General features: G+C 34.0%; 1 protein-coding gene across 1 annotated transcript; it reads right to left on the reverse strand.

Moving 5' to 3' along the window:
- Positions 1-20711: 20711 nt before the first annotated feature.
- Positions 20712-115193, reverse strand: LOC118202570 (uncharacterized). Its single transcript, XM_085809644.1, has 4 exons — positions 112550-115193; positions 30162-30303; positions 27939-28150; positions 20712-24060 (listed from the first exon to the last, which is right to left on the reverse strand). Exons 1-3 carry the CDS (start codon positions 114581-114583, stop codon positions 27945-27947), a joined length of 2382 nt encoding a protein of 793 aa, XP_085665770.1. The 5' UTR covers positions 114584-115193; the 3' UTR covers positions 20712-24060; positions 27939-27944.
- Positions 115194-144179: the final 28986 nt, after the last annotated feature.

Raw genomic sequence — 144179 nt, forward strand, 5'->3', positions numbered from 1 at the left:
TAGTTCTTTTTATAGAGCTTTGTTATATTAAAGTTATACAGTAAAATGTGGAAGGATTAATCGTTATCGAAATAGCTGAAAGCGGGCGAATAAATCATCGAAGTCCAAGTGAGAATGCGTGATCTCACAGTTTTCATTTCAGCAAAAGCATATTTTATATATCTTTTGTCATGTATATTTCAAGCACACACAGATTCTTTTAGTTGCAGGGAGCAAATACTTCCATTCTTACTCCATTTGTTCATTTTTCTAGCAAGTAAATCTCGTTGTTAATTCTTTTACGTGTTTTCAGTGTTTTTCTTTCTTTAAGATAATATAAAACGAGCAGATATTTTAAAAGCTATTAAAGCAAGTATTTTTATTACAGCATGTATTTTTTAAATCTATTAAATTAATTATGATACTGACTTACAATAATTTGCAAATACGTAGCCCATAAACTTTACTGCAATTACCTTCTGTACATGGGAATATTGTTCCTTACCTGTACCTTTGAATTATTTCATAATTTTTATATTAAATAAGAAACAGTAACTTATTTTAGTTGAATATAAATAAGTTACTCATTTTGTTTTATATGCATAAATATAATTTTCCTTGCTTAACTTTGATCCAGTAAGTACTGAAACAAGGTTGTAACCCCTGCTTTAGTTTAAACATAAATGGACTGTGTTTTTAGGTAAATAAAATTAATTCTGTTGTTAAAATGTTTTGAAAAAAAAATGTGTTATTTTATGGAATTAAACGTATTTTATTTTATAACTGAATAAAATTTATAGAAATAAAATACGCTAAACTTGAATATGAAATTCCCTTTCTTGCATTACAGTAAGTATGTAAAAAAAAAAAAAAAAAAAAAAGGAGGGACACTCAATCCAATTATCCGGATGGGTAGTGATTCCATTTAATCTAGGTAACTGGAGTTCTTAGAAAACCAAATCTTCATGAAAAGTTTCTGTCTGAGAGTAATGTTTACGATACTATCCTGTAGATGGCAGCACATTCCAAATACTCTTTTAGTGGCTAACATTTAAAAATTGCGGGAAATGCTTTAAAGTTCAGTGATGCGCTGATTAAAATCATTTATTCTTTCCTGACAAACAGAACTTTCCACATTCAAATTGGAGAAAATAAATCGATTTTAAAAGAAGTAAAGGCCGGGGTCCCACAGGGATCTATTTTAGGGCCCATAGTCTATCTTTTTTACGTAGCAGACCTACCTGCTGAACACATTGATCAGAACTTCTTCATGGGGTGCTACGCAGATGATACAGCTTTCGCTGTAAAGTCTGGGGCACCGAATTTTGCACTAAAGAAACTGCAAAGATTTATGCCTAAGCTGGAACATTGGTGCGCCAAATGGAAAATAGCAATTAATGCTGATAAATCCAAATTGCTAATCTTTAAGAAAAATAAGATGAATCATCCCTTGACAACACAACTGATACTATTTGACACTGTAGTGCCTGTTGTTAAAAGTGCTACTTACCTCGGACTAAAATATAGTTCTAATTTCCTCTGGAAAGAACATATTAACAGCATTAGAGGAAAAACTATCGGAGTCTTACGAAGTCTCACGCCGCTTCTATCTGCGACTTCCAAATTAGACTTAAAAAGGAAAAGACACATTTATTTATCTATCATTCGTCCTATCTTCTCATATGCCTCTCCCGCCTGGGCTACTGTTCAGAAGAAGGAGATAGAGAAGCTACAAATATTGCAAAATAAAGCTCTTCGAATGATAGCTAATGCACACTATTACGTGTCAAATCACACTCTGCACCGTGACTTGAAAATTGACCCCGTTGAGATGTATTTGCATAATGCTAACAACAATTTCTTTAATAAGGCTCAGGATTGTGCACACTTGACTGATCTCAATGTATTGGATTACATGATTCTTGATGAAGACGCATCGTTAAGACCACTTGCGGCCCACCTCGCCAGGGACTCAAATTTCCCTACGTAAGAATTTTTCATGAAGGGTAATCACTGCTCTTGTACATATTGTATATAGTGTAATTATTTTTATCTTCATTTTATTTTTCAATTGTATTTTATGTATTTCCTTCTTACGTTTCTGTAATATATATGTATTAAAGTATGATATGTTTATTTTTATGATATGTCATAATTTCAAATGTCATGATTGAAACTGTTGGATTTTTTTCTGTGTTTCTTTGTGTACAACACAAACATTTCACACAGAACCTCACGGCTCCTGCTCTGCGATTTTCTCTGCGATTTTCTTTTTGTGCGCGCCTTTACGGCCTTGCGACGCATGGTCGCCCCCTGTAGACACCTTTGACCTCTCTAAACTTGTCAAGAAGCTGCAACGTCATGTGCCCTTAGGGCTTATTTTCAAGAGCCGGACAAGTTGTGCAGCCGCGCAACATTTCGGCTATAGCTGCACAGACTAGACTAGACAGATTGTAAGACTATGGCTCGAAATGTAACATCAACCCTTACAAATCTTTGGTAACATTTTGCAGTTACCTTTGAAGTCGCATCCATCGTAATACGCGCACTTGCTCCAGAATTCATGTATGGAAGTATTGATAAAACTTTTTTTTAGGGCAGTTTGAATTATTTAGAAACGTTAACCTCTAAAACCATCTTGATAGGAGACAACATAAGACTCAGAAATGTGCAAAATAATGCAAATTATTCTTATAAACACAGCTAGATTAAGCATTAAATGAATTAAGTGCGTGATTAGGGCATCAAAGTAAAGGCGTGCTACAAAAGGGTGTTTAGGAACTCAAAGAAAGGAGCCTCATGAATTTCTCATTGCTGGTTTTCCATGGAATGAATGGTACAGCTTAATAAGGCTAAGAGTGGAAGAATGGAGGAAAAGCAGGTCTACATGGATGGCTTCTAAAAGTCTTAAGTAAAGATTAATTGGTGGGAAGGCATTGGAAGGAAGACAGCAGATGTTTGAAGAAAGTGGCTATACTGAAAAAAGCCCAAATAATCATTTCATTTAAAGCAGTGCTCAGTTGTGTACTTCTATAAAGGAATAGAGCGCTTTTTTTTTTCTTTTTTTTTTTTTCATGAAAATGGCTGAACTTTCAAAGCTTAATCATCTGTATTGTGTCAGGGTACCTATCATTTCAAACAAAATCATACAACTGGACACTTTAAATGAGTATGCCGAAAATTATATTGCTTCCGAAGTTTTCTACTCAATCAAAACAATACCATATTAAAGGATTGTGACAGAACTTAAATTGCGCCCGGAGCACTGCTCCGGTACTTCTTAGTTTTGGGGATAAATCACAATTCTAGCCGGAGCCCTAAATAAGAACTGAACAAAAACTTCAGTAGAAATTTAATCTCGAAAATTTTATTTTTTTTTTTTATTTTAATTAAATTTATCTCGAAAGTTTTATTTTGTTTTTAATTTCTTTTTAATTTTATTTTTGATTTTTTTTTTCATAAATAAAAATCTGAAAACTTTCAGATTTTATGTTACTCCCAAACGGGCTTTTTTAAAATTTACAGACACATAGACGTTTCGAGAGCATTTGGGCTAAAGTCACATTCAGCATATCTTTAGAATTTCCGATAAACGGTCTCGCGCACTACAGATAAAAATGTTTTATCCCGTACAGTGCTGCCACTGCTTGCTTTAAAATTGTTGAGTTTTTAAATCAAAAATTTGTTTGTAAAATATGAGTAAGTTCTGTAAAATATGAAAGAGACAATAAAACAAATTCCAAATTCAGATTTCCAAGTGCCCATATTCCAACTCAAAATTCGATGACTCTAGGTACTGTTGCTTTTTCACAAAGCGAGAAACCTACATACATTCATGTAGGCTCTTCATTATTTAGTTTCTTTAAATATAATATTTGATGGTAACGGTGTGGTGTTGGTGTATTTAATTATGGCAAAGCACACTAGGGCTATCTGCCTAAGAGGAGGGATGCCTTTCGTGGAGGACTTTCTAAGGGAAACTGGCTCGTATACACGTTACACATGGGGAAAACCACGAAAACACCCATGCAGCCAGCCCGTTCGCGGGATTCGAACCTCGGACCGAACTACCAGTGTTCAGCGACTTTACCGCTCGGCCGCTGGTAGGCTGGTGGTAACGATTTGAAAAGTGATTCAGGGTTTTGAGACTAATAGCCCTTCTGAGATAAGGACCATATGGGCTAATTATATTAAAAAAACGCTTACTAATTTTAATTTAGCTTTTCACATTTTATTAAATTTTAATTTAAAATATTTAATTATTTTAATCAGAATTTTTTAAATTATTTTAAAAATTATTTATTTAATTTTTTAGTTATTAATGATTTTATTAGTCATTTTATTTATTTATGTATTCGTGTGCCTTTTTCCTGACGGTCTTCTATAGGGCTCCGGCACTTTTAATTTTAGAAATTAGGCCCTTGCAAGTGAATATTTTTGTGTCCCAGATATTGCTAACTTGTAAGTTCCAAAATACATTGATCTAAGCAAGAAGCATGCTGAAGCTGAATCAACAGCTGTATCGAAAATTTATAAGGACTCGTTTTCCATAGTACTGGATTCCGGATTAGACTTTTTAACAGATATGTCGGGATTGAATCTCTGCAAGTATCTCTCTATAGTGAAAGAAAATGTGGTATCACGAATTAGTTTGTGAAAAATTTCTTTATTAATGACGAGAGAGGGGGAAAAAATATCATTATGTGCAAGAAGTTAGAATTTCTGGGAAAAAAACGAACATTGCTCTGGTGAGGCAGCTATTAAATTTTGCTGTCCTGAACTTTTAATTCCTGCTGTTTAATCTTGCTGAATACACATGTAGCATTCATACTAATTGCGGAAGCACTGCCGATGAAACACCAGTGGATTCTGCTGTCTTCCTATTTTGGCACCATCACTAAAAGGCATGTGGAACTGCTACAGCAAAAATTATTGAACTACAAATGTTTTGAAGGCTGGCATCATAAAGTGAATAATGACATAAGAAAATCTCACTAAAATTCCTAAAATGGAAGTTTAAAACACTGCGGCATCCATTATTATGACACTCTGAGATGTACAGTAACGATGAAAATTCGTGGGAAAAAAGAGAATGAAATGGATGTTAGAAGAAGCTATGAAAGCAATTATTATAGGTTTTGAAGACGACTAGATAACTGGTTGACTTCCCTTGCGAACACTGAGTCGTCATTATATTATATCGTTTCAGTTCTTTTTCCGTGTAAATATGCCCTTATTTATGCATATATCCCTCAAAACCCAATCCCTCAAAGTTTTCATTTTTCATATTCATTTCGGATGCATAAATTTCAAAATATTTTAGTACCGATTGTTTTTTAAAAATCGAACATGGTAATGTATTAAAATAACAATAAATCTAGATTGCAATCGAATGAAAAACACAGCTCAAATTTAAACGGCGGAGATTCAATGTCATATCATTATTACCTCACTCCCACGTGACCTTCCTATTGTGGTTTCGGGATTTACTTTGACCCCTGAATGAAAGGGCTAAAATGGCAATTCTTCTCACCTTTCCTATCAAAAGAGACAGAAAAAGACGCAGCTTTCAAAAAATCTTAATTGGGAAAGCCTGAAATATAACATAACCATAAAGACACCTGTATGATTTTGACAAAACATCAGAATTCTTTGACACGCATCTTTTGTGTGTCAAAAAGCGTGGTAAATTCTTGAAAAATGCGCAGTAAGTTCTTCAGTTCTCGAAATGCTTTCTTAATTGTATTATTACACAAAAAAATTTCGTAGCGTGTCAGTGCTGTAGATATCATTTTGTAAAGAAGGGGGGGGATTATTTCATTTTCTTCTTCATCGGCGCTGCTTAAATATTCACCTGGTAAAATATCAATTTGTTCAACTGTGCGTCTGACGTCATTACAATGGCATCATAGTTTACGTATTTATGTAATGTCTAATCCCAATTAGTTGTAATATCCAATCCCAATAGATGTCTAATCCCTTTTAGCTCGTAAAGTCTAATCCCAGTAGAAATATTCAGTATGTTTCCTTCCGAAAATCCCCTATGAATGCATCTCTCCTTTTAGGAGATAATCCCTGTGGCTTTTCCATATTCAGATAACAACCTCTGCTTAAATAGATTTGGTTCGATTTATTTGATTATGACAAAACATGCTAGTACTACATGCCTAAAGGAAGGAATGGCCTTCGTGGAGACTTTCTTAGAAAAATGACTTGCATCCGCGTTGTACATAGGAAAAACTACAGAAACACCTATGCAGCCAGCCTTTTGCCTGGAATCGAGCCGACGTCAAACTATGAGTGTTCAGCGACTTTGTCAGTCGCCCGCTAGTGGGCTCCGCTTAAACAGATACAGCCCTCACATTATCATTTAAGAAGGAAAAGTCGAATAGTAACATATAACGTAACGTCTTAAATTGTAAAATGCTGCGCACTTCACTTGCACTACGCCAATTCCTGCTATTTTATATTCATGAGTTTTGTGATAACATCTTTGAAGAGCATATTATGTTTCGTGTTGTTATTAACGTAAATACGAAATATTCTTTACTTTTGTAATTTATATCAGCAAAGGCCCTGTATAAGTAATATATAAATAAATTTCATATTGGTATGTTACAGCATTATTATTTCAGTTGTCAGATGCCTGATAGATCGGCAGATGCCTTTGAAATTTTATATAATTTCAAATTGCTGTAGCTAAATAACTTTACATTGAGTAGGTTTCCAGAGCTAGCCTCTTATAAAAGTATTCTTTCAACACTCAACACACATTAACAAACATAATTAAATATTGTAGAATCATTAGGTTTTATTTTTCTTTCAGCCGGAGACATGAAAAATTAGCAATGTCCTCGCCGGGACTCGAACTTCCACCTCTGGAATACGCGTCGATTGTGCTACCGTTACACCACGAAGGCATGCTGGAATTAGAGAGAAAATACTTACATAGTGTAAATATGTTATGAAAATTATTAACGGTGAGCGCCTGGCAGTGGAAATCAGTGTATGATTTTTGCTTTTTATCGCCATCACTATTTGGTCTATTTTATTAATTTTTAATTGGCATTGCTTGTGTTTGCTGTTCGCGGGTGGGTGTTTTTTTTTTTTTTTTTTTTTTTTTCCTCTCTTTTTATGTCTGCTTTTGTTTAAATGTTTGCATTTGTCCTATTTCTTCACTTTTACGTTTTTAATTATTATTATCACATTATTATTTTCATTTAGTTATGTTATGTTTCAATTATTTTCCTTTGTTGAAATGGGCGTGGTCATTATGACCATGAAACCAACTTGTTTGGTTAGGTGGGTCAGGCTGCGACCACTACGGGGACCCAATCGCCAAATCCTGGTGGTGAAGAATTATCATCCACCACCTTTTTAATTCGGGCGTTACTATAGTGTCATTAATAGCAGAAGACGTGTAAAATGTGCAATGCTCCCGCCGGGACTCGAACCTGAACTCTCGAATACCTGTCGAGTGTGCTACCGTTACACCACGAAGGCATGCTGCAAGGAGGGAGAAATTACCTTATAATGTACCATGTCACAATTTATAACTTAGCCACTAAGATCGCTGATAAATATGAGAGGTCGAATGAATAAGAATGCTGATAATTCAGAGCATGTTCGAAAGCTGAGTAGCTCTTTCCGCGGCTTTCGTCATATGGAACATGAATACAGCTTATTTCCCTTACGAAGGTCTTCACGAACGAAAGTGGAATGGCACGAAGACATTCCCCCTTTTAAGCAGATAACCTTTGTATAATTTAGGTAAAATAACACGACAAATAATAATTATTGAAGAAGTGAAACAACAAGAATCAGCGTAATATTTGTAAATTTTGCAGGACTAGTTTCGATGGTTAACTACAGAACCGTCTACCTCAACTGCTTAAGGGCAAATGAAAGTAATATAGGGTGATCAGATAAGATAAGAACGGCTGGAGAGAAGTTAAGCTATTGGCGCCATCTATTGATTAAAAATAAAACTAAAATATAATTTCCTTAAAGGCTGAAGGTAAAGGTGGATTGGAATTAGTGTCGTTAATTAGAACAGAGAGATATATTTGAAAGTGAAACGCCTCTAGAAAATAAGAAGGCCTTAAAATTTCGCGTCAAAGAACATGAGGCATATGTTAAGAGAAAGGAAACAGAAATCCTCAATTGCCCAGCACTGTTGGTCCGAAAAATAATTACACTTTCCCTTTTTGTGCAGCCAAAATTATTCAAAAAACATCTTCCATTGGTGAATTAGACTAAAGGCGTTTCACATTAAAAAAATACCTCTGTTCTAGTTAACGACCCTAATTCCAATTTATCTTTATCTTTAGTCAGAAATTATTCTTTAGTTTCCTTGTTTTATCAATAGATGGGGCCAGTAGCTCAACTTCTTTCCAGCCTTTTTATTACTACACTGACTATCAATAAGTGTTTGGACACCTGTGATAGAAAAGAAAAACTAACTTTATTCAAAATCAATAGTTGGTAGAGCCTCTAAGAGAGGTAATTACAGCGTGGACCCTCTGGGGCATACTTTCCACAGGTCTTTGTATGATAGCTAGTGTTATTTTCTTCCACTCGGCTTGGAGAAGACATAGAAGTTCCTTCACCGATTTTGCACGGATAGTGCACCCCTGAATTCAGCGATGCAACTCGTCCCAGAGGTTCTCGATAGGGTTCAGGTCTGGACTCTGGGCAGGACAGTCCATTCGATGAACTCCATTGGCACCATACCAAGCCTTGGTTAACGTCGAAATATGACAATTGGCATTGTCGTCCTGAAAGTAACAGGGGTCCAACCCGTAAAACTGCCACAACGTAGGAAGCACATTGTCATTCAAAATAGTGCAGTAGGCATCGGAGTATTATTATTGAGCTTACCATGAATGGGGACCAAGGGTCCCAGTCCATACCAGGAGAAAACCCCCCCAGACCATAATTCCACCTCCGCCGAACTTGACTGTTGGCACAATGCATTCTGGCAGGAGACGTTCTCCAGGTAGACGCCAGACCGAGACCTTTCCATCCGAACGGTAAAGGGTGAACCTTGATTCGTCACTCCAAAGAACCCGTTTCCACTGATCTACCGTCCAATTTCGATGTGCTTTGCACCACATTAACCGAGCAGCGCGGTTGGACTTTGTGATCAAAGGCTTATGGGCAGCAGCACAACCATGAAAACCAAGCAGATGTGCTTCCTTACGGATGGTATTCATTGAAACAATACTCCCGGATGCCTGTTGAAAGTCCTTGCGATCGAGGGCCATCGGTTGGGTGCGGTTCTTTCGAATTTCTCTGGATAGCACTCGTCGGTCTCTATCTCCCAGTTTCGTTGGTCTGACGACTCGGGGCACATTCCAACAGTCACCGCTCACCTTTCACTTCTTAATCACATAGGCCACTGTCGATTTTGGGTACTTCAGATCGCTAGATATGTCCCTTAAGGATCGGCCACATTTGTGATACCCGATAATTATACCTTTTTCGAAATCAGAGAGCTCCAAACTGCGAGGCATCTTGCATGCGACAAAAGCCGATGCTGTTTCCTACACGATATATACTGGCGGAATCTGTGACGTACGTTAGGACCGCAGATATCGTCATTTGCATCAGGTGTCCAAATACTTATTGGTAGTCAGTGTATATCTTATCTCGTTCATTTGCACTGAGGCAGATGATTCTGTACTTAAACCATCGAAACTGGTCCTGCAAAATTTACAAATATTAAGCCGCTTCTTGTTTCACTTCTCCAATAACCTTTGTATGCTTTGCCAAAACCGACCAAGCAAACAAACAATTTACAGTTTAAATTTTACTCTTATAAAAGAGTATAATGACGCAGATTGCACTGGAGGTATTTCTTGCAGAAAACCAGTATCGAGCTTATTTTAAATTCAAAATTTAACAGTAACAGGAAGAAGCAAATTTGCGCCACTTTATCTTCAGTGAAAGTCGAATGTGTTGCTCTTGCGCAGAATAGCGGGGAATTATTTTAAATGAGGCAGCTTGTAGTGGGCTCGGGGTTTATTCAACAGGTATGTAACCTAATATTTTAAAACAATATTTCGTGAACTAACTTTCTCAAAAGGAAAAGGTTAGTTGTTACACCAAACATATTGACATAAAATACTTTGATGTGTGTGATTTAAAAAACAAAAGCATCATTAATCTGTAACGGTAAAATCGAGTGCACAGAATTTATTTATCAAACCGATGCAACGATCACAATTGGAGTTCCTATCGAAAAGAATCCATGACATTTAGGACGTCACAGCCCAACGAGAGAAAAGTGTGGCAATAAGCTGGAGCATGCCACACATTCAAAGCTCTTTCGAATGGCATTCTCAAAAAGAGGTTAGAAGTAGGCTCTTTACGGTGGGTTTCCAAGCGCGCTATCTTGAGTATCCTTCCCTATTATTTGATTAGAGGATTTCTAAGCAGGAGGATTTATGTTTTTTACTATATCTGCAGATATTTATTAATTTTCTTTAATTGTGCTTATTATTTTAACATGGGAAATGTTATCAGCAGTGCGATTCGAATAACTGAATAACTAGTTAGTTGCTCTAACGAGCAGGTGTGAGTAAAACCATCTACATTGTGGGAAGTGGGAAGACTTGCTGTGAAGTGGGAAGACTTCACAGAGAGCTTATAAATTTGAAAATTATACTTGAACGTTGGTTGTTTGTATAAAAGTCATGTTATACCTAGTGTAAGAGAAACACTCCTACCAGCACATGTCGGTATTCAACCGCGGCAGGATGGGGACTGCGGTTTATCGGTCTAGGACATCGCAGCTCATGTTGGTCGGGGTCTCATGACTATCAGGAGAATCTGGAATCGATAGGTCCAAGAGGGCCATGCTGAACTTCATGTGGGATCTCAGCGGTCCCGGCCCGCTAAAACCCAAGACATATACGTTGTTCTGTCGTCCTTGTGCCTTATTAAAGCGTAACATCAAGTCACTTCTTCTGAAAGTGTGCTCGTGTGCAAGACGAAAAGTGTCCACACAGATAATAAAACGACATCTGCAGTGCCATGAACTGTCAGCACAGTGATCATTGTTGTGGCTTCCCTTGACGCTGCAGCAGAAATGGGCGCATTTACAATGGTGCGACGAGCGACGACATTGGACACAAGAGTGGAAGTACATCATCTTTTCAAGCGAATCCTGCTTCTGGGTACAGTATTATAAAAGGCGTATCCGCGTGGAGAGGCATCGTAAAGAACAGACGTTTGCTCTTGATACCGTAATACGGACCCAGCACCTGGGTTATTGGTATTGGGTGCCCATGGGTACATATACAGGTCACCTTTTCTTCGCATAGCTAGTAGTGTGGAGAGCCGCCAGTAAATTTTGGACATGTCGAGGGGTGCGACTGTGTCCTGTCTTCGAGGCCAGCGCGATGCCACCTTTCAACAAGATAATGTCCACGAAGGCATCCCTTTCCTTAGGCAGATAGCCCTAGTGTGTTATGCCATAATCAGCTAAACCAAACAAGATAATGCACTGCTGTATGTTGCCGTGCTCTCGACCTTCCTCTATACACAGGGTGTTTGACTTTTGCCCTGGCCAACACTTCTCCAGATCTATCTCCCATTGAGAACAGCTGATTATACGTTACCGAGAATCCGGCATGCCATCCTCGTCAGCCATTTACGATTGATGAACTCTGGCATGGAATTGAGGCCGCATGGTACAAAGCACTCGTATCTGTCATCCAAGCTCAATTCGAAATGATTCATAGCTGGATTAAAGCCTTTATTGCTGTTGGCAGAGTTGGCAGCTATGTGTAGTGAATTCTGCATGCTGTATACCCTAAACCACCAAAAAATAATCCTGCCTTTCCCCCATTATACTGTACATGTACTCGTACAATAAATAAAATCCTGCTATTTTCTTTTCTTCCTGGTGTAAGAATTTTCACCAATCACCACCAACGTAAAAGAACTGATTTTGTCAGAGTATTTCATAATTTCAACGAGTTAAAATTGTAAATGATAAGGAGCACATCCGACATTGTTTACTGTATGAATCTGATAAAGGCAATACAATAGCAAAAATTCACCTTAACATTTGTCACGAGTATGGAGAAGATGCAGTTCTGGAATGAAGGTAGATGGTGTACAGATCAGTCATGTTATGAATGCCCATCAGTGGCTTCTGATGAAGCTCTGGACAAAGCCGTACGAAATGAACGGCCTCAAACGTTGTCGGTACACCGAACAGCAGATGAAAAATAGAAATACAATCTCTGAGTTTCTAACCAGCTCCCAGAGACGCAACGAGGAGAGAATCGGTACTAGTACATGTCTTTTTTTAATCCGACATACGTCCATTTATTATTATTATTATTATTATTATTTCTCGCAAATGCTTCAAAATTCTTGACTTTTTAGCCAAATATTATGAAGAACTGTCTTTCACTTGTAGAGACACCAGGTTATTTCGAAGCAAGAGAGATGAAAAATGATCAATGCCCTCGCCGGGACTCAAATCACGGACTTCTCGAATACGCGTCGAGCGTGCTGACCACTACAAAACGAAGGCATGCTAAGAAGGCGGGAGAAATTACGTGGATTTTGTTAAACTGTACTTTCTCTACGATTCACCAACATCATCATCATTCGATTCGTGTGTCCTTCCTTTCCTGTCCATGGGTAGCCGTTTTTCATATCAGTCGTACAACCTTTCCTCTGCATTATAAATAATTTGGAGGTGAACAAATCCTTAGAATTAATGGGGTTTCATGCGACTTCATTGAGCTATCATAATTGTCTTTCTGTTCCAGCTTTATTCTCGAGGTGTGCTTTCCACGTGGAATGATAGCGGCTATTTAGACGCTAGCCTCGATTTTTTTCCCTCTTTCATATTCATTAATTATACGATCTTAAAATATTTGCAAGAGAAATTTCCTCCATATTCTCAAAATGAGTACCTTTATCTTTTAAAGGGTGTAGGAAGCCTCAGTTTGCGCAAAATATTGAAAAAAAGGGGGGAGATAGAATTCAGAAAATATAAAAATCTCATCAAAAACTATAAATTTATATCTGGTGACCCAAAACTGCGAGTTGTGCTTACACTACGTTCATCCAAATACACAACTTTCATTTACAAAAGCACTTACCTTACATCTGAATGCATAGGGTTCCTACTGTAACTGGAACAGAAATCCTACTGACCAACCCTACTAGACAGACAGCGAGTTATCGCTGCGTCTTAAATATTCATAAAGTACTGAGAAAGGTTTAAAAGAACCTTTTTATTTTAGTCGTAAACATAAAGGCATAACTTGGGATACAGACAAAACAACCATTTGTGGCTACTTAAATTATGCAATAACAGACAAATAAATTCAAACCCTAATAATGAAGTGCAAGATTAACACATTCAATAGAATAAAGCTAAGTGAAAGTATTTTTACCGGCGAGTTAGATCGGCTAGAGAGAATGCTAAAGCCGCAATACTGCTAATCAGGAATATACCAATAGCTAATTGGTAAGGAATATACTAACACCAAACACGATTGCCAGAAGCTCTTTTACTAAGATTCAGAATCCCCAGCTTAAATGCACTCATAGCTAATTTGCATTCTGGTGAGGAATATGGAAAGGAGATGTTAAAGACCAAAATCCTAACAACTTGTTTAATTAACATAAGATACCTTACATACATACGCTAGAACTTCTGCAGGCTATTTTAGATCTACAAATATTGTTTATTATACTTTATATAGAATTTGTTGCACTGAAAAATGTTTACAGAAAATGTGTGTGAATGAATACATATGATAAAATATTAAACTGCTTTATGGCCAATCTAGGGTCAAAATATGAAAATGGCAATGATAATGATGACACTGAGGAGTATAAAAAAATTCCCCAAGAAAGTTCTCTGGCAGCTATGTCTAAATATGTGTCTTTAATGTCTAAATACATTAAAACATTCTTTTTACACATGGAATTCCAAGAAGAAATTGCATCTATCGATATTTGATGTCCAAGTAAGTATGCAACATTGTGACAGAAAAAGCTATAAAATAAACAGAGGGGAACAGATTATGGGATATCTTTACGAATTTTTAAAATGATATTATAAAAAAAACCTTTTTTAATGCATGTTACTTTAAACTATTTGAATTTTAGCTTCAATGCAAGACTAACCATTCATATTAAAACACATGTATTTTATTAATGAAACGTCTAAGACATCAAATGCATAATAAAATATGTACGATAAAAAAATTCTGTGAATGAGCAATTTTCTTCGTTTACATGTAATATTAAATTCTCTACAGCTTAAAAGTTGCCATTTGAATTAATGAGATCTTTCATAGCCAAAGCTTCTAATCGAAATGGTTGCATTATTTTATCCAAATTTTCATGTATCCAATGCAACATTAGCCTACATTCTAACATATGAAATGTTGTCCTGTCTATGTTAATAAACCTATTATCAAATTTCACTGCAACTTCCATATTTGTTAATCATACTATAATACTTTTTAATAATATATCAAAACATCTCAGTTTGTGTGTCCTAACACACACATCTTGTGTTTACTTTTTATGTAATTTAACAAGAAAGTGGGCCTTGATTTATACGAATAAACTGTCTCTTGAAAATATCTCAGAACTATACATAGGAATGTATAAAATTGGTAGTTTAAGAAAATACAAATAATAATAATAATAATAAATAAATAAAATAAAATTGGTAGTTAAAGGGAAAAAATTAATTTCTAAAAAAACCAAGCTGATATATATGTAATATCCTATACAATAGCGTTTGCTCCATTTCATTTACCTGTATATTCAAATAATTAATTGACAATAACTTCACTAAAATTAGGAATTTCAAACTGCCAATTTGGAGTTAATAATCGTATTATTCCTTTCAAAATCATACACAAAGACATGGAGATATTCAGGATTTGCACGATAGACAGTTTCAAAACTTTGGTACAATTCTATGATAATCAAGAAGGATTTTACTACATTTCCTAGAACTGAAATACATATTTAGATCAAAATAAAACACAGTATAGGTAATGTGACATAATACAAAAATTTTCTTCCACTTAATAAATAAGCATATATTTTTAAAGAAAACTGCTCAATGCTCAAGCAGTCTAAGAACATACATCTGCAAACTGCTTATATTTTCAGACTGTTAGAAGACTACGTTAAAAAAGTTACAATACTTTTGTCAGTAGCTTAACACAACTTTCATCTCAAATTCTGCAAAGAATTTCTCAAGTGCAGTTTATTTTATTTATGCCTATCTGTTACCCAGAGATAAACAGCCATCTTTGGTATCATCACCTCAACAGTTTATATTTGCAAACTATTTCTAATGAAAGTCATGTAGGTAATAAAATAAATCAGTTTATGTAAGACAGGCAAAAATTTGCCATTTCATAAGAGTCAGTGGAAACTGTTTCTCAGAGCAAAGCATTCCACCAGTGTCTCAAATACACAAAGATGCATTTACATTATTTTAGCCCACATATCAGAAAATGCTTTTTGTCTCCTCTCGCTCAAACCAAACTATTAAACAAATGCTCAATGGTTTTCATTAGTGTTGTTATATTTATACTTCAAATTAAGGATGTATTATATTTCTACTTCAAAGTTAAGTTAAGTAAAGTATGTTATTATATTTATACTTCAAATTAAGGATGAATAATTTCAATGTCACAGTGCTTTGGCAAATATTTAGTAAGTAAAACCTGCAAATAAACTACCTGCACAAAATTGCATAGTTTCAATCACTTTATTCAATTTAAAAACATAAGACTTTGGTCATTCTTTTTTCAATCTTAACACTGAAACTAACTATATACAGACTACATAAAGACATAAAATTTAACTTCAAGTTAATATAATAAATTTTATGTTAATTATTGTAATATAATGTGTTCCAATTTTGAACAAATAAAAATTGTGAAAAGACTACAAATTACATTTGAAAATATTAATACTTTGTATCTCCAAAATTTTACAACAAGCTGAATTATAGCAAATATAAGATTAAGTAATTGTTTTGGCATACATAATTTTATTATGTGCTGATACAGTGACATGACTACTAAAAGCTATGAACATCCTCAGAAAGGAAATTCCTAGGCTACTATGCTACAAGTAAAACTCGTGCTACAGTTATTTTTAAATATTGAATTTCATCCTAATAAACTTTTCCTTCTCACATATTTCAATGCCAAGAAGTCACATAAACATATTTCATTCAATAGTATAAAGATGACATCTATTAACAATACAAGGACAAGTAGAAATAGCAACAAAATAGCCCAAAAATGACAGAAATTTATAAATTTAATTTAATCATTCAATTTCAACACAAATTCTTCAGAAATAGATATCACATGAAACCATTTATTTACATCAATTATAAATTCATGTTTTCCAAGAGGTATTACCAATGGTCCCTGAACAAACCATGATAAAAACATCTTTGGTTTCTTTCTTATACTTTAATTAAAGTAAGGCCTCTAATGACAAAACAATCTATAACTTCAGCATGATTCATACAAAAGATAATTCTCACTACATAAAAAAAGCATTCACATAACATTTATATCAACTAAGTCACATATAAAAAAAATTTATAAGTAAATAATTCTCTTGCATGCCTATCAACACTGTGCATAAAATGTTTATATAATTACGATAAATGTCTAAAACTTTTCTACAACAGTTTTGTTATTTGGTATTTATAACATTGGGAAGTCATGGAATAACTTTCTGATAAACATGTAGCTACTTGAATCCAAATTAAATATTCTACTAAATACATACGCTGGAATGCAATCAAATATTTATTTTTCCAAAATTTATGACAAACAAATTATGTTTATCAATTTAAGACATATCAACATTATCACAAATTTGCTACCATACACTTCACAAAATATATTATTTAAGATATATTAACTTAGTTTTACTTCACATAACAGCTGAAGCAATGTACTTAATTTTTCACTGGTACAGGAATATCATTCAGTAAACTGTAATTACAAAAATGACTATAAATTTACATGTACATATTATGTGTAGCTTATGTAACAAATAAGAGAAGAAATCCTGAACATGATAAGATATCTGATAAAGTGAAATGCAAAAGTAAACACTAGATACCAGACTTATATATAGCACATGAACAATATTCATACAAATATGTGACTGAAAATGTACACTTACAAATTTCTAATTAAAAATAACCTATTTTTGACTAGATGAATTTATATACACACCATCTGATAACTGCTGAACTAAAATGTGTTGCAAAAAAATTATGTAAACTTAAAAACTAATGCAATTTTCATAAATTTCATGAAATCTCAATTTTAAAGCCAAATCAAATACCAATTTATTTACTAATATTTACTTTATAGATTAACATCAAAGATGCAGTCTAAAGGGCTTTTCTAAAAGTAAAGGAAACACGATTTTAAAAGCTATTTTATAATTCAAAAACTAGCTTAGCAAAGTAAGATTTTAGTAACTATTTATATAACATAATTAGAACAATGTGCAACTTATAGCTGTAATAAATATAACATGTGAAAAACAATAATTTTTTCACATCTTAAAGCAAAACGCTACTGAAATTAAAAAACTTATGCTACTTTAAGACAAACTTCTTTCACTTGAAGACGGGTCACTAGAATTGGAAAAAAGCCTGAATTTTAGGGAAAGACCCAAATACAAAAATCTAATGCATTTAAAACACATATTTTATAAACTATCAAACATTTATATCAAGTACTAAAGATAAGTAAGTATGAGCTAGTTAAATTTAAGCAATAGACAAGTATTTACTACTTCACTAACACCCATTTGCACCATACTAACAGGTTAATAATATACAAAAATGCAGATTTCATTGAATTACTCACTTACTAGTATGCTTATATAAGGAATTATATGTATAGTGAGCAATTACAGAAAAATAATGGCAAGCTCTATTTGTAATGTCTGTCATAAATTAGCCAAGACATTCAGATTTGGAATGAAGAAAAGGAAATACGAAATAAAGAGATAAGTGTGCTGCTGTAAGTCCTACGAGTTTTAAGAAAACATTTCTTATTTATAAGAATAGTCATTTTAACATCATGATGAACATACCGAGGCACAACATTCAACTTTAGCCACGGATGCAACTTATTTAAAATGCTTCTAAAGAATTATTGCACAAACATACATCATCTTTCAAATAACCTCATAATCAAAATTATGCAAAATAAAACCACCATATTATGTTTAATACTTATTTTTCATTATGAATTTTCTAAAACAGCAGTCATACAGCATCAATTTCAAATATTAGGTTTCAAATCACAGCAGACACAAAATATATTTTTTTGCTCATAAAAGATACAAAGTAAGACTGGATAATTTAAAAGCTTCTAAAAAATTCTTTTGTCTCAGCTGATAGCCTTGTACACTTAGTAGTTATATCAGTAAACCAAACAATTTATTTTGTCTTAGCTATCTACATATATGACATTACATTACATTTTCACTACATTTTCTACATATATAAAATTCTACTCAAGGCAAATAGTTATAAATGAGCCAATATTGTATTTAAGGCATGACAGAATTAAGGCTATATATGTTGAAATACCATGATTAATTAAATGTGGTAAACATTTACTTCAAGTATAACTTGCATAAATGTGACCAGAGTATCTAAAATGGCACATATTTCAATCAGTAAATAATATATGCCTAAAACTGGCATGAAAGTCAAAAGTAGCACCATATTTGATGCTTCCATGCAATTCTAATTTATATGAAATCATCACATTTAGTATCTAAGTGTAAAACTGATGTCTCAATTTGTATTAAAAATTATTAACATTATATCAAACCAATTTGTAAAAGCATTAAATATTCCTAAAAATATAATGTACAGTAAAAAGTATATAGTCAAAAGTTCTGAAGTGTAATAACTATAAATTTCATTATTTTGCAGAGTAAACATTCATCATGCATCAAAATCATGATAGTAAGTAAAAATATTTCATGACTTTTCTCAGTATCCTTATTCTATTAAAATAATTTTTTGCATAGATCACTGGATGAGAAACAAACAACCTATGGTTGACAAAGACAAATTGTTTAAACCGGATTTAAATACCAAGAAATCCTTTCCTTTCATATGGATTTAACACAAGACACTTATTAAATAGAAGGCCCCAGTACTCAACCACCTTTAGGCAAAATGGACTTCTTTCATAAATGCATTTTAAAGTCTACGCTTCAGTAAGGAATGAAAATTACATAAGAAAAATACAGTACAAAGTCCGTAATCCAGATGTCCATTATCCGGAATGATCTATAATCTGGACCTCAAAGCTACAAACTTTTTATTTGTATGCTTTACGCATGCTCGTTTAATGTATAACGGACGGTATAAGCTAGGCTAAAATTATCTTTACTGATTCTAATGCATTTCAGTTAATGTTGCAGATTGTGCTGTTCCTTAATCTTCTAATTGGATCTGGCTTATTATTTTTCGCAGACTGTTTAAGCAATTTTATAAAAATTAAGCTTGAACTTTTGATTAAATCAAAAACAGTTTCCAATTCTACAGCTGCCAAAGGATCTACAAAGTGAAAGCATGTTTTGATGTCCATCAAACAAAAAGTGGAATTGCTGCAAAAAATGGATAAAGGCTTATCTCTCTCAAAATTATGCGAGGAGTATGACATTGGAAAGTCAACTGTATATGACATAAACAAAAAGGAACTTTTTGAATTTTTTGTAGATTCCGACATCCCACTTGCAAAGATTTTCCCAGTTATATATTGTGCAAATAAAAGAGCATAGATGACACAAGCGTTGATGAATGATTGGTTCAAAAATAATTTTATACCTGAGGCTTGGCGACATTTGAATTCAGTTGGTTTACCCGATGACTCAAAAATATTAATCATTGTTGACAACTGTTCGGGGCATACTTCACTTAAAGTTTTAGTGAAAGATAATGTATTCATATTATTCTTCCCTCCAGATTGTACGTTTATCATTCAGCCTATGAATATGGGAATAGTGCATGTGCTGAAATGTAAATATACAGTAGCATTTTTTACATCTATGTTAAATTTCTTGAACAATGGCAAGACTATTCAAGACTTTTTAAAATTCTTTAGCATAAAATCTGCTTTGTGGAGCATCACAAGATCGTGGGAGGATGTGTCTCCAGATATGTTAAAAAATGCTTGGCATAATTTATGGCCAGCTACCATATTTCATGGTGAAGACAATGAAGATGATAGCCGTGAATTTGAAGGTTTTCAGAAATTGCAAACTAAAGGTGACATTTTCCAGTTATTGGATTTTGTAAAGAAATGTGGAGAAGTGGTAATAAATGAAGATGATATAACAGAAGTTTTTCATCACGACGACAATGCCCCAATCTTCAATCAACGGACGGCAAAATCTGTAGTATAGTTCTAGATCCAGAAAATACCGCTTCTGATAGTGAAGAAAGTGATAGAGAGGTTATTGAAAACTAAAAAATTTTGATTGACAAGTTAATCGGTATTCTCGACACAGCAATTACAGGACTTGAACACTGGAACTTTGTGACTGAACAAGAAATTATGTCTGTTTATAGAATTAAAGAGAAAGTATTAACACAAAAAACGAAGCAACTTACATTGAAAGAAATGTTTAATAAAGTAAACAAATAAATATTAAGCTTCTTTTTTTTTTTTTTTTTTTTGCAAATTTTGATACCCTTTAGATCATAATTGCTCTTTATTTCATAAATTATGGTTTCATATTTTTAATTGCATAATTTCTGCATGCCATTCTTACCAGATTTAAACTGAAGATCTAGAATCCGGAAAAACCCCTAATCTGGAATCTCCAAAGTCCCGACGAGTCTGGATTACAGACATTGTACTGTATTAATTTTATAAGATTAAAATGTTCAAACATGGAGAATATGCAAGTATACTCGATTCGTTAATTGTTTTGTGTAAATTTATAATTATCTTTCACATTACCAATAAATAGTCAAATAATACATACTTTCATGACATTTATAAACCATACATAAAGTTTTCCAACAAAATTTGACAAAAATAATTAAAATCTAAAATAATAAGCAAACACAAAATATATCTCAGAACTTATCAGAATTGTTGGTACAATTTTTAATAAGAATCCTTAAACCCTTATTATTTCTTCTCAGTCTGCATGCAAATTAACAATTTAATAAAAAATGCATCAATCCAATTTCTATAATAGATGTACATTTACAAAATGCATTAATTTTATTTAAATTGTCAAAATTCAAAAACCACAACATTTCCCAAAATTCATAAATATTCCTATTCATTTGTTAAATGTAGAAAGAACAATGTGTTTACTTGTTATTAATAATTCAAGTTGCAGGATCTTTAAGCATATAATACTTTTAACGTGAATTTAAAATACAGAACTTACAACACAAAATAAGTAACTGAAAATTTTCCATTTTGAATCACAAATGGAAATACATCATTCAAAAAAATATAACGTATAAAAAGAAAAGTATCATCATGTTCTAAAAATGATTTCATAAAATACTGCTTCAGCAAAAGGCTTTATGTTAAGCAAGAACTGATATGGTTTGAAGAGATATTTGCATCTTGAGACCATATTTACAGTTTACCAAGTTAGAAAAAAATGCTCAATGTATGAAAGCTTTATGATTATTCAAACAGGTTACAGATGAAAATAAATTCAATGAAGATTGCTGTACAAATGATTCACATTTTACAGTTAATTTAATAATATTAAAGGAAGCATTTAAATGCAGGACATCTCAACATACTACTGATTATAACACAATATTTATACCAACAAAACATAAAATAAAAAATACCAATATTGTAGAAATTTAAAAGAAACAAACTGATAAAATTATATTTAAATGCTACAAAATAAATAAAATAATCAATAGTAAACTAATTCAATATTCAAATAAAATGTCTATCTAAGAACAGGCAAAACCAGCACTTAGAAGCCAATAATGCTTCACTTTAAAAAAATATGGGGGGGGGGGATATCGAGAAACAATCCATTTTACATTGTTGTATAATGGGGATTTCATTAATTTCCAATGCAGCATGGGGCATTTTTAAAACAACTCTCATTCCTCAAAAAATATACTGCTATTATGCACATAATAACCAACAACCTACCAAAGTGGATACGACAGCCATATCATGTAAATCATAAGTAATTACTTCTTAAGAATTAATATAAATATTTTAAACATCTCAGACATTTTCTAGAACATAGTAAGTTTCATAAGAGATGTCAATGCATTAGAAAAACAAATTTCTGTTTCGGGAAATGTACATACATAAAAAATGCAGTATTTTGTAAACAGCAAATTAGAACACTGAGATAGATCACAGTTTATGATGAGAAAAAGATGATTTCGAAGTTTAATAAATAAGTGAATTGAAGAATTACACTTATTATAAATGTTAAATACAGATAGTTTCATCATATTTTTAATACAGATGAAAAACTAGATGCAAAAGTAAAGGGAGTAATTAAAGTTACATTATAACAGAAAGGCCACCAGGAGACAAAGCACATCACAAGGACACCTTAATGCCAATGAAAAACGTTGCTTTCTTTACATGCAAAGAAAATGGTATGGTTAACCAGTTTACAATACTTCATACATTTACTTATAATGTCAATGAATATGGGAAGAAACCACAGACTAAAATATAAAAAATATGTGTGCTATATTTCTGAAAAACTTCACTCTACTAATGTAACTGTATTTTATATACTGAAATGACTATATGGTTATAAAATAAATCAGAATAACAAATATCAACAAAAGTTGTTCCTTTTTCATTTCATATAAAAGTAAGTTATAATAGAAGCTCATCAATTATTATATAATGCAGTTCCATTTTGTAAAGCTTCTTGTATATAACCATGAAAACCCTAAAATCATAATATTACAGTAGGAATTTAATCCATATTCTAAGCATATTTCCCATTAACTTTTCTGCATAAGTAAGTTAAGATTATCCCCTCCCTAAAAAATTTTAAAAGGGCAGTTTTGTATTATAACTATTATAAACAATTACAAATATTTTCAGTAGTTAATACACTAAAAAAAAAAAGCTCCTAAATGCTTAAAATATTATATTTTTAACATATTTATTTACCTCAGGGTGACTAACAGGAAATTACTTTAGCTCTATTATATAATTCATTTTACATTTTCCTCCAAAATTTACTTTTTTACTGGAATGTTTGTTTTTCATTATTAAAAGTTAACATTTCACTCAGTATTTAAAATTCAGCTAATTTTCATCAAAATTATTATTTTTAGAACTAAAGTATGCTATGAAATATAAAATTAAGGTGACAAATTAAACTTAGTAAACCCCAAATTACTTTAATCTAGGATATAAAATCACACTTAAGTGTTTAAAATGTATTATATTTTGCACTTTGAAAGGACACTACATTAAAAGCTACAAGATAATTCTTGTAACACAAAATTAAATGCAAGGATCTGCACAGCATTCAATAATTTTTTGTCAGAAATAACAAGCTTCTGAACATGTATTACAGAATTTCTAACATAATAATGTAAGAACTGTTTAAAGGGCAAAAACAAAATGTGTTACTTTCCGTTTTTAGGAATGTTCTCTCTTACTGTAACACTATATTATAATACAATACCTACTGCAATTTTAAAACAAATCTTAGCATCTGAGATGTTAAGATAAATAAAAAATTTTAAATGTTTCATATTCAATTACACTAATGTATTCTGAACACTTTAATGAACAAATATAACTGTTCAAATGAACTGTTTGCACAAAATGTTAAAAAGTTTACAAAGCAGAAACACAAAATATAGCTTTACAAGAAGAACTGCAAGAGCTAGCTGATCAACAGTCACTAAAACATGATTTTGCATTTTTAACAATATTTACTTCAATACTAACACTAATCCACTGTCAATGAGAAGGTTATACAAAGCACTTGAATGGAAACTTGATAACCAAATGAACGAACCTAAAATAGAAAAAATAATTAAATTTTTCAAAAGTTAATGTTCAAATCATTAAATTAAATATCTCAAATAATTAGATGTTTCAATATGTTCACCACATTAAGAAAATTTTAATAAAGTCAAGAAGGTATTAATTTACTTGCTTCAAATCTAATATGTAACTATTTAACTTCTCTACAGATTTCAACTTTTTCTAAACAGGGATGAGAAGATTGAAAAAATAATTTACCTACTCACTGTTAAGTTATCAAAAGGATACACATGAATTTACACATTTCCCGTTCTCAGATAAAATTGGTGGGAAGAAATTAATGCAAAAAATAAATGATATAAATGAAGTAGACTAATCTGAAGTTAAAAAATTAAGACAAGAAAAGAAAATTTCCTAAAAGAAAAATTTATTCAAAGTTCATAATAATGAACAAAGGAGAAAAATAATTTACCATACAGTTTACAAGGAAATAAGAGCTAAACAATTTTCTTTAAACAATTCATCTACAATTTTACATCATAAATAATAAAATAGCAGGGTGCTCTAATTATTCAATTCTGTTGGTCAAGCATACACGCTTTTACTATTCGCTATATGAATACTCTAAATAAAATTATTTAATCTCTTCTTCCCATTAAACTACATGATAACATATTTCTCCTTTCAGTTACTTAATTATTTCATGTGTTTTAAATAATATATTATTTGATAAAAACATAAACACTTTTTTCCCCATTTTTTTAGCCTCACCTTTTTTTCTGCTCAATCTGAAGGACCAAACAAGAAACTTCTGAGAGCTTGTTTAGTAAATGAAGATATGTACAAAATAATTGTTTCTAGATTAAGTTTTAAAAAATCTACTTTTGAAAAATTCCCTTCACCATGTTGTATTGTCATCCACAATGATTGTATGTGCAGAATTTGAGCTCAATAACTTGTGAGGGAATAGTTTAAAAATGGATGGCAAAGTTTTGACCAAAGTGACGTGTGTGTGTGATTATGGCAAAGCCTCGAGGGCTATCTACCTAAGGGATCGCGGAGGACTTTCTAAAAGAAACTGGCTCGTATATGTGTTACATTTGGGGGAACCACGAAAACGCTCTCGCAGCCAGCCCGTTCGCGGGATTCGAACCTCGGACCGAACTACCAATGTTCAGTGACTTTACCGCTCGGCCGCTGGTGGGCCCCGACCAAAGGGATGAACAACAATTATACAAAATCTTATAAAAACACACTTTTTTTTTTTTTTTTTTTTAAATTCTAGAAAGTCGCCTAGTTAACATGTGCTTTAATCATTATTGTTTTAAGAATGGGTGAAGAGTTTATTTCATAAACTTTTAAAATTCTAACATATATTTTTTGATGCTGGAATTTTTTTTAAGTCCAATTAAAGAATAACTACAAAATTAAGGAAGTCAACTTTAAAAATGAAATGCTGAAAAAATACACATAAATTTATGAAATGGAAGACAAAATTAAAGTGATGCAGTAGATGTTATCACAAATAATTTTAAATGCTTGTCAATCCTTTTGGCTTTCAGATTAATAAAATGAACTGTAAATTCAAAATCTATCTATATAAAAAAAGGGTGGAGATACAACATTTATAAAATTTCAGGACTTCTAGAGTAAGCTTAGCTTCTTTGCAGCAAGGACAGCGAATTTAGAGAAATCCAGGAAGTAGCAAGAAAAATAGTGTGACATAATGACATTATAACCTTCAAACTGAAGCAGCAATTACTTCCTTTTCTGTCTCATATCATAGCACATTTTTCTAAAAAATGTTAAAAATCACTTAACTTATTATCGTTCTTGCTTTATGAAAGGGGGAAGTGTTTGTTTTATAACCTGTGAAAAATTGATATTAATTAATTGAAGCTAAATTTTTAAATGTTAAAATTTTAAAATAATAGATTTCAAAAGGTTGAAAAAAACTGAGCGATTTTTGTATTCACCAAAAAAATAAGAAATTACGTTAAAAATTTTATTGAACTTTTTTTCTTTTTTCAGTCTATCCAAAGGTGCAAACAGTAAATGTCTGAGACTTTCAGTTTGTTCATTAAACAATAAGTGCAAAAAGTCTTTTCAACATCTAAAAAAAAAAAAAAAAAAAAAAAAAAAAAATCTCAATTGAATTTAGAAAAAATTGCTTTGCCACATTATAATTTCATTGATAAAAAAATTAGGTGTGTACAAAATTTCAACTTGATAGGTTATCAGGAACTGTCTAAAAATTGTTGACAATCTTTTGACCATATCAACAAACATCATCAAAACTTCTGCATCCACCTTAATCTAGGTGCAACGAAAGTAATTTTTCCTACAAGTTGATAATGCTCCTTCTGATCAAGGTTAGTATGGTAGATCAAAACAAGACGTTTGTACATATAAATTAATCATTCAAATCTACTGATCTTAATTCCACTTAACAACTTGTGGGATATTCTAGGATAGTGATTCATGAGCAAATGCCATGGAATTTCAAGAGCTAACATCAAAAGGAAAAACTCAACCTTTATTTGGAATAAATTTCAGTTAAAAGAGAAGTTCAATGCATTTTAGTAGAAGGCCGATTTCCCTTTATCAAAAGCTATTCTCTGAAGCAAAACTTAATGTTCCATTCTTTGAAATACACAAAGGCCTCCCTTTTTTGTTATATTAAACTCAAATAATGGGAACTGCTAAGTAAAGAGCTCATTGAAAATCTTCATGAAAAATGCAAATACTGTGCTCGCAATGGCACATATGAGTTCCTAGCCAACCAAAACCAGTTTTAATAATGGCATCCATTATGTGATTATTGAAACGACCAAATGGTTAATTATAACTGGTATAGATTGCATTGTTCCTTAATCTTCGAATTGGATCCGGCTTATTATTTTTTGCAGACTGTAAGAGCAATTTTATAAAAGTAAGTTTAAACTTTTGATTATGTCAAATAGAATTTCCGATGCTGGAGCTCCCAAAGGATCTAGAAAACGAAAGTATGTTTCGATGTCCATCAAACAAAAAACGAATTGCTACAAAAAATAAAAAATGGATAAAGGCATATCCTTTGTTTATCTAACCGTTCCGAAATCTGTTTATCAATTTCACGCTGCTCTGAGCAAGGGGGGGGGAACGTCGCGGCGCGCAATGAACTGGAAGTTGATCTGTCAGCACTATCGTTATCTTCAGGGCAGATGTTTTTATTTTATTTGGCTTATAATTCCTTACTAAATGTAGTATTTAATCTCGATGTACTCCGTCTTTGATATGATTTAAATCAAATTCCTCGTCATTATAAATATCACGAATACAAATCAAATAGTTTTCTGGTTGCAATTTTCTAATTTCGGCTATGCGTAAGGTATGCTTTACGCATGCACGCGTTGAAAGAAATGTTTAATAAAGTAAACAAATAAATATTAAGCTTCTTTTTTTGTAAATTTTGATACCCTTTAGATCATAATTGCTCATTATTTTATAAATTACGGTTTCATATTTTTAATTTTATAATTTCTGCATGCCATCTTACCAGATTTAAACTGATGATCTATAATCCGGAATCGCCGAAGTCCCGACGAGTCCGGATTAAAGACTTTTGACTGTATTACACTTTTGCAAATATTTATGTTTTAATAAATACCAAATAAAAAAATTAATGCCCAGAGAAAAGTACTCTGTCAGTTATTGTTTGCTCTTAATTTTCCCCCCTTTTTTTTCAGTTCTTTGGTCTTTAAGAGATTCTTTGGCCTATTAAAAACTATTAAAATGCGTCAGAATGCAATTTCATTTTTAAACAGAACAAGTTTATTGAATTACTAAAAACATAAGAACATGATGCAAGACAGAGAAGCATAAAAGAACTTCTAATAAAATACAACTTAGTAAATTAGTGTTACTTACAAACAATTAGAACAGGATATCTGCAGTTTCACTTGCAGACCAAACACCTGTGTCATCAGGATTAGCTGGTATTATTACATCCAGAGTAGGAACATCAACAATCTCAGATTTTTCAGCAACAGATGCAGGCCTGTGATTGGGCTGAGAAACACCAAGCTCAAATTCTTTATTGCTACTAAGCACCAGAGGCTTATAACTGGAAAGTCCCAACCCTAAATGTGAAACATTTTATATGAATTAATGATATAATTTATCTGCTTTACTTTTTAAAAAAATCCACAGTAAAAATTCATATACCCAAAAGATAAGATGCAGACTCAGATTTTTATTTTATAAAAGCATTTTTAAGAAATAAAATTTTTATTAAATCAGTTTTCTGATAAAGAATTCTAAAATTTCTACATAGAACCCTAAGAAAATTATACTAATATAACTGTTATTGTTAGTGAAAAAGGCTGTATGTGAAAAAATACCATTGCTAAATTAAGAGGCCATTCAACAGAAAATAATGATACCTAATCTCTTACACAACATTATGCAGGACATCTTACTTGGATAGACAACTAGCTAAAAAATAGAAAGCAATAAATAAGCAGATGCATTTGTTGAGGTCTAAAAGACTCAGAAAGAACATATATATTGCTTCCTCATCTAGCATCATATATTTTCTGGTGTCATAAAGTGAATTGAATGTTACAAATATAAATGGAGTAACTAAGAAGGATGATTAAACAAATAAAGAAATTACTTCTATAAAACTGCTCATAACAGTAGAGTAAAGCCAATAAAAAAAATCTCTTATGCAGTTAAATATAATCTGAAATTAACATAGTAACACTAGATCAGTTTCTATTCTAATACCTTGGTCAACTATACATGTCCTGTGAGAGCAGGAATTGTCATCCATTACAACAAAAACAGTATTTGCAGTAGCATATGAGCTTACACAATGATCAATGATATCCAAGGGCAGTTCCAGAGCCAGTGAAAGCAGCACTGACTCTAATGATGTCACCCTACATATCTGAACTGCAACAGATTTCACAGGTCATGCATATATGTCAATGTGACAGCTTAAACTTCCAAAACGAAACTTCCTACCCAAAACGAAGATGCTGTCACAGAGAAAAACAGTTCTCTTCAACATCATTTGACTCATTGTATCATGTTCATCGTCATCCCTAAATTATAGCATAACCGGATCAAAATAATGGACTCAAACAAATAACAAGTGTCATTGTTCTCTGCTACATCATACCTGCTCTCATGCCTATTTCCTTCATTAAACTTTACGTGAAAGAATCAGTGGAATATATACAGCAGGTCTTTTGACAAATGTTCCATGCACATGCAATCATTTCTTCACAGCAGCAGAAAGTCTTCTAATGGCAGGAATACAGTTTTCAATATAAATATAGAATTTGAACTTGTTGAAAAGTATAGTCTTCAGTAAGTTGAGACATTATCATTTTCTAGTAAAAGCCATGAAGCACCCATCAGAAACAATAATTACCAGTATATGAACTGGTCATCCTGACTAGTGCCATGGGCCCTTGAGCAAACTACTGTGCTGAGGCTCTTACAACAACCACTCACAGAAATGAAATGTAAATGGATTAGCATGGGGCACCGCACAAGTGCCGAATGGGACCATGTGTTAATAGGCCCTGATCTTGATACTGTAGTTTTGCTAAGAAATTGATCAGATTTGAGTAGCATTATGTGAATGACATTTTCACTGACGTTTTAGCTGCCTTATCATTTCAGCCAGAAATTCTATCCAATCGACTGCTTACAGAATCTGGCAAATAGGTTTTCAAGGACACCATTCACAGTTTTCAAAAAATTTCATCAAATACAAAAGCTTTTCGAAAATCAGCCTCTTTCTATACATGTAACATCACACATTCCTAAGTTTAGACTTCAGTACCAACATTTCCTAAAGAAACAGTGCTGTTTTGTTGGCTGTATTTTTTTATCATTTTTATTATTATTCTCTTCTATAAATTTTACTTGATATCCTAATTAATTTTTTTTATAATACTAGAGAAGAAAAAAATATTTTATTAAGTAATGTTTGAATGGCAACATATTTCAGCGTTCAAACTTTTTGAAGCAAAAAAATAATCAGAACAAAATTTTATCAGAAGTATTAATTGAGACTTAAAAAGAAATGAATGACATTTTCAGACCAGAGAAAAATACAGTGAAAAAAGATTTTACTTGAGTTTGCAGCAGATCCAAGTTCAATTCCTGATTTTGTTGTGTCATTCCAACTTCCATTTTCATCCAGAGGTGAGGGACTTGCATTTTCAGATGGATATTCAAAAGTAGAAGTTGCTCTATCATCAAATTGTATGGTTAACTACAAGGGAGAAAAAAAAAAAAAAAAAAAAAAAAAAAAACTATTATTCACATATATTTATTATTAAATTACATTTACACTAATCCTTTCCAATATACATAAACATTTCATAAAAATTTCTAATGCATAATTAGCTAAATAATTTGTAATTTCAACTAATATTCTAAAATTGAAGTTATGTAATTCGGCAAACATGATATCCTTACAATTTTTAGTATTTTGGTACATACTCTAGTTTTAAAAATTAAGATAATTTTACCACTATGTTGAAATTCTCCAGGAGTAATGGGCAGATTTTAGTGCAATTTGCTATGGACGTAAGTTGATATAATACCAAAAAAAAAAAAAAAAAAAAAAAAAGTCATACAACAATCCGCTATACAAACATCATTGTGTAGCATGCTAATCAGCACAGAAAGACCTAAAACAAAGTTTGCATGAGCAAATAAGAAAGCAGGCTAATAGGAGGTATGGTCCCCTTTAATAGCCGTACAGCTCTCACAATGTCACTTTATACTTTAAATCAGGGAATTTGAGACCTGTGGCAGTTGTCTCACTCCCGCAGCAATGCTATTTTCATGTCCTAGAGGATTCTGGGAGGGAGAAAGCAACTTACAGTTGCCCTCCTAAGAGTATCCTAGACATGTTCTACAGGGTTTAGGTCTGGAAATCTGGATGGCGTCTCTGGTTAAATCCTCACTTTTCAGAAAATCATCTACCAGATTAGCCCCTGTATGGCCGAGTATTGTAGTCCATAAAAATAAATTGAGGATTTACTACATACCTGAAAAGGTAAACATACGATCTTCCTCTATTTGCAAGATGACTCTGTCTTTGCGTCTCCGCTAACTTTTACACACAAAAGAGTTAATTTAACACCATACAGAGAACATCTACTTTGGAGAAAGCATTGGGAGGGTCGTTCTCTTAATAGATTGAGTTCCGGTTTAGGCTAATGCACCTTCATCTGGAGTGAACCAAAGACCGCTACTTGTTCTCGAAAATCCCAGAAAGGGGGCAGTATGGCAGTGGAGTTTTGATAGACGGGGGTGGACATAGACCTTCTGGTCTTTGACAGAGAATCAGTAACTGCTGTGATATAGAAGAATGGCATCTCAGAGCCCTATGTTTGTCTTTCCAGGGTAGTTGACCGTTCGTTAATTTTTATGGATGACAATATTCGCTTACATGGTTTAGTGATTTAAATGCCGCACAACCACCCCGAAAACGTCTATGCAGCCAGCCCATTCGCCGGTATTCGAACCCCGGACCGAACTACTAATGTTCAGCGACTTTACCGCTCAGCCGTTGGTGAACCTCATTTACATGGAGCTAACCCAATGGATGGTTTTTTAGAAAGTGAAACTATTAGCCAGATCGATTAGTTAGGCATAAACTCTACAGAACTTGTCTGACATACTTTTAGGAGGGCAACTGTAACTTGCCTTCCTCTTTGCAGAACCCTCCAGGACATGAAAACAGCGTTACTGCAGGAGTGAAACCGACTGCCATTAAGGACTCATAAATTGCCTCATTTCCAGTACGAAATCACGCTGTGAGAGCTGTATGTTACAAGCAATCATACACCCTAAATTATCCTCCCTTTTTTGTTCCCTCTTGCAATCTCTGTTTTAGACCTTCCTGTGTCGCTGAGCGTTATGCACAATCATGCGTCAGTGTGTACGATGACTGTTGTACAGTATATTTTTTTGTGTTATATTAACCTATGTCCATGTTTGATTTCATTTAAATATATCCATCACATGAAGAAATAATGGGCAAAATGTAAAAATTAAACTACATTTTAAATACCAGTTTAGTACTTTTTCTGCAAAAACAGGAAATTAGATTTCCCGTAATTGCTAACATAATGTCGATTGAACACTGAAATCTGTTTTACCACTTTTTATTCGTAAAATATCAAAAGATATACAAATAAGCAATCAACTGAATAAGCAGAAAATTTGCAGGCTTGTACACTAAAAAAACATTAGTTTTTTAGTATGTTGCTTTTTATCAAAAAACTTAGGGCTAAAATATAATGGATGTGTCAGTATTCGGATAACTTTTCTTGGAAGTGACACAAATGATAGCTTACTAATTTCACGTAAAAATACCTTAATCTTATCAGCACACGTGGAATCGATGCAGTATAGCAGACTTACTGCCGAACTCCAAAGATTCCTTCTCACTCGTATTGTCCTGTTCTCAAAAGGTAACTTTTTGAGACCATTTTGAGATAGAAAATAATGCATTTCATTAATGCAAGCAGTTTAGACTTGCTGCTTTTATCTGTGTTCATTCTCATATTCATTAAATAGATTCTTTCGATAATTTAGTCTGAACAAAACAGTGAATTTCAGGATGTACAAAATACGCGTATCTGTATATTCATTTTTTAATTTACGTAAAAACTAAATATATTAAAAAACTAAGATACATATATTTTGTACATGTCTGAAGTTCATTATTATCAAAATACTCATTTTTATTAGGCAAGCAAAGAACAAAAATGTCTTGCTTTATCCTGCTGCCTGCAGGACAAAGCAAGACAGAACAAAACAAGAAACAAACATAGTTACGAAGAAAGGGATACAGAAAACGGGCAATTTTATTGACAGTAAAACTAATTTTGCAATATGTGATATAGAATTTAAAGGCCAAATAAGAAAGGGGTTAAAAAATTACAGATCAGCGAGCCCAAATTATTTTTTAACAATATGAGTCTGAAATAAATACAAAAAATGAAAGATAAGTACGATGTAACCTAATGAGTAATATTTTCGAATGCGCAAAAAACAGTTTGCCATAAAGTGAAGAAGCTTTATCACCTAAATACATTTTTCCCATACTTTCAAATGCAATGGGAATTATGGTTACATTTATTTGAAAGAAATTAGCAAATGCCCTGTCAGGTCTCGATGCATAAGTTTTAGATTGCTACTCTGAATTCTTCAAGCACATTTAATTTTTTTGTTTAATTTCCTAACCTATAAAACAATATATAGTTGTAAATCTAGTCAATATTATGTTGCTGTAGAATGCGTGGAAAGAGTACTTTCCTCTTTAGAATAAGAACGTTTTACTTTCTGAGGGTTCCTTTTCGTAGGCACAGTGGGAAGTTGCCTTTCATAGGGAAAAACTGGATCTTGGACATCTGAAAATGTATATTTAGGAAAATCCTTCTAACATTTTTAGGTAAGAGTTAAGTTGTACAAAAAAGACACAACTTTTAAGTGCAGCGTTTTCCCTTTTATGTAGAGTTCTACAAGAAAGTTTTCAAACAAATTAATTACAGAGATCCCGAAATAAAAAGTTTAGCAATGTTGAATTATAAAATGAGCAAAACAAATACTTTTTATAGTATAGTGCCACTAGCTATGAATTTTCCTAATATTACAGCTACTGAAAAAATAATCGATAAGAATGACAAGTATTGAAGATTGCTAAGGAGCAGACAAAAAGATCAAGAGATCGTGACATTTTGGGGGTAAAAACTATTTTAAGAGAACAATTTTCTTTACTTATTTCTTTACTCATTTGAAACATTAATTAAATCTGTATTCTGCCTCTCATGATCAAGAGCAAGTGAAAGAATATTTTCAGCAGTGATAACAAATAAAGAAGGGAATCAACTACAAGCACAAACTCTCTTCATAAACAGATTCCTTCTGGCAAAAGAAGGAATAAAATATAATTTAAAGCTGCAGATTTCACTATCTCTAAGTAATTAAAATTGAGTGAAATCTGCTTATAATGAAAAAATGTTTTCAATGTTTTTCTCGTGAACAGGATTACCAATATTTGTAATATATTAAATAACTGAAGACTTTATGTCAATATTATTTTAAACAGTAAAATGAGAATAAAATTACATCGCAAACTATTGCTAGAGTTATAACGGAGATTTTCGTTATGATGATTGATAACTGCAACTCATAACCTTACAGATGGCTATAGTGAGGTTATTTTTTATCCCCCAGCTTGCGATATTTGTCAATATACAAGTTCTACCGGAAAATTCTGTCCATTTGGGAAATAAATATAAAGAATACATTTCTCATTCTTTCAATAATATTTATTGGATAATATAATTTCCGTCTTTACTTATGACCTTTTGCCAGCGTGATAATAATTTGAAAATACCATTTTTAAAAAATGTCATCCTTAGAGGCGATGAACTCAAATAGTGCTCGCTAATGTTTCAGTTTTGGATTTTTTTTTTCCTTCAAAAAATTTTGCAAGGAGCAAAACAAGTGATAATCGAAAGGTACTAGGTATGGGGAGTATGGTGAATGCTGCATAATTTTTCCTTTTAAATCTGCGGTTTTCTGATGAGTCGCCAAAGCAGCATGTGGTCTGGCATTATCATGATGCAGTATGATATGATTCCTACTGCACATCGTCCACTTCTTTTCTTTGACTGCTGTGTTTAAATTATCTATTAGCTGACAGTATCTCTTTCCTCTTCCATCTTTTCTAGTATTAGGGCAAATGCGGCTTTAGAATGACTACTGTATAATCTTACAATATTTAGAATACTATACCGTATGGCAAATCTTGGTTGCGTAACGTCAGAATGCATGTTTCCAGAAATATGATACACTTGGTTGTGAAACAGATAATGTATGACAGTAAGTAATAATATATTGATTTATTTGATTATGGCAAAGCACTCAAGGGCTATCTGCCCAAAGGGATGGATGCCTTCACGGAGGCCTTTCTAAGGGATATTGGCTCGTATACACGTTACACATGAACCACGAAAACGTCCATGCAGCACACCCGTTCGCGGGATTCGAACCTCAGACGGAACTATCAGTGTTCAGCGACCACTCGGCCATTGCTGGGCGGTAAGTAATAATAATCTACACACATTGAGTAATAATATTGGCAAAAATAAAAATAGCAGCTTCTTGTATGAACCAGCTTTTGGTGATATGAAAAGTATATCAGATAAAATCTCACGTGGGATAATCTAGCCTCTATTGTACATGGATATTCAGACACTTTATTAGGTTTTTAGAAAATTACATGCGTATCCATAATTAAGATATTTTCACACTAGGAAGCATATTAAGTTTTTTGCGATGACTATCAATCTTGGAAGAAAGCCTTATTTCTAGGAAGTTCATAACTTTTTTTCCAATACATATTACTAATTTTTGTATTTCAGAAGTTCTTTGATTTTTCTCCCCTTCCTTTACCAAATTTTTCTTTTCTTCACATTTACAGAATTTTCACAAATTTCAAATTAATTCAATGTTTTAGAAAACGGTAATCATGTCTCTGAATTTTTTTTCTTGCCTTCCGCATTCAATCTCCCAGTGCCTCGACTTATTTTAGAATTTTATGGTTGGCTTTTAAATACCTTTGCAATAAGACTTCATCATTTCTGTGTAAAATATATTGTTGCCTAAAAGTTGAGCTTCTAATCTTATGCCATTTTGTCGGTGAAATAAAGAAATGAAAGTGCAAAAAACAATAATTTATCGATCTGGTTTCTTGTTTATTTGAATATGGCAAAGGGAAAACAGGGGCTGGATACGTTCATGGAGAATTTTCTAAGGAAAACTTGTTCGTACATATGTTACACATGGGGAATATCACAAAAACATACATACAGTCAGACATACACACAAAAGAAAAACACCTATACAAAAAATGAAAATACAGCAGTATTCAGCTGAAAATAAGCTTTATGAATAAATATCAAACTTCGCTAAACTGTTTAAAGCCGAGTATTCCCAAGAAGTCTTTCAGTGCCAGAACATCAAAAGTGAAAGAAAATAGATATTTTCTCCAAATTAAATTGTGTTCAGTATTCCAAGAAGGGGATTATAAAAGTAAAAATTTTATTTTATTTTATTTTTTTTATATTATTATTATTATTATTATTTTGAGAGAGAGAGGCAAATTTTCAAAATTCCGTTTTCGAAATATAATACTAAATATTTAATTTACTACATCAGTATTTTGCTCCCTCTTTGATTTTTTTCCCCTACAGACGTAAGAGCCGCACCCGCGACACCCTCACGACGATTCTGTCTGAAATAAGTGAAAACAACCTCGCATGCTTTACCATAAACGAGAAACGAAACAAACTACGTAAAAACAGCTACCCAAGCGAGATCCAGAATAATCCCTTAATAAGCTACACCCAGTCTCCAGAGCTCTACGCATTCTGTGGCTTATTAGCTACACCCATTTTGAAGTTAAAGCAGTCATTAAATAGCACGCTGCAAAAGGAAGAGCCTAACGATATGTAAAATAGAATCGATACGTTGGTAAGTGAGTAAAGGAATAGGTTATGAAAAATTCGACGCTAAAATATTTGAAAGCTTACGTTGATAAAATTTTTATAGTTTTGGAAACTACTTATGTAATAATAAATGTTTTAACAAGATAACTTTAAAATCATAAATTACAAAATTTTAAAGCAGAAAAACTCAATTAAAACTTGCACATTTTTTTTTTGAAATGATAACAAAACAATTATAAGTATGAGAAAATTTATTCTTTCCATGGTTCCGGCTGTCCCTTCAAGAATTTGAATAAAAGCCAGTTTTCCTTTAAAAAATCTTTGACGGAAGTAACCTTTCTCATAGTCAGACAGCCCTCGCGTGCCTGTAAGTATTTAACAAACTGTCCTCACAAAGTATGAAATGCAACCTTATTCCACCTGATTTTTGCAATGACAACGGAGGCTGACAATAAAAAATAAGTTCTGCACTTTAAATTCAAAACTTTTCACGTGACTTACCAAAAAAAAGCACGTTTCAATAGAAACAAAAGCTTCTTAACAGTAGAACAGAAATGCCCAGCTCTTTGCAAAACATCCCACATCCCAATTATGGCTAGTTATTAAAGTGTTTTATTTTTTCAATAAAATAGTTCCACTTTCCAAAGTTCGCTCAAGTTACACGAATCTCATTTTAAAAAGCATTTCCATTCATTTTGATTCATTCTAGCAAAAACTGCTCACGATTCATGTTATATTCCAGGCAAGTCACGTCTACACATTTGCGACCTAGATTTAAGTATATTTTATTGAAAACTCACAATGATGTTTAAGGCCCGAATTTCACTCTTTGTGACACATAGGAAATAGGTTTTTAACACATTTGTCTTCCTTCAAGCATGCACTGCCCCGTCCAATGATGATGAAAGAAAAAGCGTTTAAGTATTGCTGTTCGTCAAATCGGTGAATTTTGGCAGTATCTGTGTCTGCAAGAGCGGTCGAGCTTGGTTGCTGCTAATAAAATATTCTTACACAATCATTATTCAAAGTTGATGACTTCCTAATTTTTTTGTATTCTAAATTATTTTAAAATTAAGCAATCACACCTAAACTTTTTGTGCTTCTACTTTTTAAGCAAATAAAATTTTTTTAAAAAAACTTGGTTGTATTAAGTAAATAAATAAATAAATGAAAAACTCTGCATTTCGACCTGACTGGCTAACTTTCACTTAATTTTAAGTTTCATTCAGAAAAGAAAATTTGGAATATAGGACTGACACCTTTCAGGAAGTATGCCAGTTCCAAATGTTTAGAGTATGGAGTTAACTGCAAACTGGAGGAACTTGGATTATCTCTGAAAGATGTTATCTGCATAACTACTGATGGAGCAATCAATAGAATCAGTAGCAAATCAATAGAAAAATAATTTGTCTTCCACTTCATGTCAAGTCCGTTATCTCGAAATGATTTTACCCAAAATTAGTTTGTAAATCTGTCTAAAAGGAGCAGTATATATTCATTGACATAGATAAACTAGTCAAGCTAAGTTTACTACTTTTAATATGTACTGCCCCCTTTCAGACAGATTTACAAACTAACTGGGGGATAAAATAATCTCAAGGTAACGGACTTGACATGAAGTAGAAAACAAATTATTTTTATTGATTTGCTAAATTTTTATCTAAAAATTTTCAATTGATTTTTTTATATTTTAAATTGTAGAAATATATTTATAGTCATTTTATGCAATGCATTGCTCAAATTAAACTTTAAATATTAATTTTCTTTCTTTTCTTCTGGGACAGCAAATGTAAGCAAAATTTGAAAATGGGTCCTTTATTTTATATTTGTACATAACAAAATTGTTTATATTTTTTATAGTTTATGAAAATTTTTGTAAAAAGCTAACTATTATGGCTTTTTTACCTTTTTTGAAAAATTACTAATACTAGTATTCCGGTACAATGCTTAAAAAATACCGAACATCGGCAATGTATGTCCGATACTGCAAGTATTATATTTAATACTAAATGCTAGATACATTTATTACTGAATAATTTAAACTCCAAAATAAAAAATTTAATAATTAAACATCGTTTTAATTATTTTAGTGAAAACTCGAAACGATTTCCTTTAAAAGATATTATATTAATATTTCTTAACTTTCCCTTTAAACATAATATTAGTAATATTGAAATTACATAGCATCATATGTTTTTATTTTCTATTACGAATGCGTTTTTTATTGATTTTTATCTATTACATAAAATACATATACTCAAACTAAAATTGCAAGTGTGTCGAATGCACAAATTGATGGCGAGAAATGCCCCCCCCTATACACACATAAAATGAATATTTTTTATTAACAAAAATATTTTAAACAAATTTAAAATGTTGTTTATTTAACATTTATCAAAACATACATAAACAATGATAATAATATCGCAAAGCTAAAAATTCAAATTTATATTTATTATTTTTGTTGGTTCCACTTTGTAATTCAAATTTACTGACAAGTAAATCTTAAATTTTCAGATTGACATTTATTTCAACTAATTCCAACATGTTTAACTAATCATTAAATAACCCACTTTAATTTAAACTAAAAATAAATAAAGTCTGAAAACTTTCGAAGTGGGACAAACTTGAGAATAAATAAATAACAACTTAGTCTACTCTTATTTATTAATTTTTTCTCCGACGCATAAATGAAAGTACACATGTTTCTTATGTGAGCAACTATAAAATTCTTTACTTTATTCTTTACTTTACAGCTAGACACTTGATGTGTAATTCGGATAAAATTTATAGCCTATGTGAGAATTATCTTGATAGAAATTATCGTCATCACGGATTACATATGCTCATCCCCAATCGGGTTTTCTATTATTAATTTTCAACTGTGAAAGAAAGATGTTCACATACAGATAAGTTCCTAAATAAAACGATTATTCTGAGTGCAAAAATTATTAGCAGTTCGTTTTTTGACAAGCATGAATAAAGGTTAATAAACTATGCACAATTTTATGATATTGTAGTTTACGATTTATAATACATCTTTCTTTTTACCAAAAAAAAAAAAAGTTTTCTAAAGACAATTGCTTTTGCCTACGCTTTACAATTTGGCGAAAATAAGAAATAGCATTACTGTAAAATTAATTTGTAAAGCGCATAGTTACTGCCTAATTAGAATGATGCTTATCAATATACGATGCTGTAGTTTCCCATGCTTGCATCATCTCCTTTAGTTCAATGGAAGGTTGCTGCTTTCCCGTGGCTGCTACCTCCTCCTTACCTGAAGAAATCTCCTCCACAGTTTCTTGTGCTCTGAACAAGGGCTCAACATGTGTACACACGCAGCCCTAAATAGTATGGGCGGCTTCAAAATTCTTCGAACAAATAGAAGAAAAAGTACCACAAGATAACCACATGAAGGATGGAAAAAGGATATAGTTGGATGTGTATGGGAAAGCAATACCCTATAGAATCCAAGAAACCAAATATAGAGGGGTCGCAAAAAACTTTCCCGATATAGGAGCCATTAGCAGCCTATCCGCTCAACCAATCGAAATGAAATTTCAGATATAGTTATTTAAAGGTATACGCTCAAGATTGTGATGATTTAAAGAAACAGAACTCTTAAAGTTACGATTACATTGAAAAAATTTCGAAATTACCATATGGCAACACCCACATTTTTCTTGCGCAAACTGATCAGCGCATTGAAAAACCATAAATGGCGTTGGCACGATGCATGTGTATGACGAAAACTGCCGGCGTGAAACATTTGCAAAGAAAAGCTCATCACCATTAGTCATCAGATATAATGTAGATAGCAGGTACCAGCAGCGGATATTACGCAGGGATGAGGAGCTTTTCTCCTTAATTGGGAACGTAAACTCCAAGAAAAGCGTTGAACGGTCTAGCGAAAATCTTCACGATGTGCCACCAGCGTCTTTACAAGTCGCTTTGACTGTATACTGCGGCACCGCAAGTATATTCGTTCTCGGTCCGTACTTCTAAAAGGTTAGTTTCACAGGTATGAAAAACGTGCTCCATCACAAGTGCTCTGTATACAACAATATTGCAGAATTGCGTAATTCTAGAAACGAAATTTCCTTAATGATATTGTATGGATGCAAGATGGCGCTCATCCACACGTCGCCACATGTGTTCGACATGCCCTGCAACAGCACTTTGAGGAAAGGAGCCATCTCCCGTAACTTTACAGTTTCGTGGACACTGCGATTTTCCGACCTCATTCCGATGGATTTCTGATTCTAAGTTTATCTGAAATATAAGGTGTACACATTAAATCCACGGGATTTTCCAGAATTGAGAAAATGCCATAAAACGTGAAGTTGTGCAGATTCCTCCGGCAATGTTACGTTCGCCAGTGTTCTCAACAATATCCTGCATACAATGCTACTATTGTCTGCGGAGGTGGGGACATTGAAATTCCAGGGCCCACCAGCGGCCGAGCGGTAAAGGCGCTGAACACTGGTAGTTCGGTCCGAGGTTCGAATCCCGCGAACGGGCTGGCTGCATGGGCGTTTTCGTGGTTTTCCCCATGTGTAACGTGTATACGAGCCAGTTCCCCTTAGAAAGTCCTCCACGAAGGCATCCCTCCCCTTAGGCAGATAGCCCTAGTGTGGTTTGCCATAATTAAATACACCACCACTTTGAAATTCCATTAAAAGTTCCCCCTTAATCTCCTCTCTTATGTTATCAAAGTTCCTTTACAATACTCCTCCTTGCAAATGTTTTACGCCCGCAATTTTCGTCAAAAGTGCATGGTTCTAACGCTATTTATGGTTTTTCAATGCGCTAGTCAATTTGCGCAGGAAAAAAAGTGGGTTATGCCATATGGAAATTCCAAAATTTTATCACTAAAACCGCAACCGTGAGTGCTCTATTTTTTTAAATTATCACACACTCGAGCGCATCCCTTCAAATAACAATATATGAAATTTCATTTCTATTGGTTGAGTGGATAGACCGTTAAAGGTGCATATATCGGAGAATTTTTTTATGACCATCCTGTAAATAGCCGTATGGCTGATTGAAGCAAAGGTTTATTAGGTAATTTTACAATAATGCCTTCGCCGGCTGAAATTGAAGAAGGCAATATAGTAAAATTACCAAAACCACTTACCTGCTTTAATTAATCTATACACCTCCCCGCTTCTGTTAGTTTTTAACAAAATCTTCCCCACCTCCACTGAGTCGTTTTTGGTTTGGTTTAGTTTGGCAGATAATAGAAAATTACACTACGGCTATCTGCCTAACGAGAGGGCTACCTTTATGCAGGACTTTATAAGGAAAACTAGCTCGTATACATGTTACACATGGGGGGGGGAAACGAAAATGCAGCCAGCCCGTTCGCCTGGAATTGAACCCAGGTCGGAACTACCAGTGTTCAGTGATTTTATCACACGGCCGCTGGTGGGAGCCCACTGGGTCTTTTATTTCAAGGGCATCATCTCTGGGGGGGAGGGAAGAACATACGAACTCGAATTAAGTTTCTTCCACTCAGGCGCCCACCAGCGGCTGAGCGGTAAAGTCGCTGAACACTGGTAGTTCGGTCCGAGGTTCGAATCCCGCGAACAGGCTGGCTGCATGGGTGTTTTCGTGGTTTTCCCCATGTGTAACGTGTATACGAGCCAGTTTTCCTTAGAAAGTCCTCCACGAAGGCATCCCTCCCTTTAGGCAGATAGCCCTAGTGTGCTTTGCCATAATTAAATACACCAACACCACACCATTTCCACTCAGGCAGCGCGGAGGCTCCGTCTTCGATTATCTTCTTTTTTCCCCTTCTCTTTAGTGAAGTGAAAAGGCAACAGGTAAGGCCAGCGAGGCTTCGAGCCAGTTTTTTAGAATGATATACAACTCGAATTCGCTTCCTCCTGAGATAAAGAATTGATCCTTCAGGTTCATCTGTTATGCATTTAGGCACCCTTATCAGTACAGCGGTTAGCGATGCTGGCAACAATAACGATGGATCCAGGTTCGAATCCCGAGAAAGCATGGATGTTTGTACGTGCACAGCATCTGTGCTGCATAGGGGCGCTTAAAATATTGGCGAGTCGAAGGTCCTCTCAAGTGGTTTGATGGTAGGAGAGACCGTCCCCCGGGGTGTTCTCCATCAAAATCAAAGCAGAGCTGCATAATTAGTAAGTGAGACACTACCTATACGACTCATGGGGAAATTCTGGCGTCCCACCCACTTTTACTTGTACCTGTATGAGCTTCTCACATACTGAAGCTTCACCATCTTGAAAAATTTAACTATTCTGACAATAAAACTTTTCGTTATTAGAAAAGAAAATCCCATGTCTTTCTGTGCACTTGCTTCAAAACCGCATTGAGCTATTATTTATACTCTCTTAACTGTTGAATTTTTATTTTTTCCGATAGCTTTGAATCACACGGTAAATTTAGGACTTAAACAAACTGCGCAAACAATTCCCATACCCCACTCGAAAAGAAACGCATCTTCATTTAAAATGTTAATACACTAAGCCTTACATTACACAAACAGAAGACGTATTGTCTGTTGCGAAAAGCTACAACGATCAGCTCCAACACAGCTAGCTGCATTTTTAACATTCTCATCCGAAACCATCAAAGCTGTTCCAATGTCAAGGGCAGACTGCCTTGAAAGTACGCAAAGAGACACAAGCTTTAATCATCCCATTCATTGAACACGCAAACAATGTGAGAAAGCAACGACCCTAAGCATCCGCTGAACATTATTTGGAGTACATTGTGTTTTTATACTAACTACTTAACTTCAAACAGTTCCCATAATGAGAAAAATTGGACGATGGGACTTTCAAAAATCCTGCAGTTGAAATCACTCAAGCGATGACGATGGTATTGTGCTAGGAGGTTTACAGACTAAAAGGGGTCTTCCGCGACTGAGTTTACAAGTAGTCACACATGATAAAATAGACAAAAACGAAGGAATTCCGTTCTGTGAAGTTTGCTTAAGAGAATGTTATTCAGCCAACTCTCGCAAAACCAGTGTTGGGAAAAGCTAATATTTTCAAGTATTCTAGATTGCGAATGAAGAGGTCAAACACATTATGCTATTTGTAGACATGTAGATTTTATTATCACACATATTGCAAATCTATTCGTATCTTATTATACTGCAAATTTCTTAGAAGAGTTTAACATATTCTGTTCTTTTGCATCAGATGATGAGCAATTTTCGCCTCTTTTTATTGTTCTTTTGAGACGGTAACATTGATTTTATCACATCCGAAATTATTATTTTAAAATTATAAATTTCATTTTCAAGATGCTAAAAAAATCAATAAATAAACTACCAACTTGATATTTTGAACGATTATTACAATTTCTAGCCCTTTTAGAATCCTGCTTTGCACAGTGCTAATTTTTTGAGCAACATATCTACCATGAAAATCAACACTGCAACTAGCGAAGATAAGGAACATAAGTTTCAAATTAACATCATATTAGCAGTTAGAAGGACACAATCAAGATACCAATTTAAATGCAACATGTGACTAAGAAATTTCATAAATATGCGATTGTTGCGTGCTCAGCATTATGAAGGTCTAGTTCTACTTAAGTCTTCAGATTTCTTTCCCGTTCCTCCAAAAATGTTTCCAAAAATTCATTTTTTAATTATGAGATCCTCTGTTTATTATTTTCGTCTCGTAAAAATGTGTTTATATGATTTTCCTACTTCTATCAAAATTCCTTCAGTGAACTTTCAAATTTGTTTCGATCTTTCTATCAATGAAAAGTTAATAAAATAACGTGGCAAAATCCCTCACCTTGTTCTATTCCGATATCAGTACCTATCAGTGGCCTAGGAGCTAAAGCCATAGAGCACTGGTAGTTCGCCCAGGGCTTTATTCCTTGCAGTCGAACGGATTGCCTGCATGGGGGTTTCCTTATGTGAAACTAGCCGGCTTTCCATAAAAATTCTTCGACGAATCCATTCTTCACATAACGCATAAAAGGCTTTGTATGCTACATGAGAATTAAAATAATCAATTCCAAATCGAAGGGGACATTGGGTCTATTTTTTTAGCACAAAGAAAACAGAATTTTTTTTCTTGGGCACAACAAACTTACTCTTTATCATAGCCGACAGAAAAAAATTCAAACGTTTCAAAAGTATGACATATTCGCTGAAAATAAGATTCTCTTCCTGCGTATTAAACTTGCGTCCCTAACCTATTATTCCTGCGTCTATTAAACTTGAATATGAGCTTAGATATTAAAATAATCAATTCCACGAAAGTATTCTCGCAAACAAACTTGCGTACGGTAATAACAATCAAATGAAATTTGTTTCTAATGTTTATTATGTGAAATCAACGCCGTTTACACTTTCTAAGCCAATTTATCAAAGCCAATTTATCAAAGTCCCAAATATTTCCAAAATAGATGAAAGTTTGCTTGAGTTCGGTTCATTTGACTATGGAAGATCACGCAAGGGCATGCACTATATGCCTAAGGGAAGGGATGCCCTCGTGGAGGACTTTCTAAGGAAAATTGGCTCCTATCCATGCTACATAATAGGGTTGGTTGGTTTATTCGATTATGACAAAGCACTCAGGGCTATCTGCCTAAAAGGAGGAATGCGTTCGTGGAGGACTTTCTAGGGGAAACTGGTTCGTATACACGTTACACATGGCCAAAAACCACGAAAACACCCATGTAACTAGCCCGTTCGCGGGCCGGATTGAAGTGGAACTCAGATCTGAAAGTAAGTCTAAGGAGTAGCATAAATCGGAAAGAAAGAGGGAAAACTATAATTGGCCTTCGGTATATACGAGGCCCTAAGAGCTCTAAGTTAATCAACTGCGCAACTCCACTCATAACTCTTCTAGTGACCTGCGGACTGCAAGCGGCTATAATTAGAACTTCCGGCCCCTGCAAAGAGCTCCAAGTAGGCTTGCCACTACAATGCAATTCATTTAACAAGAGGGCTCTTCGCACCGTTTAAGTAATGGGAGCTCTAATTAGAACTACCCTATAAGCATCTCCTCTTAGGTCATAAAATATCAATCAACATAATTGTAATAAATGATAGTTTTATAGCCAATAAATTATACATAATTATCTGGATCTATTTTTTTCTCCCTTCCCATGAGTTAAGGTCTAGTTTTTACCTCAAAACATCAGACAACGCAATAAGTGTATTTTTTCACAAAGAAATACCAAGCATGCAACAAAACACCTACTAAACGACTATAGTCGTCCTACTAGTTTCAGAGCACTCGAGGGCTATCCGCTTAAGGAGTGGGATGCCTTCGTGAAGGATTTTCTACGAAAAATTGGCTCGTATACACGTTACACAAGAGGTAGACCAAGGAAACGCCTATGCAGCCAGTTCATTCGCCGGGATTCGAACCCCGGACTATATGTGTTTAGCGACTTTGCCACTCGGCCGCTGGTGGGCAAAGGTCGTTCTAGTAGCAAATGTGTTAAGGATATACACGGTGGAGAATAATATGTATGTCGTCCAATTTCAATTCATTCAACCCTGCCAGATTCATGTGCGCATCTGTGGTATACCTACATCCATAATGTGTCAGGCAACTAGTATACTACAGAATGTTGGCTAGTACAGCTGCGGATTGTGCCTTCGTTAAACAGGCGCTGTCATAGACGATCAATGGCCACTGAGACGGAACACTGAAGATCGCTAGAACTGAGGACAAAATATTTTTGGATACAATTCAATTCCAAGAGGATGGCGCAAAGGCAAACGACAGTACTCCGACAGGCATTTCTAAATCATCTGATTTCCCGCTGAAACGTCTGATTCTCTAATGTTCCCAGCCAATATTCCATGGTACTAATTACCCGGTCTCTGACTCTTCATAATGTAAGTACGCCACGCAAGTGCAAATGCATCCTAGCAGGATTGCCAATTCTAATGAATATGGGTCACCCTGTGCGTGATAGTTCCAGATACGGCATCATATGTTAGAGAAAATGGTTTTACTTCAGCGCTTACAATCTCTACAGTCTTTATCCCATAGAATAATGCAAAGTCATAAAAAAGACACCCCCCCAACACACACAAACACTTATTTCCATGAAGATTCTTTCGCTTATTTTTCAAACTACCATAATTAACTTTAGCAGAAAAAAAAAAAAAAAAAAAAAAAAAGCAAAAGACTGTTAACAAGGCGAGGGAACTTTTATAATAAATCTATTCCGAAAAATATTTAGACAAACTCAAGTTATTCTTTTTGACAAAACACTGCTAGATAGAGAGTTATAAAACGAAAATCACTTCCAATTAGTTCAAGAATTCAAATTAGTTCAAAATACTCTCCTACCATAAATTAAGAAAAAAAAAAAAAAAAAAAAGGCAATAATCACTCTACTTTAATGACTTTAACTGTCTAAGAATGGAAATCTTCTCGCAACCTTTCATTACCTCTTTACCACCGACATCACTCTTCGCCCAATTAAGACTATCTGTCCGAAAACAGGCGATTAACAGAAAAATATTTTACTTGAACTAAAGTTGATACACTGAAAAAAACTTCTTTTCCAACGATTATTTATAGAAAAAAATAAGCTGTGAAACCACTAATTAGAACTGCTTGGCAAATATGCCTAAGAAGTAACTACACAACTACATGGTGGGGGAGAAAGAAAATGATGAATCGTCTCTAAAAAAATTATTTAAAGTATTAACTTAAAATATGCAACAGCAATGCAATGAATTACATTTAATAAGAGCATTTTTTAAAAATTAAATTTTACCAGACGTGTTAGTTAAAAAAAAATTCCTCTCCCTTCTCATATCAGTTTCAACCGCCATATATGACAGCATAACAAAAATATGTGAGGAGTAATATTTTAGCTTTAAAAATGCCTATTGTGCATCCCAATATGATACATTTTACACAACTTCTCTATAAATCTATGATTTGAAGGAAAAAGTCATTCAGTTATATTTAAGTTACACGCATACAAAGTAGTTCAAAGCGCTTTGACTTCATTTTTATTGACAGTCATAAAAGATATTGCGAGTGTGTGTGTGTTACAAGCGTGCAAAAACAAACAGGCCCAGGAGCTACGAAATCTGGCACAAGAGTTAAGTAAACAATGCTGGTATAGACACCTTGCACAAAAAAGGGGCGGGAGCAGTTCTTTATCTTCCGTTTTATTGGACCGATGAACGAAAATTAATTTCCATGTCTCGAAAGCGAGACTTAGGATATATATTAGATGCATATATAGCATTGATCTAATACAAGTATTTTGACACAAAATCGGACTGTGTGTATTTCTGTGCGTGTGTGTTACAAGTGTGCGAAGACAAACAGGCCGAGGAGCTATGAAATCTAGCACAAGAGTTAATTAAACAACGCTGGTATGGACACCTTGCACACAAAAAGGGGGGCAGTTCTATATCTTTCGTTTTACTGCACCGATTAACGAAAATTAATTTTCATTTTCATGTCACGAAAGAGCGACTTAGGATATATATTAGATGCACATATAGCATTGATCTAATACCGATATTTTGACACAAAATCGGACTTTTTTGAAGTGACATACCGCTTTTTTTCCATATTTCGATTCTACGACTCAAATTATGTCTAAATAGTAAATTTTTTAAAATCTGGTAAGGAACTAACCTAGGAAATTTGAAAATTTATCTTTGCTCACTTTTTTCAATTTGAACCAAGAATAACTGACTTGGCAAAATTTTTAATTCACAGTAACCAATTTTCCTTTCCCTTTTTTTACCTGTGCAAGAGCGGAAAAAAGATGAATTCTTTCAAAATTTCAATTTTTCAATATTGAGTAGCGCCAATATATAAATTTACCAATATTTCGGGAAATTTTGAATAAACAATCAAATTTTTTGGAAGTATGCCTAGAAATGCATCTACTTTAAGGTGATAGTAAAAATTGTATAGTTTATAATTCAAAAAGTTTTTCGAAAATCTTTTTAAAATTACTAAAAAAGACAAACTTTAAAAAATAAATCAGAAAATATCTGCGAATTTTATTTGGATCGAATCTAAATTTCGAACAGTGAAAGAAGGAATCAAGTTTAATTTTGAAAAAAAAAGGGGGAGATATTAATAAATACAGTTATTAATAAATACAGTTAGTCAATAAAGTCTGCGTACATCAAGAAAAATAATATCAAATCCAAATTTTAAGGTGCGAAAAGGGTAGTTTCTTAAAGTTTTATTTTTTAAATATTTAGTTTCAATAAGGGACTTTGAAATTATTTAACTGTAATATTTTTATATTTAATAATTTATGCGCACTAATTTTTAAAAGATAAGTGGCCAGAAATCAAAGCCAATAAAGTTTGCGTACAACGCGAAGGAGGCAGGGTTTTCTTATCTAACTTCAAATTCGAGAATTTAAAGAAGGTTACACTTTCAAGGTCATTGACCTCCGAAGCAAATTTCACGTTGATTGGAAGTTGCTATTTCTATTTTCTTTGACGAAAATGACAACCAATAAAGAAATTCCTTTAGTTACGAGACAACTAATTATCAAATTGAGAGATGAAGGTAAAACTCTTCGTTATATTGGTAAAACCATTGGAAAACCATTTTCTAGTGTGCAAAGAGTTATTCAAAACTATCTTGACACTGGTAGTCTTGCTGTAAAACCAAGATGTGGGAGACCGAAGAAGCTAACGCAGAGAGAAGAAAGAAAAATTCTTTTACGAATTAAACAAAATCCTAAATTTTCTGCTGCAAGCATTGCAAAAGACATTTTTTTAACTAGCAACAAGGAAATTTCTCCTGAAACTGTACGAAAAGTGCTGCGAAAGTCCGATTATCATGGACGCAAACCTAGGTCTATGCCATACATTTCCGAGACAAATAGAAAGAAAAGAATTGCTTTTGCCAAAACATATTTAAACTCTTCGCAGGACTTCTGGAACAATGTAATTTGGTCAGATGAAAGTAAATTTACAATATTTAAAGTTAATGGCCAACCTATTGTATGGAGAAAACCAGGAACAGAACTGAATCTGAGAAATTTAAATCCAACTGTCAAACATGGAGTTAGCGGTGTGATGGTATGGGGGTGTATGTCGTCGAAAGGAGTTGGAAATTTTCACATTATTGATAAAATCATGGATAAGTATGTTTATCTGGATATTCTGAAGAAAAATCTACGAGACAGTGCCCGAAATTTAAACCTTTCTAATACCTTTATTTTCCAACAAGACAACGACCCGAAACATACAGCTAAAATTGTGAAGGAATATCACTCCAAGACAGTTGCGCCTGCAACGTCCAGACGTCCGCAAGCTGTTTTGAAGAATAAAGGATATCCTGCAAAGTATTAAAGTAATGTAAAAAACTTACAGTTTGCTTTTTTTTTTAAAGTGTACGCAGACTTATTGGAGGGAATTTCTGAGTTTTTTTGACAATATATATTTTTGAAAAAAATGTAAAAAGTATTACACTGATATTATTTACTTTTTATTTAAGCTTACAATTTTAGCTAATAGAAGAAAAAAAATGCAATGATTAAAATACATTTTTCTATGCTTTAAGTGTTTTTTTAATTTAAAATTTAGTCTGTACGCAGACTTTTGTGACTAACTGTATATACCAAATTCAATTAAAACTGGAAAGCTAAAATTTTGAGAGCTGATTTTTAAAAATCTAGGCACTGTGGTATAATTTAAGTCGCAGAATCGAAATATGGAAAAAGTAGGTATATCATTTCAGAAAAAGTCTGATTTTGTGTCAGAATACGTAGGTTAGAACAATGCTATATACAAATATAATAATATTATACGTTACACCACCAGCTGAAATGGGAAAAAATTATTTTAAATGAACTTTAATCCGAATCTCTAATATAATTTACCGAATTTTTTCCGACCATTGTGCGTCTGTTGCTTTACAGTTTCAACCTCCGAAAAAGTGTCTTCCATAAAATTATGAAATATTCACAGAATATAAAATAAACGCTTCACTTCGTTTTCAAACAGAAAATATTTTTTAAGAGTGAAAATACGCAAAATTGCCTAATATATCGACTGAGGCCTAAAACGCGAAATTTCCTAATATATCTCAATGCTTGCCAATATCATTTTCGACGAGCTTTCCTAGCTCTGTTGTCACAGAAACGGCGACATACCACGCCAATTAACGTCACAATTGCATAAATGAAGCATCGCGCAATTTAATTGCGGAATTTCTCGCGAATTTCGTCTAATTTTCTCATATTTTAAAACTTCTACCCTTTTTTCCCTGAGAATTACATTTAAATATTTGGTTATTTTTCAATAGAATTTACACTTTTTATTGATTTTCGCATTTATTCTATCTACTTCACCAGACATAATGTTCTGGAATATATTTCTTTTTAACAGCTGATTAATATTTATTATTATTCATAACATTTCCTTTTCTTTTTCACATGATTTTTTTAAGCAGCACTAGAAACGTTATTAGCCTCAAACCTTTGTCTGTATCACTTTTTTAAGAACGATTACATTTCAAATGTTGCTACCAAATGGTGTCTCTAAGTTTTAAAGAAATAATATAGCGAATATATATATATATAAAAAGACAACACAAATAAAAGAATGCTGCCCCTCCCCCCAGTGTTATGACTATATTATTTTTAAAGAAATAATATGGCAAATATAAAATATGTATGGCAGCAATTAACACTTTATTGGGAATTCAAAATATAATATTTAAGACTGCTCATTAACTAACTGCACTGCGATTACAAACGGAACTTCAAAGGATAACGGAAAGTTATAACTACAGGAATGACATACATAAGAACGATTACATGCGATTCGTTAAATTTCTTTCAGAAAATTTTGATTTAAATCTATTAAAGTTAGCGCGATTAGTCCCGCGATTTTAGAGCGAGTTCCCTTAAGTCCTCCACGACGGTATCAATTCCCTTAAGCAGAGCCTTCCTATGCTAATCCAATGAACCAAACCCACACTTTCATCTTCGGCCGCATATGATCAAGAATAATGTGATCACTAATAAAAATTATTTTCTACCATTTAATGCCACTTATCAAAAATACTATACCTTTAAAAGTTTACACACATATGCTTTATTTTTTAGCATTAATTATTGACGCCCCGCAGCTTTTGTGAACTTCCCAAATGTTTTAAATTTTGCATGGAAATAATATATTTCTTCCTCACCCCCAACTGAGAAAAAAGGATGTATTTCCAGCCCGTAGAAATGCAACCCAGTTCTTTAAAGGGCTCGCTTTGCTCTTTCGTTTCTTTAAATAAAATCTGAAAATGACTGGAGTCCCAGTTTTTTTTAACGCGTGAAATTAAAATCAAAAAGCCAAATTAAAATAATTAACAAGCAGGAAAACTAAATTCGCGAATAGTCTTTTGCTCTATAAAATTCGCTTTCACGGTAAAATATACCACATATTTCACTAGGAATTACTCATGGGGCTTATGGCCCACGAAATTGTACTTACTTTTTTCTACTATTTATTAAAATAGCACTATAAAAGTTTAATACGCCTTAGTTTCTAATAAACAAATTACTCGTCCATAACAGCCCACACCATAAACGCTACCAGGGTCTCAGATTCTATCCATGACATTGTGTATTACTAATTAGAAATATAAGAGTAAGTGAAAAAGATTAATTAAAATGGGATATATATCAAACATAATTTTTTAATTTTCAGAAGTTCACGCACAAAATGTTAAATCTCACTTTTATAAATTTAAAAAAAAAAAAGGCATAGGTGTCTCAGAATTTCAGCAGTTGTCCCTTCAGCAGATTTAAAATGCGAGGCAGCAAATGTACTGATGCAAAAGCCATTATCATAAGCCAATTATTTAGTTAAACTTTCTGAATGCAATATGCTTTCGCAAACACCTAAGGATATTCACAAAGCATTTTCCATTGTGCAAGAGCTGTATTTAGCAAATTAAAAGAAAACACAATTCTTTTTTTCCAAAGCTTTGCAAAATTCCCCAATTTATATTCAAATTTATCACATCGTCGCATGAGCTGAAACGAGGAAGTGAATATTTCCATTTTGATTTTAATCCCCGAAAACAGTTCAAGGTAACTCAATATATTTACACAAATAAATGTCCCACGTGCTTGTTGGGCTGCATCGAAATGCGTTTCAAATAAGCGAAACCTGAAGTTACATGCGAAGTTGTTCACCAGAATTTTTCAAACCTTTTTTTTACAAAAGGATGGTTTCAAGTCGTTGGCTTCAGAGTTTTCAATAAGAAACAATAAAACGCATAATTACTCTGAGTTCCAGCGCGTGCTTAGACTCAGGAAGTTTTAAGAACTAAATCACCAGATATTTCCAGATGGAAATCAACAGTGTATATAATACAAATGCGTACTATCGGCGAACAACTGAAGCAAGAAATAACTTCGATTTGTATCAGGCTCAGTTTAAACAGAAAATATATATTACTGTAATTTAGCAAATCACAGCACATTACTCCTCAAGCCTGAATTTTTATGCATTGAGCTTTTATGAAGAAAACTGATGCATAATAGTATAAATAATACAAACAGCAAAAATAAAAGCCCCCCTAGCAATTCTCACAAATTACGATCGTAGCTCACAGTATTAATATAGTTAGAAATTAAATATCATTACTGTATGCATGCTTGTATTTTGCTTTCTATTTATTTTGTGCTGTTGTAGATTTATTTAATTATTTATTGATTACTTTTAGTACCTATAAATTATTGCCACTCGGCGCAGTTCGATGATCTTTCACAGAACAAAAAGAATAATGAGTAGCCAAATCGCTGAACGTTGGTAGTTCGACTTGGGTTCGATTCCAAGCCAACGAGCTGCCTGCATAGACGTTTTTCGTGGCTTTCCCTATGTCTAACGTGAATACGAGAAAGTTTCCCTTAGAAACTCCTTCACGAAGGCACCCTCCTCTCAGGTAGAAAGCCCTCGCGCGCTTTGCCATAATCAAATAAATGAACCAAACCAACCAAAAAGAACAATGCTTTGCAGCTGTAAAAATTATTTATTATGAACACTTTTTATTATGTGTACATTAATAATGTATACAAAATAAATGCATACATATATGCTTCGTATGTGTACACTATTTATTATGTAGTATAGACATATATTATTTATTATACATATTACCTACCTATTTTACATTTTAATTAAATATTTATTTTGAAAATTAATCAATAAACCTACTTACAAGAGGGTTTTTTGAGGGGGGGGGGGAATTTCGGGCCGGTACGTGATTATAGCTTCCGTTTCGTAATTGGGATATTTGAGTTGACATGCGCGGTGCGGAGCAGAGGTCTGATAAAAAAAAGGGGGGGGGCATAGAATTCACAGAAAGTTCCAGTAGTGCTCCACCCTTCGTCAGTGGTACAAATAGGAGCTGGCTAGGAGCGAGCAGTTTTATTTATCAATTAAACTCTAAGGAAGTATAATCAACACCAACACTTACAATTTTGGAATTACACTTACAATTGGAAAGTAAATTTCCTGGAAAACTAACGACGAAATTCTCAGCATAGATTTGGCACTGAATCTCATTTCCTCCGAAGCTATTTATTACACATCAAACCATCCTCTTACATAGCTATTGTTCCATTTCAAGAGACGATGTTATTTAATAATAATAAACATTTAAAAAAAGGCTTAGTTTGTTTATTTGCGGAACGATGGAAAAATGACTTTCACAAATCATCAAAATAAAATGAAATTTCTACCGGGAATATAAAAAAGTCCGTAAGATAACAGCAGTGTCACTATATTTAGAAATTGTTTATATCCGCAAAGGTACGTAACTTAATTTAGAATTTATACATATAGTTAAATTAACCATTTAATAAAAAATGCCAAATCGCAAACATAAATTAAGTGTGCAGCTTTTTAGTCTTCTGTTTTCCACCGATTCCTAAAATACAAAAGTAATATATTAAGAAAAAAATGGAAGGGGTGAATGAAAATCAGGAAGGACTTCGCATCTTTTAACTTCGCATCTGGGGGTTTTGTTAAAATTATTTTATTCTCTCGTTGAGCTCGCAGTTTATATATTTGCTGTTGGATTCACGCCTGCTAAGACAGTTTTTTGTTTATTTGTTTTAAACTTTATTATTAAACATCACTTTCTTTGCACTTACGCCACATAAAATTAGACAGTAAACTCAAAAAATTTGAAAACAACCATATCTTTAGAAATCAGATACAACGTTAAATGTTACCGTATATTTCTTTAGCTCAGAAGAACTACTGTACTCGAACTTAAACGTTTTAGGTCGAATCATTTTTCCTGCCCGTTTCACCTGGCAGCTGCCTAAAATAGTTATTATTAAAAAGAAATATATATATAATGCTTTTTAATATATTCAGTTAGTGTCCTTTCACGGATCCAGCTGATAATTAATAAAAGAGAAAAAGAACTGCCTTAATTGTTTTAAAAGCACTTAGTTTAATAATAGCAGATTAAGTGAAAAGAAAAATTAAATATCTCACGCTTCTCCACACGGCAACAAACTGGTGAGTGGAAGTTAATATTTTATATCGGATATCTTTAGAATTCACAAAAGTGCTAAATGATGCCATATATTTTTTTCTTTACAAATTAATAATTTGTTTAAAAATAATATATGGCAATGTCGTTTGGTAGCAGAATCCTTTTATTTGCGTTCCTATACATTTTTTTTTTTTTTTTTATTCACAACATTATTTCTTTAAAAATAATACACAGAGATGACATTTTCGGGGTAGCATCCATTTTTTATACTTATACCTTATTTTATTTTTGTGTTACCCTATACTTTTTTATATTCGCTATATATATAGTTATTTAAAAATAATACATGGCGATAACATTCGGTCGCAATATCCTAGAAATGATAGGAAAACAGAAAATGTGAGGTGAGGCTAAAGGTACCTCTGGCGATTAAAAACAAAATCAATTGTTTTTTCTCCTTTGAAGTGAGCTGTTCCTGTTTTGAATGCTGATTTACATTAAATCACTTAAAAATACAGAGATTTTGTTAGAAGTATTTTTTGTAAATTATAACATGGTTTATGCCTCTTCACATCTCTTTTTAAATTCCGTCGTATTACCGTGATTCTGGATTACCGCAGAATTCGTCGCCGGCAGTCGGGAAGTCTACTGCAACTTTAGAGGAATATATTTTTGTACAGACCATTAGGTTTCTCGGAGGTCGTAAATGTGGTACTTCTAATATGATTCGAACCACGGATTTTTCAGTTGTTAGCTCGACATGCTAGACATTTACACCACAACAGGACGCGCAGGGAATTTAGGAAATTCCTTTCAATCTCCTTTACTTAATGGATAACCGAGATAAGCATTATATACACTCGGTCAAATGCATTTGAACGAGTTATTGTCAGACTAGTACTATTTTGTTCGTCTTCACGGTTTTTCCAAAGCAGGAAACGTGAAAAACCAGCTATGTCTTCACCAGGATTCTTACCATGAATTTTACAATTTCCGGATGGTCGTGTACGCCACAACAGCAAACATTAAGGAATGTGATACTTCGTACTGCGTTAACCATGGAGGTAGGAAAGGGAGGAGGGGCCATTCCGCGCTAGAAGTGAAGCACTGCTTTGAAGCTTGGGTCACCAGACGGGGTGTTCTTTGTTTACATTCAGAAGCTCGCTTGACAAGATTCTGATAGTATTTCGACACACGACAGTTATATATAAATCGAAAAAGGGACACTCTCGCATGAAAGAAACATTCATAGTGTGATGGATAATAGCAATTTGTATAGTTTACTGACATTTACGCAAAAATCACATCTTGGTTATTTTTCGATAACTAACAACAGCGATTTTGATTATGAATTTGTTTTATAAAATTCTAAGCTGTTGCACTACAAAAATATAGATTTTAAGAAAATTGCTAAAAGAGATCTGCCAAAATTTATTTTCTAGAAGATTTGAAAAGTTTGAAACTTGATGGCTAAATGTAAATATAAAATTATGTATGTTAAAATATTTGTAATTAGGCACATAGGTCAGATTAAGTTTTTATTAAATAGAGTAACGCATGCAAGGGCTATCTGCCTGAAGAGAGAGATGCCATCGTGGAGGAATTTTGAAGAAAACTAACCTTTGAGTGGGTATTAAAAATAATACTTATAATTTTCATTCAAATTATATTCATAGTATATATTTTTTATGTAAAACTTTCGGGTGTATGCTAAATTAGTGTAAATTACTTTACACGAAAAATATAGTGAATGCACAGAAATTAAAGATTTGCACATGCCGGAAATAATAAATAGGAAATATGTACGGGTATTTATGCATGTGCTTGCAAAAAGCATGTATCTGCCTTTGACAAAATACTTAAATATTCATTAAATTATTTATAAATGTATTTGAAATGAAGAATTTATTCACTTATAAACAACTGTGAAAGTACTGTGAAGAAATCTAATGATTAAATGTATCTAATTTATAATGATTATAAATGTTATCTAAATATATAATAACCTTAATATTGAATTGTAAACATAAATTGAAATCCTGTTGACAAATACGTTATAAAACTATTTAAGCAATAATTGTTCGTATTTGAAAGCAATCTGTTAAAAGGTATTGTAAAGCAAATCCTATGAGATGCGCACTTAAGAACGTAATAAAGAGTTTTGGAATATGTATTGTTGAAATGAAGGGTAAAAAAAAAAAATCTGATAAGTATAATTAAAAGAATTATTCCCTTTACATTTTATAATAACTCAGTTACAAGTTTTAAATAATACTTAAAAAAAAAAAAAAACTTATTTTATTCCCTTTCAGAAATGTTCAGAGAAAGTCAAATACTATTTAATACCTATTTAATTATTAGGAATTAGCGAAATACTTATTTAAAGTATTTCGCTAATTCCTAATAATTCTCTAATTTAAAATGAACCGAATAGAGCATTAATTATAAATTGACTTACATTTTTCGATTTAAAAGAAGCCAAAAAATCATGTCATATTTAAGAAAGTATTTTAGGAAGAAGCTCTATAAATAGAAAAGAAATAATGCATAATTTTAATATTAATAATACAATAAACTTTGATCTTAATTTTTGTACCTTAACCGAATAAAATCGAATTACCTTAATTTTTTTTCTAATGTAACTAACGAAAACTTGTGAAAATATTTCATTCAAATTAAACCATTCTGAGAAAACTGTCCTGTGAAAAGTATAGCATTTAATTCCGTTCAGAATGAAATGTTGTTTAAAAATATGTTGTTTTCACATACTTAGGACTCTGAAGTGTTGTAGAAAAAGAAAATATATACATTTATATGTATATTTGCGACGTAATTACAAAATATTTACACCCGAACGCGTCAAATCCCATAGAACTCAATGGTAAATGACCCAATGTTTTGGTCACCACATAGGGATCGCCGGTGCTTCACAGCAGGGTACGGAGAAACTTGTTTAGGGCGACTCCATCTTACTTCCTACCTCCATGGCGTTAACAGTTAAAAAAAGCATGCATCGCTTCGTTTCCGTAACAAAGCAAAGCACATTAATAGTCTAAGTACAGAATTGAAAACCTTTCGCCGTAGGGGATTACTAAACAGCGGAAGAGAGAGAAATCTCCAGCGATTTCGTTCACTTCAATGCACTTTCTTTCCCCATCCTTTGTATTTGCAGAAAAGACTACCAGTCGTCCATTTATTTAGATTTTTAATTTTGTTCTGATCAGTGAATCGTGATATAATTTAATCGAAACAACAATTCTTTCCAATTACTTAAAATGCAAATTGTAATACAAACACCCAGAGATCACTGGCCGAAGAAACGTACAAGACTGCATTGCTCGGGTTACAGCACATCAGCGAAACTGTATCGGTAGCTGACTGGGTGCTAGGAGTTGAGAGGGAGAAATCAGTAAGCAACAATTAGTTTCGTAATTTGCTGCTTACATTTTGTCTCATTCTTATCTCTTTTCAGCATCTCCTTCTTGGTGCACCAGTTTTACATCTTACCATATATGTATATATTCAAATAAACGCTGCCAACAATAAATTATTAATTCAATAAAACAAAGAAGAAAGCAAGATAACAACTCCAACATTTCACATTTCAAACACATTCTTACCAATAAAATAATATCAAACGTTTTAGTTTCTATTTTTTCATGTTCATTAAACATCAAATTATCACGCTAATGAACAAAGCTACAGCGCATGTTTGCTTTAATTACGTAATATAACCATATGTAACTGCACTTGTTTAAAATTCTGGCTTAGAGGGATAGGGAAACTGAGATCTTCGAAATAAAAATTTTAATACAATTGATATTAGCTAAAAACTCCTTTAAGGTATATAATAAGAAACCAATCAATCATAACAGCCTTCAGCTTTGTTGAGAGTTTTCAGGCGCGTTGTTCTGTCAAGAAAAACGGACGCTTTACAGCTGTAGAAATAAAAAGCCAAGAAAATAAAAACACAAAAAACTGAAGAGTTATATTTCACTCGCTTAATAAATTTACTTATTTCACTATGTTTCGTTATTAGGTTGATCCGGTAAATTAACTGTAACAATAACGCGATCTGTTCTAGGAGGATAATGGTATAACAAACAGTGTGAAGCTTCGATTATCCTGCAGTTTCAAGATTCTTGTCGTGACGGATAATAGGATGTTCTCCACTATCATTGCCAGATACTTGCAGTTTAAAACAATAATCCATTTTCAGCATATCTTACAGATTACTTGCACCGATTTAACTTAATTTTATTTCTTACTGTCATACACGAAGAGAATTTTCTATTAAAAGTTTCAGGTACATAAAGTTTCATAAACTGCCTGATGAAATATTCATAAAAAGTAAGACTGCCCATAAATAAAGTACTCGCATGACAATTTTTAATGCATTTCTCTCCCCCTCCAGTCTGTTTTTATGCGACACTACGATACAGTACTTATTTTTAACAGCACTGTAGCTTTATATTCTAAATATGATGTCAAATCTGGCTTTAATTACAAAGAGACATTTTAAATTACAATTTTCTTTTTGCTTTCATACTTATATCTACTTTTTATTCATCGATGGATTTATTCTGCCGATGGAAGTGTTTCAGGGATGAAGGTTAATTTAGTGCCATTCTGTACCTTACAAATGAACGGCCTGGCTACATGGGATTTATCTGTATATGACTTATGTGCAAACCAACTTAGCTTTTTTTTAGGAAATCATACACGATGGCATCTTTCCCCTTAGACAGACGCAGTGTGCCGCGGCTTAGCTAAATAACCCAACCTAATTCTGTTCTGACATACTAGGAGGCATTTCTTAACAATATTAATTACTTCGGCCTTCTTGAAATTTAATTTGAAAAGTACTTAAATTGACAGTAATATGAAATTAGCATGTAAATTATGGAAAAGCACTCGAAGACTATCTGTTGCAACGTGGAATACTTTCGTAAAGGGCCCTCTAACGAGAACTGATCCAGTATTTAAGTACCGAGAGCGCAACGAAACCCTCAGCTCATTGGGAAGTTTATAACTATACCTGAAGAACTACCCAAGTTCAACGGTTTTATTCACTGTTAAATGGTAGGCCATGAAAGCACATTTTGTATTTACAGGAAATTCACAAAAAACCACAGATTTCTTGCGCATGATTTATGCAACCTAAGTCTGACACACACTATCCTACACCTACGTATATAAGGTAAACACCGTAAAGCGCTAAAGGAATTATATTTTGCTTCGAACAGCAAATGTATCCTCTGATGACGTTGCCCGGCAGGGCGTTTCAGATTGCTTATCTTTTCTGGTATGCTGACATACGCCCCCCTCCAAAAGATACCGCAAGACGACTGATTTTTATACACTTTTTATGTTTTCGAATAAAAATATATTTGACTCATACATGTCAACTGCACGAAACTGCGGCAAATTTTATTAGAAAATACCACTATCTGCTATAAAGCATTAAAATACAAAAGGCGAAAAAAGTCGAACAAAGGGAAATACGTGACTAAAAATAAACAAAATGTGAGACCGGTCTGAGTGGATAACAGGAAGGTAATGGTTTACTTCCGGTTTTTACGACCGTTTCCGAGAACCCAAAATGGCGGAAATGATGGAAATGCCGAGGTAGCAGAGAAATAAAAACGGACATACAAAACTGAACTCGACTTTCCAATGCAGAGGTTGGTAACCTCAAACATAACAGTCGCAATAAATAAGCAATAAAACGCGTTACATATATTATACGCTAATTTTATACACATAAATCAGCTCAACTAGTCTACATTCATTGCTCCTTCTATGTCGGTTTCAAACAACATAAATACAATATAGTATTATGCTTAGAAACACGTAAATGGTATCTTTGGCAAACAGACCAATCTTTTGTTTTAGAAAGAAAAGGCCAAGACTAAAGTACTAAAGTACAAAGCAGCGAACAGATATTTACAACCCCTTTGCGAAGCATAACTGTATGCATCGACGAAAGTAGGTCGTCTAATGCTCTTATTACGCAATAAAAAATATTAACAACAAACTTGTAACAAGATAATTAATTTTCAAGAAACAGCTCTATTACTTTTACAAAAATAACCAGGATTAAATTTGTTTCACGAAATCCTAGTTTAGTTTAAGGAATTATGGTAAAGCACGCGTGGCTAAACATTAGCACCTCATTTAATTAAAAATGAATAACCAACAATTTTTTAGCAGCCCATCTTTGTGTCCCAGGGTAGGGACAGCGGTAAGGTACCTGAACATCCCTGTGTGATAAAGCTTTTAAAAATAACTCAGAATCAACTGATGTTCCATTCTAGGTGTCTAATTACATAGTTAATTTTATTTGGGAAGCCTATTAAATTTAGACGAAACGAAATTCAATTTCGTTTCAATTTCGAAGCGAAGAATATCAAATTTAGATGAAAGAACCTGATGGCATTTAAATTCTGGTATATCCTGAAAGTTAGTCAAAAACGGCTTTATGTATCACAGGCACACTGTACAATGTCTTGTAAGAAACTTGATTGAACTAGTTAAGTTATTGCGAAGAACTCGAGGGCTCGAGGTTCAAGGGTAGAGATGCCTTCGTGTGGGATTTTATGACGGAAAGTGGCTCGTATTCACGTTATACATGGGAAAATGCACGAAACCTTCCAAGCAGTCAGCCTACTCGCCGGGACTTGAATCGAGGTTGAATTACCAGTGTTAAACAAATTTACCGCTCAGTCTCGCCTTGAAACAGAACATAGAAAAATAAAATTCATCTTAAAAATTGAACTCATGTTTTTGGCTCACAAAAATTCCCTTTTTATGATATTACAGAGTTTGCTAACATGCAAACCAATTATATGCACATACACAGAGCAATAACCCAATACATGAGAAATGTAAATCTATTTCAAGATTTAGGTTAACTAATTAAGGCTAACTAAAACGCCCGGCCATTATTAAAAACAAAATTAAGGCAGATCAATTCGAGGACTTTCCTTCCCTCGAGAAATATGGGAAGAGATACTTTCGTGGAGGAATTTTCAAGGAAAAATGGCTTGTCCCCAAGTTACACATGGAAAAATTTACCAATTTCAAGGCAGTACAAAGTGAAGGATGGCAATTAATTGCATTTACAGTGAAAAAACTGTCCCCGTTAGTAAACGCTTCAAGACTATTTTAATTATGCGATAAAAGTAACAGGCGCGTTGAAGGTTTAATATGCAACGTGTTAAGAAACTTCCACTGGGCCGCATGCTTGTTTCAAGCACCCCTAACAGAACTAATAATAATAATAATATTAGTTGGTATCTTTATCAGGTATCTTGAATTTTTCCCGTCAGTTTCTTGAAATTTACTCGCAAATTATTTATTCAAAACTAAATCTTAAAATAAGAAAATTCAAAGCTAAGTCAACAGGATTATTTTACACTGAATTTGTTTATAACTGTGATGGAATATTTTGCACAATTTTTTCAGTAATCTCAAAATATTTGTATGATATTTTTTTCAATTCATTTTTTAAATCATGCATTTAAGAGTTGAATGCTGGTCACCTTCCATGTCTGAATATCAAATGTGAAAAAAAAGATTGTTTAACGCGTACATCTAGAAAAGTTAAAGGGCTCTGATATAGATAGAAAACAATTTTACGGTATGTTTTTAAAAGTGAAAACGGTCACCATGTGCGTCGAAATATACCTCTATATCGACAAACACACACAGTCAATAAATGGAGAAGATAAGCAGTGATACAATCCCTTTCAAGTATAACTGATTGGCACTGGCAGAACAGAACAGCTCCCCCGATTTACTTTTCCTCTCCAGAAGTTTCGAGTGGTTTTCTTTTTAACTTTCGATAAGCCCAAAGCATCAAGCAAGAAAGAGTGTTCAGAGTTTACTTTTCTCATGCATCGTTAAGTATCAAACCATAAAAGCAGATTAAATCGTTTATGTGATCCCCTTTACGTGGCTGTTCTTCGGAAGTAAAAATTCGGCCTATGATAGAGAATTGTATTAGCACCACTGAACAAACAGAAAAGACAAAACACAACCTCATTACCTCACATACATCAAGAAACGAATACAAGTGCATCAAAGAAAGTCTGTAAAAAACACACCATCTAAATATTATAAAGCATATTTAGAAAACTTTATACGCATGTTCAGATAAACTTTATATACGCATATTTAAATAAAATTTGAATGTAAAATTTTAACATATTACCCGCCGATTATCTAAAATTAGATGATCTGAAGATTAATATATAAAAGCCTGAATATTTATAAAAACTTTAAAAAAAAAACAGTTGAAGTATATATACGTCACATGTAAAAGATGTTCATAATCGGTAACTGAACATGAGTACAAATATCTGTGTTTTTATTATTTACCAATATCATTGCTCATGTTTTCTGCTCGAATGGTAAACATTTTATTTAAAGATGTTTAATCATTAAAAAAAGGGGGTAGGGAGAAAAGAACTACAAACGTAGCACTTCCAGTAATTAATTACATATATAAACGGAAAACTACAATTTTCATATTATTTTCTGCCTAATCCAAAATGTGTCATGCATATGGCAATGGAAGACATTAAAGAGTGAACGACAAAGGTGAGCAGACATTTTCAATAGCTATTCGCATAGAGGCTATTCTTACCTCCATGATTATTTCATTCACCCATTATATGCTCCTGCCTGCTTTTCAGAAATACCAGTCGTAGTCGAATTAATAAAATGTGCATTCATGTTCACGCACTTAAATTCGACAAACAGGTGTGCTAATACAAACAGTAAATTATTAAATAGAAAGCATATTTTGTACATCTAATTATTTTTTTTTGTTTGCTCTGAATTATGAAATGAAAACTTGAGGAATTATAATACTTTTAACAAAAGATATTTTAGAGGTCATTATAAATGGAGAAAAATCATGACGTCGGGCAATCGCGCCTATAAAATGGGAAACTTAAGAAATTTGCTCGATAATGAGACTTTCAAACACGTAGTTTGTGCAAATACAACAAAAAGAACAAGCCAATGTACTAAATGTTGCAAAGTAGGTTTCAAGAAAATCTTTAAAAACACCGTGTTACATTTTTATCAACTAAACAATATATTAGTAGGCTGAGAAATGATTATATAGCAAAGTCGAATACTGTCTACTCTGAAATTTTAAATCAATACGCAAGTATTTTTTTACTTCACTGACGCAAAAAGTCACATCAACAACACATACCTGTTACGTAAAAAGACACAACAACTTCCGGAAATCAAAATTTTACCAGCTGTAACAAGCAAGCTGCTCCACACTTCAACGATGGATATTTTGTTAAAAGTTCAAATAAAAATGATTGCAAAATTCACAATTCACTGTGGTACAAATTCCACTGCAAAATCCCACCTTTACAAAGCTCTGAGTATTGAATATATTGAAACAATATTACAAAGGATGCTGTCAAGCCGAAATCAAAGCATTATTCCCCAAGAGCGTAAAAAAAATAAACGAAAAACACTCATTCGACATCACTCAACCAGAGGAAAATATCTTCATGACAGCAAAATTTTTCCATTAAAAAAAAAAAAAAAAAAGCTACTGAAATAAAAATGCAAAATCAAATATTAAATTCTAACACTTATCATTAAAAACAGAAATAGTTAGATAATACAAATACAACTACTAGAAAGTAAATTTTTTAACGAATAATAAATAGCATAATAAATGAAACTCATCGCTGTTTTCTTCTTCCGCAGTTCAAAAGAATTTTCCTGCATTAGGTTTTAAATCAGACCTCGGCAAACTACAGCACAACGCTGTGTGGCTATCGTGAGTAATAATAATATTAATAATTGAAACCTGTACATTTTTTACAATACTCTTTAATTTAGACAAATTCAACAAACAAGAATTTTGCTCGAAAAATATGGTTATTTTTACACATGTAAACAAACATTTTCAATAAAAACAGCATTTCAAGATCAAGCGTCATTTGCTTACAAGCAGTTTAACGATTCAAAATTAGTACCTGAAATTTAAAAACCGATAGAAGTTTCATTAAATTGTTGGTGTCAAAGTGTTCATTTTTAAGTTAGAATTCACTTTCTCTGACAGTACAAATTCCTTTCTAAAATACTATTCTATTTTTGTAGGCCAACATTTTTCTTCAATCCGTAATATAGCAAATAGATCAAAAAGTTTGCATAGGCTTGTTTTAGATTAAAGTAAAGACTTTAATACGGATACAGCTTATCAAAATTAATACTTCATCACGTTATCTGCTACATTACAAATCTGAAGGTTGATTCAGAGCGTATATATAAGTTAACACATATGTTCCATCAAAGAAATATGGAAGTTAATCCTGCAGATCTATAAATTTAATAAAATAATTATATTCCATCTAAAAGTTACGAATGACGATTCAAGTTGACTGATACATTTTTATCACATGAACTCTGTCCATAATACTGCAGCTGTTTACGGTTGAAGGATTTCCCTCAGAAGAGTTTTGTTCTGTATTCCCCCCCCCAGGGCGATAATAAAGAGCTACTTTTACAATTCATATTAACCCCCTCACACACACACCATCTGTCTCTCGCATGTCAGTTTCTTACGTGATGCCGACTACTACTACATAATTGTTTCCAATTTTTAGACTATGTTAATGGGCAAGGTTAAGCCTATTTAGCTACGTAACTGTACTTCTTTATTTCAATAAATTACCGTCTCCATAGCTAAATCGAAGTGTAACTAAACCTCAATAATTTGAACAAGAAGTGAAGCATAACTGAAAGGTTTATGAATAGTTTTCTTGTTATTTACAACTTTAAATTAATAAACAGCAACCATCGCTATTTGCGGGGTTTTAAGAACTCAAGTGATTTAGTTTATTTGATTATGGCAAAACACACGCGAGGGCTATTTGCCTAAAAGGATGGATGCCTTCCTGGATGACTTTCTAAAGGGGAACTGGCTCGTATACACGTTACACATGGAGAAAACCACGAAAACGTCCATGCAGCCAGCCCGTTCGCGGGATTTGAATCTCGGACAAAACTACAAGTGTTCAACGATTTTACCGCTCGGCTGCTGGTGGGACTAGAACTGAAGCGAAACACAGTCTAACTTTAACCTAAATAACTCGCTCTGGCTGATGGAGTTTCCAAAGCTACAATCGAACAGTACAAAATTCACTCATCAATCCACTGACTGTTAATTAAGAGGCTTCTCTTCACATGGTAAGTAGTTGTAGTATGTGGTTACCACACCTCTTTCCCTAAATTACAGTTTCGTTCGCTATTTAAACCCTAAGTAATTTGCATTCCGGTGAAAGACGACAGAACAGCAGATGGCTCAAAAAAGAAATGACATAAAAATAAGGATTAGCTAAAATAGATTAGGTTAAATTATTTAAATATGTCAAAGCACATCAGGGCTATATGCCTATAGAGAGGGATACCTTTGAGGAGAACATAGAGGAAAATGGTTCGTATCCCCGTTTCACATGGAGAAGAACCAGGTGTTAGGAAGAAAATATATATATATATATATATATATATATATATATATAAGCTTATAACATTATGCACATGGACTGATATCCTTTTTGCCTCTATATATATTACTTGCATCAATACACTGGATAAGGAATTGTGTTGGATTCAAACTTCTTTGTGAAAATAGGCCCGCCACCTGAAATCCTTGCATTAATAACACTTTTATCTGAAAAATATGTGCAGTGCCTTCGAAACCTGATAAAAATAATTTGCATTTATATAAGCGCTATCTCACATTCGTCTCTTTCTTAACATCTTATACAATATACATATCCCTGAAGTAATAAAACATGCCTCTTTAAAATGCATTCCATCAACGTGAGCCCCTCTTAAAAATATCCGCTCAAGTTACGGAAAAAAAAAAAGGCAGTTCCTTGAGGTCACAATGTTCCACAATAGACGCATGAAAATGCAACAGGTGTAGTGTCTTCCTTCGATTCAGGAAGTAGAAATGATTTTTCGTTGGCATTTAGATCAACTGTGAAACAAATCTGTACGTTAAGTATTTTCCTGCCGACTATTTTATTTTCGAAAAAAAAAAAAAAAAGAAGAAGAAGGAAAAAAAACTGTCACCCCCCTCATTAATTCTCAATAGCCCAGTTCAATTTTTCTAAAGAACTGCTATTTTTCTTTTGCGTTTAAAAATATGTGTGTATATATATTAAAATTTGGGACCTACGTTCTAAGAAATAGCTTGTAAGAGAGTATTTTCAAATAGGGATTACCCAATGTAATTTGGGATCTTGCCGTAAAAAAAAAAAAAAGTGCGTAAATGGGCACGATATGGAACTTTATATGACAACGGATAAACAATGGCCATGTAACGTGAAAAAATGTGACAATCAAATATGCATTCCGTAATTACGCAAAACAATATTAACTTGGATCTGTTGATTACCTAAGCAAAGCACGATAGGTTCCATCAAACTTCTGCTGGAACAATTAAGCGCAAGTCTGGCAAGATTTCCGCCAACTTTCAAAATCAACGGAAAAGTACGTCAAGCATCCGAAAATTCTGCATGAATATTTTATGCGTTCAGTTATACCAACTTCCGATAATGTGGAACATCGAAATCGCCAAGATGCTACTTAACATACGATAATAATGACTTAAATAAATGATACTTATACTATATACGACAATGCTGCCACTATTTATTACACTACAGTTTAAAATAGGAGAGTTTTCACTTTTGGCCGATTATCTCAAGAACTGATGGACAGATTTTAACGCGCGCACTCGAGTTCATCACAAAATTGGAGCAATGTGTTTCACATAAATTTTCTGAAAAAAAATACTTTCTCGTTCCAGAAATGAACCGTTTTTGAATGAATTACAGGGAATGGTGTGAAATGAACACTACAGGAATGTCAAATGTCGATGGACTGTGTGACGCGTAGCAAAAGCTGCTCCTCTTACATCAAGAAAAGGACTGTATCTCGAAAAGGTTTTGTTAAATGCATAGTGGGATCATGAAGGAAATAATCTACTGAGATAAGCTCCCACTTAAACAAACCGTTAATGTTGGCATGCGCTACCAACAGCTGAACAGAGGCAAAAACCGATATGAAAGTGACCAGCACTTCTCAATTGCCAACACGTTATCTCTCAGCATGAAAACTCCATACCACATGTTGCTTTTATCAGTCGAAAAAACTACTCGACTTTGGTTGGTACGTTTTACCTTATACCCGGACTTTGCTCCTTCGGACTGCCATCTTTTAAGAATGATACAGAATTTCTTGGCCTTTCAAACCTTGGAAAATGCGCAAGATATAAAACAGCATCATTAGTTTTTCTTTTTAATTATAATATTTGATCATATATTTTGGAAACATACTGTCACGGAGAAGAATCGATATGCAAACCACATAGCAAACAATTTAAATAAAAGACGAAGAATAGACGAGACTTGATTTCCTGTAGACTGTGGCGAAATGATAACATATTTTGCACTATGTATAATGGCTAAGTTAAGAAACCAGCAATTCAAATTAGTTGGTCTGAGAAGACACTTACAGAAACTTCGGTATTCAGAAAAACGATGCCGTTCAAAAGATTTTTGCAAATAAAAATTCAGCTAATACGTAAAAATTATGCGCGATAAAACGTGTCATAAATTACAGTTCAAAATAATAAATATATTTTGTTAAAAGATCAACTGGTAGAAATTTTATTTAACAAACATCTCGCAAATTAAATTAGTTCTAATACAATACACACGCATTTACATATCAAAAGACAAGAGCGCTATTTGTTTGGTCTTTATAAGGTATTTCTTCCGCCTTCCTAGCGTGCCTTCGTGGTGTAGTGGTTCTGCACGCTGGGCCGGTATTCCAGAGGTCAGTGATTCGATTCCCAGGGAAGGCGATTGCTCATTATTCATCTTGCTTGCTTCCAAAAAAATACCTAATGTTCTCTACAGTGGCGCCCGAACTAAAAGGGTGTTGGATGATGATTTTCCTCACTTAGGATTTGGCAATTGGATCTCCTAAAAACCCCAGTCGCCCTTTAAAAGGGGGAGTATATAAGGTATTTCTCCTGCCTTCCTATCGTGCCTTCGTGGTATAGTGGTTCTACACGCTGGGCCGGTATTCTAGAGGTCCGTGGTTCGATACCTGGCGAAAGCGATTGCTCATTTTTCATCTTGCCTGCTTCCAAAAAAATACCTAATGTCTCTACATCTTTCACTGATAGCTTTCAAATGAACAAACTACAATTAAAAACCACTAACTGAAATGCTCCCTTACTTGATCAAAAAAATTTCCTAGCATACTGTAAGTCAGAAATGAACACAAGGATGAGTATTAACAATAGAACTGTCTATCTGATAACTTTGGATGAAACATCAGTCAATTCTTTTAGTTTGGCAATTCAGTAATATAAAGTGAGCAGTAAGTATCTGTAAATAACTGACGCCAGAGTTGCTTCCACTTCGAACGTTCAGCCAAACTGTAATATGGCTCCACGAGTGACCAACCTTGTTTGGTGTTTATGGCACGCGCTCTTGCAAACTCAAATCATAAGGCAAGGGTTTAAGTCTTTGTCTACAGCTACATATCTCTTATTCTATCTTTTGCATTATAGGCTATTATAGGATCACGCACCAAGCAATACTGGAAGGGAAGCTATTTCGCACAGAAAGTTTCTACAGAAACATGCTGCTTTTTTTTTTTTCCTGCTAAGACATTTTTGCCAACTCGGCGCCGTTTAATTGAATGTGTTGTTATCATTTCTTACAATCCCTCCCTTCAATGGCCGAAGACGGCTGAATATTGGTTCAGCTCAACGCCAACCGACTCAGGTTCGAACCCTGGTGAACGGGCTGGTTCCATAGTTTGTTTTCCCCAGTTTGTAACGTGAGTGTGAGCCATTTCCCTTAAAAGTCGTTTACAAAGTCATTCTGGTCCTTAGGCAGATAAACTGTAAGAAAATATTTAAGTAAATATTGACTGCCGGCTTGGCATAGCGGAAGCACGAGCTATGCACACTAGAAAGACTTTAGAAATGATTAACGTTTTTTTACTTGCTACTGGCTATCGAATGAAGTGTTGCTCTTACGTCTTTGATCTTATTTTTAATTCTGTTATTGCCTTTATTTTCATCGCCATTTTTTAGGGGACTGACTGGGGCAAAGCACTCTACTGCTATCTGTATAAAGGGAGGGATAGCTTCATGGAAAACTTTCTAAGGGAAACTGGCTCGTATACACGTTACACATGGGGGAAAAAAAACCCCGAAAATGCCCATGCAAGCCAGCGCATTCACAGATTTGAATCCCCAACCGAACTACCACTGCTCAACGACTTCTACCGTTCAGCCGCTGGTAGAAAATCGCCAAGTGAACTGTAGAAGAACAATGCTTATTATCCTAGATAATACAAAAATTATTCGCTTACCAGAAAGTCTTTTTTTTTTTGGGGGGGGGAAGTCGAATACATCGAATTAGCTTTACATAGACCTCGTGCGCTTCCCCGTATTTATAACAAGCCTATTCTTGTTTTTGCAGCTAGTACTTGCAAAATAAAAAGAAGAATTAAATGAGTCCTTCTATTTCATTCTCCGTTTATAAAAATAATTTAAAAGTTTCCTAAGTTTAGAAAATTTTTTTGAAATGAGCTGATGACGAAAAATACAATTTCTGGCTGGAACTGGCAAATTAGCACATGAATATTTCCAGAAAAAACTGGTCGACGTGTATTGAACTACAGCGGAAAAATAGCTATTCTTAAAAAAATACAAGTACTTAAATGAGCTTCCTTGCCATCATTTCGGTCTTATGCAAAAGATTGTGTAATACCAACATAAACGATTTCAAGCGCACAAAAATGAAAAGCACTGTCCTGTCATACTCCATTACGGGATGTAACTGAGCTTGGACATAACAAGGCAGCAGCTTCGAAACAGGACATACGTAAGACGCACGATTTTTTTTTTATTCTCCTAGATCCCATCCTACATTATCAATTAAGTACCTCAGCGGTCAGGCTGACTTCCTTTTTAGAATCGCAACTAGACAGCAGGGCTACGCCAACTCGCACTAAAAGGGAGGGTGCTGAGGAGGAATTATGAAAGGAGGGAAATTAAAAAAAGAAAAAGCCAAAGCCTTTGTAAATGCGTGCGCATGAACTGGGGGGAAGTGAGGGATCAATACCTGGAGTGTTAGGTAAATGGATGGGACTTGAATACCCCGAGGTCGAAATATATCACATCCAGAATTTAAACGCATTCGCAAACGAATTGAAAATAAAGGTTCAATTCGTTTCAGAGATACCTGAAATTTGATTTTAAAGAAGCTCGAAACCTGCAGCTATATTATTATACAGATAAAAGTTCTGTGGAAACGGGAAAATGCAACTAAACTGGGGCTCTGAACACTTTTCGAATTCTGTTTAAAAAAAAAAAAAACACATCTGCTAAACATGTACATCATATAAACACTTAACATTTTAAGGACGGGATCAAATGTTCTTCACGTAAAATCACGCACTTTTAAGTTACATGATCATGCGATCATTCACTCAACTTCACTAAGCTTGCACTTTGTATCACTGTCAATAATTTAAAACGTTTTAAGTATAAACAACGTTGTAAAAAAAATAGTGACTTAAGGAACATCTAATTTAATACCGCTAACTAAGATAACCTCATAGAAGAAATTTTATTACTGTAACTAATTTAAAATGAGTGTAACCAAAAAGAAAATTGCATTACTGAAAATATTTAATACGAGTATTTACAGAGTGATGTTATTGTTTCACAATTATCTAACGGATACATATTCTATTAATAAAAACTGCGGTTCCGCATGCAGTCGCTGAGAACCTTAGAGAAAACTTTAAAAAAATGCTGTGTATTCAGTTCTTTTGGCGCAAGAGTGGAAAGGACTCTTGAAAACTGGATTCGAATCTTCTCCAAACGGGCTAGTTGCAAACTCGTTTTTGTGGCCCTGCCCCATGGACAGCATTAATACTAGCCACTTTGCCCTGGAAAGACTTCCAAGAAGCCAATCATTTCCTTAAGTTGAATAGCTTTCATATCAATCATCGTTCTCCTTTACTGTTCAAAGATGCCTCGTTATAAAGCCCTCCACGAGGGCATCACTTCCAGGGCCGGTGCAATCTGTGCGGCTGCATCGGGCGTCAGATATATTAAGGGTGGTATTTTTTTTTAACTTAAGGAGGCAGTGGGTAGCAGAATTTAGAAGCCACAAAGACTGCACAGGGCGGCAAAATGCCTAGATCCAGCCCTGATCCTTCCCTTAGGGAACTATTTTTAAGAGCGTTCCTGTAATGCACCACACCAATTTGTTAACAAGGTCTTTTCCTAATGAAGGTAAAAATTGTACATATTGTTCTTAATCTGATACTTCCTTTTACGATTAGCTACGTTACTGCAGTAGTTTGCAAAACTACTTCTATAAAGTTAGTTTCCTCGTTGTTATATCGCAATGTTGATAGAATGAAAGAAAAATTCGGGAAATTTGGTTGATACTGCCGTCAATTTATGTCGTAATAACGTACTTGAGCAAACGTAATAACGACAAAGCACTCTAATGTTTCGCAAAAGATGTGCAGCCTCTTAATCATGTCACCTAAAATGTAACATGGTATGCTTAATTATTGTATGCTCATAATTTTCTATAAAAAACTTTTGAATATTTATAATTATATATTAAAAGGTATGATATAGATTGTCACCTAAAAAAAGGGCGTTACTCCTGTGGACTCGGTATGTTTGGTTTATTTAATTATGGCAAAGTACGCAGATCTATTTGCCTAAGGGGAAGGCAGCCTTCGTGGAGAACTTTCTAAGGGAAACTGGATCGTATCCATGTTACACATAAAGAAAATACGCATACAAGTCCCCCGTTCGCTTGAAATCGAACCCAGGTCGAATTACCAGCGTCCAGCTACTTTGGCTACTAAAATAGACTCAGAATGCAACATTAAGGAAAATAATAGTTTCTTTTGTATGGGAAGAAACTAAAATATTCATAAATAAAAACTGAAATAACAGGCATGTTGTGTCCCCGATTATATTGTCATTAGTATGGCAGGCAATCAAATAAATCAGTTTAATAATTATTGTAATACTTTGCAGTAATTTTGTAACGCAGTAATGTATTTAATTTCATTTAATAATTATTGTACAGTTCCGCATAAGCAATTGTAATTCTGATTTAACATTTTATTTCCCTACGGGACTTTAAGGTCCAATCAATAAAATCACTCTTATGTCCCAACAGCACTTTTAAGCCCCAATTTTAAATTTAAAAAAAAAGCAGTAAAAATCTTATAATATTTTTGTAAGTTTAATGTGAAATGTTTATCATGCACAAAAAATATAATAAAAAATTTACAAACTCTTTTTTTTTTTTTTAAGTAATTTGGAATTTAAAAGATTTTAATAAAATACGGACTTTATTGTAGTTTCTCCTTTAGTATAAACGGACTTGCCAGTGGCTTAGCGTTAATACAGGTAACCACTGAATACAGGTAGTTCGACCTGGCTTCCAATCCCGACGAACGGGATGTCTGCAGGGCGTTTTCGTGGTTTTCCCCATCCGTGACGTGGAAACGAGCTAGTTTTAGTTTCCCTTCCCTAAGGCAGATAGCCCTTGTGTACTTTGCCATAATCAAATTAAAAATCAAGACTTAGTATAAGCATTTTAAAATCCGCGTAATGATTCAAATACTTTAAATAGATATATAATAGAAAAAGCCATGGAACTCTATTTTATCATTAAAGAATTGAGATGAATTCAAGTAATTAAGGATTGCCATCATTTGTCAAATACCGCAAAACATACTCATATGAGAAGGGACACCTTTTTAGAGGATTTTCTAAAGAAACTGTTCTGTATTTGTCTAACAATTGAAAAACGCCTCATGTAAGCCAACCGCAACCGCTAAGAGACTGTTATTTCATAACGGCTGAACAGACTAGCTTAAAGTTTCCGTGGGTTGAAGCCGTTTGGCGCGTTTATCATACTAGATCGAGTAACATAATAACGCGTAATATTTAATTAAATAATTTTCACAACAAAAGTTCTTTTAAAAAACATCGACACTGCAGATTTTTATTTAATTCAATAGCCGTTCGGCCAACATAGTGCTTAATGACCCTGACTGTCGTAGCGAAGAGCCCGGGTTCGAATCCCGTAGACGACATGTTTTAACTGTCCGTCCCTTCATAGGAGGCAAGGATTCCTTCTTTGGAGTCCGTCCCTTCAAAGCGCCAGGCCATTCAAATAAATAACCTTTATAACATAATAAAGATACTTCGTTTTCATTAATAAAAATATACGCATTACTAAAGAGGTGGTGGTGTGGTGTATTTAATTATGGCAAAGCACACTGCGGCTATCTGCCTAAGGGGAGGGATGCCTTCGTGGAGGACTTTCTAACATTACTAAAGAGCTTCAAAGTTTTCATTTTTATTTATTTCAATACTGACTTTCTGCCAATCCGAAATTATTGAAAAAAGTAGATTATTACACCATAATCTACCTTTTCTAATTCATCTCATTATACGAAGAGAATTAATTTAATTAAATTGTTCTAACGATGATAAGCATGTAATTCCTAATTCGTTTCAAGACAGAAAATCATCTTTCCACAATACTATAGATCAGGGGTTCTTAACTGGTTGTACACAAAGAAGGAAAGCATTTTTAACTATTAAATTCAAAAATTAAAACCCCTACATCCTGATTGAGTTTTTTCTCTAACACTCGTAAATTTATGCGATCTGAGCTTTGTTCAAGAGTGGTGGTAGTAGTAGTGGTGGTACTAAAGGTTTTCAATTTTTGCTTAGAAATGGTACGCGTTAGTCAAAAGTTTGAGAACCGCCGCTATAGATGATAGCAATGGTGAAATATACAAGTCTTGTTATACTGGAGAATATGTATTAGATCTGCGACTCAATCACTACTCCTAGAATGCGTTTGGCATTTAATGATGTCTCGTCGGTTAATAAAGCGCTTAAAATGCAAACTTTCTTTAGCTGTTATCTTTTCGAAGTCAAGTGAATAGTCATTATACAGGATGTCCATAATTTAATCTCCGAATAAAAAATTAAATTAAAACGTAATGGTAAATAATTTATATCGACATAATCTTTAGTTCAAAGAGTTTCGTTTATTCTAATTTTGGAGAATGCAACAGGTACTTGTTTGCTTACAGACAAAATGGCGTCATGCATTAAAAAAGCAATGTGCGTTCTCTGATTATGCGAAGCGAAATCTCCGAAAACTATTTAGAGGAAATTCTGATATGAATTTAATAAACCTCCACCAATGGAACAATCAATTAAAAGATGGTTGAAACAGTTCCGAGAGACTGGGCATGTTTTGCATAAAAGGAAACGTAGGTAGGCCGAGTGTCAGTGATGGCCAGTCCCAGTCTGCCAACAGGAATTCCCAGCTCGACTGTTCACATAACGTTGTTCATGAGCGGCTGAAAGTGACTGCGTATACATTGCAGATTTGTCAATCAATCAAATCTAATGATTGAGTCGTTTGTACGGAATTTTCTGTAGACATTTTTTGCCGTATTAGTAATGGTGATTAATTTCTTCGAAAAATCGTATTTAGTGATGAAACAAAATTTCATGTTTGAGGAGGAGTTAATCGACATAACTGCGGGATTTGGGTGTCAAAAACCTCGCAATTTTGTAAGAGAAATTGAGCATGTATGTCTTAACCTTTGATGCGCACTAACTCATATCAAAGTGATTGGTTCCTTCTTTTCTTAGAGTCATCAACTGATTCGGATGATTACTTAGATATGCTGATATTGCTTTCGGTACCGCAATTGGAAAAAGAATTTTTGGCGTCATTTCTTCTAACAGGAACACATGTATACGTGTTCCCTGATGAAACATTCACAGATAGCTGGACTGGTAGACGTTGACAATTTTATGGCCACCCTGTTCTTCGGACGTCACACCACTTGACTTCTTTTTCTATGGATACCTCAAGAACAGAGTTTATGCTGTAGAGTAGGGGTCTCCAAACTTTTTGTTCCAAAGAGCACATTCTAGAATATCTGTTGGACGGCGAGCACCATTTATTTTTTCAAGGTGAATTTATAGTTGGATAGAGTAAATAATATGTGCACATAAAAAGAAAAAAAGAGCGAGAGATATCGGCCGCATTTGGCTTTGAGCTGGTGTCTATGTTAGACGCATTTTCTATTTCATTAAAAGAGAGAAAACTTTCACATAGAATTTTATTGAAAACTAACACATTTTTATTGTGGTCGTACAAATGAGGGCATATGTTAAATGATCGGCGGGCCTCGTAGTGCCCGCGGGCCATAGGGTTGGGGAACCCCTGCTGTAGAGATTCGCAACAACGAAGAATTAAAAAATCGAATCATCACAGAAACAGCTACAGCAAATGCTTAATAACGTCTGAAGAGAAATAGAGAACAGGCTTTAAGCAACTAATGCTGCTCATGTTGAGATGCACTAATATAAAATTGTTTGAAGATGCTAAATAAAATTCCACACTACTCGATCTGTTAACTTTCGACAATTTTCATTACGATCATACTGCATGTTCTGCATTTTTTTAAGTGCCCTTCTTTTCAGAGACATCTATCTAGGAATATTCTTTTCGGAGTATAAATATACATCTCTCTAGTAAGGAGTTCCACAGCCAAACGAAGAAAGTGAGACTGTCAGCAATTTAATAGATTTTAAGCTAAACATAAGCTCTTTTTCTTATATAAGCAAGAAACAATCATTATTATTTAAAACATTATCATCAACGATTTCTTATATTGGGCAAGTAAAAATCCAAATATTTAAATATTATTTAATATTGAAACGCAGAATTTTGCTTCCAATATTTTTTTTTTTTTTTAATTCTGTGCGTTCGGTTTATAAAAAAAAGCACCCATTAATCAATAATGCACCTGGTCCCATTTAATCCAATACATAAAGAATGTCTGATAAAGATGTCTACAAGGGAATTATCAGGTGCTTCAGAGAATTCTTAAAGGATAGGAATAGATAAGGTGTGGTGTATTTAATTATGGCAAAGCACACTAGGGCTATCTGCCTAAGAGGAGGGATGCCTTTCGTGGAGGACTTTCTAAGGGAAACTGGCTCGTATACACGTTACACATGGGGAAAACCACGAAAACACCCATGCAGCCAGCCCGTTCGCGGGATTCGAACCTCGGACCGAACTACCAGTGTTCAGCGACTGTACAGGAATAGATAAGACATTTCAGGAAATCTATGAATTCTGCGTGTCAAGAGGAAGTAAATAACAGCTTTCAGATCGAAAAGTACAGTATCCCATTAAAGTCCAACATCATATGGATTACTAGCGTGTCCAAGACGCTGGATAAATCACCAAGGATACGTTAGCCAAGCCTCATGAAGCTTAGACCTAACAACACTAGACTACTAGTTAGGGTCATTTGATTTATGTCGAGAAAATTACATGTCTGCAACAGAAAGATCCGTCACTCTTGTCGCCAGACCGATCTTGTCATAGAACGTCTTTACTGAAGTGGCAGCACTGACTTATTCTACGAGTAATACATAAAACAGTGATTAAGTACCTAGCGTGCTGGAATATATATACAGAAATTACGATGATTATATAGCATGCATGCCTTATCCGTTTGTCAAAAATAACTTGTTAAGGAGTGCAACGATGTAATAATTTTATCATTACAAGATAAGAGCCTTTGGTTAGTTCTTTAATTAATTAGTATTCACCATTCAGAATACGAAATTTACTTCACTACATAGAATACAATACCACCATAGAAATACGAATCTTACTCAATTAACTGAATTTACGACATGAACTCGATGATTTATGTGTGGCTACTAAAACTGCATTTTTATTTGAAATAAATTCACTGTGGTTATTAGTGCAAATTAAAAGATATTGTGAAATAAACTAGAAAACACTATATAAGTTTTTGGAGGTATTAAAGCAACAAAAATCAACGTAATACTCGTAAATTTGCAGGCCTAGTTCCGAAAGTTTAAATACATAAATTTTTTCTTCAGATGCAGAAGTGCAAATGACCGCAAACTGGTCATTAAGCTTTCAAAACTAGGGCTGTAAATTTAAGATTATTACGCTGATTGTTGTTGTCGTAACACCTTCAATAATCGTTATCTGATTGCTATTCCATTTGATTATGTAAGTTGATTTTAACTAGTAAGACACAGTTCCTAGAATTAAAGGTAAATCTAACTAAGAAAAGGAAGGGAAAAAAAGTAGTCTACTTCAATCAATGTTTATGTTTTGCTTACTAAATGCTTTCTCTCTAAATATAAATGGTTTAGCTATTTCTAACCCAATAATACTCACCAACTCTTTTACAAAATAATGCTAATCTTTCGGCAAATCCCTTTCACATGATTCAATATTAATCCGATTTTACCTTATTTTGCTTACAATCTTTGCGAATGTGAACAGAATGAAGAATAGTTGACTTCCATAAACGGGTCGACGCTAAAAGGAGTTTGCAAACCTCAAACTCTAGACACACATTCCAAACAAATTACTCCAAGTGGAAACGAAATGAAGCGTGCGAGAAGAAAATTATTCACTTTCTCAGAACGATCCTATCATTTTTGCTTGTTTCATTATCCTTCAAATCATCCTGTTCAAATACGCATGCAAAGCAGATCTTAAAATTGCTAAGAATATGTTCTCATACAAACTCTCAATACAATATTCTGAAACTATGTAAAACAGAAAATTACATGCTATGTGATCAGCATGTAATTTCTCCATTTACATAGTCGAAAAAAAAATGCCGAATTTCGTCCAGCAACAAAATTAAATATTTCCACGTATTATTCAAACATTTTAGTACTGAGTTATTTTTAAAAAGTAATACAAGACAATGATTTTAAACATTTTTTTTCAAAATTTACGAAAAAAATGCTCCTTATATAGAAAGGATGGGGGATGTAAAATATTAATAACACAATGCAAAATCTAAAATATTAGTGAATAAATAATGGCAAATAAATATCAACTGCATTAGGAGATAATGTTATTAAGGATATTAAAACGTAACAAATAATGCGTTCATTTTTTCACTTTAGGGAATCGTAAATAGCGAGTGGGGCGGTAAATGTTAATGGCGACTACGTTTTGTTCATATAACAGGGTCTGTTAATGCGACAACTAACTTACAGCGGTGACAATATGCATCCAGACGATGAATAACTGCCATAGAACATACTATCGCAAACCGCGTTAATCGACGAAAATCACTAAAATAATTCAGAATTTAATGTAGTCAGGAAACAGCAAGCGGCATTCAATTGATTGCTCATTCACGACATGGAATACACTAATATACATTTGATTTGGCCCACAAGAGGCCGAGTGCTGAACACCGCTTATTATTCATATTATTGGTTCATTTTCATGGTTTTCCCCGTGTGTAACTGAATACAAGACAGTTTCCCTTCCCCAATGCAGATAGCCCTCGCGTGCTTTGCTATATTCAAATAACTTATTGCAACCAGCTCGCGGTTTAGGTCTAACAGGTGGCTGTGGACCCATTAGATGTAGATATGCCGTAAGTCGGCGCATGGTGTAGGCGTTATTCGCACCGCACCAACTCTGCCAAGACTGAACGACTATTATTCAAGAGGGGGATCTTTCAAGGCAGCAAGATGATAATCGCAGTAGATATGTAATCGCGTAATGTACACAAATTCTGAAATGGAAAAACGCGTACGAGAACTCATTCTCCGGCAATCGATTCGTTATTGCTGAGATCCATGCAATGATATCCGCAGCCGCCACTTCAAATAACACCTCTACTAATTATTCATTCTCTTCTTTCAGGGATGGATCCTGCACTACACGCAGTGCCGTTAAACATGCTATGAAATTAAATGTTTTTGTACTTATTATTTAGCTCCCGCTCGACGTTAAACACTGCATAAATGTTTTCGCCATTTTCACCAATTTAAACATAGTTTGCGATAGCATGTTCCATGCCAATTGTTTCTCTTGATATCTATACCCTTCTGACTTTGTCGAGGTATTAACGGAACAACTTATATAGACAAAACATACTCACGTCAATCTTTCATTACTACTGCCATTTACCAAGCGCTCAACCAGAATCGCTCAAACGTTGCTATAGCTGCCTTTAAGCATTTAGCTTCTTATTACTCTTTTTTTTAAAACCGAAAATATAGAAAAAAAAATTGCTCCGATCAAGCCTGAGCATCTACCACAGAGATGGCCATATAAATTCGATTAGAGCTATGACAAAATGATAAAGGTTAATACCAGGCGGCCACAGTTAAAAATGTAACTTTCTTAGAATTATATTTTAGAAACACAGGTTTTTATCATCAGATTACAACATTTTTCAGATGCCGGTCATTACCCCTTTAATTGTTATTATATCAGTTTCATAACATTATTATTGCTCTACGAAAAAGTCATCCAATCGCACTGAAAAACAAAACGGTAGGTTCGTAGAAGTCAGCAGCGGCAGACAGTAGCCAAGGTTTTTGGCAAACCATTCATAACAAATCGATTGCATGTGTTTGTTGCCAATCAAAGAAACGCCGACAGATATGCACTAGGGTGATGTATATTATACAGGAACTCTAATCTTTCGAAAATTCTCGATTACGACCAATAACAAATTTTCCGTAAATTCCTCGTTCCTCCACCTTGGAAGCATGTCATGTCATTTTAATTAATGCAAAACACACGAGGGCTATCCGCAAAAGAAGAAATGCATTCGCGCGGGTTTTGCTAAGGTGCAACTAGCTCGTATTCGCGTTACACATAGGAAACACCCAAGAAAATACCATGCAGCCAGCCCAATCGCAGGTGACCTGGATGCTGAATTAACTAGCAGTCTTCATCGGTACAGGCCTATATGGCTAGTGTTGAATTACAGGTACGTGAACTTTCATCAAATGCTACTAAGTGAATGAAACCTACTTCGAAGAAGCACATCCTGATTTTTCGTAAAGCCAAATTTTTTAGGAATTATATTAATGTTAAAATTACATGTATTCAAAAGTTCGTTATAATATTTTCAAATTAATATTGTTTAAATACTGCATAACATTTAAAATAATGACACATATATATTCACCACATTCAAGGTCATAATTCAATTTTGCTTGACTTATGTATATCGCACTGTAATATATTTCAAAGTATAATCAGTAAATAAATTACATTAATCAATTATTAATTCATCTTAGTGTCAAATAAAAGCTTAACACTGGGTATAGTTAGTGATGATAATACATTAATAAATTTTTACTTATCCCGTTACGAATACTGCTCATTCAGCTTTTCAACAAGTCAAAAATAATAAAATTTACCAACTTCATTCTTCAATAGTATGTCGACTTAAAATCAGCTTTCGATTTTTTACGGTGGCCATCAGTTTTACAATCTCTGCGCTCCTTTAAGTGTGCTCAAAATTTATTTCTAATTATTCAAGATCATTTCGGAAACAGGAAAAGTACGATTCTTTACAACAAAACTGAAATTGTGCGTAATCAAATCAGAGGATGTCCCCAGATATCTTGCATGAGTGCAGTATATATGCAGTTTTTATGACTGCAGCGGAATATCCAGTTTCAACATCAATGCCTATCCATGGCCAAACACTCAAAATGTCGCTTTTGCAGACGATATTGCTTTTATTACAAGCAGTCGTACCAGAGACATTTTTCAGGATAACTGTAATGAAACACCAGATATTTAACCAACTTTGCAAAATTCAAAAACTGCAAATCTCGCACAGTAAGTCTCTGGCCTTAATAATCCATAAACCAGGGCAAAATATAACTACAGCCTTAGCTTTAAAAATTGATAATCAAAAGATCAAGTCTGCGAATACAATCAAGTACCTTGGGTCAACGATCGACAAGAAATTCTCCGTGATTCCTCATCTAACAAAATATTAAACTTCGTATAACATCAATAGCTAACTGCCTACGACGTATCCATCGATATAACTGGGGCTTAAATCCTCATATAACACGAATTCTTCTAAAAATAGTTATATCAAAAATGGTAAATTGTGTAACCGGAATCTGGGCACAGCCAATGATAATGAGAAAGATTACATGCTTGAATTCCAGGGCTGTGGAGTCGGTAGGGAAAATGACCGATTCCAACTCTGACTCCTGGAATTTTAATGACTCCGACTCCATATATATGTAAACATATACTCATGGGTACAGCTTATTTTTTTAATATAAAAGAAGTAATAGATGCTACAGGAAAAAATTGATGTTATATTAATTAACAAATTTGCTTGTTATATTAATTACCACTATTATGAAATGGAAAAACTGGCATTAGTAATTTTTAAGAAACAGTAAAACTTCGGCAAGATCTTCTATGTTAGAGGACCATAGATCTAATTTGATAAACTTCAGAACTGAGAAGTGTCTTTCCACACTGACTTGAGTAGGAAGAAGAGCTGTTACTGTTAGGGCTACTTCCTTTTAACTTTTCAGGATAGATTTTTTATAAGTTCTAAAAGAGGTGTCTTGCAAGAGCAAACTTATTTATCTACTTCTTCAAAGGCCATGTATAAATCTTGTTTGTATTTCTTCCTTTTTATATCTAAAGGCTCTTGGTTATTTATTTTCATTCGCTTTGTCATAGCCTTTTCAATATTATCCAAAATCTAATTCATCAGTGGAAGAGGATGATAGAGACTCAGTTGCAATATCTGCAGTTTGACTGTCCTGATTTGAATACTCCAGTTGTTCTGAGAATAATTTCATTCTTAATAAAAGTTCATAGATTGCATTATTTGCCTTTTTAATTTGTTTGTCATCCAACAAAATTCAGGGTTTTCGATCTACATATACTGAACCCAGCACGATCTTATTGTCTAGAAAACTAGTTTCTCTTTTCTTCATTGAAGAAATGATTCCTTCTGCAATAAACCCTCTATTTCAGAAAGAACAAACATCACATTCTTCCAATCTTGCCTCTTGTTAATTCTTCAGATTGTAGCTTTTTAGTAGCTATATACGGTATATAAAGAAGAGTTTCCAATTCTGCAAGATCATTCTATAGTCTTTCTGTTAGTGAAACATTAGAGTTATCTACTCGTACATCTTCTAACGTTCTCGTCTCCTGTTAATTCTTCAGATTGTAGCTTTTTTGTGGCTATATACGGCGTTGAAAGAAGGGTTTCCAGTTCTGCAAGATCATTCCAAAGTTTATTTACATCTTCTGAAAAAGTTCTTAATTCTAACAACCACTATATCATCAAATATGTACTTCTCCATTGCGTTGCTCCTTTTCCTGCTCGCTTCCTAAGAATGGTATCAGTTTTGGGAGTTCTTGCTGCTATTGCTGCTTACCTAAATTGTAACTAAATGAAGCAGTTTAACCAATAATGGCAAATATCACATCCATTCTCCTCCCTTATATTTATTTATTAATATGTCAATAAAATAGAAAATAACTATTTATTAATGTATATAGTTCATAAATAAAAATATTAACTCAGTTTGTCATTATTTTTTTTTTCAATTCACTTTAATTTCATTTCAAATTCAAACTGTTCAACAAAAACTGGAGTCGGAGTCGACGTGTTTTTTTAGCGACTCCAACTCCGACTCCATTTACCCAAAAATCTACCCGACTCCGACTCCACAGCCCTGTTGAATTCAGTTCAAAAGCCTTTTACTTTTTGCATTAATTCAGCGTATCGCACAACTTCAGATGTAGCTTTTGATATTTTAGTTGTTACTCTTCCACTATGAATCAGTGCAGAAATGGACTACATGAAAGTCCTTCGACTTAACCAAGATGCAAGAATTTAAAAACCAAACCTTTCTGGCATCCAACTATGAGAAGGAAAAATAATCCCAATCTTATTCATCCAGCACTTCGCTTCAGCAAAATAAAATTCCCCATGTCCTGAAGAAAATTCAAGTAGTTCATCTCGAAGTGCACATACTGATGGATCAAAAATTGATGGGAATGTTAATTCAGCAATCTATTTTCAAACTCCCTTTCAAATATCAAGAAATGAAAAGGCCATCTCCATAATAATAATAATAATAGTGTTTTCCAGGCTGATTAGTCAGCCATAAAAGCAGCGATTGAAACAGCCATTCTCAAAAAATCTCAACGAATTTACCCTAGAATCTAACTCACAAGTAGCTATTTTAGCGATTAAGAGTCTCTTACCTTCTTCTCCATTGATTTCAGATATGAATTCTCTCTTGCTTTAATTCCAAACGACAAAATTCAAATTTCACGGTTCAAAGGACATACTGGCCATTTTGCTAATGACCAGGCAGATGAATTGACCAAAGAAGCAGCTCTTAATCAAGATGGTATTGAAATCACCCTTCCATGGCCTCGCTCAAATTTCAAGTACTAACTAAAAAAACTTCCCTCAAAATATTGGCAAGATTTGCGGAATAATGCTTCACAGGGAAGACGCATATATAACTTGATCCCCAATGCAAGTTTCGCAGCTCTGTTTTGGAATCCTTCATTAAATTACTATATAATAGGACACGGACCCTTCACCACATATTTCTAAGCAAGAAATATAGCGAACTCCGACATCTGCATACGTGGGGAACACAGAACTTCTGGTCATCACTTTCTCAAGCCCTTTACTGAGGATAATCGCATAAAATTCCCACAAACTGATCTCCTGGCATTCCAAAGATTTTTATTAAAGAAAAACATCAGTATCTGAAGTTTCCAAAAATTATGAAATGGCTCTCTTCCTACGGCCTAGAGAGCCCACCAGCGCCCGAGCGGTAAAGTCGCTGGATACTGGTAGTTCGGTCCGAGGTTCGAATCCCGCGAACGGGCTGGCTGCATGGGCGTTTTCGTGGTTTTCCCCAATGAGTAACGTGTATATACGACCCAATTTCCCTTAGAAAGTCCTCCACGAAGGCATCCGTTTCCTTAGGCACATAGTACTCGAGGCTTTGCCGAAATTAAATAACCTAACCTTACCTACGGCCTAGATCTTTGACAAGTATAATTTCTAGTATAATTCGGCCTAGATCTTTGACTGCATAAATTTAATGAACTTTTACATCCTGTGAATATATTCAAAAGGATTCCACTCGTCAACTTAATAAACAGTAATAACCTTTTATAATAAGTCCGTGGACACCTCTTTAGTATGTCTAATAATAATGCCTAAAACGCAATAACAAACTGCGCCAAATACAACATTAACGAACACACTTCTTCCAAGCTGCATACGATAAAGAGATCGCATGGAAAAAATCCCCCACTCTTTTACATGGCGATATCAAAATAGTGAAAAGGCTTTTTCCCTTTGTCCGTGTAAAATAAATCCATTATTTCGTTAATGATCCAAGTACCTGGATAGTACGCAGACGGAGAATCAGAGAAGGGCTGACAGAGCGCAAAACTCGTTTTGTTTCAAATAAAACTGATTATTTCATACAATGCTGGATACTTAAGTAGTTAATAAGAATTTTACTATACGACTCGGTTAAAAAATAATAATTCCTTTTTCACAGCTTCAAATTTAAAGGCATGCGCAGCATGCCCTACGAAGACGCTCTTACTACTCCGGCAAATCGCCCACTAAAGTGAATTAAGTAAAATAGCCATGGTAAGCGACTAACAATAAATAGATCAGCGTGCCGGATATGACCCGTAGGCTAATATCTGGCCATTGTTGATCGCGTCAATGTCGTCAATCGCGCGCACCCTGTATTCATTTTTACTGCACCGAAAGGGTTAAGCAAGATAAGGACTACAAGTTAATGGGATCGGCGGAGTTACGCCTTTCGGTTCAAACCGTAGGTAACAAACTATAAACTGTTTATAGATACTTCAAAAAGGGCCACGAAATTAGCTTTCACTATACCGAGTCATGCGAAACTGAGATGGTATCCTGGCGCATGATATCGGTCTCCAACTGTATGGGGGTGAGGAAGAGAATGAGATTTGTTAAATGAAAGGAAGGAGAAGGATGCATATGTAGACGACAACAGATCGGGATGAAACGCAAATATATTGAGAGTTAAAATATTTCAAACTTGCTGAAGTCCGAACAATGAAAATAATACTTTCAGGTAGATATTTCAAGGTTTGGGTTCTTAATTTGGTTTATTTAATTATGGCAAAGCACTTGAGGGTTATTTGCCTAAGAGAAGAGACGCTTTCGTGGAGGACTTTCTAGGGAAAACTGGCTCCAAGTTTGGGTTCATGTCAATTCATATGGAAGAAAATTATACGGTCATATTTGTGAAAAATAAGAATTTTTACTTGCAAAAATTCATACCCAATTTAATATTTCCAAAAATCGAAAATTGAGCACTATGATACCCATCGGTTATTTCTACTTAACGGCGGGGATGTTACATAACGCATGTTGCAATACTTTAACATGCGTTTTAGCTGCTTAAATATGCTTTAGACCTGAAACATGCGTTAAACAGTTATAATTACTTTCTTCTCGATTAAAGAATTCGAAATAATTCTTTCCCAGCACACAGTTTAAGTGGTTCTGATCCATTTCCTATTATATTCAAAACATGTGAACTTCATTATTTTTTAAATCTGGAAACAATTGAAACAGTATTATTTTAAAAGTTAAACAACAAAAATCAGCGTTAAAATAATACTTATTCGGCGTGTTATTGTATCTTATTTGAAACAGAAGTCTATATCTAATTATTACCACATCTGCATAGATTGTCTACTTAACCACAATGAATTCGGTAAAACATTTTGAATTCAAATATCCTATATAGGCCTGTATATAAAGTCCGTCACAGATCCCTCCTCATGCCCTCTTATGTTTCGCCTCAATTCAAATGAACCAACCAATCAAAAGAATGTAGGGAGTTTTATAGAGATAATCCTGGGGAAGGGTGGGTTGAATTGGATTATTTAGACTACGGGCAAAGCAAACGAGGGCTATCTGCCTACCGAAAGAGAGGCTTTCGTGGAGGACTTTTTAAAAGAAATTGTCTCGTATTCACGTTACACGCAAGGAAAACCATGAAAGCTCTTACTCTGAGGAAGGGAAAGGGTTCCGTAATGCGAATACTTTTATACGACGTCGTAGATCAAAAAGTCCAATAAGATTAAATGCAAAAATTTCACTGGATTGACTGCACACATCAACTATCTGCCTAAAAAAGCGATGCTTTCTTGGAACACTTTCTAGGAAAACCTGGCTAATATTTATGTTCTGTATGGTGAAAACCCATTCGCCGGGATATGGATTTAAGCCGAACAACCAGTGTTTAACGGTTTTATCTTCTTGCCCATTGGTAAGCATACTTTTACGTTCAAAATCTGCGGAAATATTCATAAGTAATATTTTAACTGGAATGAAAATAATACTTTCAATACTAGTAATATTTTCACTCTATTAATTTCTCTCGAGGATGACTCCAACTGCAATAACTAACGCTGTTTTACTTAATACAGAACATGTCACCGCCCAAACTAGCAACGTTTGTTTTGTTGTTGTTCCCTCAGTTTGAGGGTATATTTAATTTCGATCGAAAATATGCACTGAAAATTTATTAAAGAGCAAATGAACTGGCACGGATATCTCAACAAATTCTGGGAGTAAAATTTTTTTAAACATTTGTTTACTTATTTAGCTGAATAAGGCGAAATGCGTTTTACTGACCGGAAATTTTTACCTTCGACGGCCATATAAAAAGCTGGATAATATAATACTGAAACTTCTTTCCCACAGTATTTGAAAATACTTTCACAAAATACTCTCCTTTATTTTAAGAAACTTAGTAAGCAGAAGGACATGCTAAAATCATTGTTTAAGAACATGAAATTGTTCGAATATCACAGATATGTATATTGTTGTGTTTTTTTCCTTCTGACACCAGTTGTTACGTTATTTTCTTCCCTCACGTTCTTACGGGGTTTGTATGGATTTGGAGTGAATAATGACGACACTACTTGATGAAATATCGAAACACACTTTATTTAGCCAATATTAATTTGGACAGCTCCAAAATCACGTTACAGTCGTCGAAGGACTACAATAAACACGCTGACACAATCAGCGTTACAGCCTTCACACTACCAGGCATAACGGTGGAGACAGCTTCACTGCAAAGCACCAGAGTACAGCTCCCGACTCTGCTCGGTCGTTCGGAACTCCACGTACTCTCGAGACTCTCCACGCTAAAACTCGCGATGCACTCGACGACACACAGAGCACGGCTCCCGACTCTTTTCGGTCGTTCGCGGAGCTCAACACGCTCTCTCGACGATGCGCTAACCGCGATACACTAAGAGACTCTTCGATGCACTCAACGACCCACTCGGCACTCGCTGCCCGGCTGTCAACGCGATCGTCTCCGTACGGACTAACTAGATGAGACAGACTAACTCGCACTCGACGAGGCACTCTCTCGCCCTCTAGACGAGGCACACACACTAACTGACTGCGGACCAGCAAGGTTTATATAGCTTTCGGCTTGGGTTCGAGAATATTCTGGGCTAAACCGGTAAGAATTCGTTCCAGAAGGGTTTCCATCCGTCCATGGTATATCGCCAATTTTGTCGCCAAATGGGAAATTTCTCGCCAAATGTGGCAACCCTGCCTTCCCTTTCCATTTAATGGCAACCCTAAAACTGATTTCCGGGGAAGCCATCTTACAGCGCCTGTAAATTTCGTAACAATATATTACATTCATACAATTAAGTTAGTTCGCTTATATAGTTGGAAATTTAAAACTGAAATAAGCTAATGGTATAAAACTGTCAGTTTACTATACAGGTATATTATTCTATCGCTGACAATGCAATTGGCTGGCACTCTACCAAAATACATGGGCTCGCCCTGGACAGATGTCAAACAAAATTACGCGTTTGTAAGAAATAATCTTGGGAAAATGTTATCCCTCCCAAGCGGACCACAATCTTTTGTTCGAAATGGTAAATAAATCGGTTCGAATGGCGCATGTGTGTCTGTGTACACGGTCGCGTATCTCGCGGTCAGACAGCACATCAGATCTGGATCAGAACCGGATAATTAAAAACTCGGAATGAAAGGAAAGCCGCAGCTACTGCTGAAATATATGTAAATAATGTTATTATTGGTAATTTTAACTCAAACGATGAAAAGCTTTCACATCTATTTATTGTTAATTGATCAGAAATTAGTTTGTTCCCTTTGAAAGGTCAACTAATTTCCCGTCAGTGACGATAATTACTTAGCTTGTTGGTTTCACTTTCGCTTTTAATTATTCCATTTTAATAATTAAACTTTAAATATGATAATATTCATTTCAATAGAATTCAAACTACTTTTTTTTTCAAAGGAGATAATATTTTCTATAATCTATTATAAAGTAAATTATTATGTATATATAAATAACATCACTAATTTCTGTTGTATAGTATCGCATTTTAAGACTGCTAAAATTTAATGTTACACAAAAGTAAAGAAAAATACAACTCGCACGTACTGCTTCTGCACAAATTTAAAAAATTTTCTCAACTGCCACTAGCTCATCATAAAAACCACCAAAAGAATGCAAAGGGTTAATAAATCACTCAAAAACGTAGAAACAATCAGCTACTGATTTTATCGCATCACCGATGCGGAACGAATGTTTACCCGCCATACCTAACTACGCTTTCCTAACGTCACTTACAAGTCATACACTCCGCTTCCATTTTAAAAGGTGACTGACTTACCATGGTTTTATTTTCTACGGGAATATCGCAAATCACGAATGCAAGAACAACTAACCGATACAACTAAACAATCACTAACTGATTCTATTAAGCAGTCACCGAATACGCAATATGGAAAGAGACTCTCACCAAGTAAGAAGACAAAGTAATAGTTAAGCGATGACTTCATGAACTGGCAACCGCTACTAAGTTTTATTTATTAGGGAGTTTTTCGAGTGAATGAAATGTGGGTCATTCCGAAGACTAGAAAGTTAATTTATAACGATAACGTTTGATGGTGAGTAGGCTTTGTTGATTACCTCGAACAGCTACCGTGCTAAACGAGAATTTCATTACGAGGTTATTAGACTGCTTTTAGTTTTGCACTGATCTGTCTCTAAGAGAGTAGCCCCTAAAAACGTTTGGTTTGGTTTATTTAATTATGGCAAAGCATTTGAGGGCTGTCTGCCCAGAAGAGAGAAGGACTTCCCAAGGTAAACTGGCTCGTATAACCCATACGACACATGTATAATATGACACATGAGGAAAACCACGAAATCGCCCATGCAGCTAGCCCGTTCGCCGGGATTCGAAACCCGGACCGAACGACCAGCGTTCAGCGACTTTTACCGCTCGGCCGCTGGTGGGCTTCAAATAGTATATTGAAAAGATTTTTGTAACTCAAAACACATTTGTTCCTCATCACAGATTGATGATATTCCATTTTATAAACGATATTCATTTTATATAACGATATTCCGTTTTATAAAATGTAAGAGTTATGTCAATTTCAGTTAGCACTAAAACAGTTTGCCGAGTTTAATAATTGAGGCTTTTATTGAAACAAGACTGAAAAAAACCGATATTTGTTGAAATGTTTCAATATTTGTAGGAAAATAGGTTCTAAATTGTTCCATCAGTTCTTTTTCTCGGATGTTTGGTAAATTTTCTATCTGTAAGTGATTTTCGTCATTATAACCTAAACATGAATTACCTCTTAAATTATCTTCTTAACGCATTACATTTTATAACCTTTTATCTAAAACTGCTAAGCACTTTTCTTCTTGGTTTCCAGTTATCGTAAGTACGAACGGCCCATTTAAATCAGGATTCTTCGGGTTAAATGTAGAATCATATCCCAATATTCTGCCACCATTATTCTGCACTTTCTGTAAATCTTGTGCATGATAATATTGCACAATTTCAATGATAACTGGTTTGATTTGTACTTCGTAAGCCGATTAAAACGGAACTGATAAGAATGTGTTCATAATGCCGCAACGAACACAGCGCATTCAAAAAGTGTTTTGTTATCGCCCTATATTTAATATGGTTGTCTTTTTTTTTTTTTTTTTTTTTTTTTTTTTTTTTTTTTTTGTCATTACCAATGCAGAAAGTTTATCTAATAAATTCCAGTTTTTCATAGGTTACTTCGCACAAGAAATTTCACAGAATTTATTTTATTTAATTGATCACGAAATCATCACACACGATTCATAACAAATATTTAAAAGATCATTTACTAATTTAACTCACAATTCACATTGTCTTGAATAATAGAAAAAAAAAATCAATGCAATTTGCAAATAAAAACAGCATGGTTACATTTTACTCTCACAGATCAAATTATTTACTTGCACACCATCCCGAACTTGGCAAACGTTGCAAACATTTACTCAATACATTTGTACATAATTACTGCATTCTGCTGTAAAACATTTCAAGTACACAGCAACTTTACGGTTAGTAAACAGCTCCATTACGATCAGAGATACTGCATTTATGACCCACCAGGTAAACGAATGCATGGTAGACAGCCATGTAAAATTTCCGGCGGCGATTGGATGGTTGACTGCACGGAGTTTTCATGGTAAATACACGACAGTTTTCCTTACAAGGTATTCTCTTTTCATACTTTGGATGTTCACGAATCATTCACGAAGTACTGATAACTCCACACACCCTACGCAGCTTATGTTGAAGTTATTTGCGTCAAGTTATCAACCACTAAATTTGACAGATCCCCTCTCCCATTCGCCAGATCTCCAAATGCGTTACAGTTCTGAATTTATCACCGTAAAGAAGCAAAGATTACGTTATTACATTAATTGACCAAAGGAACGCACACGAGAGCTTTCTGCCTTCAGAAGGATGTCCTCATGGAAGACTGTCCTAAGGGTTTGGTTTGGTTTATTAGATTACGGCAAAGCACTCGAGGGCTATCTGCCTTAAGGGAGGGATGCCTTCGTGGAGGACTTTTTAAGGGAAACTGGCTCGTATATACGTTACACATGGGGAAAACCACGAAAACGCCCATGCAGCCAGCCCGTTCGCGGGATTCGAACCTCGGACCGAACTACCAGTGTTCAGCGACGTTACCGCTCGGCCGCTGGTGGGCCCAACTGTCCTAAGGGAAACTGAGAAGCATTCACGTTACAAATGTTAGACTAGGCTTGGTCATTTGACTGGTTTGGTTATATGTGATTACGATAAAGCCTCGAATGATATCTGCCTAAGGTGATGGATGCCTTCGTGGATGACTTTCTAAAGCATACTGGCTCGTATATATGTTACACATGGGGAAAAACCACGGAAATGCACATGCAGCCAGTCCGTTCGCGGATTCGAACCTCGGACCGAACTACCAGTGTTCAGCGACTTTACCGCTTGGCCGCTGGTGGGCCCGCAACGTGAGGAACAACTATGCAACTAGCCAGTTCGCCTGATAGCGACTGGTTTGGTTTATGTGATTAAGGCAAAGCTTCGAGGGCTACCTACCTAGGGTAAGGGATGCCTTCGTGGAGGACTTTCAAATGCAACTGGCTCGTATGCACGATACGCATGGGAAAAACCAGTTCGCGGGATACGAACCTCGAACCGAACTACCAGTGTTCTGCGACTTCGCTATTGGTGGGACTCCTTACACGCGGAAAAGCCCCAAAATATCCATCAAGTAGCCCATTAGTTGAAATTCAACGGTTTTATCCTGTCGATTACAGGTGGACATCTAGGAATTTCGGATAACTCGCACTTTAGTTTGCTTTCATGCAAAACAAAAACTTCCATCCTTTTTTTTTTTCCACATCGTTTTCGTGCATAATGCTAAATTTTTATGCATTTATACTTACGTATTAACGCAACCACCTTAATAGAATAAGTCGCCGAATTTTCAACGCGCGTCAAACGCTGACAGCTATGCGCATAACAATTCTTCACTTTTAACAAGCAACGTTAAGATTTACGTAAGCGTTCTTTTTGTTGCATTCTAAAAGTTCTAGAGTATTTTTATAAACAAACACTGGTTGGTTTCATTTAAAATTTAATACACTCTAAAACAACCTTTGTCTTTATCATTTAAGTCACACAAAAGAAATAATATGCATCTTTAATAACACATACAAAAAAAAAAAAAAAAAAAGAGAGAGAGAGAGAGAGAGAAAGAGGAAATTTACATAGCAGGACTCAAACTGTCTCCTTGAAACTACTTTTTTTTATTTATTTACTTATTACGTGCTCCGCCATTAGGCGCTACACAAAAAGCTGGATGGCACGTGGAGGTCTTTTTAAAGGAAACTAACTTTCATCCCCGTTACGCCCACCAGCGGCCGAGCGGTAAAGTCGCTGAACACTGGTAGTTCGGTCCGAGGTTCGAATCCCGCGAACGAGCTTCTGCATGGGCGTTTTCTGGTTTTCCCCATGTGTAACGTGTATACGAGCCAGTTTCCCTTAGAAAGTCCTCCACGAAGGCAACCCTCCTCTTAGGCAGATCGCCCTCGAGGCTTTGCCATAATCACACACACACACTCATCCCCGTTACACAGGGAAAAACCACGAAGACACCGATGCAAGCCTGTTAGCCGGGACTCGAACCCCGTTCTGAATAACCAGTGCTCAGCAGGTGGTGAGCCAAAACGTAAGTAGGTCATTTTCTGAGAGAAATTTCACAGCTCACTATTTTTGCATATAAATATCTTGCAATCATTTAACAAGCTTATCGTATTAATCTTTTTGGCTTATAAAGTTCGATTTAGTGGAGTTTTACAATATGAAAGCAAACCCTCGCTCCGTCTTCTATGTATGGTAAACCTTTATAGTCATTCTCTTGCAAATTTTGGCTTCACAACAGTTTCCGAAAACGAACAGGATCTCTTGGTAACCAGCGCTAGGTGTCAGAATTACGCAAATAGCGCCTAACACATACCGAAGCCGTGTAATCGACTTCGCGTTATCGAGTTACGCAATCTTGACTGAGTGCGGAGAGCTGACGATGCGGTTTATTGACAGGATTAACATTGCGACAGGGTATTTAAAAACTACGAAGCGAAAAACGAACATAAGTCATAGAAATAAATAAAAATATAACGGCATCAAAACGACCAGTATACTTTGTTGGGAAGACAATGCTAAAATTGCAGATAGCTGAATTTAACATTACAGGATTTCGAGGGAAGGAATTAACGTTGCCAATAAATATTAAACAAATTTTAGCATTAAGTTCAATGAGAAACTGGTTCATCTTTTCATGAAAGAGAAATGCAGTGGAAATCTTCAAACTATTAATCTTCAAAGTAACAAACTATATTAAGTATATATATTTAAATAACTCAACGAATTTCAGGTTTGAAATACTTGTCAGAGCTTGAAAAATTGTTTTACGACATTAATACCTGAAAATACAAGCAGACGTGATAAAAAATATTTTTTATAATAGCGACCGACAGAACAAATAAGGGCGGTAGATTCAGCGTATGGATACATATTTGTAGCCTGAAACCATACACCCGAAGTACCTCGCCTCCGTCATCCTTTTTGAGCTTCACTTAATTGTTATTTCCGTTCCGAAATTCCTGCTACAAGCTGACATTAAGCGCTCAATGAGCACTGCACTAGCGGTTAAACATGCTCCTCAATATGAAAGACACTGTTTCAGTCGACAGCGACTGTAATATATTTCTCTTTCACTAGTTCTAACTAACGGATATCCTGCAAGACCAGCAAACGCACAGCACAAACTTCTTTTTCAGCCCTCCAATTTCTTAAGCACCTTTTGTATCAAAATTATGAATTGTGTAAACCAAACGAATATTTTTTAACACAGGAAAAATACGCCTTGCAGACTGAAAATATTAAAAATTTTATTTTAAAACATATTTCCAGTTTGTATGTCTTGAGCAGCAAATCCAAAAAATGCCCTTAATACACGAACAAAAAAAAATTTCAATAATACAAAACATCACGACAGATACATTCGCCGCATTGCATATTACCCCTACACATGACTTTTAATAACTCAACTTCCGTTAATTAATTAAATGCTTTCGCCCACCAGCGGCCGAGCGGAACACTGGTAGTTCGGTCCGAGGTTCGAATCCCGCGAACGGGCTGGCTGCATGGGTGTTTTCGTGGTTTTCCCCACGTGTAACGTGTATACGAGCCAGTTTCCCTTAGAAAGTCCTCCACGAAGACATCCCTCCCCTTAGGCAGATAGCCCTAGTGTGCTTTGCCATAATTAAATACACCACCACTACCAATTAAATGCTTTCACCACCTCGTTTCGCCCGCCAGCGGCAGAGCGGTAAAATAGCTAATACTGGTAGTTCCGAAGTGTTCGTTCGAATCCAGGCGAACGGGCTGGCTGCATTTTTTTTTTTTTTTTTTTTTTTTTTTTGTGGATGTTCGTTCTTTTCCCATGTGTAAAACGTGTATACGAGCCAGTTTCCCTTAAAAAATAGGGCACAAAGGCATCTCTTCCCTTAGGCAGATCGCTCTAATGTGTTTTGCCATAATAAACTAAAAACAAACCACCTCATTTCTGAGGAATGCTGTCTGAAATGTGCGCTGTGAAATACAGTCTTCTGTCAAAATTGTAGTGTGTTTGTATGAGGTGTGTTTATGTGGTGTATCAGCTATAAATGCAGACCGAGAAATTCAAGTTAAATTAATAAATCAGCATTATTTTAATCCGTTAAAATATTTCCTGTCTCTTTTTCCCACGCCCCCCTTGTAGCCGGCCCTGCTTAAACCGATAGACCTAAATTATGCAACGAATATATAATTCGTTTATTATTACATAAATCTGCAATGTGTTTTAGTGAAAAAATACATGCATACAACTCAAATAAGAAAAACAAAAATAATAAGAGTTTAGTTTTAATAACATACATTGCGTAATCAGAAATGTTTAATTAAATTCATTAAAAACTAAAGTAATGATTATAATGCATACTTTAAGTGAAAGCACTTTCAGAATATATAGCTATTTACGTGTTAAAATCAGAAAGTTAATTTTACGAGTTTTCCTACCTTCAAACGTAATCGACATAACGTTTTCAGTTAACATTGCATTTCCATACAGCACTCTTTTGCTTTTCAGTGCATTTTGAAACTTTAGGACGATTACAAACTCCACATCCGAGGGATGCAAAAGCGTAAAACTAAGATCAGTGTTTAATTATAGGAAACTACATAACAGCTGAATGCTTTAGCGGAGGACTCTCTTAAGAGAACCTGACTTGCATTTAATGTTAAAAACTATACAGACATCGATACTCTATGACACGCTGTTACACAATTAAACGGGTTAATAAACAAACCACAAGCGTCAGTAAAAAAATACATTATTAAAATAAGCTATAATGACGAATTATAAATGGAAAACTTTCTACATGTCAAAACAAAGATAGCGTGAAGTTATGTAATTACGATAAGACAAGAATTTCGGCTGGCATTCCTTCATCATGTTGTATCTAAACCAACCTTTCTACTCTAAAGGAGCCTCAAAAGCTTAAAGCTTGATCCTCAATCTAGATAATGCTCGCAAAGTGTCTAGCAGATAAAGTTTTAATAAAGTTTTGCTTACAGATAATAAATTGTATTAACTGTGTTACGGGAGGAAAAATTCCATTTAAAATATATATATGTGATAATTTAATGTGTAGAAGGAATGTGTACTTTAACCTCTGGCTGTAGAAATGGCTGAGAAGGCTGTAATGGCTCAGGGTGAAGGCTTGATGAAGCAGATAACAAAACTGAATTGAAGAATCACCATCTTTATTTTTACACATCTCAAACCATCTCTTCGGCAGGAAAATTTGCTTTTCAATCATCATTGAATACAATAATTTTTTACATATACAGGTAAAAAGATACGACGTTATTTCAGGTAGGAAAGCATAAGCGGCGCAGAGTTCTTTGCATGGCAGAAATCAGGGAGAAAATCAACGTAGTTCCTCGAGAAGCCGTATTTACACTACGTAGGTGTTTTCTGTAAAGCTAAGCCGTGATTGGTTAATTTTTAGTTACTTTTTTCAAGCAGTGTTATGCAATTTGGAAAGATCTTGAATTTGGGAGAAAGGATGAACTTGGGGGGAGAACATCATATTTAAAACAGTTAATTTTGAGGTTGCCAATTACTTCTTAACGTAGCCATCGTATTTTGTTACATCTTGCATATATATATATATACAGATATATCAAAATTTGCAGTAAGGTGAAAGGAAAATGAAGAAAGAAGGAGTTACATATCTGGGATATGGTAACAGCAATCTAGTTATAAAAAAAAAATTAAGTCTCAAAAAAACTTTTGCGTCATTATGTCTACATCTCCTACATCCTACAACATTAGGGTAATCATTTAAACTATTCAACATCCTACAACATTAGGGTAATCATTTAAACTATTCACATAAAAAATTCATAATTTTCTATCGAGAAATTATAATATCTATTCAAGTTATACACTCAAATTTGTATGGTTCAGCTTCCTCCTACAGAACAATTCTGAATCGCCTATATTTCAATTTATTCAAGTACAAAAAGATTTATCGCAAAATTTCTCGTAATGCAAACAGTATAAACTTTTATTAAATGGCCAGCTTAAATTGAAATGAGATTTCTAATACTTTTACAAATAATCAGTCTCAAAAGATTTTCCTAGCAACCTTTAGATTCCATGCATTTCTTTAATGGATTATAGCCAAGCATTTAAGGGCTATCTACGTAACAGACGATATTTCGTGGACGTCTTTTTAAAAGCAACTGCATCGTATTCACGTTACACTAAAGGAAAACCCGTATGCAGCCAGCTCGTTCGCCAGGAATCGACACAGACAAACTATCAGTATTCAGAGGTCTCATCCAGTCGGGTACTGATTTGTCGTAAGTTCGATTGCATGGCTGGATATTAAGTTGATTATTGAAAGGCACATGAAGGCCATCCTCCTTGAAAGGGATGGCTTCGTTGAAGTCTATATAAGGTAATAGCTATGTATTTACGTTACACACGGGGAAACTCCCATGAGGGAAGCCCCATGTTCGGAAACAAACTTCGGACGATATTATTAATGTTTAATGGTTTTCATCCACTCTGCCACTGATAGGCTTTAGGCTCCATGGTATTCGGGATGGTTTGTTGGTACGTTGTATAACAGATTGTACTCTTTAAAAATACCTTTCCAGTTAAACATTTTGTGCTGATATTAGTGGTAAAATAACACACAAACACGTTATTTATAACATATTAATAAAAATAAATCGTTTTTGGCATGACGTAGCTCAGACCATAATTCAGTGGACAATCCAACATTACAGACTGCTTTTAGTTCTTTAGTTTTCCTCTACAGTGCAAAAATAAAACCATATCCTCTCCCTCCAGAAGCATTATTTTTTTATTCTGTGAACAGTCGCATTTTCCGACTCGATAATGCTAAACACTTCCAAGAAAATTTTATAAAAACATCGTGGCTTGATCAGGAACATCGAAGATTTTCATCAGATGCCAACAGGCACTATTCACAGTCAAAAATTTAAATATATCTAGTAAGTATATATAAAATATAAGAGATAATAAAAACTAACATTAATTTCTCCAAAAAACTGGCTAAATATTTTCTAAAATGAAAACAGATTTATTCTTTTCAGTAGTATATGAGATTTCTTCTAAACAAGGTACCTTCAGTGTGAAAGAGAAGCTGAATACCCTGCTCATTTAAAAGAGATTTGATTTTCCACTGTTGCAAAGCTTCTAGCTTTGTTTTTCGGTGGGAGGTGGGTATGCCACCAAACGTTTTACAATATATTATTGTTACAACACGTATAACTTATTTGCATCTCTTTACTAGTATATTTTTATTTGCCATTACTTTATTAATCTGCTTTTAGTTTATTTGTTTGTTTTTAAGTTTACAGTGGAAGTAAGAAGCTTGATGACGCCTATTTTCGATGAATATGGTGTGTTAAACGGCATACACGTTATTTTCAATAAGTACCGTGTATAAAATATTATTACACATGTTCCTAAATGAAACAGAGAATTCCAGCTCTTTGACCATACTCCTACATGTAAAAAACAAGAGATACGGTAATTTAAGACCAAAAACATTCAAGAGCTATTTTACCATAGAAAGGATATCTTGCGGCGATTTTGCAAAGCTTAAACTGACTCATATTCCTGTTGCTCATGGGTGAAAACCGAAAACTTTACGCAATCGGCCGAAAATCGAAACCAGGAATATAACTTATATTACCCGAAGACAGTCTTTTCAATCGCACTTAATGATCTAAAATATTTTCAAGACTATTTGTTTACTTGTTAACCAGACTGAATTCAAAGGAAAAAGAGCGAGCAATTAGCAGTTAACTCACACTCAACTTCATAAACTAAAATCGTTAATCATGAAAAGACCCACTGAACTAGCTAGTTCTGCTAAAACCAAATCCAACACGAAACTATAGAAGTAGGAACACTCTGAAATATATATCGTCCATACAGTCCAATACGATTAAGTTATAAAAATATCCATACGCACATTTTCAAGAAAAGCTGACAATCTGGATTCTGTCAGAGATTTGATTTAAGGCAAACTTCTGACCTAAATGTGGGCCGTCAGGCTACGTGCAAAATTACCTTCATGGACTGAACAAACTGTCCATTATTTACGCAATGTAAGGATTTAAAAATAAAAATGAATCACACCCAGCTCGTTTCATATAGGGCACGGAACAAAAACAAAATAGTACGATGGTTAAACATTTCATTCATTGGCCTATCTATATAACTCAAAAAGAAAATTACGAAAATTGTAAAGAACTGACTTTAATATCGTTTTTTTTTTTTTTTTTTTTTGCAGTGTTTTCGTGTCACATCATCTTACTTTTCTAATACGACTAAAGTGGAGTTCAGGCACAGGAATTCGTGTAGAAACTTCCCAATAATATTTTAAAATAGTATCTTCAAAAGTCCCAGAAACACATTATCATCATATTTTACATAACGAACTTCTTTTAATTTGCCTGGGTAATAAATATCAGGTTTATCTAAAGGGTGTTTACCAACTACACAACTTTAAATTAAGAGGGTCTAATCATACTTATTTCACGAGACTAAAGAGCAATACCAAACTTTTCCACCACCATCCCCTTTTAATAGGCTCGATACGAACATCACGACGAATTGCACAAAACTACGAACTGCACGACAGTGTTGCTCCATGAACTTCGAAATGCACGACTTTGCAATTTCCTTCTCTGTTTTCTTAACGAGTCTGAATCCCTAGATAAGAATACACTTTCCAAAAAGTACCATTTATCCTTCTTAATGGGGCATTCAGGTGATAGCAGAAATCTCATTGTTTTTCAGACATTGTGAACATTCTAGACACAAAATAAAAAAATAAATGAAAATTTCTCGACCTTACGTGAAAATTATTTATATTGGAATTCATATTACACCTTTATAAGAATCTTAAATTAAAAAAAAAATAAAAAATACTTATCAATTACTTAATTTGAAGGGAGATATTTATATTAAGTTGCAGACCTGTTTATATCATTCCTTCTTCCTTCCTAAATACAGTGGAACTCTCTCTAAGAAGACCACACACAATTATGGGCAGGTGGTCGTCTTAGAAAACTGATGTTCAATACTGATGCTCATTCATGTTCTTTGAAACAACAGTCATTTTCAGAAGTGGTCATCTTACAGACGTGGTCAGCACAACAAGGTTCACACTAATATAGCAAACATTTTCAGTACAATAGTTTATTTAAAATTTACGTTTTTATGTAAATGGTTTCAGCTTTATTAATACTGTTCTAATAACCCTCTTTACCTATTTCCTGTTTTCTGTTCCTCCTTCATATGGGTTAAAAATTATTTGATTTTATTACTAACTTTTTTTTTTCTTTTTTTTTTTTTTTCCGTTCAGATAACTAATCTGAATTAAAAAATAACAAGAATAAGAAGAAAAGACAAAGTAAAATATATAGAAAATTAAATTATTAAAATTGTTAGAAAAAGAGTTTTTTTTTTTTTTTTTCTTTCGTTGCCAGGTCATGCGCAGAACAATATTTAATAGAAAGATTTATGCGCTAGATAGTCTAACGAAAAACATAATTGTGCCATTAACTCATTTCAACCATGGTAAAATTCTTCTCAACATGAAGTATCTCTGTCTACTAGCGCGTGTTCTCATGTAAGAAAATATCCCGTAATAAGTTGCATTGGAAAATGTATATCTCTATCGTTTTTTGATAAAATGAAACATCGGAACAAAAGTTAGGAAACGCAGGCAAAAATAACCCCAAAATGTGCTGATTTCTTGCTTTGGTGCGGTACTGATTTCTTGCTTTGGTGTGGTGCTGATGCCATAATCGACAATGTTTTCGAAACGCATAAAACGGCATGAATTTTTCCACGTACAAGTCTCTCCACTTAAATGAAAACTAGAAATAATTATAAAGTATACTTTTTATATCCGTTCAGAAATAATTCAAGAAAAATCTTACATGAACAATTTTTAAGTACAGATTCATGAGATTTTAATGGAGAAAGTTTCGACGACTGGAAAAATAAAAGGGGAGCTAGCTAATCCACCGACGAACTCGTCTTGAATAAAATCTTTGTTGAAGAAAACAAATTTTAATAGTTAAGCATACTAGAAATTTCAAAACTTAGCCAAAGAGAAGTTAAAATAAATTCAGTTTAATTAAGCACATCAAACATAAGCGAAGAGTTGAAAAACTTAACGATACACCGTGTTTAATAATCAGTTCATTAATTTTTCTAAGATGCATCTCAGGATGCTTACAAATTCAATATTTAAGGAAAACTCGACAACCGTAGTTATAAACACAGCATTCCTGAACTGATGTATCACTGATTACGCAAATCTTCTTCCGCTACTCCCAAGATCAGATACACAAACTTGTTCATTAAAAACAGCCAGAAAAACAAAACAACCCGAAAAGCTATATATAACACTTTTTAAGTATGCACATCACTAAAAAAGACACGGGTATGCTAAAAGTACAAAAAAGAAGATTTATTCATTCAGGAAATAATTTAAATTTGCGAGTTGCAATTCAGACTTCTTTTCGAACAGACCACTAGATTGCAACCATTTTAAATCCTTGCTCACATGTCCTTTAATAAATGAACATCAAGGCCCAGCCAGTGTGAGTCACTGAAATTAATGGTGTCTCGTAAAACATTAAAAAAAAGCAACAAAACAGAAAGGAAAAAATATTCGTATGTTCGTTATAAATATTTCCTAGATAGTTATTTCGTTCACGGTGTCCATGAACAAAAGAACATGACTAGCGGATCTTTCCCAAACTCAGCCGAGTAGAATATCTTGAATTTTTAATGGAAATGACGCAACTTTGGCGTCATGAAGAGCTGTGAGTAAATATAAAATTACTAAGACCATACAAGTCGAAGTGAAACACAAATTTTAAACCATTTTAGTTCACCGTATTTATCCAGAAATATAACAAAAATTTATAAATAAAATGTTCATTAGTATCAGCATAATTACAAATAATAACAGGTAGATGCAAAATATATATTCTGCATTTTACATCACAGTTCTAGAAAGAAATTTCGGTACTATTCGGTTTCGAGAGCCGTAAAAAATCGCCAAACTATTGTTGATGCCAATGCTACCAAAATAATTGCGGCAAGAAAGGAAGTATAATAGTAAATAACTATCTAAGATGGATGTTTTAATTTAGATGAAAGGTTAATTTCATATAATACGTTTTTATAATTATAAATTATATGAAAAAGGCTAAACATGACTGAATGGAAGCATAAGAGTAAATAACTATTTCAGATCATTATTATAATTTACATAAAAATTGCTAAACATAACTGAATGGATGCCTGCATCGCTATTTCGCTACCAACTAATCGCTAAGGCATAATTTCATCTCGTTGGTTGTTCAAACGTAATTTTCTATAATGAATGATGCCTTTTCTTTGAAAATATTCAGAATCGTCCACTTATTTGTTTGCCGCGTTTTACAAGGGTAAAAACAATTGGATTTTTGTCAATTTTATTTTACTTTTTAAATGAAAATAGGTCGATGTGTACATAGATAAAGTCAAGGGTGTGCGCAGTGCCATTTTTGTGCAATTCTGGGATTTTTTTTTAAGTGAAAATAGATCGATGTGCACATGGATACCGAGTATGTGCAATTCTTAAAAACGCGTCAAGCAGTGAGTGATTCTCCACTTTACCCAAAATTCTATTACCGACTTTTCATCATGGGCAATTCCCAAATCGTTAAATCCACAGGATATCAAAAAAAAAAAAAAGGATTTAAAATCAAAAAAGGATTTAAAAATTAAATTAGTATTTCAATGGCGTCTTAAGAAATATAGAACTATATAAACTTACGCAATCTGAAATCAGCGCGTTTGCTAGATTTGGCGCTTTTGCGCATACATTTTCGCTGCAATTTTTTTACGGCCCTCAAAACAGAAGAGTAGCGAAATTTCAGAATACAAGTTTTATATTCAACAAAGGAAATGTCATCCATACACTAATTTTCAGTTAAAAGAAAAAAATACTAAATTTTTCAACACAATCTATATCGTTACATTTAAAAGCAAAACATCATTATTATCAGGTAGAATATTCCAATTTTTCTGGAATGTTCCCATTTGGAAATAGTGCTTTTCTAGTTTATACACACTCCTTTACGTTTGGTTTGGTTTTATTTAAATACGGCAAAGCACACTAGGGCTATCTGCCTAAAAGGAGGGAGCCTTCATGGAGGACTTTTCTAAGGAAAACTGGCTCGTATACACGTAACACATGGGTAAAACCACGAAAACGCCCATGCAGCCGGGATTCAAACATCGGACCGAACTACAAGTGTTCAGCGACTTTACCGCTCGGCCGCTGGTGGGCCACACTCCTTTACGAATGAATTAATTTGTATAGCATTTCATACACATAATATCTAGAATATCATTAAGAAATCACCATGGAATTTATTTATTTAATATCAATACCTTCCCACAATAAGAAATCAGAACTGTTCCTTAATGTTTGTTTGCAACAAATAAAAAAATGGTACTATTCGGTTTTGAGGGCGGTGAAAAATTGCCAAACTATTGTTGATGCCAGTGCTGCCAAAAATGATTGCGGCAACCCTAACGCGAGAAAGGAAGTATAATAGTAAATAACTATCTAAGATTGATGTTTTAATTTAAATGAAAAGTTAATTTCATATAATACTTTTTTATTATTATAATTTATATAAAAAGGCTAAACATGACTAATTGGAAGCATAAGAGTAAATAACTATTTCAGATCATTATTATAATTTATATAAAAATTGCTAAACATAACTGAATGGTTGCCTGCATCGCTAATTCGCTACCGAGTTATCGCTAAAGCATAATTTCATCTCGTTGGTTGTTCAAACATAATTTTCTATAATGAATGATGCCTTTTCTTTGAAAAAATTCTGGGTTAAAGTGCAGAATCGTTCACTTATTTGTTTGCCGCTTTTAACAAGGGTTAAAAACAATTGGATTTTTGTCAATTCTCTTTTACTTTTTAAGTGAAAATAGGTCGATATGTACATAGATAAAGTCAAGGGTGTGCGCAGTGCCATTTTTGTGCAATTCTGGGATTTTTTTTTTAAGTGAAAATGCGTCAATGTGTATATGGATACCGAGCATGTGCAATTCTTAAAAATGCGGCAAGCGTTGGGTGATTCTGCACTTTACCCAAAATTTTATCGCACACTTTTCGTCATGGGAAATTCCCAAATTGGATATCAAAAAAGGATTTAAAAGTTAAACTAGTATTTCAATGGCGTCTTAAAAACTATAGAACTATAGCAATCTGCGCGCTGTTAAATGGGCGCGTTTGCTAGATTTGGCGCTTTTGCGCATACATTTTCGCTGCAATTATTTTACGGTCCTCGAAATGGAATAGTACCAAAAAAATTTACTTGCTGCAATAATGTTAAAAACAATTCCACTTCCTAAATAATTGAATAAAGTGAATTAACAGCCTGAAATTTGAAAATTACTTAATTTAAATTATTTTCATAAATGTTCCCAGGCATACTGGCAGACAGAAAGTTAAAATTATTTGATGCATCAAACAAGAATTTATAACTGAATTACTTTGAACTGGATTTTAAGACAGTAAATTGCGAGACAATAAGAAAAAATATCGATAAATATATTATAAAATAAAAGTTTTTCTTTTCTTTTTCTTTTCTTTTTTTTTTTTTTTTTTTTCTTTTGCTTTTAAGTACAACTTAGTACATACAACTTAGATAATTCATTCCTAAATGAGCTGCAAATATAAGTAATTAGCCACAGCATGTCAATGTTATGTATAACGTGAGACATCCATTTCTTAGAATTTTAATCTTTAGTTTTTATGCTTAAATTATAATAAAATGCAGATTTAAAGATTGCCTAAACTTTGCTGCATAAATTATGAATGAGACAATGCAGCCAACCAAAGAATTTAAAAAAACAGGATGCCAAAAAATAAATAAAATTTATTTTTACTATTAGCTACTAAAATTTTAAATGAATTCATTCATCCAGAAAGAACCTTAAAGAAATATGTCACACAGAAAACATATTGCACTGAACTAAATCAACTTATATGTGCTCCACTTTAGAGAGAAATTGCACCACTTTGAAATAACTTTCCGTTCAACAATTTTTCCGTCAAGCAATTTATAAGTGCATAGCAATATCTCTATCAAATGCATAGCAATTTTTTAATATGATCACTATTATCTGTATGAAAGTTACATTAAATTTTTTAGCGCTTTAATACATTCTCAAAATTCTAAATTACACAATTGTATACTGTTGATAGACCTCCTTTTTTTCATCAGAAATGTCTTTCCTAATGGACAGTAATCAGATTTTTTTTTTTTTTTTTTTTTTAAATAAACTAGATTTTAAAAGAAATAACATTCATAAAAAACACAGCTCAAAAACAGAATGCAAGTAAACAAAAAAATGAAGCTTTTTTAAAATATTCTGTCTTGTTTTTAATTTATTGTTACTGTCAATTTTCCTAAATGAGAACATTTATTTAAAAAATTAATTCAATTATTTATCTATTAAATAATGGTTCTCTTCCCATTAATAGCCCACTACAAAACTAGAATTTTGAAAAGATAAACAAATGGCCTACTAATCTGAAGATATAAACTGCAAATGAAACTTTAAAAAGTAAATGAAGTATATAAATATCTATTACACACTTAAAAATCACTAACTCACATTAACCTAAAGAAAAAAAAAGAACTAAATTAAAAATGTACTCTACTTTTTGTTTTATTTCATAAAAACAGTTCACAATAATATATTTTTTAATTCAGAATAATTAAAATTTGACTATGTCTTACTTAAGCAGCATAAATTTAAAATTATCTAAGTCACACTCAGGCTTGCATGTCAAGGGGTTAACAGAAGGATTGCTCAAAATCTTTTTTAAAACTATGATTAGTAGTGCCCTTATTTTGCTTTATTTCACTTTCTAGACCAATTAATATGCTTTCTAAATGCACAGTACACTGTAATTTTCTCTAGAATTGATAATGGAAATTCGATTTTTGCAGATGAAAATCTTTAGAAAAATATGGCAGGTTAAAGGAGAGGCTGTTTAAAACCAAGCTGGATACGGCAGACTCTACACTATATGTAACAGATAATTTCTATCAATTACTTCTTGAATGAAACTGGTTTTTAATTTTAAATTTGTAAATACATATTTTGGGGATTTTTTTAAAGTTTCTTGATATGAAAACCATAAAAACTGAAAATAATTTACTCGGCAATTATTTAACAATATTCTTAAAATTAGAGCTGCAAATATGCACTACAGATTGATTGAACATTACATTACAAAAGATTATGTAAGGTTTAAACATGGAAGTACCCAAATGGGATTGTATAAAAAAAATCTCTAATTGTTCTCTGGATATCTATCCTCTAATTTGATATCAAGGCAGCAGAAAATTTAAAAATAAATGAATAAAAATTATTAAATCAAAAAATAAATAAAATAAAAGTTACTGTATATAATTACTTCCAATAGTAACTGAGAATGTTAGCAAATTTAATGGGGATAAAATATATCTTGTTTCTTTAATGCAGAAAATCATATTATAAAAGTCTTCAGATGTTATTAAAAAGGCAATGCTGTTTGACTAAAAAAAACTGACATTATTTTGCATTAAAATAATAGACAATATCTAAGAAATAACTTTCAGCTCTTTTTTGGGGGAAGAATGGGGAATTTGGATTTCTCCTTTATTTAAGAAAAAAAATTCATAGCTGTTTCTATTTAGGTATGCATGATTAAGAATATCTAAGTTAATTCTTAATTTTGCAAACAGAAAAATAAACTTCATAACTACTTTTCTAAAAGGAAAGTAGCCAGAAATGGTTAAGCATAAGGCATTTAATAATTTTTTATAATATATGTAAAGAATTAACTAATTTACAAAAAAAAAATAGACTTCAGAAATCATCAAATGTGATCTGAGGAATACAACACAATAATGTCATAAATATTAAAAATAATTTAGTGCTAAGTATCTCAGACTTGTAGCAAAACATTATAAATCATATGGAACTATTTTACTCCAGAAATTGTTAAAACAGTAATCCATGTTGGATAAATTATTTAGTTGCCACAGGAGCTATCTACATAAGAGACAGGATGCCCTCATGAAGGACTCACTGAGGAAAACTGGCTCATATTCACATTAGACACAGAGAAAATCATGAAAACCAATCATGCAGCCAGTTCAGTTGCCTGAGGTCAAACCCAAACGAGGTCTAACTACCAGTATTCAGCAATCTCAAACATTCGACCACCTGTGGAGCCAACGCACCTAAAAGAGGTGGCAGAAAACTGCAGCTTTCTTTATCTAAAGTCTGTAAAAATTAGAAATTCCAACCACTTGAATAATATGTGCTGACAAAAACTAACATAAAATGGCCAATTTAAATTACAGAGAAAATCCAAAGAAGAGTTTTACAAACATAATTTAGTTCTAATTACAGAACAATGTAGAAAATGATATATGACTGTATGTCACCTGTTAAAACTGTAATCTTAAGTTTATTGATGATGATGGTTTTGGGATGGCTAATACATACATTCTGGTATTTTAAAGTCATTAACACAAAAACTGAGCTTGCAGAATAATTTTAAATTCTGCAAAACACTGTAAGTACACTGTTATAAATTACAAATCTACTTGCTGTTTAATTGTAATAAGATGAACAAAAACTTAGTATCTACATTTAAGCCCTACTGAACATACTTGACAAGAAATTAAATACAAAATTTTAAAATAGAACACCTTTTTCTCTTCAACAGCAATTTAAATTAATAATGTAGGAGTGGAAAAAATTGAAAAAATGGTAGTGCAGAAAAATCAAGCCAAAATTTAAAAAAAAAAGAAAAAGAAAAAGAAAAAAAGGGGGGGATGCAATTGAATCTATGATAAAAAGATTAAATCATGATTAAATAGTATTGTTAATAACAATCCAAGAAAAATATTTACAAATTCTTTTAAGTTTTTTTAATTTTATTTTATGGAAGCATAAATAATTACTTTTGTGGGCATTACACTATACTATGTATTATTTTATTTATAATCTATTTATATACTCAGTTATTTTTTTGAAATGCCCATAAAAGTACCTATAGAATTAAATGTAAAGTGGGAAAAAGTATAAATTTTTGGGAAGCTGCAGTCACTTAATTTGCTTCTCTTTGCAAAAGGTTGTTTGCGTCAAATTACTTTTATAAGACATTGTTTAGTTAGACTACATATAAAACAGAAATAATTTTTTCTGACTAGTATTTTAAGGAAAGAAAAAAAACATTGTGTTACATTCAAGTCAATCTAGTATAAAGAACAAAGAAGTCACAAGAAAAATAAAATTATTTATTTTTCTTTTGCATTTTTGTATCTTTAATGATTCTTCATATCAATTGGTATTTTCACAAGCAACATCTGCAAACCTCTGAAAAACAGCTATAAAAAAGTGAAATCAACTACACATAGTTCTTGCAAAAAATATATTGTGTACATGTAATTGCATCATTTGCCTACTACCTTCTATTATAAGCTTGCATTTGTATATGGGAAGAATGACTTCCTGACATAAATAAAGAATTCAACAATATTCTGACCTTTATACTAAGAATAAAAACATCAAACTGCATATATATAAAGCACTTTCTTCCTCCCCGTTTTTAAGAATGGACACTAAATTAAAACATAGCCATGTCTTAATGTATCCACATATACTTCAATTAAAAACATAAAAGTTTATTCAAATATTTACAACACTACTGGCATAATTTTATGTTACTATAAAATCAATTTTAATTCACTACTGCCCATAATACATTGCTTTTTTATATATATATATGACAGAAATTATAGCTTTTCATTCAAAACTAAAGTTAGAAATACAGTTGTGCCCTACTCTGTATACTTCAGTTATAAACATTACAGATTGTAAGCAAACATTTACAAGAAAAGATAGTATACTTACACAAGATTCTAGATTAACCCTACGTAAATATAATAAGCTTACATGCTGCCGTATAATAAAATTAGTGAGACTTTGTAATGAAAAGAAACTACCAATATTATTTAAAGTAATAATGAAATTTTTAAAAAATCTATAAATATCAAATCTCGAATTATAACATGAGAAACTTAAAAATTACAGTACTGAAATTATGGTTAGTAAATCCTAATTATCACATAGATTAGCAAAGCTCAGGTCTAGGGTTCTTATTTTAAGGAAATCCCAAAGCCATTCTATAATTTCTTGTAATTCTTGTTCTATATCAGATAAACAAAAACAAAACAAAACAAAAAAATGAGTACTAAGAGATCTCTAGCTATAGACCAGGCCTGATTAGAAATCTCTAAACTACATATTTCTCAACTAGTCAGAAATCATTATGTAAAAATACTATATCAAGATATAAACAGGTATTATTTAATTGCATGTATTTTCCATACACGGTAACCATTTATTGTACACATGCACATACATATAAAAGTATTCTTTCTCAACACACTTCATGCCCTCCCTTATTTTTAATTAAAGCCTGATGAAATGCACAAAAAAGTTCACTTCAGGCATTTAAAAGGGAACTACCAAGACTTGGTAAAAAAAATATTACTCGGATATACTGCTGTATTGATAGAAAATATGCCCCAAAATGCAATACGACTTTCAAATTCATATATTTTTTACTAATATCACGGAGAAAATTCTAGCTTTTTATAACTATATACTGCATCTATTAAACTTGTTCAATAAAGCATAAGAATGTACATACTTTACAAAAATTCAGCACATTTACTTATTTTACTCCCTCAAATTTACCACCACTTACTCTGTACTTCATTTCTAACATATGTTAATAAAACACAATTTTTAACATTTCAATAAATACATATAAAGTAAATTTTGCTCCTTAATTTTTAAATATAAAATAGTTCTCCACACCTGCAAATTCAGATCTACTGAGTAGATGAACAGAATGTTTTACTCATTACCAAGATCGTATATTATTCTTATCTTAGAATTTTATTTGTGATTTACTCTTTTCTGCAAGGCAAAAACACAATGCATATCTTCTTGTTATATTTAACATATCGAGAAGACATTTTAAGCATTTTTATATGCTCTTAAACATTTACAAAAATACTTTCCAGGCACAAACGAACACCTCATCAAATTTTACTGAATAAACTTATTTCATTTTTACAACTGCACAAGTCTTACTCATTTTTAAATGAGTTTCCCATCACTTTCAGTTCAATTTTAAATAGATATTATGCTCTTGTAGGATAGTTTAGTAATGTCATATTTACATTTTTGTTGCAACTTTATTTCTTTATTTTGAGCATGTTTCTCAATCTTTCAAAATCAGCGAAATTTTCTACTACTCTCTCTGTGTGCATACTCATATGTGCAATGAACTATCTTGACAGCCAACTACCAGTACTTCTGAGAAAATAAAAAATACAGACACTGATTTTCCTCTCTCTAAGGCAACCACTTCCACAGAAAACTGAAACTGTTTGAAACTATAAATGGTTGTCTTTTAAGAGATGTTTCACTGTATGTTTAGACAGAAGACATACAGATATAGAAATGAAAGCTACAAAGACTGATGGTAATAAAGAAATTTTAAAAAAATAAAATGTTAGTGAAATGAGCACGAGTTCTTGCATGTATTTAACATGGTGCATGTGTGTATAGCTGTAATGGTTTTATAGAAGAAATACTTCTGCTTGTAATTAGTTTTTCTCAATAACTTTTTTGTAATAATGAAAGTTTCCCTCACCTAAAGCCAATTGTCAATCCACAAAATGCACAAAAAACAACAGCAGTAATAATGTCTAAACATGCTAATAAAAAGAATACATATTTTATTCACTGGATGGAACAAATTATACTGCTTTCTATTAGCAAGTTTTTCACACCATCACTGCTATTATTCCTATATCCACTCTTTCTAATTAATCATCAAATCTCACTGGATGAGGAGAAACTATTATGCTTCCCTTTAGATTACATAAGCAGAATTAAATTAATATGTGTATATATATATATACACACTTCTACAGCATATATTATATGCCCATTTATTAAAAAAGTTTCATAAATTTCCTTTCAATCCATTTTATGGTATATATGGTGGTACAATTTGATTGACTTCATAGTACTTGCATTAAATTAAATAATTTTTGAAAGACATAAAAACAAGCAGAATCATTACTTCTACAAAAGTATTATAGCTGTACATATTCCATTTTAAACACACATAAGAACCAAAACTCATTTCATTCACATCTTATTGGATTATAGGTAGTTTACCACTAGCTCACAAATAAAACTTCCTAAACTAAATCTTTTAATGAAATTAAATTTTAATTTATACATTTCTATATAATAACAAAAATATTCAATTAAAACACATTTCAAAACATAGACTGTAATCTTGCCCTAAAGTGTCAGACACATACACAATTACTTCCAATTATATATAAGATTAGTAAAACACAACTTTAAAAAAAGTTCTAATAAAAATTTTAATATTTAAAAGGATTTTAAAGTCCAAAAAAATTATATAAGCAGTTAGAATTACAATGTAATATTTTTTTTTTTTATGTTTATGTTAAAAATTAAATATATTATTCATTCACACTAAATTTAAAAATTTTTTAAACGTAAATCAGAAAAACCCATACACAAAGTTTATGCCACAGCGTCATGCAGAATACTTTGCTTGTCTTTCTAATATATTTAAAAGGTCAAAAAGTAAGTGCATTTTTCTTTTTAAGCAACATTTCTCGAATTAGCAATTAACCCCAGCCCTTCCCCCCCCCAAAAAAAAGAAAATTTAGAACAGCTGAAAATAGAATAAAAAATGGAATCTTACCTTTTTATTTCTTGTTTCTAGAAGGGCGCCTCTGCCTACTTTAATGTTTTCACCTGTGAAAACTATTCCGGAAAAACGAGGCAAATCAGCCCCAACATCTAATTCATCCCAGTCTTCTTCATCCTCATCATCTTTCTTGCAATCCTCCTGGTCGACAATATATTCTTTAGATGGCACTCCGTTGATGCCGGCCCGCGGGGGAGAGTTGGATCTTTTCTTAAGGCAGTTAGAATTCCTTGACACTTTGGCCGGCCTGCAGCCAAATGGTGTCGGGTTTAAAGAAATGTTGGGTTTCACATCTTTACCCCGGAAATCAAACACGATGGAGGTGGAGGATGCAGGGGCTTTCTGCCAGGTGCTTCCTTTCTTAGGCGCAGGACAGGAATCTGAGGCTGACTCTCCGCCAGATACAGCCGCCGCCACGACCATCCCGTCGTCTGCGGTGCTACAGTCACCTGCTTGCGGGTGGGGCAACAGATCGTCTTCGACTTTTTCCGCTTCGCTGACTTGACTGACTTGCCTACCTTGAGACAATAGCTCGGTATGTTTAAATTCCTCCGCCAGAGGTAACTGTTCGGGTGTGACCTTGATGGAAGATCGAGTTAATTCAGAAATTGTGTTATTCTCTCGCTGATTATCGGGTAAGTCCCCTCTTCCTGGATTGTTTACGAATGGGTCGTGAGCATCAGTAGATAACACTACATTTTCTTGCGAAACAGGAGAAGTGTCACATGACCTATTAGCTGATAAATCGTTGTCCAATACTGAGCTATAATCTCCTTCATTTATCTCGCCGTCATCACATTTCTCCTCTCTCTCGGCAGATGATAAAACCTCCTCTTTCCTAAGCAGATTGTTTACAACGAGATCTGGAAATTCTTTGGCACTTGATTTGGCATCGAGGCTGCCCTCTCCGACGTCGGGTTTCTTGACCGCTATCCTTCCCAATATGGCACCGTCATTTGAAACTGAGGTAGGTGTTGTGATCGTACTAGGAATTTTGCGGAAACGTGTACCGCTTGACAGGCATGATGTCTTCTCAGAACTACTAACTACGGGAGGCGATTCGAAAATTTTTTTCACGTGCTTCACCGTATCGGGCTTCGGTAGTTCGTCTTCATTAATATTTGGCGCTGAAGCACTTCTACTGTAATCCCACCTTCGTACACATTTATTGAATTGCCTCGGAGACGCTGAAGGAGAAGGTGTTTTTTCTTTAGATGTATCACTTTCATCAGTAACAATAGATATAGGAGATATATTTTTCGAGAAAATTCGAGCTTTTACACCACCGATATAACGGGCATTAGACCTTTTATTAAAGGCAAATATATGATGTTCGGATGTGTTGCATAATAATGTTTCCATACTTTGAGCTTTTTTCACATTTCCAGAAATATTGTATGGAGGGCCACTACCAAATTTAAATCCATTATGCCGGACGGAACGAGCATTAACTCTATACGGTCCACTATTACTACCGGGCAGATTTTCCAAACTGGAAAACCGCCTGACTACAGGTTTATGCTGTGTTTTGGCTCCCATATTAAGAAATCTAGCACGTAATCGATCAACGATACCTGGGCCATACTGCAGATCTTCATATCCATCGTCATCTGATTCCTGTCCCGTTTCAAAATTCGAATTTCGATCTGATTTTAATGCATCGTATGAATCGTGGTTATCAGAAGGTGGTTTCACACTTCTTAATTCAACATTTATGTTTCCAATTGTCACAGTTTTCGGAGGGGAAATCTCGCGTAAATCTGGCTCACGAGCTTTCGCTAGCCGAGAAAACTTGTTATTACCGCCGCCCAAAGGGCAATTACCGCACGTGTTACTACTATCACCGTTCCTAGTTATGTTTACACCACTAGCGGATGAATCTAGGTTACGACGGGAATTCTCCTCTACAACTGAGACGTTACCAGCACGTTTTTTCATGATGAGTTGTTTTTTCCAAGCCGGTATATCTAACGAATTATCATTATCCTGTGTTGTTGTATTAGAAGTTGAGCCAAAACCTGCATACATCGCTGTTCGATATCCTTTTTCCTGTCAGATTTCTGATATCGGTTTCCTCGGTCGGAAATGCCAGAATCGATAACCGCGCTTAAAACCAGACTCGTAAAATTCCGTTTAGCATTTAAGTCATATATTCTTCATGATATTAGGTTTCTTTAAAAACAACAAATACAGTCTGCATGTAGTGATATGCACTTCCTTTGAAAGATTAATTAAATTTATGGTAGTCATAACAATATAAATAATGCTGTCTTACCATTGAGCATAATTAAATGAACAGCAATATTCATCGGACTGTCTTCTCCTCTGCTTCTGTGAAACAGTTCAAATCTCCCTTGGGCAGGGATATCGACGAATGAACTCATTCGTGTTTTATACTGTGAATACAAATGATACAACTTCCGAAGTGACTAGTCGCTGCGGTCAACATATCCTGATAATGGCTAGTAGTACATTTTATCAACCATATGTTTTTCATACAAGAGCAGTCCGGCTTCCTATGGAGCGAACACAAGAAAAGCACGTGGTTTATCAAGGATTAGAACTTGTTATGTTAATTCCTCAAAGCATTACAGTTTTCTCCCGCTTAAACGTAGAACGCTCTCGCTGACATCTTATTTCTGACGTCATTAACAGTCATTTCTAGGTTACTGAACAGTATCGCCATCTAGTGCATTCATTCGGAAGTTTATTAAAACGCTGTATACTAATTAAAGTGAAGGACTAAAAATTTGGAATGTCTTCTCATCTTATACCCATTGTATAAAAAGCTTTGTAATTTCTGTAATTATCATAAGACTTTACAGGATAAAAATTCAAAAACGTAAAATTGACTTGAAGTATCAATAAATAACTGTTAGCAGCCGGAATGTTACAAACCCTGTATCATATGAAGTTTATTAAAATATTATTATGATTATTAAGAAAGGGCAGTTACATCTGACTTTTGTTTGCAGTGAAAAATTAAGTTTGCACTGATAAGCAGGAATTCTTTATAAATCAAATTGGAAAATCAACTATTTCAGTATAAAAACTTTCTATCGATAGAATTTTATTCAAAATCTTCGCCAATCTAAGGTTTCCTTTAAAAAAAAAAAAGAAAAAGAAAAAGAAAAAAAAATTAAGTTTAAATCTTTATATAAAAATTTTTTAAAAAATTGTGTGAAACTTATTTCTGTTAACACAACAACGTTAATATATGTCAATTTAACTTGAAAGCTAAATCTGAATGACCAACAAGTTTATTTCGCTGGGAATTATTAACAAAAGCTATTTGAAATCGCTCTTTCAAAACAACACTAGAAAACTATTATTACGCACTTATTTTAAACTTGAAAATGATTTCAGATATGTTGCACTTCTAAAATGAAATTTTTAAATATCATTCATAATACTGTTTTTAATGCACCATAAAGAGAATCACTCAGTTAAGACCAAATCTAGAACTATTAGTGTAATTACTAAATTTCAATTTTTAAATATTGCTAAAATAAAATATTTCCTCAATTTCCTGCTATCCCGTCCCTCTTAAACTAATGAAACGCAAATAACTCGAGTTTAGGAATTTAGATCTAAATGGGAATTTACCCATGGCATAATCCATACTACATAGCAGGCAGAATTATAAATCAAGAAACAGACTCCGTATCACAGAGAGACCAAGTGATTATGCGGCATGTATCCAAATCTCGGTTTCATATCAGAATCTTTCTTTAGATAGGTTAAGTTAGGTTATTCATTGCTGAAAAGCTCTCAAGAGTTACCTTCTGTAGAAGAAATGCTGCTTTTGTTTAAGACATTCTAAGGAAAGCTGGCTCACATTTACGTTACATAGAGGAAAAAAACAGTTGGCATTTAAAACGTTATGAAAACTTTAAATTATTGCACAAATATAATGTCTAAAAAAAAAAAAGTAGTGAAGGAAAAAAAAAAAAAGGGAAGAAAGAAAAAAGGGGGAAGACGAAAATGCAAAAAAGAAAGAACAGGAAGGGGGAAAGAAGAAAAGAAAAATTTTCTTAGCAGTCAAATTGTTCACGTAAGATTGTTGAGCATGATAGTTTGTCTCGATTTCGGGCTGCACAGATAAGATCTCCTCAAGTATAAAAGAAATGCCCAGTTAGCTTCCCCTAGGAAGCCTTGGCATAAAAGCATTCATCTTACTTCAGGAGTTCTCAGTCGGGGGGGCATAATTTTAGGGAGGGAATGTGGTCGGCCTTTTGTTTACCTGTTAAGTATATAATTTTCTTGTTGCCTTGTCCTGCATTTCATGGAAGAATGGTTACATTTAGAGTGAAAACCATGCCTTAAAAACACTATACATTTACAAACATACAACCTTCTCCGGGATTCGAACCCGAACCCATCGGTACCACAGTAAGCTTTCCTAACCACTGGATGTCTTAACCGTAACTTAATTAACCGTCTGGATGGCAGTATTTAGTTTTTGAATATAAAAAACAACTTTTATTCAAGTTTTGGCATTTATCAATATTTTCTATATCTTTTTTGCTTAATTTATAAAACACGTTAAAAATAATCTAAATTTAAATAAATGTATATGTATTTTTTGAGTTTTGGAAAGGAAGGTAGGAATGAACGTCTAGCAATTATGAACCACAGTCCTACTGCAAATAGTGTTTTCTTTGAAAATCTTAAAATTCATTTCATGTTAACAAAAAATCAGGAATGCATTTCTTCAAATTTGCCGTGTTTAAGTTTGTAATATGAGATATAGGGGAGTTTATAATAACGTGATTGCAACCAACATGCGAAAAGACTGAGTAATCAGAACAGACTGTAAACAGCGAGCCATTTCAACCTGTTATTTCAACAAGTCAAAAATTATTTGTTCGTTAAAATTTTAAATCATTATTCTACATTTTACTAAAACCATCATGTTTAAATATATATACATATATGAGCTTATAGGACATAATAAATACGCAAGCGGGCTGTATTAAATAGGGTCATCCAACATAAGAGATCAGCTCGAACATACCAGGATTTTTAATCAAGTGTGGAGCTGTTTTCGGGATTAAAAAATGTCCGAGTTTATTAAATGAGATTGGCTATCCGTCTAATTTCGCTGCTAAACCTATCAGTGTCAGTTGAAAGAGTTGATTTTGGTTTGGTTTATTTGATTACGGCAAAGCACTCTCGGGCTATCTCCCTGGGGATGGGGGGGGGAGGCTTCATGGAGGACTTCCTATGGGAAACTGGTTCGTATGCACGCTACACATGGGCAAAATCAAAAAAGTCCCCATGCACTCAGCCCATTCGACAGGATTCGAACGCCGGACCTGAATTACCATTATTCAGCGCTGGGCCGCAGGTTCTAGTTGAAAGGATTTGAGTACTCACGTAATAACCGGAAAGTAATGTCGTTTCTGCGCATGTCGACAACAACATGCTAAGGGCAGAAATGGAAACAAATCCATGTCAAACACTCTTAACCAACCTTGGTCGACCATCCAAGAACATTTAAAGCAGAATGGAAAAATAAGCAAAGCAGGTATCTGAGTCCCCCATAATCTGTCCGAAAAGAACAAAGCCAACCTATGCATCACATGCAACGTATTGCTTCAGCGGCACCATACAGAACCGTTTTTTGATCATTTGATTAGTGGAGACAAAAAAATAAGTCCTATACGATAATCCAAACTCAAAAGGCAGTTTTAATAGGGGTTACAAAGGGTTTACATCCCGAAAAGGCGCTTCTGGGTGTTTGGTGGAGTATTCGCCGAATTGTTCATTTTGAATGGTTGAAACCTAGAAAAACTGTTAATGTACACCTTTATTGTGAACAAGTGGATCGAGTGAACCAATCTTTAATCGAAAAATATCCGGCGATTGTCAACGGAAAAAGCGTCATTCTGCAACACGACAATGCAAGACCGCACTGTGCAAGACGAACACTGGAAAAAATGAATGAATTGGGATGGGAGGTGCTGCATCACCCACCATACTCCGCCCGATATCGTACACTCGGATTTCCATTTATTCCGATCCCTACAACATTTTCTTAGTGCCTAAAAATTTGAAAATTTGAATGATGTCCAAAATGCCATCTTGAGATATTTTACTCAAAAACCAATTGATTTATTTCGGGATTGAAAATCTGCTCAGATGGCAAAAGGTTGTTGATAACGAGGGTGATTACATTATTGATTAAAAATAAAAACGTGTTAAAATTTATTCGTGTGAATTTAATGTAAGAAAGCGACATTACTTTCCCGTCTCCCTATTCTTAACATAACCACCTAGGCGCAATATAGATTTTTTACAGAAGAAAAGTAAAAGTTACTCATCGGATGCAAGTAGGTGTTTTGAGAATCTTTTTTTAAAAAGATTCCAAAACTATCCATATTAACGTAAGCCGACAACTATTGTGAATATAAGAAAAGGAAAAAATACTTTAACAATTTAAAATAAAAATTTCAATCATTAATTAAATGCGTAATGCCTTAAGAAAAATAAAACATTTGCATTTTCCTTGAAATCTTTTTACAATTTATTTATCCCATTCTTCTTCCCCGAATATAGAGCGATCTGTTTTCACTTTAAAAAAATCACAGAACTGCAGAGACTTAGCATCGCGCAATACTCGGAAACAGCGGCTATCGACGAAATGCATTTTTCCGTTGTTCACTTTAGAAATATTTCGAAAAAATTATGTATTCCTATAAAAAACTCGGTGCGCAGGAAAAAAGGAAACAGAAAGAAGATCCCGGAAAGCAAGGAATGGAAAGGAGGACACCGGAAAAAAAGGAACTCGAAAATTTTGCGAAATAATATCGTCAATCGGTAATGGAGAAAACAGCCAAATGCTCATTTAAAGCAGGTGGGTTTTAGCGGGCTTTCTTGAGCAAGATGTTAACAGTACGATGTTGAGCAAGCTGCAGACTATCAGGGTCATTTCGGAGGATGTGGTTTTTTTTTTTTTTTTTTTTTTTTTTTTTCCCTCGAGAAGCCTCTGGGAAAATCATATATTCTCCCCCACTTGTTCATAAATAGATTTGTTTCGACCTGTTCCAGAAACAGGCCGGTCACCCGGAAGGAAAGAATTCATCTGCAGCAATTTTTTTTCTCAGTTGTTTTAAAGATTACCGGCCGTGGCAAGGGTGGGCTAAGATAGCTGGGGGACCCTGACGGTAAAATGTCAGGGGCTCCGAAGAAAATATTTCGGTATTTATATGTACTTATATGTTGTTGTTTAAAACGCAATCAGCGCTGAAGTGTGATAAATAATTAAATATGCATAATTACTTAATATTATTAATTGTTTTAACAAAATTAGGATATAATATTTTAATATTCTTGTATTATTTCCCCTGTATATCAGAACTAAAATACATAAGAATTAAAATTATATCAAGAAGTTATATATTTTATAAGGGAGTATTACATATTGTTACGAAATGTACAGGCGCGGTGAGATAGCTGTCCCGCAAAGAAGTTTTAAGGTTGCCATAATGGTAAGGGAACGCAGAGTTGCTACATTTGGCGAGAAAACTCCCATTTGGCGAGATTTGGCGACAAGATTGGCGATATGCCATGGACGGACGAAGACTCTTCTGGAACGAATTCTTATCGGTTTAGCCCAGAATGTTCTCGAACACAAGCCGAAAGCTATATAAACCCTGCTGGTCCGCAGTCAGAGAGTGTGCCTCGAGAGTGCGAGATAGTTAGTATCGAGTTGGTGTCTCCGTCTAGCGAGTCAATCCCTGCGGAGTCGATCGAGTTGACAGCCGGGCAGCGAGTGCCGAGTGGGTCGTCGAGTTCACCGAAGGAGTCTCTTAATGTATCGCGGTTAGTGCATCGTCGAGAGAGCGTGTTGAGCTCCGGGAACGACTGAAACCAAGAGTCGGGAGCCGTGCTCTGTGTGTCGTCGAGTTCATCGCGAGTTGTAGCGTGGAGAGTCTCGTGAGTACGTGGAGTTCCGAGAACGACCGAGCAGAGTCGGGAGCTGTACTCTGGTGCTTTGCAGTGAAGCTTTCTACACCGTTATAGCCTGATAGTGGGAAGACTGTGTCGCTGATTGTGTCAGCTTGTTTATAGTAGTTGATCGACTACTGCAAAAACGAGATTTTGGAGCTGTCCTGATTAATACCGGCCAATAAAGTGTGTTTCGATACTTCATCAAGTAGTATTGTCATTATTCACTCCAAATCCTCACGAACCCCGTACGAACGTAAAGGAAGAAAATAACGTAACAATATATTTTATACAGCCGTATACGACACACACTCACGTTTGCATTGAAGCAGCGGTTCCGAATATTGAAGAAAGCAAACGCTATTTTAAATACTACACGCCAGCAGTATCACTCAGCGATGACTTTTGATTATAGTGCCGTTAAACTTAGTTAAAAATGAAGAAGATCGTTTACTACTTAATGGTTCATCGACAGTTGTCAACAAAAAAACTTTTCACAGCGGCCATTTCCATAATATCTGAAATTGCCCAATATTTCTTCGAAAGTAAACACATCAATTATAGTCTTTCTCTCTACGGCGATTCCTTCTATAGGAAAGCAAAATTGTTTGAAACTACAGATGGTCGTTTACGGAAAGTTTCACCTTCTTATTTATAAGAATGCAAAAAAAAAAAAAAAAAAAAAAAGTGTGTAGAGAGGAGAATATGACAAAATTTAGGATCTCACTATATTTTTCGATTTGTTGCCCTTAGGTAAAATCGATTGATGACTATGTTATATTACTGAGATGATGGTTCGGTAAAACCATCGAAACTAGTCCTGTGAAAATTTTGTAGGTATAACGCTGATTTTTGTTGTTTGACTTCTGAATTAGCAATTTTGATTGGTTATCTTTTTTAATTAAAAAAAACTTGTATTTTCAGATCACTATGTGTTTATGCGCCCTCTTCGGAGCTCGGAGTTTCTGGCAGTTAACAGGTCAGCGAACAGCTTAATCCACCTCTAGGCCGTGGAACTGAATTATTTTACCGATCCCTGGTTGGAAACTAACAATACGCAGCCCATGGAGCAAAATTACAAGCAGGAGCAAATTCCTTATTTTAGTTTATTTGATTATGACAAAGCACATGAGGGCTGCCTACCTAAAACGAAGGATGCCTTCGAGGAAGACTTTATAAGGCAAATTGGATGGTGACCATGTTACACATGGGGAAAACCACGAAAACGCTTATGCAGTCAGCCACTTCGTCAATATTCTAACCCAGGCTGAACTACCAGTGTTCAGCGACTTAACCATTTGGCCTTCAGCTTTACCTTCAGCTTTACACTTAATTATAATGAATGTAACTACTATGGGTAAAACACAGTGATTCCTTTCTGAGACATCTATCCACGTTTCTAGTTGATTTCGGGTTTCTGTGGAGGTGATCGTCTTAGAGAGATGACGTTCAGTGCAAGTGTTTGTTTATATTTTTCGAAATGTTGGTCACTTTTGGAAGTCATCTTTTTAGGAAGGTGGTCGCTATAAGAGGGTTCGTTACATATTGAATTTTTTAAGTTAATTCTTGTAAAATACATTATAATTCTTGTAAGATATATGAAATCCTTTTTAAGACGACCATCCATGTTTCTAATTTATTTTAGTTTTCGGTGGAGGTGGTCGTCTTATAGAGGTAATACTCAGTATAAGCTTTTTTTCTTGGAAATACTGGTCACTTTTAGAAGAGGTCGTCATAACAAGTTTCATTTGAATGTTCATTTAAATTTGACTATGGCAAAAGAGAGCTGCCTGTCTAGAAGGAGGAATGCCTTCGAGGAGGACGTTATAGCGCAAATTGGCTGATACCCACGTTACACGCGGGGAAAGTACTTAAATGTTAAATCACTTAAATGTTTAAATCAAAATGACGTGGCTATATGATACATTTTAATGATATTTTAAAAATTTTACAAAATTTTGAAATAAACTTCTTAAATTTTTACTGGCTATGAATCCTTTTTTCCCCTTATTTAAGCAATTGTTTCCTGTGAAAATGCGTTGCTTTTAAATTAAATCAAATTTTAAAAAAATTATGAGATTCTTAATTATGTAAAAAATGAGTAATATTCTTATCACAAACCGGACTTCAACTTGCATCAATAACGAGTTGTTTTAATACTGCTTTCATACGAAAGCTCAGACGAACTCTTATTTAATTACGCTACAGTCAGTGTTTCACTTAGCTACAGCTTAAGGCTATAATTCTACATGGGGGGCAAAGGAGCATATTTGAATGGCCTGACAATGACACCCCTGTATTTTTACTATCGGTCAGGCAGCAGCTCGGTGACCTTCTTCTTAATATCGTATCGTCAGGAACTAACCACTAATTTTAAATTATGGCTGTTACAGTACAGCGTTTCTCTCCCAGCTTTCTTCTTTCTAAACATGGCTTAGTTTTTCCCATTGCGAAATAATGGTAACGGTGACTTATTTTCCGTTTCCTTTTTTTCTTTTTCTTTTTTTTTTTTTTTTTTTCCCCGATGCCCTTCTTTCCGTTCCTTATTTACAGGGTGATTTTTTTTTTCTTATAACCGAAATTTTATCACAGTTCCTATCATTGCCGGCAAATTCCACAAACCCATACTTAAAATTAAGTTTAAAGCAGAAAAGATCACGATTTTTTTTTTATAAAAACCACTGGAACTTGAAATACAACAAAAAGAACACATACGAAAAATAGGAACGCTGCTTGACTGAAGGATTGTTATGAGCACCGTTGCCAGAGTTTGGCACATTCTGAAAATTTGACGACTTTTAGTAAGGTGATTGCAGCAACACATAAGTACCAGGATTTTCCTTCCCCCCAGTTACGAATAATATTAGGCCTCAAGAAAAAGGTTGATTACAGGTGCTCAACAATTAAAGAACTTCCAAGTGAATTTCAAATATTCATTTGGCTATTTTTAAGAACATATAAAATTTATCAAAGATTTTCTAAGAAAAAGATTATCTAATGAAAAGCATGCAAAACTGGAACAGAAACAAGAATCCCAGCTATCCACATCCCTTTAAAGAAGACATGCTGCAAAAGATAGTGTGCCGTCTACTTTTCAATGGCTCGAATATTTTTTTTATTCTTACCGTAGGATTTTCTTTCATTCCTTTATACCATTTTTTATCAGGTTTACCAGGTTTGTATAGCCTACTTGCTGGAGGCTTTCTAAAGGATAAAATTAATTTTTCATAAAGTATCCTGGACATGGGCATCCGCAAAAAATTTTCAATGGTGTAGAGGAGGCGTTTGGAGACAAATAATTGCGTCAATAAATTTTCATTTATTTTTTTAATTTGGGATATCATAAGTAGACTATAGAATACAGCACTGCACCAAGCAATTCAAAAACAGACGTATAATACATATACTTCACATGCAATACAAAAGCATATATTTTACTTGATCCTAGTGAGGTCATGTACCCTATTGCCTTCCTCCCACCTCAGGCGAATGCCCATGATCCTGGATACTTGTTCCAAAAATATGGCAGGCCTATGTACCAAATCTTACTAAAAAAAGTTCTCAGGTTTTCCATTATTTACTTGCCCCCCCCCCGACTAAATCTCATGGGGAAATTTATCTCCTTTCCTTTTTCGTAATAAAGCTATATTTTTTTCAAAGCAAAAGTTTTTTTTTTTTTTTTTTTTTTTTTTTTTTTTTTTTTTTTGTGGGGAAAACTGATTTTTTACTTCTTTTGTCTTCTAAGGCAACACTGATTACAGGGAAAATTGAAAAATGTTTTCGAAAGAAGATATAATGCTTTATTATCTATACTGTCTTGTTTCGACGATCATTAGTAGGATAAGGAGAACTATTGAATGAAGTGTTTCATACACTACCTCTTTCCATCTATCTCCCCCCAAAAAATGAATGGGTGAAGCAATGCAACAGCCCTTCACTCCCGCGCTCTCCAGCAACCTTTTATGATCACCACCCTTCTAAGTAGCGTTGCAATGGCGCAGAATAAGATGAATATACGGGAATTTCTAGGTTTTCCCCTGTGTGTCATATGAGCCGTTCTCAATTATTAAGCCCTTTCGAATGCGTTCCATCTCTAGGATCAGCTCATTGTCTACGCAAAGAAAAACGGAGCATGTTCCCCGGGCCTGAACTATCATACGGTTTTCAAAATTATTTTATAATAATTAAAATACGTAAAGTTTAAAATTTTTTAAATTTTACTTTTTTCAAATATAAAATTAGAAACAAGAATAAAATTAATTAAAAAAATGTCCTTTTTTAGTTCTGTGTCTTTCCAAAGTTCATTTTGCTAAAATTAGAGATGCCGGAGTAACCCTATGGAACGTCAGAGGAAGGATGGAAAAAAAATACATAAGATACTAAATAATTAATCATTAAAATTAAATAAAAGATAAAAAGCTAAGTCTAAAAAATTAAAGAAAATTATTTAAATTAATAACAAACAGTTAAATTAAAATGTCCAAAATTACTTTACCCGGCTGGAATTACTATTTCGCTCAGAAACTGCGAATTTCCGCCCTGTCTTTCATTCAAAATCGGACACCGAACTCACAAACTTGAATTTTCATTGTAATATCGCTAAACTAATATCGTTTAGCGAAATCACGATTTGTGAACCAACGCTAACTTATACAACCGATTTCTACTATGGTAAGGTCCCAAACCAGGTCGAACTCAGCGCTCCCATCACGTTTGAAGTTCATAAAATATGAGACTCTTTGAATGAATATGAGACCCTTTTGATTGTCGTAAGCGTGATCATTAATTATACATTCTGTTTATTAAATTCGTAAACAATATAGTTTACGAATTATTTTTGTTATATTATATATTGTTATTTGTTATATTATTATACGTATTATATTTTGTTATATTAATTACAACCATATAACAAAAATGCATTATTTTTGTTATATGGTTATAATTTAATTATTTAAGGTTTGCAATAAAATCACTAGGAATTTAGGCTTTTCACAGTCCCCACCCCGTGTGTGTGTGGGGAAGATCCTTAATTTAAAATGTATAAGCTTGCATTTTATAAAACATATAATAAAGAAACTTGGAACTATGAAAACAAATCAAAAAAAAAAAAAGAAAGATAAAATTTACTTTCGTTTAATAACTTTAAATGAAAAAAAAAACAATAAGTTATTTCAGGAAATATTTTATATGATCCGCATTAGTTTTATTTGCTATGTTTAAATAAGGAAATAAGGGGGGGGAGAGAATCTCCATCAGAATTTTGTCCCACCGATGGCCAAGTGGTTAAAATCGATGTGTACTGGTAGTTTAACCGTTCGATATGGATTCGAAACCACGTAAACGTACTAGCTGCATGGTTCTCTTTCATTTTTTTTTTAATTCTTCATATGTAGTATGAATATGAGCCAGTTTCTCTTAGAAAGTGAACCACGAAAGTATCCGTCTCTTTAGGAATACGCTTTGCCATATTCCAATAAGCAAACCTAACTCAGCCTAACCATAAGAAGTTTACCGTAGGCCATCAGTATTGTAAATCGGGTTCTGTCTAGGCTAAGAGCCACTGCGTGCTTTCCATTAATCACTCTCAGATTCATGTTTGAAAAACAACCAAATCGCACGAGAGCTAATAGCCTTCCGGAAGAGATGACTTCATGAACGGCTTTCGAAGGAAAACTGGCATGTAAATTTGCATATATGGAAAACCCAGAATCTTAACATAGCTAGTCCATTCATAGGGATTTGAAACCAGGATGAACAATCACGAAGAAAGGAAGGATTCTTTTCCTACCGTCATGTGAAATAATGCATCCTACTAGCGATCATCCTATTTACGTTTAACACAAATTTCCTTACTACTCACTTAAATACTTGTAACTACTGCTCACCCGCAGAACTTACCACTACATATTGGCTAGTTATCGCCTTTTCTTAACTCTTACTGTGAGCATAAGTTATAACACAAAAGATAAAACTATTCCTCACAGATGAGATTTAAGCTTAAAATTTAAGGAACACAAATTGTTTTCACCTCTGATGGCCAGGGGCCTGCTGGAACGTTACAGTATAATAGCTGGGTTACAACTCCATTATTCTTTAGAAAGCTACTGACTGAGCCGGAGAGCTGGTTTGCTTTGGTTTATGTGATTATGCAAAGCCTTGAGGGCTATCAGCCTAAGAGGAGAGATGCCTTCGTGGAGGACTTTCTAAGGAAATTTGGCTCGTATACACATCACACACGGGGAAAAACACGGAAACAAACATGCAGCCAGCCCGTTTGCTGGATTCGAACCGCGGACCGAATTACCAATGTTCAGCGACTTTACCGCTCAGCCTCTGGTGAGCCCTGAGCCGGAGAGAGAAAGAGAAACAAATTTTCAGCATGTTGCAACGTCAGGCGTTCACGTCTATTGTGATCAGCGGCTCTTTCTTTCTCTCTAGACAAGCAAGGAAGCTTCGATTACGAATCTTGCCGGTTACGGATACGGATTATGAATTGAGTATGTGGCCCAACATGGGGTCTTAATAAGCTATATAAGCCTCTGAGGGCATGTGACTCTGACAAACTAGCAGGTGAAAGTTTCAAGAACGATTAAGAAAGTCTGGTAGAGGGGACAAACAATAGTCTCCTGTACTGCAAGGATGCCCATCAGATGGAAAGCGTTACGCCAGGCCTGAAGCAAAATACAATATAAAAGTTGCAAAATGAACGCAAACTATACAAGTAATGAAAGCAAAGTAAATAATCTATGCAGTTATTTGTAGCTTATGAATTCGGAAATGTAACAATAAATGAAATTAATAGTATATAAGAAAATACTAAATGCAGTAAAAGTCAGCAGTTCAAGCTAGATTACGAAATTGTGATCTCTAAACATGTGCGCAGCAAATGGTCTGACCTAAATGTCTGGCTAAATGTCGGTTATAGTTTTCACGGTTGTAGGGGAGTATGTCACCCGGAAAAATGGAACGGAAAGAAGGAGACCGATAAAAAAGGAAACGGAAAATAAGTCACCATTAATTTTGCAATGTGAAAACTAAGGCATGTTTACAAAGTTGGAAGAGAAAAGTTTTATTGAAACCACAACTTAAAACTAGGGGGTACTTTCTGACGATGATTGTAAGAAGTTAACTGAGCTGTTGCCAATCCGATAATAAAAAGAGAGGGATGTTACTGCCAGGTTATCAATAAAGGCTCTCTTTCACTCCATGTAGTATAAACTTAACCTAAGTGGAACACTGATTATCGCACAATTGAATAAGAGTTCTTCGTCTGAACGTTGGTTATGAAAGCAGTACTAAAACAAACCCTTGTTGGTGCAAGTCCGGTTTGTGATAAGAATATTATTCATTTTTTTCCATTATTAAGTACCACATATTTTTTTTTTCATTTGATTTTAATTAAAAGCAATGTATTTGCACAGGACACAATTGTTTGAATAAGAAATAAAGAGAATTACAGCCAGTACAAGATTAAGAGGTTTATTTCGATATTTTATAAAAAAATTTTAGTGTATTTAAAAGGGATCCTATAGCTACATCATTTGCATTAAACATTTACCATACAGCGAACCCTCTTGTGGCGACCACTTCCAAGAGTGGCCAGTATTTCAAATAGTAGGAACTTGTATTGCGTATTACTTCTAAGGTGACCACCTCCACCGGAGACCAAAGTAAACTAGAAGTACGGATGGTCTTCTTAAAATGGATTTAATGTATTTTACAAGAATTTGTAATTTATTTTTCGAGAAGAGTTTTAAGAATTCAATGTATAATGAACCCTCTTATCACGACCATCTCCCTAAGACGACAATATCCGAAAGTGACCAGCATTTCCAAAAGTATAAACAAACACTTGCACTGAACATCATCTGTTTAAGACGATCACCTAGACAGAAGACCAAAATCAACTAGAAGCATTGATGGATGTATTAGAAAGGATTCAATGTGTTTTACCCATAGTTCCATTCATTATAATTAGATATAAAGCTGAAGGAAACTTAAAAGCGGCCGAATGGTTAAGTCGCTGAACACTGGTAGTTCAACCTGGGTTCGATTAGCCAATTTGCCTTATAATGTCCTCCTCGAAGGCATGCCTTGTCTTAGCGGGTAGCTTTCATGTGCTTAGGCATAATCAAAACATCAAACTAAGGGAACTTATAATTTTGCTCCCTGGGCTCCGCACTGTTAGTTTTCAATCAGGATGAATAAAATAATTTAGTTCCACTTCCAAGAGACGGGTTAAGCTATTAGCGGACCTGGCAACCGCCAGTTACCCCGAGCTCCGAAGAGAACCAGGTATGGCAGTACGAGCGTTTTATAATGTAACGATAATCAATCAAACCTGTTTATTACAGTTACCGCAGTAAAATAGCATATTCATCAATCCATTTTACCTAAGAGCAACAAATCGGAGAAGATAATGACATCCTAAATTTTGTCATATTCTCCTCTCTACATACTTTTTTTGTATTCTTAGAAATTTGGTGTTGAAAATTTCCGAAAACGGCCACCTGTACTTCCAAACAATTTTGCGTTCCCATAGAAGGAGATCGCCAAAGAGAAAATGACTATTATTGATGTGGTTAATCTGTTCACTTTCCAAGAAATACTGGTCAGTTTCAGACATTTCAGAAGTAGCCGCTGTGAAAAGTCTTTTGTTGACAACTGTCGATGAACAATTAGCAGTAGATGACATTCAATTTTTTTTAACAGATTTTGACGGCACTATAATTAAAAGTCATCGCTAAGTGTTACGAGTCGTGTTGCTGGCGTATAGCTAAAATCTTAGCATTTTAAGTAGCGTTTGCTTTCTTCAGTTTTGGGAATCCCTGCTTCAATGTAAATGTGAGTGTGCGTCGTATACGGTTTTATACAGTACATAATTTTTTGATATAATTATAATTCTTATATATTTTAGTCTTGGTATGCAGGGGAAATAACATATTAATTTTAAAATAAAAAAATATTACATCTTAATTTTATTTAAAAATTAGTAATATTAAGACATTATGCTTATTTAATTATTCATTACACTTCAGTACCAATTGCGTTTCAAGCATATGTACGCAAATGTTTTTATAGAAGTCCCAAACATTTTACCGTAAATTATTGTTAGAACGAAAATGTTATTTTTTCAAACTCCCTTTTAGCCATTCAAAAATTTTTGCACATAATTTCGCGGAAACAAAAATTATTAGAATCTTGCAGAAGAACTCTTTATTTTCTAACCTCAAAAGTGATGGCTTTTGTCTTACAGTGGTTGGTTTATGTGATTATGGCAAAGCCTCGAGGGCTATCTGCCTAAGGGTAGGGATGCCTTCGTGGAAGACTTTCTAAGAGAAACTAGCTAGTATACATGTTACATATGGGAAAAACCAAGAAAATGACCATCGATCTCTTTTCGCCTGCAGGCCGATATATCTATCATCAGTTAGCGTTGTTTTCCTTGTCCGACCATCCTTTCTCACAGCTGTACATGTCGTTTGAAAGTCTTTCCGAATTTGTGAAACAACACTTTTATCAATTCCAAACACTTGGGCGACAGATGTCAAATCACGCCCCTCCTCAAGCTTGTGAATCATTCTACCAGGCGTAAAAGCGACTTGATGTTTTCTTGTAGCCATACTGAAAGCACGATCTCACTTTCACACGAATGTGACATAAATGTGCCTTCCTTTCTTCTTTTAAAATTGTCTTATAAGGTATTTCTCCCACCTTCTTAGCATGTTTTCGTGGTGTAATGGTCAGCACACTTGGTACGTATTCGAGAGGTCCGAGGTTCGAGTCCCGGCGAGGGCATTGTTCATTTTCATGAATCCTGCTTTGAAATAACCTAATGTCTCTACAGTGGCGCCCGAACTAAAAAATGTGGTGGATGATGATTCTTCACCACCAGGATTTGGCGACTGAGTTCCCTAAACCTCAGTCGCCCTTTAAAAGGGGGATTATATAACGCATTTCTCCCACCTTTTTAGCATGCCTTCGTGGTGTAATGGTCAGCACACTCGGCGCGTATACTAGATGTTCAAGGTTAGAATCCTGGCGAGGTCATTACTCATCTTTCATGACTCCTTCTTCAAAAAAAAAAAAAAAAAAAAATCCTATTGACTGCACTTGCACTGCGAGTTGACTCCTCGCCTTTTGCGTGCCCTAACATACCCTCCTGACGTCAAAGTGCTAATATGTGCATATGCATCACCTTTCTACTGAGTTGGCTTTTCATTGTACTGATCGCAAAAACCCTTTACAAAAATTTCATGGTTGAAAAATGAATTTGTTGCTTAAGCTTTGCACACAAGTTATCTTAATACTCAGAGGGCGTTCCTTATGCATTTAAAGGCAATTCATCGATTTCATCATTCTTCAGAAAGTTCATTACATGATGTGCATGGATTTGTTTCAGAAAGCACCTGGCACATATCTTCTGTCTGAAGAAAGCAGACCTGTGTCAAATGGTTCTCGAAATCAACAGTTATTAAAAAACTGCACCAAACTAACAACAAAGTTGCTTTTTAGCCTAATTTTAAATGATTGACTAACATAAAAACCAAGCAGCTTGTTGACTTAATCTCTTACTTGGTGACATTTTTCAGCCATTTGGCAATTTTAAAATATATTTTTACCTGATTTAGAGAATTTACTTTGGTTTGAAAATTCCTTCTATAACATTTTGTTAAAGCTATAGAGTTTCGTTTTCCTTGAAAGCATAAACTAACGCGCTCTGACAGACTGTATAAGGAATTATCCCCTGGTTTTTAATAACAACAGAAAGCCAGAAGAAGGGTATAAAAAAACCTTTATTCACTCAATATAATTAATTACACAAATTGCAATTGGCTCCACTTGGGCTTATACAAAGCGAACACTTCTGGCTTAACTCAAAACAGCTAACGATGAAATTAAAATGTAATGCAATAATCGGACCTAACGACTCACGGGATAATTTAACGAGCAGGAAAGTTCTGACTCATAGAAGAAAACAAGCCTAATAGCTGGAAGCACTCGATGCCATAGCAGTCTAGTCGCTAGTAATTAAAAATAGTAACGTGGTATATAAGCAGGCACAACACGCTCTAAAATATCTTCTAAAAAACCTTCCGTTAAATAGCATTTCTTTCGACCTCATTCGAATACACGCGCGCTAGATTTTTAACATTCTGCGTGTGTGAAATGAGACTGAAAGAAAAGTTTTTTTAACTAAAAAATAATTATTAGTAAAGTTAAATAAATCTCCACAACATAAACTAATTGTTGATTCCAATAAGCCATGCATTTTCCATATTTCATATACAAACAGGTGGAACTTCGGCAGTTCGATAAAAATTACTGTGATTTAGATGGGTAAGAAAATAAATCATGTAAAGTAGAGCACTCATTACACTTCACAGATGAAGCAGGCACGTCAAACTAGCGGCCGTTCACAACTTTTTACGCAGCCCTTTCTTCACCACGGGAAAATAACAAAAAATACATAATTATAATACAATACTAAAAATTGCAATTTCACCCACTATCGAGACTTATATACAATTTAGGCGTTAAAAAGGACCCATTGAGACGCTCTCTTTGCAAAAATACTTTCTCAGTCGACGCTGAAAATGGCTCAGCCCATTTTCAGATGAAATTAACAAAAATTCAGAGTGACTCAATTCTAAAGCAATTCATCGAAGTAGCTGTCCCGAAGTTTATAAACACTACTTGTCTGCACGGTTCCCAAAAAGCTGCAAATTTTACATCATACGTAACTTCTACGTTCGGTAAGGCGAACTAGAGCAAACAGCTTTTCTCACTTATGAAAGAGATCATGTATCCAGCGAGATCCAAATTAAGACATCTATCTCATATGTATTCTGAAAATAGGCAGTGCGAGCTCCAGACATCGGAAAGTTGATTATAGGAAAAGTTGTTAGATGTTGGGAAACAAATTATAGCTATTCATTTACTATCCGGATTTCCTTAAATTTCCTCCCTTTTAAAAAAAGTTATTTATTTATTTATTGTCTTTAAGAATTACAGTATTTGGTAAGATTTTATGCATTTATTCATTTTTACACTCAGTACACGACTGAATGTAAAATGGGCTTTTTGTTTCTTGAGGCTCGCACTATTGTTTACTGATCATTATTTGACTCATTTCAGATACTGAGTTTGACATGCCTGCTCTAAAATGTCAGGGATAAATAGAAGGGCTAGGTCATTCCTTTGTTCGACTCCTCGCCGACGCGAGTCTCATAGAGGGGGGGAACCGGAAGTAATCTGACGTATCTCTGTTGCACCTGCTCTGATTTCGCGCCTTTAAAACTGTAGTTTCATTCAGTTGCGAGACGATTTTCTGGAGATCGCATATCCCAAATTAATTTTAATCATACATATTTGTTTTCTAATAATGCAAATATTTAAAATAATTTGTGTATATATAGTTTTAGTCAGTTTTCCTTTTAAATTCTATATTTAAAGTATCCTTTATGAAATATAGCTTCTTGTGCTGTAGCAACGTGCCGTAACACTTATAGAAATACGAAAGGAAGATATATTGTATTTCATGCTTTCCCCAAGGACAATTTGCTTTTGACGAAAGAATGGATACATAAATGTCGAAGACAGGATTCTATTAATGTGAAAAAAGCAAGAATTTGCAGCGAACATTTTCTGTGCAGTGATTATGAAGATGACATGAGAAATCGCTTGCTTGGATTGCCGCAAAAGAAACTGTTGAAATGCAATGTTGTGCCGAAAATAAATGTATCGTGTGCAGTAAACAAAATAACACCAAGAAATCGGAGACATTTGAAAAAACTAATGCAGAGTGCTTTTGAAAGACTACATGAATTAAGCCCAAAGAAAATTTATTTTGAGGCCGAGAACGAAATTGAAGCTGACAATAATAAATCAAATGTGAATTATTTTGAAATAAAACTCACAAGTGACAATGCCCTATGTGACAATATCCCTGAGTGCCCTAAGTGTAAAGATAAACAGGAATGTATTGATAATTTGAAGGACAAAATAATATCCTTAGAAAATTGTAATAAAATATTGAAAAATAGAGAAAAGAAAGATTTTAGAATGTTTGCTCAACGACAAAGAAGGTGGACGACATTTAGAAAGAAATTTGTATCGGAAATTCAGAAATTAAAATCCCAAACAGCGAAATTTAGGAAAAAACAGAACAGATCGGAGAATTTGGAAAAACGTCTAAAGCATATTTTTACAAAGACGCAGATTAACGCATTGCTAGAAAAGAAGGAAAAAATCCGGTGAACTAAATAAGATATTTCACGTTGCATTGTTATAAGAGCTCTGTCATCTAAAAGCTACGATTTTTGGAAAGAAAAAATGGGAATTCCTTTACCTAGCACTAGCACATTAAAGAGATGGTGCGCTAAATTTTCATGTAGTCCAGGAATTCAGAGTGATGTTCTTGCTGTAATGAAGGAAAGATGCCAATATTTGAATTCTGTAGAAAAAATATGCGTTCTCAGTTTCGACGAAATGCACATAGATTCTAAACTCTGCTATGACTCTAAACTGGACCAAAATCGGTCCTTTTCAAAAAGTGCAGTTTGTTTTAATCAGAGGTCTCATTTCGCAGTGGAAACAACCAATATTTTTTTATTTTAACACTCCAATGAAGAAAGAACTTCTTTTTTCACTCATAAGACATATTCAATCATCTAGAGTAGAAGTGAAAGCAATAGTGTCTGATTTAAGAGGATCTACTACTTTGTGGAAAGAGTTACAGATTTCGATTAATAGTTCTCATTTTCCAAATCCAGTATTCCAAACGAAAAAAATATGGGTTTTTGCAGATTTAACGCACTGCCTCAAATTACTGAGTGTTGGTGTATTTAATTATGACAAAGCACACTAGGGCTATCTGCCTAAGGGGAGCGATGCCTTCGTGGAGGACTTTCTAAGGGAAACTGGCTCGTATACACGTTACACATGTGGAAAACCCCGAAAACGCCCATGCAGCCAGCCCGTTCGCGAGATTCGAACCTCGGACCGAACTGCCAGTGTTCAGCGACTTTACCGCTCGGCCTCTGGTGGGCTCAAATTACTGAGAAACCACTTTTTAGATAAAGGATTTGTTTTAGAAGATGGAACTGTTTTAAATGTTTATATTATTAAAGAGAATTAAATTGTGTCACAAACTAAAACCAAATTATTTAATGGTCAAGGGAAACGAGAGACAAAAAGTAAGTATATATAATATGTTTTGATTTGAAATATTTCTAGATTGCATTTTAGAAGTAATAGCGTAAAGCATATTTCAAATGAGAACTAATTCTGTTAAGTTATTGTTACAGTTATTTTTATTGTATCCTCTGTTATTATTGATTCGATTTTGTGCTAGCTTAGCATTCTAGATAAAATATTTATAAAGTATAATATTAAAGTAATTGCCATAAGAAGACCTGCCTCCTTAACCCCCACTTTTGAAAAATTAATAATTATTTTAGGTACTGTGAATAAAATTGTTTTGTCTAAATTAAGATAACAATCTTACATGTATTTATTTAAATGAAATATTGATGTAAGCCTAAGTTACAAAATTATTTTTAAAAAAATATATGTTATTATAATGAATCGGGAGAAAAATATGCTAATGTAAAATTTACAATTAGGCTGAAACTCAAACTTAGATTAGCAGAAATTTTGCCATATATAACCATACACGTTTAAAACTATGCCAATTTAAGGTTATTTTTTTGATTAATTTTAAATAGCTGTTATTATAGTTATCTTAGCAGTAGTACAGTTATCTTAGTTAACATGCAGATAAAGAAATGATTAGAAACAAACAGGCATTTAAAGAAAAAAAAAATCCCTGCAAATAAAAAAAGGAACTTTATGCTAAGAGTAGCTCATTTTATCTATTATTTTAAAATTGAGTAAGTACTATTAAATTTTTTAATGTTCAGTGTAAAATGCATACTGCAGTAACATTGTCTCTTCCAAATTATAGCTATCTTTCACACACAGCTCATTTTAAACGCTGATTCTTCAAATTTAAAACGCTAATTTCTATGTTGTCAATTGCATCTCCGCGCTCAGTGCCATCATTGCTACGTCATCACTCCTCACTGTCTGTTTCAGGGGGAAACGCTCTATGAGCTAGCCCTTCTCTTTAGTCCTGTAAAATGTGAGTCGTGTCACAGCATGAAAAGCGTAAGAAACGTGAATTTATATAATACAGCTAGTCTAACGCTGTTGAACGGGACACTTATCGAAACTCTAATTTAAGAAGACTGTGACAAGGTCGCATAGTAGTTCTTTGTCTGGTTTTCGACCAGAAGGGCTGAATTCCGAATATAATTGTGCCTCTTTCACACCAGAGAAGAAATCCTGTTGCAACGAGATCCCATTTTTAAATATTCTGGTTTCACCCTCCACAGTTCACTCCAATGATTTAAGGAAAAAGAAGTCTTTCAGCGGCTCGGAATGTGGTCGCCCTTTGTTATCTAGCAGTGGAGGAATTCACCTCTCTCAGAATTCAGCGGAGGTAACGACACCAGGAAATAGAAAAGTTTTTGCAGCGAGAGAGAAAGGTGGCTGCTAGCACGCTCCTGCTGGGGCTATGGACATTTTCCCCACTAGAACTATGATTTCTCGGGTGTGCTGTTGATCGAGCACATTCCTGTGTAAAAGTTTTCTGAAATTACGGAACTGAATGTATCCAAGTCCCACATCGTTATGAACCGCATCTGTTAACGTTTTTTTCATTAAAATTCATGTTATTGTTCATAACTTAAGTTGGCAGTTCACTTCAGCCCTGCATTGCAACAGGGGCTTTGGGTTAGCGGATTCGGCCACTGCACCACAGCAGTAGTATTGTAACTGGTTGCAGCGTTTAGGATGATTCCTGAAACTAAATTTAGAAACGAAGGTCTCGCCTGTGGACTTCAACTAACATCGAGCTTTGTTTTCCATACATCTCGTTGTGTGAGTGTTCCGGATCGTCGAAAGGAAGTTCTAGATAAGGCAGAGTTGTAAAAGACTTTAGGTGAGTAGTCAAGCGACTTTCTTCTGTGCACAAGAAATGATCTAATTTTGTGGGCAAGGACAGTTCGCGTGGTGAGACTTCTGCAGAAACAGTGTGTTCTAAGGGAACGCCGGAAGAAGTGCTATCTAGTGCCGCAAAGCAGTCGAATTTTCCCAAGAGAGATATCTGTACACAAGTTCGTGCCAGTAGAGTCATCGAAGGCGTCTTCAAATTGGTAAGTACCATTTTTGTAATTTTAGAGAAGTTGTAAAGTACGTATATTTTAATTTTATAACAGTTATTTTAATTTCAACGTACTTTCCTATCGATTCTTGTTTCAACTTAGAACTCTCAACCAGAATGAGTTTTTAGTATCGCTTTGAATGCAAATGAGTTAGAAGTAGTATTTGAGGAAGGTTCAACTTACTTCGTGAGAGAGAGCTAGGAACCCTGAGTAGCCCGCGTTTGCCTTCCGGCTAAGTCTCTCTAGAAGCTGTTACGCTCAGCTGTATATTGCGTGCCTTTTGATATTCGCCGGCTAGTTTAAATTAAGGGCCAACTACGTTAGATTTGTGTTAGCTTCGGCTAAGTCTCTTTTAGTTAGTTCTAATTTAGTACTTATTTCTTATTTTGAGTTCAAGCCCAAGTGGAGGCTTTGTGTAAGCCTGAGAAAGGGGCCAACGGTTCATCTTATTTTGAGTGAAATAAAGGGTAATTAGCCCTTCTTGAGTCTACGGTTTTTGTTATTTGAACTTTTCGATAAGTCGCTTAATAGTTCACTAGGTTCCTCGACATTTATTTTAGCAGAAAAAGAGTGAGGAACTCTACAAAGTTATGCAGTTATTCGAGATTAAGTTAATTTTGGGTATAACTCTATCGGAGATTATAAGTTTTCTTGTGGTTAAACTTTGGTTAACTGAAATTTACTTAATTGCTTGTTCGATTATTCCAGTAACAGCTTTAAATTGCTAGAAGTATTATAATGGTATGCTTTGGGGAAAACTTAATTTTTTTAAAAATCAGTCCAGAGTTATAGGACAAAATTTTTATAGTTGAGATAGTGCAGCAAAAATTTCCATGTTAATTAGCATTTCTGATTTATGTTTTGTATGTATGTACATAATTTAGGTTAAAAGGCAGTGTCTTGTGTTTGGAGTGGTATCTCTTTGGATGGACGCACAGACCTCCATGTCTTTTTGAGTGGAACCATGAATGTTCTCAGGTCTATAGAGATGAATCCTTGATGCTTATGGGTGTCCTTATGTCGAGATAATAAGTGATAATTACCTGCCGCAGGAGGACGACGCTAGACCGCACAGGGATGGTTACATCGTGGATGATTACCTTCAGCAGGAAGCAATTCTGCGCCTAGAGTGACCAGCTCGATCATCGGACCTGAATCCTATCCAGCATGTTTGAGATGCTTTAGGAAGACGTATAAGCTGCTCTCAATCCTCCTCATCAGACCCCTGCCACGCTTGCAACTGCTTTGCAAGATCAATGGCTCTCTCTTTCCACAGAACTGAGAGACTGCGTAATTGACAGCATCCCACATCGTTGTAGGTGTTGTATTGCTTCTTGGGGAGATCGTACACCATAATGAAGCTAATTTTCCTATAACAAACTGACACATACAATTTGTTCATTTTATATGTACGTTAATTTCTATAACATCACAATTGTTTGGTAATTTCGTTTCATGTTATTTCATATGACTATATGTTGTATACTGGTAGTCAGTTTCAATACATTATACATATAACTTTTCGAGTAATCGTCATTCTTGTGATTTTTCTTCAATTAATGATAACCAATGTATATGCCAAATTTCGAGAAGATCGGATAATATTTAGGGGTTGCACACATCGATCACTTTTATCTAAAAGTAGTGAATATTCTAATATTGATGTTCTTTGTACTAATGTACTACAGCATCTAATACGGGGCTGATTCAAGGGACATGTACCAGAAATGAAAGACGAGCATTGATATGGTTGGCTTGACGTAATCACGCTCATGAACTAATACTGAATGGAGTTTACTCATGAACTAATACTGAAAGGTTGGCATACTATCAAGTGGGCCTGAGATTCCGATTTTTCGGAAGTTTCGTAAGTTTTCGGAAATCTGTGGGCTTCACTTGATAAGAAGTCATATATGATAATGCTGGATAAAGAAAGTTCCGTTCAAATCTTTCTAGAAGAATAATGGATGCAAATTATTAACAATATCCAAAATGTCCTAAAAGACGGAAGTCATCAAAGAGAAGACTACAACTATTACAACTCTCATTTCTGTACCTAAGGAGGTTGATCTCAAAACGATCTACACCAAGCAAGGAGGATGGCAAAGGTTGTTGCTTTCTACGGATTCGTGGATTTGGAATGATCGATGGCAGCACTTGATGAAGAAACAAAAACACAATTTATTCGTCAGTGTTACACAGAGCAGTTCCAAAGACCCGTTATAATCGTCGAAAAACTGCGACAAACGCGTTGAAACAATCAGCAACACAGCCTTTGGGCTATCAGGCTATAATGGTGAAACCAGCTTCACGGCAAAGCACTCGACACAGCTGCGAAATTACAGCTCCAGACTCGGTCGATCGCTCTCAAGCTAATCTCAAAGCACTACTGAACTCAACACACACAAGATACTCTTCACGATAAAACTGCTATCGGCGTATAGCAGGATATTTATAGCTTTTAAACTGCCTTCGGGAACATTCTCGGGAAAACCGGTAAGAATTCGTTCTAGAATGTTCTCGGTCCGTCTATGGCATATCGCCAATTTTGTCGCCAAATGGGTGATTTCACATCAAATCTGGCAACTCTGCATTTCCTTGCCATTTTCGGCAACTTTAAACCCGCTCTGCGGGGAAGCTATCTTACCGCAGCTGAGTATTTGGTAACAATATGCATTTAAAATTGTCCTCTTCTGCTCTAAACAATTGAATATTCCTCAACGAATGAATTTCGTTGAGGAGATGGAAGAATTGAAAGGAATGAAACAGGTTGAACATTTGTCAGCCTCATAACATGTTCGCTTTTGGCACGAGGCAATTTTAAGTCTGTGGGCTCCAGAGATGATTTGGATATACTACAGCTTCTGAGCACATACCCAGATGCAGACGTCAAAAAAGTGTCCTCGCAGTATCTAAGAGATAGCTTTGGTATTGGTCAGAAACAATCGCAGGATTGGCTTTTTTGGACGAACGCTGCTAAGGAAAATATGACTAAAAAAAAAAAAAAGAAAAGAAAAGAAAAGAAAAAAGAAGTGAAATGATGAGAGGGTAAAAACCTAGTTTTTGAAGAAAAAGACCTGAGTCATTTTGTTGCTAATACACGTTTGGGATTCGCAACGTGATAATTACTTCAGTGATTCTCTAAGAAGATATGTGAACGTTCTTAAGGTGATCAGTGAAAGAGGAATTGCTCTGATAAAAAAGTTTAACGAATCATTCGAGGAGGAACAACAAAAACAGTTCTTGTTGAGGGTAGTCGAGCATCAAAGAAAAGTTTTATTCAAGCAAAGCAAAAGAAGGGATTGCAAAGTTAATTAATTTAAAATTGATTCAAAGTTGAGTCATTCAGAGTTCATTAATTTAACACATATTTTGCCTATCATACTACCTATTAATCTTACTGTCTAGTTTTAATATTATTTTAAGCTTGTGACTTCTAGTTTCGCAATAAAAGAAATTAGCATAAAAAATTTGTAATTTTTACAAAACTGATCAATGTGTTTAACCTCTAAATATTATCCAATCTTCTTGAAATTTGCCATATGTATCGTTCACATCACTGAGATTTGGGAAGTAAGCAAAGTCTGCAAAAATTTTGCATTTTATTTTTTGCCTTGCAAAATGAAACACCCTAAGGTACGCATGCTAAAATCACAAGTCTCAAAGATATGTTCTCAGCTGAATCTATTTTTCCTAATGCAGAGAATGATCAAGACCTAGATGTACCTGTTGAGTTTGTAAAATCGCAACTTGTAGAAAAATTGAGTGATAAATTAGCAACATTATCGGTGTCTGAATTGCATGCAGTAGTTACTCTTAAAATAGGAAAACCAAATATATTTACCCACATTTCCGTACCACTTGTCTGCAGTTACTTAAAGCGTACAGTATAGAAAGAGAAATTAATAATGCTTTCGAAAAATTAAAAAAGAGCAATGACAAATTTATGGAACATGGCTTAGGATGAATTCTGTAAAAAAGTTATTAAATGTGAACTAAATATTATCAGATACAAAGCCATTTCTCGCAGCAGTTAATTATTCGGGTACAGTAAAAATAAGAATATAAACTTAGAAAAGAAATAGAAATAAAATTTTAATAGATTGATTGGTTAATATTAAGTTTCAGTTTGCAAATTTGAAATGATTATTGGTTGAAGCATTTTATAAGTATATGCGTCATTAACTTTACGCAAGAATCATATGATATGAATTAATTTTGAATGATGGAGTTTGGAGCGATTACAAACAGTTACTATTTTTAGGGTGGAAAGGAAAAATACCGAAATTAAAAATAGATAGTTGAGGGAGTATTCCAAATTAAAGTCAGCATTCTTATTAGCATATTTTTTATCTTATACATACACATATGTAAAATGCATACGCACACACACATATATGTATACACATATGCATGCCTGTACACTCCGAAAAAAAAAAAAAAAAGGAAGAGTTCTGTATCTCCGGTTCTTACTGGGCCGATTGATGAAATTCAAATTCCATTTTTCATGTCTCCAAAGCGCAACTTAGGATATATATTAGATTTATATATAGCATTTTTCTAATATAAGTATTTTGACACAAAATCGGACTTTTTCTGAAATAATTTATCATTTTTTTCCATATTTCAATTCTACGACTCAAATTATGCCTTGTTTTGTAATTTTTGGTGAGAAATTTATGGAGAAATTTTAAAATTTATCTTGGCGCGTTTTTCAGTTGCGCCAAGAATAATTCAATTGACTGAATTCTTAATTTACAGTAACCTACTTACTTTCCTTTTTTTTTTTCAATTGATGCACGAGAGGAAAAAAGGTCCACCGTTCATTCTTTCAAATAAGTTTAACAAAGTGCGTAAACCACATTTTCGTCATTATCGCTTATATTAAATACGCCAAATTTCAAAAATGCGCCAAAATGCAAATTCACGTATATCTTAAGAAATTTTGCATAAAAATCTTTAATTTTTTGCAGATATGCTTAGAAATACATCTACTTCAAGATGATGTTAAAACTTTTATAGGTTATAATACAAAAAATGTTTTCGAAAAATTTATAAAATATATTTAAAAATATAAATTTTTAAAATGAAATAATAAAAAATGTGCGAATTATATTTAGATTAAGCTTAAATTCGAATTCTGGAAGAAAGAATCAAATAAGTTTAATAAAAAAGAGATATTAATAAATATATATCAAAGTCAATTAACATTAAGGAGCTAAAATTTTGAGAGCTAATTTTTAAAAAAGTACTCGTGCGATTTTTACAAAACTTGGCAGTTTGGCATAATTTCAGTTGTAGAATCGAAATATGGAAAAATCTTGTCATGTCATTTCAGAAAAAGTCCGATTTTGGGTCAAAATACCTGTATTAGAACAATGCTATATATAAATCTAAGACATATCCTAAGTCGCGCTTTTGGGTCACGAAAAACGCAATACATAAATTTCGGTCATTTTTTTTTTCGTATTTTACAATGCATAAATTTCGTCAATCGGCCCAAAAAATGGGAGATATAAAACTCTCCCCCCTTTTTTTTTCGCAGTGTACATATAAATGTAGACATCTATATTACGTCTGAATACATAATATATAAAGATAGATTTAAATTTACTTATTTAAGGGAGTAGAAAGAATTTAATACAGTTCCAGTTAAACCCAGTTGTAAAAATATGTAAATATAAAATAAAATACAAACTTTTCCTGAAATTAAAGATAATTTAGATTTAGAAAAAGGGTTATGTTATCTTTACAGTAACCAGTTCATCTCCTCAAGCACCAGTAAAGATAGGCGTAACCCATAAAAGTTATAAAAGTGTCACTGAAGTAATTAAAAAATAAAAAGTACATAAGATTAACTGCTACGATTTCGAAAATCATCACACAACTCTTCTTCTAATGACATTTATACAAGTGTCATTTCAATACTGAAAAAGTTTTCCTGAAGTAAAACTACCAATACACTGGATTTCTTTAAAAACGCTAGAAACTTTGTAGCCTAGTCTTTCAGTACTTTTTATCACACTATCACAAATCATTTACCTTACGCTAACTGGCATTTCTGAAGAGCTACGGATCATTCCACACACATCACGTAGCGGCTTTATTTATCTTCAAAATTATAAAATTCATTTAACAACTTAACAAACTGGAATATTTTAAAGCAAAATACATATTTCATAATAATAATTTACACCTTCGCTTTATTTTTATAATCTATCTAATTAATATAATTTATAGTATTTTACAATACTATAAACGCATAATTTACAATATAAGTTGATAATTTAGCATAATTTGCGACAGAAAGATGTATTACGTAGCGCATTTGATATAGTTTCAAACGATTTCTAATAAATAGCTTCGCAAATATTTGTATCATTAGTATAAAACGGATACAAATTCCAATTGGCAGCTTCACAAATATTTGTATCATTAGTATAAAATTGTTTTTAATGTTCTATTAAACCCTATCGGTACTATGGAAATCATTTCAAAATTATGTTCAGATAGTGAAATTAAAAGTGAAATGAAAAAACCGTAGACAATTAAAATCTGTCTATTGCTACGGAATTTTATAATTAAGTTTTATTTTTAATGTTGACAACAGAGTAAGTTAGAAAGATATTCTGTAACAGAAGTACGTAGTGTATGTTGTTAAAAATGTGTTTTACATTAATGATATAAACGCATTAACAATACGTGGTGCAAAATATGATTTGTAACCTTCATTTTATATAAACGCATTAACAATACGTGGTGCAAAATATGATTTGTAAACTTCATTTTATTTATTCTGGCTAAAGCATAAATTAAAAAATGCAATTTGTTTTCAAATTATTCACCACATTATAATCGGAAAGATGTACTGCATTTGTGAAGGTAAATGAAAAACATTTCGCCACGTCGACTGGCAATAGCTTGGTTTCTTGCTTCGGACTTGATTTTCGATCCTTGAAGTGATTCTGGAGATTCGTCGTAATCCGAGAGAAATAATGCAGAAATACGTAAAAGTTTCCTCAAGACAACAGGATCCTTTTAGGTGTTAAAAAAGTGGGTTTGATTTAATAAGCAGCTTAAAATAATAATTTACAACCCTTTTCTATTGAACTAAAATCCAAAATAAAATTTTAATATCTGATTAAAATATTCTAATGAAACTCTAAAAACGGCCAGTCTCATGTATCCTTCTGTAATAGTTAGGCCAAAATAAAAGGAACAGTTAAAGAAGTGCATAAAATAAGACAAGTCAAACAGTGAAAAGGAGTAAAAAAATGTAATAAATTGAAGAAGTATTAATGTTAGAATATTTTCTATAGAGAAACTGTTCTATCGTTCTCAATTTTTTGCATTTATTTGCTTGGGGTTGAGGGAAAATGCGTGAGGATTTTGCTGAATATTTTGGAAGGAGAAAAATTCTAATTATAATCCAAATAACT

The sequence above is a fragment of the Stegodyphus dumicola genome, chromosome X2, assembly GCF_044657685.1.
Source record: "Stegodyphus dumicola isolate Sdum_Otavi_A_Nest chromosome X2, ASM4465768v1".
Taxonomy (NCBI): domain Eukaryota; kingdom Metazoa; phylum Arthropoda; class Arachnida; order Araneae; family Eresidae; genus Stegodyphus; species Stegodyphus dumicola.

Excerpts from the sequence above, each read along its gene's own strand:
- LOC118202570 (XM_085809644.1), bottom strand. The coding sequence starts at position 114,583 with ATGTATGCAGGTTTTGGCTCAACTTCTAATACAACAACACAGGATAAT. Across the intron at positions 30,304-112,549 it reads TAGAAACAAGAAATAAAAAG|TTAACCATACAATTTGATGA; the intron begins GTAAGATTCCAT and ends TCTCCCTTGTAG. Across the intron at positions 28,151-30,161 it reads TGGATCTGCTGCAAACTCAA|GGTTGGGACTTTCCAGTTAT; the intron begins GTAAAATCTTTT and ends TTTCACATTTAG.